Source organism: Neopelma chrysocephalum, unplaced genomic scaffold (assembly GCF_003984885.1).
Source record: "Neopelma chrysocephalum unplaced genomic scaffold, ASM398488v2 Primary Assembly neopelma1_76, whole genome shotgun sequence".
Classification (NCBI taxonomy): Eukaryota; Metazoa; Chordata; class Aves; order Passeriformes; family Pipridae; genus Neopelma; species Neopelma chrysocephalum.
This window is the reverse complement of record NW_020897737.1, coordinates 13,128,815-13,272,993: the sequence shown is the minus strand read 5'-3', so window position 1 is coordinate 13,272,993 and position 144,179 is coordinate 13,128,815. Positions and strand designations below refer to the sequence as shown.

The 144,179-nt window shown below is 42.4% G+C and overlaps 1 protein-coding gene across 4 annotated transcripts; it reads left to right on the top strand.

Annotated features, from left to right (window-relative positions):
* The first annotated feature begins 39,667 nt into the window (after positions 1-39,667).
* On the top strand, positions 39,668-129,103 carry AGPAT3 (1-acylglycerol-3-phosphate O-acyltransferase 3). Of its 4 annotated transcripts, none has more exons than XM_027688837.1 (10): positions 39,668-39,826; positions 78,391-78,517; positions 108,770-108,996; positions 113,442-113,611; positions 113,828-113,989; positions 115,438-115,591; positions 116,053-116,155; positions 119,103-119,178; positions 121,295-121,493; positions 122,074-129,103. In XM_027688837.1, exons 3-10 carry the CDS (start codon positions 108,819-108,821, stop codon positions 122,160-122,162), a joined length of 1,131 nt encoding a protein of 376 aa, XP_027544638.1. In that variant the 5' UTR covers positions 39,668-39,826; positions 78,391-78,517; positions 108,770-108,818; the 3' UTR covers positions 122,163-129,103. The 4 variants fall into 4 exon arrangements, with proteins under 4 accessions (XP_027544638.1, XP_027544641.1, XP_027544639.1 ...); XM_027688838.1 differs by lacking the exon at positions 39,668-39,826 and adding an exon at positions 56,694-57,136; XM_027688840.1 differs by lacking the exon at positions 78,391-78,517.
* Positions 129,104-144,179: the final 15,076 nt, after the last annotated feature.

Genomic DNA, 144,179 nt, shown 5'->3' with positions numbered 1-144,179 from the left:
AAGGGGAGGTACCAAATCTGTATTATTCTCTATAAAGTTCTGTAAGATTTAAGTCACCTGTGTAAATGCCTCTCATATTTCCTAGGATGGTGTCTGTGTGCAGGGCTCTAGGTGTCTCTTGATTCTTGCCATGTAACACTTGTATTGATTTCAGTGTGTTTATTTTTCAGTATTTTCAGTGCACATTTCTAGGAGGTGAAACTTGTAACTGTCCCTACCAAGCAGAGAGTAGGTAAGTATGTTTACTGTAAAATATTGCCTAGATAACTGTAATAAAACATAATGCAAAGCATGTTAAAGTTCTGTGCAATGGGCAAAATTATTATGATACATATACATTACGTTTCACATGTAGTTGAAAATGTGAACTGCTCCTGTGTGCATATGTGGTGCACATTGAACAGCTGGGCTTTCAAATGTACTGTAGCTGTGAGCTGGTGTCAGATGTTGTATCCTATTCTTATAAATTCACCTTCAGCGCTGGTAAGCAATAACCAAAACACAAGATAACTAAGATTAAAAACATATATCAGGTTAGATTTTTGCAACACATTTAAAAGAAGAAAAACATAATGCCGAAACAAAAGGGAAAATCAATCAGCCTTTCAAAAACATCCGCTAATTTCTGTGTCAGTAGAAGCACCTTCTTGTTTCCTGGAGAAGGGAGTTTCTCTAGTGACTTGATCAGGAAAGTCTGCACGAGTGTCTGTAGCCACAGCTCCATGGTGTTCCCACATAACTGACTTGTTTCAATGGATGCAGCTCTAAATAATGAAAGATCAAGGCTGACTGATCAGATACAGGAATCTTTATATAATTAAGAAAGTTCTACAAAATATAAGAATGAACTATTTTCTGGTACTACTTCCCATTACTAAAACACTTCACTTAGCAAGGTGAAGTGCATTTCAAGTGGCTTCCAGAAAGTTCCTATGCTGGTGTTGGAAAAAACCCACCAGGGTTTTCCTGGCTGCCAAAAGGAAACCTGGGGCCTGATTCCCTGGAGCAACAGCAAGCTCCAGCAGCTGAGGTTCTTGCAAACCAGCAGCAAACAAGGCAGTATGAGAAAATAACCTGTTTATTGAAGTTTCTGTGTGATTCTTCTTTTTAATCCCAGGTAAGAAGTCGAGGAACGTGTGAGCAGAGGGAGTGAGTCACCCTCATTAACCTCTGTGGTTCTCATCCATCCTTTGGGATACTCATTGTTCTTGCACTGAAGGAAAGGCTGCATAGGTGCTGCTCTCCCCTCATATGAGGGATGTGGTTTTCCAGAGCTATTCCTCTGACACCTTTTCCCAGCATTAGAATCAATGGAGTAGCTGCAGGTAAAGATGCCTGGAGAAATTTAAAAGCCAGGACTAAAGAGGAGGGTTGCATAATATGTTTAAAGTTGCCTTTTTTTTTTCTCATAAAACTTTGAGGTCAAGGAAATAATTATTTGGTATCAGGTGTTTCCCTGCTGTGCCCCTCAATGGGCAGCAAGCTGGAGGAGTGAGGTTGTTTTTTCATCAGCATAGTGTTCAGCAAGCATTGAACCAAGCATTGATTAAAATAGCTGCAAGTTATTTTCCACACATCCTTTCTCCAGTCTTGGACACACACAGGCTTTCTATAAATGAATGAGCTCTTCTCTCTGTCCTGCCAGGATACCAAGGCTGCACAGAGGGAGTCAGGTCATGGATCCCTTTTATTCATCTGTGACTGCCAGGTTTTGGCTGGTTCCTTGGGAAATGATATTGTGATATAAGAAGCACGTGTCATCTATACATTTCCTATGGCTGTGCTGGTTTTGGCTGGGGTGGAGTTAATTTTCTTCACAGGAGCTGCTGTGGGTCTGTGTTTTGGGTTTGTGGTGGAAAATGTGGATAACACAGGGATGTTTTAGTTATTGCTGAGCAGCACTGGCACAGAGCCAAGGCCTGTACTGCCCCTCACCCCAGTGATGGGGCTGGGGGTGCACAAGGATTTGGGAGGGGCACAGCCAGGACCCAGAGGATATCCCTCACCATATGGCATCCTGCTTAACATGCAGAGCCGGGGCAAGAAGGAGGAAGTGGGAGATTTTGGAGTGATGTCGTTTGTCTTCCCAAGTCACTGTTAAGTGTGGTGGATCCCTGCTGCCCTGGGGATGGCTGAACACCTGTCTGCCCATGGGAAGTGGGGAATGAATTCTGCATTTTGCTTTGCTGGTGTGCACAACTTTTGCTTTACCCATTAAACTGCCTTTATCTCAACCCATGAGTTTTCTCACTGATACCCCTCTGATTCTCTCCCACACCCTCACGTGGGATATGGCTGTGTGGGGCTGAGTTTCTGGTTACAACAGACTCCCCCAGCTCCTCTTTACTGTGATTCTTATGCCTGGTAAGCCAGACAAAACTGAAGCCACCCTCAACACTTAAATCCCAGGAGCAGCAGTGAGTGTCTGGCACACACTCTTTTGTAAACTGCTGAATACAACATTTAAAAACCGTGAGGAAAAACATGGGACCATTATCTTTTTTGTCCTCACAGTGCCTAGGGATTTTTGCCCAGGTCCTCTCACTCCTATCCAACTTTTGTAGGCATTTGGGCAGGGCTCCCACCTCAATGTACTTGACAAGTGGGTTCCTAAAGAGTGACCTGCTTGTCTGCATTTCCCTGTCCTCCCTCAGTGGTCACTGGTAAATTTCAAATCATTGTTTTTTTCTTTCTTTTCCTCCTGCCCTCTCTTCTACCTCCTGGTGCAGCACAGAGGGCCCAGGACAGGGCACCAGTCACATACGATTACCATCCCTTGCCCTGGTGACAGGGCATTTATAATGGACAAGAGGAAAGGAAAGGAATTTATCCCATGGGATAAAATAACAAGAAAAAGATGGAAAGCACAGACTGGGGCTTTGACTGTACTGTCTGTGGGGAATCTGGGAACATCCTTTCAGAAGAAGCCACTTTCTGAAGGGGAGAAACTGCACAGGTGAGTGAGAGTGCCTACCTGCAGAAGTAGAACTCATTTAATTTGACAAACCTTTTATTTTTAGGAATTTTCAGGAGATGTAGGAGGTAGGAAGAAGAGGTGTATCGCATGTGCTGATAAGAAGGGTTTCAATATCTTCACAGTATGATTTTTAACAGCTAAGGACAACATTATGGTCGTGTCACATAATCCAGGCAGATCTGGGCATCCACTGTAAGTGGCATATCATGATCATCACTAAATATAGGGAGGCTTCTGGAATTCAGGTTGGTGCCTGTGGTCAGTCTGTGGGATCCACCCTCATGGGGCTGGAGAAATAGATAACACCCAAGGCAGGGAGAAGAAACTGAGACCCAATGGAGGGGCACTGCTGGGTTGTCAGCCTGCCTGGATGCAGGGACAGACCACAGAAGATTCCTGCTGCAGATGCTGGACATGTCTCTTTGCATTCCTTGAAGGGTCACAGAATCAGTCCCTCGGTGACAGTCCTCCAGCCAGAGCTCCTGAACATCACCAACATATTGCTAAAAATCACTTGTGCTCTAGTAAAATGTATTTTCTTGGCTCTTTGTCCTTCTGGGGCATTCTCCCTCCTCATTTTGTCTTTTTTTTTTTTTTTTTTCTAGATTGGTTGATTTGCCACAGGTTTGCTTTTGGGGGGGAAAAAAAAAGCTGAAAACAAAAGCTGTTTATTTCAGAGTCAGATAACTGGACAAAAAAACAGCTTGTCCCTAATCTTTAGGAAGGTTAAATACAACATTCAAGCAACCAGGTGAGAAGAACAGTAAGTGAGGTATGTGGAGATGATGGGCAAATGATTTCTCACTTTTTTTTTCTTTCTTTTTAAGTGTTGAAATGCACATGGAATACAAATACAGAAGGAATGTCTCCAGAAATGATAGTAGGGAATTTGAGATGGGCACAGGTATATTTAATAATGAACGAAAATTCATGCTCTTGCTTATGCTTTTTCTTGGGAATTCAGATGAAAAGGCATCTGCAGGAATAGCTGGAATACAGAAAACACTGGTAATTTGTTGAAGCAAATTAATGCAGGCACGGAATAAGAAGGCATTGGATTTCAAAATTTTATAGTTGATGTCATGGCTTCATTTCATTTGTATCCCCTGAGTCACTCCTATTTTTCAAACACTATAAAATAAAAAATCCTCCAAATCTGTGTGAAGTCTACTTCAATGTGGGGAAGATGAAGGAAAGAAAGGGAATGAGAAAGGGAAAATAAAAAGGCCTGGGATAACATCCAGAACTATTTGGCTACAGGATTCTCCATCTGCCAAGAGAAGAAGAATGTCTTTCTGAAGTGAATAGCACACAAAATGCTGAATGAAGTGAGCATAAGAGGCTCTATCAAATTAACAATTATTTGGTGAAAGGAGTCAGATTTTTCTGGGGTGAAGTGAGCTGAAATGCTAAAAAAGCCTGTTGCCAAATATTACATCTGGAGAACTGCTGCTGCATATTTTGTGGTGATCTTTATTGGTTTTCATTCCATTAAATAGTTTCCTGGGAAGCTGCCACCTGGTGTGAAGACTGGGATGCTACCCCCAACACTGACTTTAAAGAGAAGATGAATTCCAATGCTCACAGTCAGGTTTTGGGGTGCTCTGGGCACTGTAAGTAGGAGAGAAAAAGCAGTTGTCCTCATAGTCAAAATACTGTTGTTGCAGTCCTTTTTATCCTCCAAGGCGTGTGGGACAAGGTGCTGCTGAGGAACTGGTTTTGACAGGTCTGTAGGTATTTATGTGCAAACTTCCCACCCGAGTGAAAATGAACATTGCCCAAAAAAAGTGAAAATACCCTATATCACACAGTCTGCAGCGAGGCTCATTGCCTTTGAGATACAGAAGTCAGTTCTGGAGATGCAAAACTCAGAAGAAGCAAGTTATGTTTCTTCTTGGGAAATGTTGCTGCCCCTAATCAGCATCTGCTGCTTCTCTCCAAGGAACAAGGATGCTCATAAGATGAAACTGCACACCAGCCTTTTATTCATAAAACTCTGCACTGCTTTCAGTTGTGTCTCAAGATGCTTTCCAACTCTTGGCCTGGGCTTACGGATAAGGAAGAAATTCCTACCTTTCCCAGAGCTCTCTTTAGTTTTATTTTAGCAAAGAAGCTTCAACCATTGCCTGGTCCCAACACACCATTTCTGGGGCTGCACCAGGAGGATTGTGCGAGGAAGGGAAAAGGGAAACAGGGAGACAAGGAGATTTCTGGAGCAGCTGCCTTGGTGTGGCTCCCCCTCACCTGTGCCTGGCAGCCCTCAGATGGGCTCAGCCACGGACAGCCAGGACTGGAGAGCAGGGTCTGAGCCAAAACCAAGGGGACAGGTCTCCTCCTTTGCACTGCAATGTTTGGAGAAAGCATCCTTTATCCCAGAAAAGTATTGGAATGAAATATGCCCACCACTAAGGGGGCCAAGCAGAGCAAAGGATGCAGGATTTGTGATGCTGTGCTCTGGCTGAAACACGAAGGCTGCGTGGCAGAACTGTTGTAATTGGTGCACTCTTGAAAATGCAGATGATATAAATAGCCAAAATGGAGCTTGAAGTGGAGGGGACGTCAGAGTTGGGGTTCTTTTTGCTGCTACTTGTGATGAATAGGCTGCTAATTAGTCTGGAAAAACAACATTATTTGGCCAGATAGTTTAATAATTGCACCACACTGCTTTACTTTTATTTACCTCCATATGAAAGTCTCCTTCTCCCTCTTTTCTCTGATTCCTGATTTGCTGGTGTGGCTTAGATGCCTATTCCAGGTGGAGGACGTGTCTAATTTACTTGCCCCAGACTTGTCGCCTGTGCCCCAACTGGGTTTTCCCCCTGTCTGTGTTCTGCATGGAACAAGTGCTGTGTGTCACTTGGAGTGACTTTAATGGGAAAAAAGTGGAACTGGGAATTAATTTATAGTCTGACTGTGTGCTCTGTGCAGGGTCTGCATGGGAAAGGGCTTCATTAAGCAGCAGGAGGTGGTTATATTGGTGTCTCAGAGATAAAGAAAGCCTGGTGACCCACCCCTCCCCAGGCACACAGTGAACGTGAGATGACCTTGTCCCTTGTGTTGGCAGGATTGACTCACCCAGCTATTGAGAAATTTTTGCTTTACATTCCCTTCACAGCCACAGCTATGATGCAAAGCTCTGAGACTTAAAAATATATATATATATATATTTTTTAAATCAGCCTCCTGATTTTTACATCCTGAAAGGGTTGTAACATTTTTCCAGGCTTTCATCATTAATTTCAGTAAAGTGAAGTTTTGGCCAGTCCCTGGTTTCTCTTTTTTCCTATTTTGTGTTTTGTCCTCTTCCAGGCTTCGTGGTGCCTCCCACCTGATAAGTGTTACTGATGGACTCTCAAAAGTAAGTATTAAGAGCCATAAGGTGCCTCAACCAACTCCCTTGGTGGTCCCAGAACTGCTTTCTCTTCTTCTAGTCCAGCTTCTCTTCCCTCTGCCAGCACATTCATTGTGTTACCCGCTGATTCCACTTAATCTTTTTTACTATTGTATTAGAGTAATGCAATAAAAGGGCAAAGTAAAATCAATAACAAGGTATTCACAACCCATCAGTGAATCAGATGAGAGTCTCAGCAAGACAGTGAATAAAGCATTTAACAGACTGTATGAGATTCTTCTCTTGAATTAAAAACTAATGAGAAATAATAACTGGAGGGCTCTAAATTATCTGTACTTACATCTGGCCATAAAAAGGAAGATGCAAAGGAGTTTCTTTACAAGGCACTTGGGAGGAGGGTGGTTTGGGAAGGGAAATTAAATACCTTCCTACAATTAAACAATGCCCTCAGCACCTGAGCTGGGACAGCCCCTCTCAGGGGTGGAAATTCACCCCAGAAGAGAGGCCAGCCCAAAAGCCTGGAGTAAGTGCTGCTACTCAAGGTCTCCAGATCTCTTAACAGATTCCTTCTGTGCTGACAGAAAGGAGCAGCCTGTCCCTCTGCACCATGTGGGTCACATGGTTCTGGAGCTCTGTGCTGGGACCCTCCAGGGAGTGTTTTTTGCTCACAGGGGTATTTCTGTCATGGGATGGGTGGGTTGGAAAGATATCAGCTCAGCTCTGCTCCTTTATTTCCTCCCTTTCCTTCTTCTTTCTCCTCTGTCTCTTTTTTACTCTATAAAAGACAGTAATTTCACAAGCTGTGAAGGTCCCACAAGTGTCTGGACCTGAAGGAAGAATCGCTTCATTATTGGAGGGTGAAAAAACTCTTAAGGTGCAGGTTCAGCTCCATTCTCTCCATAGAAAAGTCTCTTATTGCCAATTTTTAAGTTTTTTTAATGGATTTTTTTAGAGTCATGATGCTTGCTGGGAGACATTATCTAATCTCAGCAGTTATAAAACCACATCCTTTCATGTAGTTTTTTTTTTTCCCCCTCATCCCTCCTCACAATGCGGAATTGTTCCCGGGAAACACACACAAATCCGTCGCACGGTCTGCAAAGCCTCTTTTGCCAAAAACGAACTTGACAACAAGCAGAGATAATTGGTCTGCCAAGAACGAGTGTCAGATGTGTTTGCCGTCCCTTTCTCATCCTTCCTCTGTGTGTGACCAGGGAGCACCACCTGGCTGGAGGGACGTTGTGCTCTCGGCTGGGTGCGATGTAACAACCACGGCAAGGCCAGATCTGAGCTGCTGGTGCTGCTCCCCCTGAGCAAAGCAACCACAGCATTTCTTGTGGTCCAACCACCCTGAGCGCCTGATGACTTTCTCAGGGCCTTTCCCACCTCACGCTGGGTTTGATCAAGACAGATAATTTTAAGAGCTTTTTGTGCCCGCAGCACACCGGCTCACAAAAAGGCCTGCGCTCCTCACAGTTGGCAAACCTCGAGGAGGGGGAGGCTGGCATTGTAATATTGTGTTTATTCATTCCACTTCGCAGTGGGCTTGGGGTCAGTGGGAGGGTCACCGCTGTGGTTGTGACATGAGAAGTGAATAATGTGAGTAACACTCTAATGACGGCGGGCAGCGGGGCTGACACACGGGAGAGGCGCGACAGATGGTGCACAAAGCAAGGGGAGAGAGTAATCTGTTAAAATCTGTAGGTTTTGTCATGTGAGGGTAAATAATATGTTCTCACCCTGGGGCAATGAGTTCTGGCAGGGTAGCAAGTGCTGTGTGATCGTGTCCCTGGTGTTAAATGGGGTTTCTCGGATGTTTAATCCTTTTTATTTTTCACTGACCCAACTTCAGGGTGATTTTCTGACCGAGCAAGCACTGCGACTCCTGTTTAGGATGATGACCTGTCAAAGCATCAGCTCTCTGGCTCTGCTTGTGTCTCTGCCACGCAGCTGCTGGTTTTCTTAGGCTCTGCTGCTGAGAGCCCAAACACTGGGGATACAGCTGCACTTTTTTAGCTGCTTTTCATTAGTGGTCCATTTTAAGGGTACAGCACAAGCTGTACCCTTGGTTTTCTTGGTTTTCTTCTTGACGTGACTGATCTTGCCCAGTTCTGTGCTACTAATTAATACGTAATAGCACGAAACTGTAACAGTTCACACTGCAGGAGTCAGGGACTGGCAGAATGATCTCCAGCTTTTTTTAGACATCAGTGAGCAAACATCCTGTAGCTCTCTTGATTTACTTGAAGATCTTTCCTGACCATATACAGTGCTCAATTACATCCTTATCTGGGAAAAAATAACAGCAGCAACTAAAAAAGATAGAGCTGAAGCTGATTAATTTAATGAGGTAGACAGCAAGGAGCAGTCATGAAAAAAAAACCCCAAACGTTGATCATCAAAGTCAAGAACAGATATGTGCTGGCTTTTCTGTAAAGCTGGAAGTCTAAAATTTAAATGGCTAGAAGCTTTTAAATTATGATACTGATGCAACGGACATACCAGAAACTCAGAAGATAAGCTGAGCCATGGGATAGCACAATTGCAGGCTGCAACAGATAAAGAAATTGCAGATTATGTTATGCTACTCTGTGTGAAAAAAAAACTTGGAGCCAAACCAGGTAACTAAGTCATCTGTGGCACACAGGTAACGAAAAATCCCTGTGGTTTGAAATGCTGTGCCTAAGAAGGAAGACAGAGGGATGCTGTCAGCCACCTGACCAGGCTGGTGACCTTGGCTGTGAAATGGCAAGGGCGATGAGAAAGCATGAAATGGCAGAAAACACAGGAGATTGGAGGTCTCAGTGATGTCCTGCAGCATGGGTGAAGGTTATGAAAAAGTATGAGGCAGCTATTATATTTGCAGATGCCATAAATAAGTGCTTGTTGCAGCATCTGGGCAGGGAACACAGCTGAGAAAAAACAGAGCCTGGTTTTGACCTGAGCCATGAGCAGAGCATTGCTGTGGACAAGTGTCACCAAAGCATTTTAGCACGGTGATCACAGTGCACTCAAATGCAGCACGTCCACAGGAACAAAAAACACCCCAAAACCCCACGAAGACCACAGTGTACAGCTTCAGAAAGGAAGCTGAGATGAGAAAACTTCTTAGAAATCAACAGCACAGTTAAAAAAAGTTAAGTGCTTGCAGGTGTCACGGACACTTTTAAAGACATTGAAAATTCATACTAGGGATACATTGTGTGTTGGGAAAACGACTTTGAAAGTTGGCACAGGTAAAGAACAAAGTAAAGGAAACCACAGGAAAAATGTATTTTGCAGAGTAGAGGGGAAGGTACAAATGAGAAAAATAGAAGAGAATACACGTTCTGGGAAAGGAAGTGTAAAACCATAACAAAGCAATAGGTAATAAAAAGGTTCTTGGTAGCAGCACATTAAATGCATGTCAGTGATAATAGGAACATTTTCAAACATGTCAGAAACAGAACATCACAGGCAGAAACTCAGGATAGCTGATAAATGATCAAAGTGTAAAAGAAAGGCAAAGCAACATCAGGAATGCCAAACAGATTATTTGTATTGGTGTTTGTTCCAGTTCAGGAGTTCAATGGAATTGCCATGCTGAAAACTTTAATTGGGCAAGTCTGGTGAAAGGTCTCAAACTAAGTGACATTAAAAGCCTTTTTAAAACAAACCACTAAAACAGATAACAACAGATCAACAGGACCAGATGGCACTCACACAGGAGTTTCAGAGCAGCTCTGATATGAAATTGCCAAACTATTAACTGCGGTGAATAACCTACTGCTTAAATTGGCTTTGCTTAAATTAGCCTCAAGGTCAGAGGAAGCAGGACATGTGATGCCCACTTCTGAACAGGTGTCTAGAAGAACCCAAGGAACTACATACTAATAAGCCTGATTTTCATTTAAGGGGCATTTGTGAGAAGCATTATGAAAAAGAGAATTAGGGGACATATGGAGAAATACAATATAACGGAGAAGAGTCAGCACAGCCTGGAAACCACGGCTCATAAATCTGTTGTTAGGTTTGGGTTTTTTTTTTTTTGAGAATCAGCATGCACGTAGATCAAGTTGATCCAGTAGACTCGGTGTACTTGGATTCCTCAAAGCTTCTGGTAAAGTCTCTTCCTTAAAGAAACTAATTTTTTGTAAGGATGAAGGCTGTCTTATAGGTTAGCAACTAGTTAAAAGACAAGAAGCTAAAGGCAGGAATACTTGTCAGTCTGCACAACAGGACGAGGTCACCACTCAGGGTCACTCAGGGACGTGTGGTGGCCACGGGGCAACCCAAACTACTCATGAATGACCTGAAAAATTGTTGTCATTGGGGGTGATAAAATTTCCCCACTACATTCAGTGACTTGCAGTAATCAAAATCAAATCTGATTGTGAAGAGTTACAGGAAGATCTCACAGTACTGAATTGCTTGAGAATAAAATAGTGGATGACAGACAATGCTATCAAGTGCAGAGGAGTAGACTTAATTTTAGTGCACATAACTTTACATGCACAGTGGTGGGCCCTGAAGAATTACCACTGAAGAAAGCCATCTTGGAGTTCAAAAGGCTTTCAGCTAAACCCACAGCAGTTGTCAAAATGGTAAATGGATAATTAGAAACCAGCAGGAAAGAAATGAGGGAATAAAGTGGGATGTTTTGCCACTCTGTAGACCTGTGGTGCACCATCATTTTGAAAGATTCATGTTGCCCCGCTCACATCATCACAGGAAAGATGTAAAGAGAACCAGAAAAGACAGAGAAAAGGTGGCAAAGCTGGTGAGAGCTGTGAAGCAATTGCTGTACAAGTAGAAATGAAAAAGACAGGACAGTTCAGTCTAACAGAGGCAGCTGGAGAGAGGAGATATGACAGGGCTATGTAAAATCAAACACACCACGGAGGAAGTGAATAAGGAGTGATTACTTGCTCTGCCTGTACTTGGCAGCTGCTGAATCATTCCAATGCTGCTGGCAATCCTCAGAGAGACATGAGTTAGTCAGCCCTTTGCTCTGAACAAGCATAAGCAGCCACTCACATCCCTGCACTCAGGGAGCATCCCAGCCAGATGGACTTTACACCATCATTCCCAGAAGGACCACAAAGGTGATTTTTATTTTTATTTTTCTCTTCTTTTTTTTTTCTTCTCCTTGCAATTCAGTGGTGCTTTAACTGGGACTGTTGAGTTGTGAGGAGAACTGTGACTACCATGAAGTTGTGATTCACAGGGTCACCACTGATCTGCCTGCATATTTTCAGCACATTTTCTGCCCAGTAAAGAGAGAACACATTTTCTAAGGAAGAGGCTCTAACTGCCTGAAGTAATTCCGTTACAATATTTGCTGACAATTGTCCCCAGAATAGGAAATAATTTTGTTTGTTCTGTTAAGGTTCAGTGGTTTATGACCCTTATTAAGCAAGAACACTAATCTGAAATCCTGTGTAAAGCAGAGAGTCTGATGCCATTTGTGGCCATTAAATGCCATCTCGTGTAGTCACAAAATCAGTGTTTCTTTTTTGATGGTTTGGGGTTTTTTCATGCTGCAGGTTTTTTCCCACTCAGTAACATTTTATTTGTGCTGCTTCGACCTCCTGAAATCAGATGAAGATTTCCATAGTTGGAAGGGATGAAGCATTGCTGTGTAAACAAAACAAACATTTGAGCAACCTGGTCTAGTGGAAGGTGTCCCTGCCCATGGCAGGGGGTTGGAACTGGATGATCTTTAAGGTCCCTTCCAACCTAAACCACTCTCTGACTCTGTGACATCCGTCTCCTCTCTGTCCTGATTTCTCTTCGCTCTGAGAAGTGCCGTACTCGTTCAGTGCTCTGCTCATATAAGCACGACTCTGTGGGGAGTGGGGCTCTGTTCAGCTCAAGGAAAGCCAGACTTGAGTCATTCAGTACTGAAAGCATTCAGGAGGAGTCGTGTCCAGGTCCAAACACAAATTTTCAGGCACTGACTGGCGCTCACGCTTTCTGATGAGACTAATCTCGGGCACAGAGTGTGCCAGCATGATGAGAGGAGTTAACAGCAGTCAGAAACAGATGGGTTCCCAAGCTGCACTGCAGGTTATCATTTTAACCAAGTTTGGTTTAAATTCTTAAATTTCAGTGCTGCCTCTTAAGGGCTCTGTGAGTCCAGATGTATCCAGGGTAAAAACTCCGGGGTCCCCAGAAACAAAAATAAGTCCGACAAAGAGACTTTCCTCCTGTAATTCTATGAGTGTTTTTAGCCACAGTGATTTTTGTTGTTTGTTTGTTTTTGGAACTGGTGTATTACTATGATGCGAAATCAGCAAACCTGATATGCAATGAGAACTAAAGGGCCTTAAATCTGATATGCAAAACCATAGAGAACACTCAAAGAAAAGTAGTTGTAAAGAGAAAGGAGAAAAAAGTCAGTTTCAGATGAGGTTTAAAGCCATTATTCAGAGCTTTATGTAGCCCAGATCTTTTTTTTTCTTCACAGCAAATACCAACACACTTATAAGAGTATAGAAAAATCTCTTTAGTATGTTCATTGACAACAAGAATCTTTACAGCTTTGCAAAACTCACAGATGGTAAACCCCTGTTTTTCACTACAGTTCATTACAAGGGGACTACAGACCAAAGGTGGAATTGTTTCTGCTCCTACCATCCTAAAGGAACCTTTCTGTCCTTCTGTTGCACCTTGAAATGATGACCAAGGAAATGAATATTGAGGAAGCAGGGCTTTTTCCAGCCTCAGTGACCCTCAGATGATGCACTTCTAGGCCTGGCAAGGGTATGACCTGAGTCTGGAGAAAAACATGTCTGTAAATGAGTCAAGAATTAGGGTTGCTTGAAGAAAGAACAACTAGGATGGTGCTGTTTATGTCAGTGCCATGTATCCACTTGTAAAATGAGCACAGGAATATAATATGTACTCTGCAGCAGGGCAGAAAGCACAGCAGTGAGAATGATGCCATGCATGAAGCCAAATCACCCTAGGGATGCAGGGATGTGTTAGAATAACTTCTGGGCTTCACTAGAGAAGACCCAAGGACTAATTATCACCTGGATCAAGCTAATGGTCTCTCTGGCATTCTCTGGATTAATACTACTGAGAACTATTGCTAACCTGCCAGATTAAAGTATGTTCTGGGAAGTGAAAATCAACCTATTATTTCCCACACAGCTACTGAACAAATTAAATGTGTGGATGCATTGAAGTTTTGATTTGGTGAAAAATAAGAATATTATAATGCGCTGGTTTTAGAAATTAACTTTGGAACCAGTGATTTCTTCAAATTAAATGAAAGGAATATCAGGCATATCAACAATGCTTTTGATTGTAATACCTTTAATAATAATAATACTTTTTAAAATACTTTTTGATTTAAAAAGGCCAATCTTTGTGAAGTTGGCTGTTTGGTGTGCTTGAAAGCTTAATTGCAGAGTGGGGATTTGAAAGTTTTTTGCATCTTTTATTAAATGACAACGTGAACTTTGGATCCAATAAAAGGAGGAAGGATGTTTGGGAAAAGGCTGAGGTAATCAGGAGAGAATAAGAGCCCAGGACAAACATTAGGAGTAAAGAGATGTAAAGACTGATGACTTGAGATTAATGAAATGCAGGAAGAAAGTGAAAATTGCCAAGAATCAAGGTGAGATAGATGTTGCAAAAGATGTTAATAGAAATAGTAAAAAACCCCAAGCAAACAACAAACCAGCCAAACAAAACCCAGCAGAAACAATATTAAAAAATTCAGGCATCAAGAAGGTGAAGAAGTGGGGCTGTCATGTGGTGAAGGCAGGATGGAAATAAATACAGCCAGTTTTCAGCAGTGAGGTACGCAGAAAAGAATAAATCAGGGTGACTAGTGGGAGTGGGAGCAGAAGACTAATTTCTCAGATGAAAGCAAACTAGAAGTTGCTCAGCATGCTTATTTCCAAGAAATGTTGGGAACAGTGGTGTCTGAGGTAGGTGAAGAAATTACACACAAACTCTAAACATTCCACCTCAAGGCAAAGGCAAAACAAAGTTTCCTCTGATGGTGATGAGAGCTGTGGCAGCCAAGTACTCATTTTCTTCAGGGAAGTTTGTGTGGCTTGCAGAGATTCTTTCTGAGCAATATTCTAATAGTCTTCATATCCAAAACTGTGAAATGGCCAAATTGTATAAATCAGTGGTCTCAGACAAGGTCACTGGTTGGTGTTAAAACATGTCGAGATTGAAAGGGTTGGGTTTATTTTAAGTGAAATAAAACATGCACACACCAATGTGTTTCAGTAAGTGGAAAAAAAAAGTGAGGAAAAGGGAAACAGGCTGGAAATGAAAGAATCCTTTCCAGGTGCTGTTTGGTTTCTTTGTTGTTTTGTTTTGTTGTTGTTGGTTTGGAGTTTGTTGGTTTGTAGTTGGTTTTATGTTTTTTTTTTTCCCAGAGGGTGAAGAAGCCTTTTAATTAAAATTTATTGGGCAACACCACTATGAGTCTCCAGTGAGAGAAAACTGATTTGGATTGCAAATTAGTGTGGGATATTCTGTTGCTCTCTGCAGCACATGGAGAGGAGTTAGGCAGAGCATGTTTGTGTTCTGGCTCTTTAAAGTCACTGATCCTCTGCTGTATAGATTTTCTGCAGATCAGCTGTGATTTCTGAAATAGCAAAGCTATCAACAACTCAACTGCAGGAAACATTCTGTCCAGACTTCTCTCATTTAGCATCCAAATGTTTCTTGGCAGTTAAAGAAAAAAATGAAACAAAAAACAACTCCTCAGACACAGAAGACACGTCTCTCATTGTATCAGCAAGCCCACATTGTGTCTCTGATATTCTGAATAAGCAGGTTCCTTTTGTGTGGGTTTGCTAACACATGGTATAAAACAGTTGCAAGAAATAATATATCCATGCTATTTCTCCAGAAATGTGAGTGTTGAAAACATGATTCTGTCTTTCATGGCTTAGAGAAGTTCTCACCTTCTGAAAATTGCCAGAGAAGCACAAAGACTTTTTTTTCCTTCCATACAGCATGAATAACATGTGAGGGAAAAAGATCTGTTTAGCCAGAAGCACAGTAGCTACCACAGATGACTGCATGGTCCAGAGTGATAATATGGATTATGAGAACTTTATTGTGTAGCTGAGCTATTCCATAATTTACACAGGTTCAGATAAAAGTAGGTAGAACTGCCTTCACCTTGTGGAGGCATTAGCTTTAACACCTTGGCCAAGTTGAGCCCTGGCTGTACCCTTTCTTAATAATATGTATCAACATTTTCTTCTGAAGTTATGTACTATCACACATATATAAATATTTGAGATTAAATGTGAAAGTTGCCATTTTGGGGGGGAAAGCCTATCATTATTGTGGTAGAAATATTCCACTTCCACCGAGCAGAGACAGGAATTTTCAAAGCCAGAACTTGCTTCTACAAAGCCCCTGGCAAGTAAAGCCATAAACCAATTCCTTTTGCTGACTACTGTGAACTGTAAGTCTGCACTTACCCAGCCTTTTCCCTAACCAGACTGCTCACATTTCTGCAAGCTCATGCTGGTTGAAAACCAAGCAGCAGACTTATTATTTGTCTCTTCTTACCAGTAGGTAAAGGAGGGGCACTGGTGGGTTCAATCCTACACAGCCACCAAAGCAAGTCTGGGAAAAAATGCAGGATCACATGGGGAGGCTTTTTCCCTGCTCTTAATATTTTTGTTTACCAGAAGCTGCAGCACAGACATAAAGCTTCAAATTCCCCAGCAGGAACACAAATAAGGATTGGCATAGGTGATTTTCTACCTAGACTTTGGCTTAGATCCTCGCTGGGCAGCAAGAGGAACCCTTATCTTAAGTTTACGGGTAGGGCAGAAACTGTGCAGGGTCTCAGGCTGGTCATGGACATCTGCAAGAGGTTGGGGAAGAACAGGGAGAAAGAGCAGTTCTCTCAGAGAGAGGAGAGATGTGGTTAATTCTGGATCATCCTAAGGGAGGTGGGGAGAGGGGCAGAGCTGTGAAGAACCCTGGGAGCTGTGGGTCACTCCAGTGAGCAACTGGGTACAGCACAGTGGGTCCAGGGTGGGGAGATGCCCCACTTTGTTTTGCTACTAAATAAGTTATATTTCTCTAAAAAGGAATCTATGCAGCAGTAGGGGAAGATGTTGGAAAATTCTTTTAACTTTACCACAATAGTGTTTGATTCCTGTATCTGTGGTTAATGCTCAGTTTTGTACCTTACAATGCTTGGTACAATTGCCAGAGATTAATGTGGCTTTGTGTTAACTCCCTACATCTGTGACTAATAAGTCTTGTGCAAGTTAATGCTTCCTTATTTACCTGTGTCAGTGATTAATATGTACTACCAGATGTCTTAGTTTTGACAATAGAGTGCAGGAGAGCAAAGAATGATAAGAGAAGTGCATCACGACCTGACCACATATTTGAGATATTCTCAAGGAGAAAAGATTCATTGGAAGATCCAGAACCGCAGTTAAATAAGTCTACCAAAAAATCAGCATAAATGCATGTATTCAGGAGATTAATGACTATGTAATAGAAATGTAGTGAACATGTATTAGTTCATGAATATAACCTGGTCTGTTAGGCTGATGGATGTTCATGTTATGTGGAGAGACGCGCTGTGTACCCAGCATGATGGATAAAGCAATGCTGGCTTTCTAACTTAACAAACTGGTTGGAGAGTTTATTACTTGGTTTTTGGTGACAGTTTCAATCACTTCTGAGCTCTGCTAAATGCCTTCATCCTGCTCCAGCTATGCCATGACTCTGCTTTAACGTGATAAAGGTACTTTCATGCCTTGCATTAAAATATGGGAAGATGCCCAGCAAGATGGTAGTTGTCTCTCTAATGGCTCTGAATCTCAGCTTCTTGAAGACCAGGGAAAAGCCACTGTATCTGGCATTACTTTGTACCTATTAAGTGGAGGAAAATGACTGATAATCCCATAAATGATGTTCATGTCACATATAACATGGAGATATTGGGATATTGGAGTTGACATTAAGCATTAGGAAGAATCAGGTCAAAACAGAGTAGGCACTGAACATAAGAAGGGACTCTGCAGGAAGTGCTTGTTTTGAAAGGAAGTTTTCAGAGGGGTTTGACAGGTCACAGCCTGATGCTTCAGACGTCTTGGTGGAATTCTGGCTTCTTGCCTTTTTTTTTTTTTTTTGCTGCCATCACCAGATGAAGGCAGGAATGGGAAATGCTTAGGAGAAAAGGATCACTTACCTCATTGCTGTGACAGTTCCAAAACACAGTGGTCTATAGCTGAGGTCAGGGAGGAGAATAGGGGACGTGGAACACCCATTCCAATAAAGCAGCAGAAGGAAGAGAAAAAGAAGACCTGGGAGATAAGAGAGATGGACTTGGAAAGCTGCCAACCTTTAAACCCTTTCCACCTGTTCAGCTACTGCAGTTATAGATAAAGTGCAAATAAAAAAAATCAGCTGGCAAGTGCAGTCTTTTAGGAGAAAATAAAACTACAAGAGACAGAACTAGCCAGTGAATAGGTCGTGTCTCAGAGTTATGAACCTTTTTATTTGTTTGTCTTTACGCTTCCAGGTGCAGTAAATTAGAGCAGCAGACCTCAAAGTGAGGACTAGAGGATCTCACTTTTTTTTTTTTTCAAATTTAAGAGATTTGAAATTGTTACAATTTAAGGGATTTTATACTAAATAAAAGTGATTTCACTCAGGCTGGTTGTTGGCCAGATTTTACCCTCTACACTCACAGCCTGTTTACAGTCATGCAGAGGGAGGTAGATCCATGTGCTCAAGCAGTCTGGCCAAGGACCACGTGTGTAACATGGAGAATAACAGACACAGACCCCTCTTCACTGGTGATGGCAAATTGGGTTTGGATGGGCCTTTTATACCTGTTAGAAGCCAGCAGTTATGGTATCACCCTTTTGCCTCAGAATTTTGCTTACTTTATCCTTCATGAATGTTAGCAAAATCTGCTGTGCTTTGTCTGTGCTTCCACATTTGTGGGTTCTTAGAGGTGCCCCCAGGATGAATGGCCCATGCAACATCCTGTAATCTTGTTGCCTTCCTCGTGTGGGATCTGTTGTCGAGGAATCATCCCAGCTGTGGTTTTATCTGAGCACAGACCTTCTGATCTTGGCATAAACACCTTCACTAGTGTATCACAGCTGTCAGTTTGTCCTTGGGTACTGGCAGAGGCTGCTCTTTTAACCCTTGTTTCGCTGGTTTTTTTCCTGGTGATTTCAAAACAACATTTCTATTCATGCTTCATTCTGACCAGACTTATTTCTGTTACAAATCTCCACAAAGGAGTAACTTTTCTTCGTGGCAGACATACTATATATATTTGGCTTTCCTACCACCTCCCAGCAGATGTTTTAAGAAGTCCCTGTGCATTTTTTTGCTTTGCTTTTTTTGTTTGTGTGTTTTGTTGGTTCACTGGTTGATTTTTTTTGACTGGGTCAAGGGGAATCACCTCAGTTTTAATCAGTGATTGCAGTGGCTCTGTAAGTCAAGCTCTCTGAGTGTGCCCACACAGCCTTTCTGGAGATAGTGTGAGGTGAGTTTGCTCGTGTTCTGAGCTGTAGTGATGACTCTGAGGTCAAGCTCAGTCTCTCAGTCAAGCTTATTATCTTGGACACAGCACAATGCTGATGAAGGCTCTGCAGCATCTTGTGCTTGTTTGTTTGCCTTTGTGCACAAGCTCCTTGGGGGAAATAGCCTTTGAAAACGGGCAGAAATGCAGCTGTATTTCTTCTCCCCTAAGGGATAGTACAGGGTTTGCAACAGGACAGCTGAAGTGATGAATTTTCGTATCTTTTCAGTGACTGAGATGTGTTGTTGTTTCTTTGCCCTTGTCAGAAAGAGCTTTGCTGTAGTTTTACGTGGAAGGGCTCTGCCAGCTGCTTCTGAACAGGTCTCCTTTGCCCCCTGCCTCTCACAGCTAAGGGGCTTGTAGCAGTGCAGGGGTGCTTGCAGCTCAGAGACACCTTCATTTTCCCTTCTTGTTTGGAGGAATTGACCAGTGCCAGTATAAGGCTGGCTTTTGCCTCCCTGAGTCTGAGGGTTAAGCCCCTGCCTACATTCAGGGCGAAGACTCCTTAGTGGCGGTGCTGGCTTAAGTGATCACTGCCATGAACTCTCTTGCTCCTGTGCCTACCCCATTTTGCCTTTTTCCCCCTTTTCTCTTTCTTTTCTTCCTTTTTTTTTTTAATTTTTTTTATTTTCCTGCAGTCAGATCAGCTTCCAGTTTCTGTCCCTCACAGGACTTTGAGGATGCTTGAGTCAGCCCTGCCTGAGGGGCTGTTACAAGAGGACAGACATCACAAGAGAGGGATGAGGGCAGCTCTACTGGGGAGTGCTGAGCCAGCTTAAAGTAGTTCTGCTATTTACTGTGCAACCAAAGCCTCAGGGGTCTGGCAGTTTTGGTATGGACACTAAAGCTTTAAAGCAGACAGGAGAAAGAAGGCCAGAAAGATTGGCTACATAATGTCACATGGGCTTGGGCTTTGGCACTGCAGTTGTATCTCCATAAGTGCAAAACCTCCCGTGCTTTCTCATCTCCTAAAGACCATGAGATTGCACTGTGTCACTTCCCCCCCCAGAATAGACCAGTTTCATCCAAATTTGAGAGACGAGTTGGAGACACGGAGATATTGAAGTTCTCATGTGTGTCCTCCTCTAGGAAAGGCTGCAGTCTGTGCTGGCAGTCACTGGTTTTGTTTGCCCTGTGGAACAGCCAGTTGGCAGGTGCATCCTGCCCAAGCAGGATGGCTTGGGACTGGCCACAACACAAACCAACTCTGACTTAATGTGTGGGAAGAGGTTGGAGGCAGGATGTGCACGTCCACGGGACGCAGCAATGAGTAGATGTGAGGGGGGGGGCTGGAGAAATTACAGGAAAAGGGTGAATTGCAGGAGACATAAAGAAGGTTGAAGGGGATATTGTATGAAGTGCAGAGTTGTAGGATGCAAGACCATAGAAAAGCAAGCTTCCTCAGCTCTGCTTCTCACAGGGAAGTGTTTATTTTCCTTAATGTCAGCTCAGGGAGCTGCAGCTACACAGCCAGTACCTCATTAAGAGTTATGACTCAGAGGCACAGCAAAATTGAGGTATTTGGTCTCTAACATTTCTAAGGTTTGTCTACATGTGTGAAGGCACCATTCTAGCTCTTGGAGTGTAATGCAGTAGGATGGCAGGTTTGGAGCTGCATACAACTTACTGCATTTTCATCTTTCTTAGGAGACTTGCCATATTAGGAAAAAGAGATTGACTTGTCAGGGCTTATGCAGGACAGTGTGGCTATAGAACTACCACTAACACACTTTCACAAGAAGGGAGTGATGAGATTCTGGCATTTCTGAAGAGCACAAATTATATTAATTTTTCCCCTGCTCTGCTTTCCACCGTCTTCTTCAGCTCTCGGTGCCCTTTTCAACTGATGAGTCAGCAAAGCATATATACTGTGGCCTTTTTTACTTTCCTTTTGGCTCCTCAGAGGAGATGTGCCTAGGCAGAGTCAAAGCCCTGGTGCCTGTGAACAAAGCCTGTGCCTTCCTCAGCTTTGTTCCCTGGATACCCCTTCTCTCTGCTGCTCTTCTTGCCGGGACAGAAAGAAGCAGAGTTGCCTCCTCTGTGCTGAAGGCACTTCTACCTTCTCCAGGGGCTGTTGGATTGGTGTTGCCAAAGCTCCTTTTCACGAGTCTCTCCATGATTGGAGCTCTACATGCTCCATAAAGAAACACTTCTGCTCAGTGGCTGCAGGGAAGGTCAAGACGAGAGGGGAGCTGGAATCCTCTTTGCTTGTGAGGCAGGAATTGTTCACTGACAGCCAGAGGAAGGTTGACTCCCCCTGTCAAAGATGGTGAAGGTGATATGTCCACCTTTATATTCAGCACAGGGCATGGGCAGCAGAAGACTGTTTTACTCCCCAGAATACTCAGGAAATGAGGCATTCGCATACTTTTAACATGGCAAACAGGCAGGTTCTTCCTGCAAGGACTGTGAGTGTCACTGTGGGTTCTTACCCAGCCTCCGCTCAAATGTTTCTGATGTTGATACTCGTTTTCTTCAATGAGTTATTTATTCACTATTAAGCATTACAAATTAATGCTGTAGTTTTGGCGACGAGAGACCTGCTGAGCATTGCAGTCAGGTTTTCTGTAGCCTGAAGTTTCTTGCAGCCAACAGGATGCACAGGGAGAAATATTACAAATGTGTATGACATGATACATGGCCTGCTGAGATTATCTGGTCTGCAGGTATCAAAAATATTTACATTTCTGATTGCCACTCTTGTGTTTTTATGACACCCTTCTCAATCTTTATAGCCTTACAGCAATTACTGCCACTGCTTTTGAGTTGAGGCTAATGAAATTCCTGTGGTGGCCTCCACCACCCATAACTCACCACAAAATTAAGCTGTACATTTATGGAGTTATCTTATCTTTGCTGTAAATAAGAAGCAGAATTCAGAATGTGCATGTATAATTAACCAAGCTAGTGGAACTAACTCATTAGAAAAAGAAAAAAGCAATTAACCTGCCACAGAAATTACTTTAATGCGAAATGACTTCTATGCAAAACCGGCAAAGTGTGGAAATGGAATCTTACTAACTACTGCTGCAGTCCTTGCAGTTCATCACGATTTCCTAGTTTGTTACTCAAATTTGGGAATATCTGCAACGCAGAGATGGGTAACAACAGAAAGTCATCATTGTAGGTAAGGAAAAGGTCAATGTACACAATCCTGACATCCATCAGCTTTGCAGTTGGATAACATTGGTGCCCTCTGGAGTCCTCTGGTTTCAGCAGTCCTTTGGTGTCTCTTGGCGTGGAGATGACCTGTGCTACCTTCTTGGGACATTTTATTTGTAGACTCAGTGCAAGATCTAATTTTTAACTAACAAAGTCATATATGATTTCTACTGTCAATATATTACAAAACCTCCTTCTTAACACAGCAGTGTGACTGGGGGGAGGCTTGTTTCCTGGACATCAGAGATAAGACACCAGATATGCTTGTGGGAAGAGTCCACTGTTTTTAGAAGTAGGTCCATGTGCAGCTTAAACAAAACTGAGACTTGTGACCTTTGAGCATAAACCCAAAAGTTAAGGCAAGGTTTGCTTAGATTTTTGCTTGATATGGGTTGTGTTGGGGTATTATCTCTGGAAAAGAGAAGACACCAACAATATCACACTTTGGATATTTTGGATTGTTTTCCTTTCACTCAGCTCCACAAAGGCAGTGTAGAGTTACTACTGACTGCTGTGAAGTCAAGGCTGCACCTGGGAAATGTATCCAGATCATCAGCTTTCTGCAGTAACTAGTTATACTAAATAAAAATACATGTTCTCTGCCCTTTAAAACCTGTGTATTTTAAGCCACTTTACAAAGGAGGAAAATAGTATACAGCTATAGCAAAATTAAAGAAAAAATAAACCTACAACAGTGAAATATTTTAGATACATGTTCCCTTTTCTCTTGTGTCCATATTTGAAAAGCAAAGCAAGGAAATTCTCTGAAGAGCCTTGAAGAAAAGCCAATTTCAAAGCAGAGCCTTCCATATGGACCTACTGGGGTGTAGACAGTGCAACCCATATTATCTTCAGAGCAAATGTCAGAGCAACCCCTTCACAGCTATCTAGCCCTCCCAGTTAAACCCTCTTCAAGACTATGCATAATCAACCTTATGCCAGGAATGTTAAACTGTAATGTGTGACTCTGCAATCCAACAACAGGCTCACACGAATATTATGAAATTATTGTTTACATTGCAGTAATTCCCAGGTACTCCAGTCGAGAGCAGAGCCCCCATAGTGCTGCTCAATTGTAGATTGAAGTTCAATTTAATCCCTGGAGAGCGGCTTTCTAAAGCTAAAAAGAAGAGTCTCTGCTGGTGTACAGAAGGAAGTTTGATTGGCTTCTGCTTGGGTGTGCTGCATTGCCCCAGCTGAGGGCACAGCCCAAGGGAGCTGGGACAGAAGGGGGATAAATGCCAAGGGCTTTGGCTGCTTGTACACACGGTCCATGTGCATTTTCCCATACCTTTAATTATGTCACAGCTGTGACATCCCACCTCACTCACCTGTTCCTCTGTGTCCACTTGAACACCCCTTCTGAGGGTTTGGACTAGTTAACCTTTAAAGGCTCCTTCCAGCCCAAACTGTTTTATGATTCTCCAGCTATCCCCAGTGTGTTCATTGGTTAATTTATCCTTATCTATATGCTCAGCTCCCAAATTCATGTTCTTCTACCAAGGCCTCCTTCAAACAAGTCTCTGTCCCTTGCCTGCAGTGGGAATTTCTCCAGCTGACCCCTTTCCCACCAGAGCTCCTTCCAGTGGGGGTGTTGTGGCAGCTGGGGCAGTGGTTCCCATCTCCCTAGGGAAGTAGTGCTCCAACCCTAACAGCAGCATGATTTAGGGGCTCAGAAACCACGTTCTGCTCCAGGGTTGGTGCCCGGGGGAAGGTTTGGAGCAGTGAGCAGAGAGAAACTTACCCTCACCACCATGGATTGCTGCAGATCACCTATTAATTCTGCTGAATGAAAAGAAAATACAGTATTGCTCCACGGGCTCTCACCCTGGGAATCACAGAATTTCTAATTGAAACAGAATAAGGGAAATACAAGGGGAGTTTGACTTAACTTTTTTTCCCCCTCAAATTATGGAGAGCTCAGACATGACTGCTTACACAAGCAGTAACCCCACTGTTTAAATGACAAGTTAAAGCTCCAGGGGTCAGCAGTCAGGGCTGCTTAGAAGTACCACAGTGCTTGGTTTTGATTAATGTGAGGTCTGCAAATGGAGCTGGTAGAAATGTCTTATTTCCTGTTCTCTCCTTGGCTGTTGTTGTATAATGCCGTAAGGTGATTGGTTTGTTACAGTCCTGGGAGATGAGGAAAAAGATTGGGTAAGAAAATATCCCAAAATACATCAGACTTCACTAAGGTAGAAAATGAGCTTTAGTCTGATACAATGGGTGGAAATGTTCCTTCTCGAAATCTGACTGCCATCACATTTTTGTCTGAATTTGTGGTTTTTATCTTTCTAGGTGACTCAACAGCAGCTTCACTACTGTCCTGTAGCAAAATCCTAGTGATGTTTTTAGCACTGCTGCTTACCTGCTGTGGCTCACAAGAGCTGTTCCACTAGTGTTTTTCACAATCAAAGCTAAAAATTATTTTCTCCAAAGAGACAAAGACATTGTTAGATAGGAAGAGTTTTTATTAAGCAATGGGTATTTATGTTGTTTTGTTTCTTCCTTTTTTCTTTTTTTTTTTTTCGCATTCTAGGAGGCTCATTTGGAGAAACAGCTTCCTCTTTTGTATACAATTTCCCTGGGAGCAAATCAATGCATTCAATTTGATTTTAAACCTTGATGTACAATCAATAGTGCTTGAAGCCTGGAAGCAAATCTCATGGCAAGTGACTTCAATGAGAGATTTCAATCTGAGTATCCCTAAAATTCAGACGTGAAATCCCTTTCCCAAAAAAAAACCTGAGAGCTATTTGCTTTTGACCAAAATGGTATTAAGAAGAGAGCTATATATGTTAGTTAGAAGAGGCCAAACTCTACTTCTGTTCTTAAAAGCTGCAAAAATAAGGTGTAGCAATAAGGAGTGCTCTCCATGCATTTGTAGTCCTACAGGGAAGGGAGCCTACAAGAAAGATGGAGGGAGACTATTTACAAGGGCATGGAGTGACAGGACAAGGGGGGGATGATTTTAGACTGAAAAAGAGTAGATTTAGGTTAGATATTAGGAAAACAATTCTTCCCTGTGAGGGTGGTGAGGTCCTGGCACGGGTTGCCCAGAGAAGCTGTGGCTGCCCCATCCCTGGAAGCATTCAAGGCCAGGTTGGATAGAGCTCTGAGCAACCTGGGCTAGTGGAAGGTGTCCCTGCCCATGGCAAGAGGTTGAAGCTGGATGATCTTCCAACCCAAAGCATTCTATGATTCTCTGATTCTGCATGTGGAGATATACTTCACATGCCAGGGATGGCCAAGCATATTTGTTCACACCCTTGGCCTCCAGGTAGCAGTGTGCTTCTACTTGCTTTGAATGGAGAGGGAGAATAAGGGCAGAAAACTTGTCCTTTTATTGGATGTCTGCTGATTTTTTTAATAATAAGGGCAGATCCCAGATAGGTTCACACTTTCTGTGACCAGTCCATTGCTATTAATACATCTTGCTGTGTGAATGCATCATCTGCTTTACTCACTATGAGAGGCTGGAGATGTGTTCACTTATGCTGGGACTGGATTAAGCCACTGGCCAGACTTTGCTGAATCTTTTCTTCTTTTTCTAAACCGCCAGATGTGGAGTTTTAGACTTCTCTTCACCCTTTGTCCAGTTTCATCCATTCTCTTGGTACTCACATCATGGTCTGTTTAGCCCAGACTGTCAATTCGTGACTGGTGGAAATCTGGAAGCAATTCTTGCTTAGTGTAAAGTACCAGGCTTACATCCAAGATTTGATGGATGTGACAGTTAATTTCAGCTGCAGATATTTCCCTTTGTCTTTTGAATGATTTAAGTTTCTTTCTGGTTAGATATACTTGAGAAAAATCTCTCCAGAACATTATAATTTTACCAGTGGTGCTCTGCATAGCTCTAGGCCTTTTCTCACACACATTTGTGATTTTGAAGGGAGGATTTAATGAGGATGCCTTAGTAAGGGGATGCCAATGTTTTGACAATCAGTTCCCACAAAAATATACTCCTTTAACCTGTGACACCCCCTGCTAAGCACCTTGAAAAGGTGAGTTTGCACAAAACAGGGATTTGCAAATTACAAACCACATGGAGTTTTGACTATGTAGGGTGAACATCTCTATAACACAATCCACCTTCCCAAAAATCTTGTTGGAAACATGTTTTTTGGAGGAAAACCTCAATTAAAAACCCCCAAAAGCAAAACAAGAACAAAAACCCCCCAATCAACCAACCAACAAAAAACCAAAAACCCAACAGAACAACCAAACATAGCTTTTTTTCAATTTTAAGATTGTCAGAAGTAGGAAATTTGTCATAACTATGGCTACAGCTTTCTAATAGATTGCCAGAAATGGGAAATTCAACATTAGTACAGCTTGGTAATGGTTATTTATCCTCACATTTCAGCTATACAACTGGACGCTTTTGTTTGGTAGAGGGAAGGGCTCTCACTTATCAGATTTCTGTTCCCATGTAGATCGATAATTACAACCTATCATATAATTATCACTCACTCCTTATTAAGCTAAACAGGCTGAGCTGCTTAAGAAATCCCAAACCTCATTAATTACCCAGTCATCAAGTGCTGATGTACAGGAAACTAGACATTCTTCTTGTCATGTCTTTGGCGCCTTGATTAACTTCCTCTTCAGACATGATTTTTTGCTAAACTGATCCTTATCTGGTGGTTCTTCTTTGCCATTAGTTGCCCTCCTGAACAATTCAGTCAAGTTTACTTTCTTTGGGGACAAGTTCTCCCTCTGCACAGGCTTCTGCCTATATACAAGCTGGAGCATCAAAACTGAATCCCTCAGTCCACATCACACTTGCCAGCTGTGCATCACTTCCAGAGCTTGTGGTTGTCTATGCTCCTGTTCCTAATTCAGAAACTACTTTCATTCAGTAGCCTCCAAATTCCTCAAAAGTCCTGACGTTTCCTGAGTGTCATGTGAGGCTGTGATGCTCATGCTGGTGTGCACCTGTACAAGTGAATGGTCTGTATGATCTGAGTTGCACCACGAGGCTCAGCCCCAGTAGAAGAAGAGCTGGACTTCTGTGGTCCCTGTGTTTGTTTTGGGCAGGATGTTGGTTTCCTTATTCATGGAGTGAACTTTGCAACACATGTGACCTTTCTTGGGTAGTCAGATTGCTGTTTTGAAAGCTGACTTGATAATCTCAAGGTTTCCATTGAGCAATCACCGATAGTTTTATCCCATACCACCCTCCCCTCTTTTGGATTAAGTGTCCCATCAGTTATTACTTGCTTCCTAATAATGACTTCTGGCTGTGCAGAATTCCCCAGACCATCTTCCCACAACTTACGGGCCCCTGGTCACCCGCACCACACAAAACATCACCCTGTTCCCTTGGTTGCCAGGGCCACCTCCCTGCCTTCTTTTCTCCATGTCTTGATCTTCTCTGCTTTGAATTTGGGAGGACATTGGGGCTTAGAAAGCATCTTTTTTCCTTCCATTTAATATGGACTTCATCTTGAATTTAACTAGTGGGTGAATTCAGGCAACTGGTGAAAAAACTGCCATATACTGTGTGTATTTACTGTAAATATTTTTGCATCTTTTCTGACCTACTGTAGAATATAACACTACCATGGAAAGTTTTTAGTGTATACAAAATGGAGAAGAAATACAGGAGGACAAGAGGGACAATTTTCTCTGGAGATAGCTGTAATACAGAGCTCCTTGGAGCTGCCTTCTGCACGGCCTGTGCTGTGTCATGGCCATGTGCACAGCAGAGATTCCAGCTGCCACTGCCTGACACAGCTGCACCATCGCAGCCAAATCAGAGCCCTGAGTCTCACTTAATTCCATTTCTTGATTTAGGGGAAGAGGAAACAACATGAACATGATGCTCCCTTCCTCTTTCTGACAAGGCAATTACACTGAACTAATCTTTCTCAAGACCTGTCTTAATTGTTTCTGGTTTTCTGCAGTATGTTTGGCTGTGTTGCTGGGTTTTGTTTTGGTTTGGTTTTGCTTTTTTTTTCCCCAAGAGAAGCTGCCCTTAAACCCTTGACTTAATAATTTCATACTACTTTGAATGGCAGGTTTTGCAAACAGCAGCTATAAGCTTTAATGCTGGAAAGGGAATAGTTAGGTGTATCTATCTATTATGATCATAAATGCTTATGATCTTCAGACAGTGGGCATAAAAAAACCTTTAAATCAAGGTTACAGATATTTCCTCTTATGTTGGTGACATTTAAAAGCGTAACTGAAGGAAAACTCCTCTCTTCTGTGTCATCCCATGCTGGTGGCAAGAAATTCTCTTCCCAGGTACAGCACTTGATAGTCCAACATTGCTGGTGAAGCTTTGAAAACCTATCCAACAACCCAAACCCCAGCCACCCCAGCCTGCTGCACCTCCTATCTGTGGTCAGTGCCAAGGTTCTTATTGCTTTAATTGGTGTCGAATTGGGCTCAAAAGGACCAAGTTTGAGCAAAAAACACCTCCATGCAGATATCCACTGTGAAAAGGTGTCTGTACCCCTCCTTCCCAAATAAACAAGGTCTGTCTGTATCCACACTGCTGGGTGACACAAGCCAGTTATCAGCAGCTAGAAATGCATCAGCACACTGAACATCCTTGAGGGAATTTAGGATTGCCTTTCCATTTAACTAGTGAGGTTGCCACACTGGGGAGATGTGGGAGAATTTACTTTAAAGCCACTCAAAAGGCACAGGAGGCATTTTTTTTCAGGCACAGATGCCGCACTGTGTTTTATAATCAAATAATTAACACCCGCTAAAACCCGGAAAGACTATTTACCTACCTCTAACCAAGCTCAGAGATAGGTAAATAAACATTGAGATGTTGGTGTGCATCATTCACTGATTTAATGACTGCTACCACAGCAGAACCCAGGAGTCCTGAGCAATTAAAAACAAGGAAAAATTACAGAAAGCACAGTTGATTTATTTTTAAAGTCTCCAAAGACTTACTGAAAACTTCACCTTTCTTAAATATGTCTTAAATTTAGAGCAAGGCAAATAATCCATACTCATAACAGACTACCTTGGGATCTCTTTGCCTTCTTGTTTCTCCCTCTTGGCATAATTTGAGCCGCTCTCATTCCTTCTAATGAGCTGTCTCCCAGTTGGAAATGGCAACTTCTGCAGGGTTTTTTTCCGAAAACACATGTTCAGACTGTCTTATTAAACCCTCTAATCCTCAATACTTGTTCTGTAAACTGCGTGGTGGATGGAATATATTGTAAGGAGGCAATATCTTGCTGATCGTAAAACAAAAAAAATAAATCAGAATATTAATTTCTGCTCTCTGCCTTTGCCATACTTTCAGCAGTTAGTCCCATGAGTAGAAAACTGGTATTTACACGCATGCAAGAGAAGCGGGTTGATATAGGATGGGTTGATATACGTGCCTGTATCCTATCTTTACATTTCACCAGGCAGCATTTTAAAAGCTCTGCTGCTAGGAATATTCCTGTGTCAAACTCTGTATGAGGAAAAAAGCCTTTTCTTGTAGGCAAAAGTTTTTCGTGGATTGGAAATTGTGGTACCCAAGAATTGTAATTTTGAATCCACAGTCACTGCAATCATGATTTAAGGCATAGTTGGATATTCACTGATTTATATAATCAATCTCAAGCTTTTTTTTTTTTTGGTCCTTCTTCTTTTTGCTATTTTCATCTGGAGAAGTGGATTATTATTGCATCAAAACTGTTGAAACAGGTCATTTTGTAATCATATATAATTATACACTATGTCATACATCTTTCTTGTAAACAGGATCTGTGTATATATTTACTAAAATAATTACCTATTTTAGCATACCTTTATCCAAATACTTAATTTTTCATTCCTAATGAACTGAGTGATATAATGTCAGTAAAAAAAAGAAGTTCAATTTGCTACTAATTTGTGCCAAGCACTTTTGAGAAAGAGCGAAAAAAATATGTGGGAAGTCAATATTTCATATTCTTGATTTATTTGCTGTAGAACCTTCTCTGGTACCTGTCTGCATTTCAACTATTAGACAAGGAAAGATTACCCACTTCTTTCCTCTAAATTAAAAACTTCAGAAAGTTTTTTTCAGATATTCTAATTGCTTAGATAATTGGATTTCATATTTTAAGAATTTGCCAAGACTTTGTTCAGTCACTTGATAAGAAAATCTTTCAACTACACTTATCCTAGTACTGAACAGCTGTTTTTTCTGCTTCATGTTTTGATGATACCATCTTTTTATGAAATGATTTTGAGATGGCAATGCAATAGCAGCAAAGTCAGAGTACAAGGCTTCTTCTACTTTTTAAGGGTCATACAGTCAGTGAGACAAATTTGGAAATTTCAGCTCTTGGTGTCACTGAAGGCAGCAAATTCTAAAGAAGCTTTGTTGAAGACATCTATGTTTTTAGGCTTGTTTAAGATATAACCACATTCTCTTTATTGCAGTCTATCAGTCAGTAGTTAATGCATTTTTGGTGACCTCCTCCCATCAAATGTATTTGGTGCAAGAATGCTAAAACTTGACACAGATACAGTTAAAAGAGAAATTTACAATACAAGTACCGACATTCATTGTTTAAATGCACCATAAAGAAATGGCATATTACTCTTTCCTGATGAATGCCCATAATATACACTGCAAGGCACTGGTATGATATAAGATGCATAATTCAAGCAATATTGTAATTTTTCTTCCCCTCCAGATCTTAATTGAAATTAATTAGTGCACACACTTTGCAGCTGTCTCCAGTTTCTCACTTCCAAGCACCCATTCAGGGGGCACTGACTGCTGGTAGCTTGTGTGGGAATTAGTGTCTGGGGTTAATTCCTATCTCCTGGTTCTACCTGCATCCATATTTGGCACAGGCAAGTGTCGGGAATTGCCCAGGGGTGCCAGCCACTGCACTTCTCACTGCGACATGGGAATCCCACAGTTTCTGGTGGGAAGCCCCATGATATCCAAGCCTGCAGAAAGTCTGTAAATAGCAGGACTCCCGAGGCTGTGCTGCCTGCAGAAACATGTACAAGCTGTGTCTCATCCCAAAAGCCACTCATCAGGGAATATGCATTATTATTATTGTTGTTGTTGTTGATTATGATGATATTATTGGTATTATTATTTATATTATTGATATTGTTCTTTATACGATTAATATTGTTCTTTATATTATTAATATTGTTATTGTCAGTGAGTCTTGCCCAGGACTGTGTTTCAGAAAAACAAATTCCAATACTCCAGTGCAGTACAGCACTGCTGAATCCAAGGCACCATACAAGGCTTCTGTGCCCTTAGTGATGGTTAATTTGGCCCCTTTTCCTGGAGAACATGTGAAATAGTACATCTGTGTGTATCTCTGAAATCTGGTGGTTTCAGGAGCTCAGTTTCCTCTCAGAGGTCTTTGGTGAGGCCAGTGCAGAAGGATTGATGTGTTGGACAGTGATCTTTGTCACGCAGCTTCTTGCTAGAATCTTCTCCATTCTTCAAGTGATAATTTGATGGATCCTGACTTATAAAAAGCGCTGTACAAAAAAGGTCTCTGTTCTTAGACTGTGTGCCTTGCTGATGTGTTACAGAAGAGAAATGTCTTTTCCTTCTTGCAGTGCCCTTATTGGTATCTCCTGGCAAATATCAAAATGCCATGTCAAATCTACGACTTCCAGCATCCCTTCCAGAGTGTTCATACACAGAGATCTTTTTGAAGATCTGCACATACTCACTAATCCCTTTGATTTGATTCAGTTTGTAATGCAGCGCGATTTCCTGGGATGGTTTCACTGGCCTCCAGTTCCCTTCTGCCTGTCCTTTCTCACACAGTGATTGATATGATGTTAACTAGTTAAGTCAACTCCTAGCCATGATGCTGCTCTACTCAAAATCTATTGCCTCTGCGTTGCTTTGGATTTGCTTGGGTTGAGCTCTGAAATATTAATTATGTCTTTACCAATAGATTATTTATAGCAAGTAATTTATAAACAAATTATTGGCATATACTTTTTTCCCCCCCCATCTTGACAAGGGTGGTTAGTAGTTCCTCAAATTCAGTCTCTGGTTTACAATGGGAAGTGTTTCTTCCATGAATCCTCTAAATACTGACTTCTATATATGGTTTCATAGCAGTGTAAGTCTCACTGGGAAGTCAGTCACAGTTTTCGCACTTGGATTAATGGATATCCTATTTCTAACCAGAAAATGTTTGCATTAAGGAGCGCTTCCTAATCTGGACTGCAGACTAACAGACCCACACCTGGTTTGCTATAATGATCTCTTCATTCTCAGTGAATATATGGGAGCATATATATATCAGTACAATGATAACAGGGTTTTGCAGCCCCAATCTCCCAAGTGAAACCTGGGAAGCACCTGCTGTGGATTTCCTTTGCAGCAGATTCCTTTACTTGGGCATTAGATTACTGTGTAAAACACTTACAAGCACTTCATGAATTCCTGGTTCTTTCAAATATGGTTTTTGTTGGGGTTTCTTTTTTTCAGCTGAGAGCAGAGACAGTCTGCTTCATATGCTGATGCACTTGGATCTGCCTCAGAGACTCCCTATCAGTAATTGCTGCTTTTCTCTTCTGACACAAATGCATCCAAACATTTCTTCCCAACTGCAGATATGCTAAAGCACTGCTGATGACACCAAATCTGCTGTACCCTGCTATCATTTCCATCTCTGGCAAATCCAGGCTGTAACATGACTGTGGAACTGGCGTTTCTCAGCACTTGTGTTTTGTGAGTGTGGATTTTGAAGCAGTGATACATCAGCTGTGGGGTTTCTAAGGCTGTGCGAATTATAGATTCCTTTCATGCTCTTGTGGGGAGGGATGTCCACTGGCTCCTTTCTCTTCTCCACTTAGCCTCACAAATGTGACAATTACAATGAAATCTGCAATGAAATGTGGTATGTATTCTAATCTGCACAGAAATTCACTGGTATTATGTAAACCAGACATCAGTAACAGATGTACAGACCAAACAGATAGTGTGACATTCAGTTTTCATTTCATGGTCTTGGGAAAATTACTCATGTGTAAAGATTAACACATAAAGACTACAAAACCATACAAAAATAAGCCTGACTAGCAGAAATGTTGCCACAACCTGCATACTAGTTCCCACCTGAGTTTGGGGGCTTATCTGATACCTTTAGCCTATGACATTAACTGATGGCACAAATAGGGTCTGTTTTTCCTCTTGGGTGTATTGACATAATGCCAATCTGACTCCACTAGCATCACCAAACCACACCTGAGAAATCAAGGAGTCAGCTCCATAAATCAGGGATTGTATACGATGATGACAGATAATATTGGACAATCATCTCTGGCCTCATTCATACATTAATAAATCAACAGAGATATATGGCACAGACTGCATTACCACTAAATCTTTGTCCTTTTAAAAACGTTTATTGAGTTTCAGCCTGGCAAAGCTATGGGTTACTCCAGAAAAGCATTTTTAAGTAGGAAAGCACATCCCCTTTCCAGGTAAGAGCAGCTCACTGAACTGCAAATGCTTCCAAAGCCAGGAAAAAGCAACTTCTTCCACGCAGAGGTAAGAAATCAAGTTTTCATCTATATTAGGGACCTGGCACGCTGCAGTCTTTCATCTTTTAGTGGTTTACATGTTTATACATAACAGGGCAGCCTGCCAGCAGCTCTGGCCAAAACCAGCAGCGGCGGCTGAGTAGGCAGGTTTTTGCTGGAGCAGCACACAAAACAGGTACGTTGGTTTGTCAACACCCAGTTGTAAATCCAGAGGCACTGCCTGCAGTGCTGACCACCACTATAAACACAGCAAAACTGAATGGTTTGTGAGTGCTACTAGACACAGAGAGCAGCAGTTGACAGGGAAGCTCTCCCAATGCATTCCCGAAGCTGAGGAATTTCATTTGCATTCACATCTTGGCCCACATCCACCACTCCAGCAATGCAAAGGAAAATCAATTGACTAAGCTCCCAGAATTACTTTAAAGATTCAAATAATGTTAAATCAGTTTCCTACGTCTATAGTGACTATCAGGAAATGCAGAATTAAGAATCCCCAGTACACTCAACTTTGGCAGAGTTCAAGAAGTGTTTGGAGAATGCTCTCAGGCACATGGTGGGATTCTTGGGGGGTCCTGTGCAGGGCCAGGAGTTGGGCTCAATGATCTTGATGGATTCCTTCCAATTCAGCATATTCTATGATTCTATGATTCGGTTTCCTTGATCATATGTGTTTAGTAGGGTTTCACTATCCCATCTTACTTCTTTGTATAGATGTCATCTAAAAGTGAACTCAAGTCTTTTTCACACTGTGGTCTGGGTACTGTGCACTACTCAAAATCTGTCAGAAGGCAGTTGATGGAACAGGACACTAAAACTCAGGATCAGATGCATCCTTCCATATATGCCAGCAAGAAAATCAGTTCATTAAAGGAAGCCAAGTACAGAGATAATCAAAGCTGAACCTAAGGGTTTCTCTTTGTAAATGAAAACCACTGTGGGTGCACTACAAGATCCCTTAATTTTACCCGAGGTGGTTATGTAGCCCTTGGACCAGATAAATGAGCACTGGGTTAAGGGATCTCCAGGGTCCCTTCCAGACCTACACGTCTGCAGCCACACAACACAGCATGTACTGGATTCACTTCATCTGACCGTCAACATGGACAGTAGAGATGTTTACACTCACTGGGCTGCCTGAGTCATCAGTGGGAAACAGGCCTGGCAAGGACAGCAAGTCTTGCTTGGGCTTCTGAAAATAAACTGCTAAGAGAGGGGGTGAATACAAACTGCTAAGAGGGGTTAAACCAAATTAGTGTTTATCCAGCATTTCTTCAGATTCAGTTATATATAGGAGAGTGATTCTGCTTTCCTTGTACAGAAAAACTCCCACTAACATTAATGGGTACTTTTTTTCCTTAAAAAGATATACAAAATACAGCCCTTACACTACAGGGAAAAATATGCAATTTCAGTATAAATCAAGAGTGTTTGGTTCAGCTCCAAGTGCCTTGTGAGAAGAACAGAGCTAAAATTCAGCTCAGGGCATCCAAAGATAACAAATGCAATTTTGAGAGAAAGTGTGAGGATCTTTAGTTACAGCAAAATGTGCGTTGTGTGTTCGTGTTGCGCGAGGTTTTGTTCTTCGCTGAGCAACATGACCTATTTCCCAGCATCATGTGATTTTTGCATTGGAAGACTCTTCTGTAAAGAAGTAGAATTAATTTTCCAGTGGAAAAGGGACAAAACTGATTTTCCTCAATTCTGCCCAATAAAAGAGTGTAACGTTGCGTTTCTTTTTATTTATTTATTTAAACTCCATCACCCTTTTGAAAGGTACAGATGTGTAAAGCACATGCTTTACATGCTTATCTGTTCCTGGCAATATGTAGTTTCATTAAGTGCTTATTCAAAAAAATGTACAAGGCATCAGGAAAATCCAAAATAAACTACACTTGGATTTAATATGATTTAAAGTCCATTTCCCACCACAATGGCAGTTAAGCACTTAGACATCTAAAGTGCACAAGAGGAATTTAGGCTGCTTTCCATACCTCCCAACTCACAGTAGTGCCTAAGTTTTCTGCTTAAATTTCACTTAGTTGCCTGAAGTTTTTTCAAGTATGCACATGGAGATGAAAATCTAGGGATGTCACCTCTAGCTAAAATCATCTGGCATTCCTAAAACAGGAATTCCTGCGTCCCAGTCTCATAAGCAACTCTGTCTCTTGGACTTTTTCAGTTCATTCCTAATTGAGCCAACACTAACTCTGAGAGGAGAGAGAAAAAATAACAAGCATATATATAATGGAGGCATCTGGAAGTGAGCTGTTTATACAAACTCAACAGCTTTTGAAAAGCTGGGCCCTTGAAGTGTACACAGTTAGGCACTCCAAATCAGCAGTCCCTTCTGAAATGCCTGCTATATATGTATTTTTAGCTTGCAGCTTCTTTGTTTCTAGTCATTTCTTCTACCATACTGAAAGTATTTGTAATTATGGTGATAGGGACTTTTTTTTAATGCTTGTGTGACTCAAAAACGACCAAATGAAAGGTGGCTACACTTTCCCAAAGGAGGGGGGGAAAAAAGTTTTACGCATTAAGAAATTTCAGCTCTAATGGCAATTAATTTTCAGACAACTGGTGTTCGTGGCACAGGTTTCTGTTCTCTTGTCATTATCAACAGCACAACACTACTGAGAACACAGCAAAGCAGAGAATAGCGCAGTGATAATTATGAGGCAACGCCGAACATTTGGTGAGCTAAGCGGATATTCAGTTAGGTTGGATTTAAAGCATTAACCACTTCGGGAGATGAATTCTGGCTTTCTGCGTCTTTTGTATCGCGTGCACACTAATGCATTGTGTCAGCATGTGGTTTTCTGTTAAGACCTCAGATTAATTAGAGCTTAAATTTAGGACAGGATGTGTCAGCACTAGAAAAATAACAGTGTTGTTGCTATGTCGTGCTTTCACATACGTGACCAAGGCTGTGTATCTGCACTTGCCAGAGCACCCCTGAATTTTCAAGGGCAGGTGAGACCCAGTTCAGTGTCAGCTTCAGGCCTCCTTGACCTTCCAGCAGCTCGTGCAGGACCTGCTGTCCCAACATGCAAATGGTTGCCTGGATTCTGCTCACTCCAGAAGTTAATTGGAGCTTCGTTCTGGTTGACAGGAAACAAAGAGGAGCTGCCTTTGCATTGGGGTGTTGAACATGAATGACTTAGACACAGCTCAGTATTGAAAACTAATGTGCAAACATTCTCCAGTGATTTCTAACAGACAGTTTGGGAAACCAGAATGAGATTTGGGGAAGGAGGGACTATAGCAGGTGAGATGGGTACAAAGTGGGTGCATTTCAAACACTAAGAGAGTCTCCTCAGGTGGAGAGAAAATCTGCTTCTCCAAATTATATTCACATATTCAGAAAAATTGACAAGTGGAGATCAATGCAAGAGACTTTCCTTTCCAGCAGAACCTACAGTTGCAATGCTCTGAAATAGCTGCCTTCCTGATGCTCTGAAATAGATTTCAACTGCTTTGATGTGTTAAGTGGATTTTGCTCAATAGAAGAGGTTAGTAGTGCTTTATTTGAAATCTCGCTTCATGAATATAGCAAACATTGCTTCTGTGGAAGAGCTAATTTTAAGCTTGGGGATGATAATGGATAAATATCAGGAGAGCTGTTCTCAGTTTTACCCTAGAGGTAATGACCAGCACTTCACAGAGCTCTCCTAAGTCCTGAGAAAGAGAAGATGCCATTTGCCAGAAGATGTCAGAACACAGCTGAGCAGAAGAATGGAAATTAATTTCTTGGCAAACTTTATAGTGCTACCTTTGGGATTTTTTTTCATGCTTTTCCTGTACATTCACAATTTTTATTTCTAAACTTAAAATGTTCTTCCTTTTCTTTCTCTTTTTGTTCTTTAACTCTCTCATGTTAAAATACCTCGTGAATGCACCATCCTTCCAGATTTTAGTTTTGGTCATTTGACTGTTATAAGCACAACACTCTCACTGAACACTCCAAGCACTTCAAAGTAGGGCTGCCAGTATAAAATAATATAGGGAATTTATGTTTTGCTGTAGTTAAAATTTGGGTAAAGCAGAAACAAGTCAGGCAAGCTTAACTTTCCTTCTGTTAGTGATACAATCTGAATATTCTTCTGACTGAAGAAATGATGTCATGCTCTATTTCTGCAACAAAACTTCCATAAGCTACTTCTATTAGATCATTTCCTTGAACAAGCTATTTCTTATTTGGAAGAGGACTTGTGAGGCACACTAAAGTGCACACAGATGAAAAATGGAAGCTGTACTCTATGTGTATCCTTGTGCAAACCCAGAAGGTGCAGAAAGAAATGAGCTGCAAACACCTCTGTGCTGCCCACGTGGAAAATGAAGACAAACAGGAGGCTCAGCACCAGGACCCTCAGAGGAAGGCTAAATTGCCTTTTCCTGTCTCCACTCTGAGCTATGTGAGGGACTGAAATCACCTGTGATGTTCTCCAGGAAGCCATGGAAGCTGCTGGAATTTATGGCAGCCCACTATAAAGCTACACCAGCACAGGAGACAGGCCAAATATTTTGTGGTTGGCCAATCCGGCATGGGCTGAGCAGCATTAGAGGCTGATCAGAACTGCCAGCAAGAAGCTGTGCTGGAGGAGAGAGGGGGAAGAAAAAGCAATATATGCACCCAACCTAAGGGCAGAATCTCTGCTTTGTACTAGAACGCAGCTACAACTGGAAACCAGTAGCGACTTCTGTGAGGGCAGTAAAAGCACAGCAATAAAGGGATTTATTGGCACTTTAAGTAAATACAGAACATAAATATTTACATATTACTCGTGTGTACTTTTCTGAAGTAGGTTATGATGTTCTGAATGTCACATATCACAGGCAAAAGAGGGGGACATGTGGAACCCAAACAACAGGTAAACCAACTTTTTTAGTAGGTCTCCCATAGCTGCTGAGGGTAGTATTTGCTTTATTGTGAAGATTCAAAGATGACTATGACCACTGTCTTTCCATTGTACTGCCTAATGTTAGTCTCCCCAAAATCTGTATTCTGGAACCAAATAAAAGGAACTGTCTTTCAAGGGTAATGAATATGTGATCTTGAACAAAAAGCTTTAAGAGCTGCAAGCATTCACCATCTTGGAAAGTATACCTAATTATTTAGTGGCATCAGTAAGGTGTTTGAAGGATAACGCTAGACACTAGTATTTCAAAATGTTGTTACAATTTTACTTTTTTTTTTTTTAATAAAAGGTTGTGGCTTCCAAGTTTTGGCACTTCCTCGCGCCGATCCAAGAAAGGAGAGGAAGACCTCCCTATTCCAACTCATTATCGCCCATAAAAGCCTCACCATGTTGAATTTCTCTGGCTGGGACAAACGCAGCTGCTGCAGTCCTGTCACCTCGTAAGGCGAACGAATAAGACTCCAAATAAAACCGCTCTCTCTCAAGAATTATTCTGAAAAGCGGACCAAACTGGTATTTCGCCGCTTCCCCTCCATCCAGCCCCGGGACCGTGCCATTTATCAGCACCGTTCCGTGGCCGTTTCCTGCTTTACAGAGAGTTTCCGCTATCGATCCCCCGCGGCTCCATCTCCGCCCTTCTCCCGCACAGATCCCCCCATCCCCGTGTACGGGAGCTTCTCTCACCCCTCCCGGCCGCCCGCTCCCTCCCAGCCCCGCAGGGCCGAGCCCGCGGGCACCTCCCTCCCCTCCCCGCCGCGGGATGCGGAGCCGGGCGGGAGGAAGGGACACGATCCGCGCTCCCCGAAGAGCTCGGTGAGCTGCCCCGAGGGGTCGGGGGGCACTCCAGTCCCACAGCCACCCCCGGGGAGCCCCGGCTGGGGAGGTGCTCGGCCGCGGCGATGGGCGCTGCCCGCGGTGCGGGGCGCGGAGGGCGAGCGGGCGGCTCCTCCGCACCGCGTCCCGCTGCGGCGCGGGCAGCGCGGAGCCCCGGCCGGGCTGTGCGGGGCGGAGCCGCGCCGGGGCGGGAGGAGCAGCGGCGGCCCCGCTGCCGCCCCCGCTATCTGACCCGACCTTCCCCCTCCTCTCCTCCTCCTCCTCCTCCGCCCCCCGGCTCTCCTGCCCCCAGCGGCCCGGGAGGAACTGAACCATCGCCGCACAGGAAGTAGCGGCTGCGGGGAGCAGCAGCAGCGGCGGCGACAGCTGGGGCTGCCGCACTCAATGAGCGGCGCTCCCGCAGCCGCCCGCCCCGCTCGCCCCTTCCCCGCCTCCCGAGGGCAGCCAGCCCGCCGCCGCCGGGGGCTGGAGGCTGAAGCGGGCACAGGCAGCTCCGGCTCTCCCCGAGGAGGAGGAGAAGGAGGAGGAGGCGGCGGCGGGGACTGCAGGTTGGTGCCGCTCCGCCGGGATGCGGGAGAGGGGAGGCGGGCGGCGGACCCGGGGCGGCCGGGGCAGCATCCCCCGCTCGGCGCTCCCGCACCTTGGGGGGCTCGGCCGGGAGCCCCTCTCGGAAAAAGGCCCCATCGCGCCGCCCCCGCTGCGGCGGCTCGGGAGGAGCCTTGCCGGGCCCAGCCCGGCTCGGTCCGGCGGTGCCGGTGCCGCCGGCGGGCGCTGCGCTTTGTGCGCCGGCGGGCGGTACCCGGGGCAGGGAGGGAGGGTGGGGGGACTGGGGGACGGCGGCGGTGCGGGGAAGGGCACAATGGTCCCGGCTGGAAACGCGTCCTGCCCATCCGGGGTGAGATGGACGCCGTCCCGGGAGGCGCAGGCTGGCGGCTCGGTACTGGGAGGGAGGGCGGCTGGGCTCTCCGCCGAGCGCCAGGGGAGGGTGGGAGGAAGGAAGGAAGGATGGATGGATGGATCGGCGAAAAGTGGTTTAAAACAAAAAGAAAGAAAGAAAGAAGGAAAGCCCGTTTCAGAAGAGCCGGGCTGTACCTGGGTGCACGGCTTGCGAGTGCAAAATGGAGAAGAGCAAACCCTATTGATCTGAGAACGGCAACCAAATGGGATGCTGTTATGCCTGGATTCTGTTCAGAGGATGCTGATGGATTTATTAAGGTGCTAACCTAATGTGTAGGCATCTAAATCAATAAGCATGCTGATTATCCCCTTATAGCCTTTAGTGCACTGTATTCTAAGGGAATTTTTGTGTCGAGACTGAGTGTTACCTGTTTGATGCTGCACTTGTCTATTCTTCCCCTCCAGTATTTTTTCCTCTTTGAATCATCATATTTCCTCATTGATTAGGCAGAGAGCAGATATGGCAGAGTTTCCAGTAATCTTGCTGCTCATTCTTCAAAGCAATAATAATCTCATTAGCTCATCATTTTATCTCACTCATTAATTTCAAGTCCAAAATAAACTCCATGGCCTTTCCCTTCTCCTGCTCTAAGGGAAATAGGCTGGAGTCCAAGATGGCATGTTTGCCATCAGTGAATTGCTGATATGTACAAGCATGTTTGGGAGCAGAGTGGAAAGCTCTCCACTTGTCTTGGCACTGTTTCTTTTGTGGTGACGCTCTTCACTTGAGACTCTGCTTGGACTACAGGTCGTTTGGATGAAGTTCAGTGTAATCACAGATAGGTATATCTGTTTGGGGTTTTTTCCAAGTTTGTTTCTACAACCAGTAGAACTTGTACAGTTTCCATTCATTTTCTTGCAACATTGTATGAGATGATGTGGTTAAATGGAGTTGTAGTTGTGACCTGCAGTGAACTTGCTTTGCAGCAGTGAGCACTGGGCTGTTACAGAGCTCCTTGTGCTGTGAACAGGTCTGAACCTTGGATTTTAATCATAAATGTTCTGGTCTTTCCTGTAACTTTCACAGAAACCTTGGCTTTTGGTTCCCTTCTGTGTACTCTAGTCTTCTTCCCTTTCACATCTATTGTTACCAAACCTTCACAATTAAGTGCATTACTGTCAGTACCTTTTTTAGCCTTTTTTAAAGGCCATCTTATGTACTCTTAAGAGAGTCTCATTTTCTCTTCCTCTCTTAATTCCCACCTTCACCTCTCCACCCTTGTGCACACACTTAGTTGGAGAAAGCAGGACAGAGAACAGTTGGTCTCCAAATATAGCTTGAATTCAACAAGCACAGGGAAAACACCTGACCAGATTGTCCCTGCTGAGCTTGATTAAAATGGCAGGACCACTTATCAAAACTTTGTAGTGCATTTTAACAGTGCACTGCAGATAGCCCTGTCAAAAGTGTGTGAGTTGTACCTGAAAAGGGCTGAAATCAGAATGGATTTTATTTGAGGTAATGCTGGACAGAAGTAAGAATGTTACTTCCCTTTTCTCTGTGTGGTTTCTTTTGTCTCTGAAGAGGTGCATTAACAAACAGAACAAAATTCCACTTACAAATACAGGGAACTCTACTAGCACAGAGTATATGTTATTTTCTCAGCCAGAGCTAAAGCTTTCTGCTCTGTGATAATCTTCTTACAAAATGAAATTGTTGCATAGTCCTGTGCTAGCTTCAGTGTTTTGTTTTTTTTTTTTTCCTTTCTGCCTCTGTTAGCAGAAAGATGCATTGTTTTCAAATCCTAAATGGTGTTTTGTTTACTTACAAAACTATTACAGAATAATTGGATTTGAGGCTTGCATTTTGTGGGGAACCGGTGTGAATAAAGTATTGCTGTTAACTGTAATGAGTTCACCTATACAAAATTTACAGTAGCCATAAATTATGGTAAGTTGCTTCTGCACTCTATGCAAATACAATAAAAAATCAAGAAAGGTTGCATTCAGTCTTGCTTCTCTGGCTTATGAGACCATAATTCTGGAGGGAATGGCCAAGGTACTGATGAAAAAACATAGTTATCATCTGCAGTGGCTAAAAATGGCCGTTCTTTTCAGTGGGTTTTTGTTTTTTGGGTTTTTTTTAATGTTCATGCTGAGTGTTGGTGCATGTATAGTCATTATAGTCAACGCCTGAACAAAGACCAGGTGACTAGGCAATTGGTACCTTGAGCATCAGGAGATGAAGAACAAAAGAAATGACAAAAAACAAAGGGAATTCAAAATTTCCTTGTGTCTCAGACTGTTTCACTACCTTCTGGTGCTGAGCCACCAGTAATAAGTATTCTCTGCCTTCACTTGCATTTCAGGGTAGCACCAGGGAGCTCTTGCTTGTGGGTAGCTCTTAATAATAGCTAGAATTAATAAGTAATTGCTAGCATCTTTTTTAGTAAAACTAAAAGGAAGGGAATAGAGAGATATGTGATGGTTTTATCCAAATTTCTTGTTTACTTATGGTATTAACCAACTTTAAATAACATTAAATAATAATCCCAAGGCTTCTGTTCTGTGTTTGATGAACATACTCTTAAATGTGTTACATGAAAACCAGTTTGCCATCTGATGCAGGCTCATGGTCAGGATTCCCAGTGTGAGTCAGCACCTGAGTTGGGGGATTGATTATCACTAGGACACAGGCACCTGTAGGTAAAATTAGAATAATTTAGGAAGTGTTTTGTTTGCTGGTGCACCAAGCCAACAATGTGTTTCCTGTTTTGGTTTATTAATTGCAGCGATCCAAATTTCAAATGGTTAAAAAGGAAGTGAACCCTTGCTTATATATATATTTTTTTTATGCTTCTAAAATCAGTATATACTTATGATTTACCTAAAATTTTCTTTGCCTTTGAGTCTGGACACACTTAAGAGTATGCAAAGCGTGACAGTGATGAGCAGCTGAGCGCTTAGAGGTGTTACACACAAGTTATAGCAAAGATGAAAGGAATGCTGGTCTTTTTTGTAAAGACCAATCTATGAGTGCTACCTTTGGATCTAGTCCTTCACAGCATCTCCTCCTTCTGCTGAGTCTGTATCTGTAGCTGTCTAACCAGCACAACTGTGCAGTTTAGTAGATGAAATATTTGTCTTGCGAAGCAGGAACCTTAAATTCTTATCCTTGTCCAAACAAGTATTCAATGTTGTAAAAGGAGACTGAGAGCCACAGGGGCTCCTTTTTTCTGACTGTAAACCTGTGCAAAACCCAAACAGTTTTGGGACAGTTTTTTGGACCAGCTGTGCCAGGTTAGCCTGCTGCATAACTGAGGAAGTGCTAGGTGGAGGTTATGATATCTTCCAGGGAAAAGGCAAGGAAAGCTGTACTGAAATGATGTACAGCTCAGACTACATGAGGATGCTTCCCACCAGACTGATAGGCAAAGGAGACGATCAGACTCACCTTTCTGTTTCATGCCTGTGTTTTGTGAGGGGTCCAATGTTGTTTTGGCACCCTGACCTTTCTGTAGATGTTGATCTCTGAGACACCTCCTCAGCTTATTGCTATTCCAAGGCATATCACTTGTAGGGAGAGCAGGCCCTTAATTTTGGAATGCTGCCTCCCCTAGGAATCGGGAACTCGGGACCTAGGCTCTGTGAAACTTGCTACTTGCCATGCTGCATTTTTTGTGCACCCATAGGTTCCGGTTCCTTGGCAGAGAACTGGGATGAAATAAAGAAGAGAAGAAACTTTGTTTCCTCTTGGACGGGGAATGAACGCTGATGTGCTGACTGGTCTTAATACTGCAATTTATCTTGCAGTAGTATCAATGACGTGGTGTTTGCTTTCCAAACAAAAGATGTGGTTTATGTCCCAAAGAGTTTAAAGATCATTTGAAGTTTTGTGTAGTGGAAATGGTATTTTTTTTCAGCTAAATCAACTTTGCTCTGGGTACAGCCTCTTTGCCTGTGATTACTGCTGGGGTTTGAGACTGCTGAGGAAAAAAAGAAAATGCTTATACTTGAAGCAGATGTTGATCTCCCTGTGCTTTATGAGAATGAAAGGGCATAAAGATTCCTTATACATTTGGAGTGAAATGGTAGAAGTTTTCCATACAGATGAGGTGGATTTGAGTGCATGGCAGAGCACTTAAAATCCAATGCCTGTGTATTCATGAAAAAAAAAGCCTATTAAAAACCTTTACAATGTTTCTGCATCAATGTTAAGACCTCTTTAATGGTCAGGCATAAGCAGTGTGATGTTGGAATCTGTGTGTAGCACCTCTTCTCCATGCAGATGGACTTTCTAATTTGCTGTAAATTAAAAGAGGTTTCAGTCAAATTTTTAGTTCCTTTTTCTCCCCTCTTGTTGTTCTTGTGTGTTGGCAATATTAGGTAATTATAGTGTGCATGCTAGAAGCCCTGACAGCCTAAACTGAGTTCTTTGTAAAAAATGCGATGTTTCCCTTAATTAAGACAGACTAGAAACAGCACCTGAATCTATTAATTAAATAGTCAAAGTTGATAGCTATTTAGGATATATTAACAAGCAAAACAAAATACATTTTTTACTGAAGTGTTGCCCACAGTCAATGAGCTACTGTAAGGTTTTTGGGGTTTTTTTGTGGAGAAAAATAATCTGTTGGTGCTGCAACTGTCACACATGCACAGTCATGCAAAATTCATGTGAGATTGTTCCCGATTCTATGGTTCTCAGAACAATAGCCTCTATTTCTTCTTCAAAGCTCTTCAGAGCTGTTAAATAATCCTTGTGACAACCCTATGAAGTGAGTATTGTAGTAATTTTGTATGGATGGCAAAACAATTAATCGGCATTGTCTCCAGCTGTACGAGGACAGTGGGTTTTGCAGCGTGCCTGGGGCCTGGCCTGTTGCTCAAACATGTGGTTGTGTGAGCAAGGGTTGGGGTGAGTGTGTCTTGCTGCCTCTTCTGGCTGTAACTGTGCTGATGAAAACATTTTGCAGATGAAGTGGTCATCAGCATGCAGGTGGTCATCAGCATCAGGCTGGAACCTACATGTCCCGATAAAGGATGGATTTATCTTGTTCTGAATTATTCAGACCATCTTAGTGGCATCACTTCTTGGAGTTGTTGGCCTTGCTGGTGTCTGTAACGTTCTTTTGCATGTGAAAGTTGGATTGCTCAGACTGACTTCAGAGCACAAGTTTGCTCATTCATGGGACGAGGTCCTGGTCGGATGCTTCCCACTGGGGTCGTGCCAGGCTGGGCTTGCTTAGGATGATGAGTTGCCTTGAGGTTGACTCCTAACTCCCTTTTATCTGAAAAGGCTCCAGAACCAGCTGTTACATGAACACCAGCAGTATCTGCCAGCTGAAGGAGGTTTGGATAACCAGGACGTAAGTTCCTGTTTGGGTCTGACCGGTGTCGCAGCTTTTCTGTGCAGCTTGGCTTTGGCTGCTGAGATATGTGTGTCTCCTCTTCTCCTCCACCAGCTCTGCCTGCTGCCCTTCCAGGAGTTATAAAAGCCACAGCAGATGGCTTGGGGAGGCAGTGTCTGTAATTACTGCTGCAAGATTTGCCTAAGCTTGACTCTGCGCAAAGAACGCTTTATTTTTTTTCCCCCGAAGATTCAAAGTTGTCGGTATTTCAAATGCAGATTTGGTCTTTTCAGGGGAACACGACGGTGGAGATGTTGTGCAGTGGAGATGTTGTGCGTTTCTTGCTGGTTTAAAAGCAGCCTATTTTTCCTCTTGACATAACTCATATCATGCTTTAGTGCTATCAGTTTTCAGTCTTCCCTGGCTAGGTCAGCCTTCAGGTTCCTGGTACTGATATAGGCTAGACTGGCTATGGACCCAAATTTTGATAACAGCTGATGTACTGTTAAATAACACAACTACAATCTGTGTGTTTGATAAAAGTAGGTTTTTAAACCCACTAACCTGGCTGGAAACCTTCCAGCAGGTTTTGGTGTGAACGTTGTTCTCCCATCTGAGCCGAGATAGGAGGTTTGACTGTAGGTTTGACACATCTTTAATGCCTAATGCAAGTGCTCATCTCCCAGCTGTAGTTGTGACTGATTGACCCAACATTATGCTGCAAAGCATGTACTTCTCTGTGGGACCCCTTGTTCCAAGTACCTTTCTGAAGTCTTGGCCTCCCCAACAGCCTCTCTGAGCTGAATTTCTCCCCTCACATCTCTGATGCTTATGGCCCTTGGGTTATTAACTGTATAGCCAGCCAGGTTTGAATTGTAAGAGGTCTGAAAGCAAAGGGAAAGAAAGCTTTTGATTTCCTGAGGTCAGTGAAGAGACTGTGGCCCAAACCACCCACTGAGCAATGTTGTTTTTCCTTCTGGTGGCCACAGCAGATGTGACATCTCTGGTTCCTCAGACTGTTTCCTGGGGTTACTCACAGTACAGAAGGCTGGACTTCTCTTTCTAGGGAGCATGAGGCTCTCAGCTGTATTTATTTCAAGGTGGATTTTTTTTATTTTTAATTTACCTTGCCTATAAAGTACATTTAGCTAAAAGTATAAGTAGCAATGGGAATTTGATCCAGATTCCAGATCCTTATTCATCTCCATGTCCAGTGAAATGTTATGTCTGGAGTCATAGGATTGAGATGGCTTTTGGAATTTTGATTTTTCTTTTTATCTTGTCTTTTGCTTTTGCTTTCCTGGCCAGCTCATGGCAGGGGGAGAGTGTCATGCCTTTTAGCAGTCTCTGCTTATAATTAACTTTTCTGAAACTTGTAAATGGTTTTCATGTTGAATTTGCGTGTGGTATTGCTCTTACCTGTGGAGAGGCCAACCACTTGAAAACAGATGTATTTCATACTGTGGCAAGGATGTTTGTGTGCTTTCTTTAAGAACTGGGATGGCTTAATCTGAAATAGGATGTACTGTGAGTAATTCAGTTTCCTTTGTTGTCTCAAGTCAAGTTGTTTCTGACGATGGAAGCTGAACTGTCTGGCTTAACTCTCTGGTCGTGTTCTTCTCCAGTGTCCTTCTGTGATGGTACAAGACCTATTGCTGCCAAACACTGCTGGATTCCTTTCAGGCTTTTCTGTCCAAATACTCATCAGAAAACACTCAGTGAACCCTCTCCTTCTACCCACTCTGGAAGGACAGAGTTTGCCTTCGTTGCCCAACAGCCTTATAGCAGCGGGTCTTAAGCTGAACTTAAGAAGGCAGAAGCACTTCTTCTACCTTGAAGTTCCTTGGATGGAGATCACCAGATACTGGGATGTTAGGCAGCAGCAGGGTCACAGTGCACTTACCCTGGTCCTCTGCTCTTCCCTGGCCATCACTTGCTGTCTGCTGCCAGGGACATGTCATGAGATGGGACTTTGGCTCTGGCCTGGTACAGATGTGCTTGTTTGCTGCCTGGGTCCTGCTGAGCCCTAGGAAGGGCATTCAGCCTTGCATTTGAAATGAAAACCTTGGTTAAAAATGGCATTGCTTCAGCTTGCTTGCTGCAGCTGTAGCCGTGGCTGTGAATTGAGGACCATAACTTAATTTATGGTAAAAGTTTTTGGAGCATGTAGTCTTAGAATGAAGATATGTCCATTAAATATGTATGTATCCTTATGCTGTTAGATATATATTGCTGACAAGCTCTTGTTCTGCAGCTGTGCCTATACCAAAGCCCTCTAGATGGTACTTCTCTTTTTTTTTTTTTTTAAACTTTGAAGCTTTTGCCAGCAACTTACCAATAAGGAAATAAGCTTCACTGAAAGGTTTCATTTTAGTCTGTGTACTATATTTTTTTCTGGGGTGCTCCAGTACACTGTGGAGTGATGTATTGGCTTTTCAGAAGCAATATCATACGGGGGAACAAGAGCTGACCAAAGTAGTGGTGATGAGTCCTGAGGCATTCACAGCATCATCCTGGTTATATTTCACAGTAAAAAACAGATAGAGAGTGTTCATCATTGAAACAACAGGACCTGCTGTGTGCAACCCACTATGAGCCTTATCTCATTCAGGTAGAGAGCCTGTACTTTTCTCTGCAACAAAACAAAGTGGCATTATCTTTTTATTTTGGTTTTTTTTTTCTTTTTTTTTCTGGCATTGTTTTTATTTCATCAGTTTTTTTCACGTCCTAAACCTTAAACATTTTCTACTAGTGCAGTGATCTCAAGGTTTTGCCAGGCACCCATATGGTAGGTCTGGTCTGAAGGCTGAACCTTCGGTTTTCCTGCAAGGCGTTGCGGGTGGAAAGGCTGTACTTTATGTCCATCTGCACTAATTCTTCTGCTGCCAATTCCAAAGCCGTCCTGGTGGATCCCAGAGGAAGCTGTGAACTACCGTGGAGGGTTATCTGTGGATAACTTGGCTGGCTGGGCCTGAGGAAGGAGGAGGATGTGTTTCTGTACGAGGGAAGCTGGCAGAAGCTTTACCGCACTTGGTGGCGCGTACGAAATCAGCACTGGTTGCTCTTCACACCACTCACTGCTGCCGTGAAGGAAGGCACATCCTTTGAGGACATGATTGGTTTTGTAATGGCAGAGTGAAGACTTCCTTCTCATTGAAGGAACATCCAAGAAGAATGTGGGTTTCAGATTGATTTAACAAGCATTTCCGTAGTTGGTTTATTTTAATAAGACTTCGCCTAGATGGCTTTTTTAATTGAATATTTAAGCAAGTTGAAAGCAGGCATTTTCCTGTCTCTCTTTAATTTGTGCTGATACGTGGTTTAGCATAATTACTTTTTAATGTCCTTTTAAAAAAAGTGTGGTGCCCTCATCCTCCTGACCTTTCTCCTTCAAGAAAGAGTGGATTTCATTTATTTGGTGAGAAATGCCTGTTATATCATTGCCCTGTTACAGGGAGGTATGTGGGAGAGGTGGGCTTGGTGAAAAAATTGCTGGCTTTTTAAGGTGATGGGTTCAGGCCAAAAAGCATTAAGAGTGGTCTGAAGCATACTGTGGTGTTTGGAAGCTCCCTTTCTGAACTTCATGAATTTAGTTCTAAATATGAATCTTGCAGCATTACACAGATGCTTTGGTTTTACTGGGTGACCTAAAATAACTAACTTACAGCTTTCCTTTCCCCTCCCTTGCCCTCCTTCTCCCGCAGGCCTGTTCTTTTCTTGTTGGTCAGCATTAACTTTCCTGAGATCTGGGGCCCTAAAGAGGGAATGGAGCCGTGTTCTTCTGTGTTTAGGTTTCTGCCTGATCCAGCACAGGGAGTAGTGGAATAGTGGAGTACTCCTGGGTAGGAGCATTTTGTCAGAGATCAGAGAAAACTGGCTGCTTAACTTCCCATCTAGTTGACTCTTTGCTCTTCCCCAGTTCAGCAGGAGTATCAACACTGAAAAAAAGGTTGGCACCATCATTTCTAGTGGGGTTGCAGTTTAGTCTGGAATGGAGGAGTCTGTCTGCTGATACTCTTGATCCTTCTCTTTGAAGAAAATCAACCACAGCTGCCCCAATTTTTGGTCATACCATTGCCTACATTCATTTGTGCCTCTGTATTTGCTCTGGAGTCTTTTATTTAATGCTGTCCATTAACACAGTGAGTGGCAAAACATCTAAGGGGAAAGAAAGCTCTAGACTTGCTTGTATTTTCTGTTTTGGTGATAATAAAAAATATAGTGCTTCCACTTAGCAGTTTGAAACCTGAATGTGAGTTAGTCTTAGGTGATTGCAAAAAAAAAAAAAACCACAACCCAAGAACCCCAAACTTTTCCTTTCTCTCTGACTCCAAAAGAAAAAAATCAAGCACCCTAGATGGGGACACACACACGCACACCCCACTGCAAGATGGTTTTCCTTGGCATGAGCTGGACTGTGCCGTGGAACTGGAAGTATTGCTTTTTAAGAAACACCTTTTCTTGTGGACAAAGTTGTAAGAAAAATTGAGTGGAAAAAATTCAGAGATGTCTAGGAAACATTACCAAAAGGAAGATTTAAAGAATCAATATAGTTCGACGTAGAGAACACATGGAAGCCAGCTGCAAGAAGAGAAAGGAGGGAACTGCTGTCTGTGCCTGCTGTAGAGAAGACAAGAAGTTAGGGATTTAGGATGCAGAATGGGGAGCTGGAGAACTTTGGAAAACGCTTTCCATTGCCAAATGGGAGTTGTAAAATCTATGTTGCTGGAAGGAACTCAAAAAAGAAAAGATTCTGGCAGATGCCAGGGAAGAATTGGGGTTTAGGGCTTCTGCACTGGGGACTGGGGTGCAGGATCCCTTGTGGGAAATGTACCTTTATGAGATGTGGACAAGGGGCAGGGGTGATCCAAAAAAATGTAAGTTTTGGTCTTCCCTGCTCATCCCTTATGTTGCTGTGCAAAAAAAAAAATAAAAAAAAATGAGGGAGTGGAGGACAAGAAATTAGTGGTGATGATGAAGAAGAGAAGTAAAAGGTGATGGAGAAACTTTACTGACAAAGGTTGAGGGCAGCTGGGTTAGGTGACATTTTGAAATCTCCTTTGGCTGCAGACACTCAGTTTTATTTTGGTAGAGACTTATGCTCTGAGCCTGCTCCACTCTAGGAGCCTCATATGCTATGAATTCCAGCACAAGGCAACACTGATCAATCTGTGTGTTAGACCGAGTGACCCCGGGAAGGATATTGGTATTTTTGCTTTTCTGACAAGAAGTCCTCTCAATTAGTGGCTGCTTCATAACTTCCTCTTGGAGTGTGTGAAACAATTCACTTGCAATTCATGTGTGTTCCATGCAGAAGGTAGAGCAAAGCCTTGGAGATGTTGCTTCAAAACTGGTGCCTGAACTCAGCTACCGGAATGACCGTGGTGCTGGTTGCCTTTGGTTTGCTGTTTTTTCAACCATTTGGCTCTCAGTGAGTTTCTGTGGCACAAAATTAATTCCTGATGACCAGCCAAAGTACCTTAGAGTCCCTCTGGCCAGAAGCTGTAATTACCAGGAATGCATGGAGGGCACTAAACAAAAGCTGAAAGACTGGGTAAACCTCATTCAGCAGTGGCCAGTATGTGCCCACAGAATTTAAATGCAAGTGCTGGTTCTCTCTACAACACAGTCCTGCTTGCCTTTTTTTGGTATTGCAGCCATTGCACGAACCTGGTGGGTGCTGAAGTAGTTCTGCAGAATGATTAGCAGTGAATTAAAATCTGAGTCAAGTTCCTGGCTCCCTGTACTGACAAATACTTTGCTAGCAAGTATTTGAGACAAAGCACCAGAAAATTTATGGACTGTGATGGTCTGTCACTCTGTGTGAACAGAAAAGAAATACCATCCAGCTTCCTGAAATGATTTCTCTTATGCGTGGTATGCCTAAAATTATTTGGCAGGACATATGGTCTTTGCATGTTGGTAAAACACAGGCAGTCCACGCAAGGAAATGTGGAGCATCTTGTTCCTTGAGTTCTCTCCCCAGCAATGGCCAGTGTGTAACCTCAGCAGTGCTGAGCTGTCGTCAGCTGTCTCTGAAAAACTCATCCAAAGTGTGTGTATCTCTCATGTAAATGAGACTCAACTTCCCTCCTTATGGCCACAAGGAAGTTCAGTCTTCCTGTCACTGAGTATGGAGCCTGTGCCTAGGTAGGAGAAACAGAACTAAGATAAATTGAGCCTCTGGTGAATGACTCAAAAGTTGTTGGGGGAATTTGTAATGTGCTAGGTTTTAAAATGCCAGATGCTCCTATGAGAGAGGAGCCCTGCTATGTTTCTCCCTTAATTCCAGAACAACATTAAGATGGGGTTCTGTCCACTGGAAGCATTTTGGATGTCGTTGTTGGGTAAATGGACCCTCTGTCTTGAAAGACTCCGTCTCTTGCAGATAATGTGGTATTTGGAGTTCACAGACCTGATGGAATTACATGTGTGAGAGGGTATGAGCAGCAGAAAGCCAGTTACCTGCATTTATGTTTGCTCTGGGTAGCCAGTGAGTCCTCATTAGCCATGTGCTTCCAAACCTGCAAATAACTGTTACACAAATTAAAACCCCCACTGCACTGATACAGGTCCTCTCTGCTGGGGTGTCTGTCTCACAGCAGTTGTGTTCAACAAGTTCCAGCAGTGTCAAGCACCTACAGCTTGGTTACAAAGTAGGGATTTTTTTTCCACCACTAAGGTTTTTATGCTTGAAACCTTAACTTGCATGTCATTTCTAGAAGAGGGTGGATCTTCTCAGACAGGTGAATTCACGCATCTCCAACTTATCTTGATCTTTTGGTATAATTTTCTCTTGTTCACCTCCTCCTCTTCCTCCTCCTCCTCTTCCTTGTTTCATCCCACTTATTGTGGGTTTTGTCAGGGCACTTTTTTAAGCATTTAGAATCAGTTGCCAAATTACAGTAAAGAGCAGGTAAGTTTAACGCTGCATGCATGACAGATGAAGTAGCAATGTTTAATCTTCGTGTTTTTCATTTCTGTGCTTCCAGTGGACTTAGACCAGGTTTTCTTTTTGTATCTCTAACCATTTGTCTTTTATACTGGATGTATATGGGGAAAAGAGAGGAAAGAGGAGAAGCAGAAGGGAATGAAAATGACCTTTACCTATTCCTGGATTTTCTGGGATTTATGTTATACTGCTGTGGAGTGGGAGCTGCTGTTCTCTCCTGAGCCCATTGTGTAGGCAACCAGCAGACCTGAATGTCACAGGTCCACATTTGGGCAGATGCTGCCTTTATTTCATCTATAAACCAGTGGGTTTAGGGGGTGGTCTGGGTTGAAAGAGAGGAGTGGGTGGGTGGGAGTGTTGGGGGCCTGTGGAGATTGATCTGTTCAAGCTGTCACTTTTTGGGACTCCCTTGTCTTGTTCCAGATCCCTGCATCACATCTCTCCTGGCCTCACTTACTGCTTGTTGGGATCTGCCACATCTTGAATTTGCTGTTTGTCAAATTTTTTTATATTCTCCACCAGGAACTCGTGGAGTTGTTTCTGCTGCTTCTTCCCCCCCCCTTTACTCCACTGAGGCACTTTGTGCTGCCGTGTCAGAGGGCGAGAGGCTCTCACAGGCATTTAAGAGCTGCTGCCCGTTTTTTTAGGATGCATTATCTCTTCCTTTTCTTGAGAGTCCTACTTTTCTGCCTTGGGTCTGGATGCAGTCATAATTTATGTAGAAATCCTGTGTTAAAACTTGTTCAGATGTTAACTTAGCAGAGACAGCTTTGCAGTTCTTGCGCTGCAAGTGATAGTTTCTGCAAGAGGAGGGAGCTGTGCAAACTCGCTAAAGATTCTGGTTATATTGGCCAGTTCTTGACTTCAACCTTTTTAGTTGTTTGTTGAGAGGTTATTTTGGGAAGAAGAATGTAATCGGGTCAAAAATCAAATTTCAGTTGAGGCTGATTCATTTTGTATGGGCATGTTTTAGTTGCTGGGCATTGCTCACAATAGAACTTGGAAGAATTGAAGTGTTCAAACTAATTTTTACCCGTGATCTTTTCCCCATTGGTAAAAATTTTCTGACGTGGTTTCATTTCAGATTCCTGAACGCTAATTTCTGGTTTTTATTAAATGTACTTTTGACTAACAGAAATGCATTGGGGAAAGTAATAGAGCCCAAAGGGAAACAAAACCATTTCCTTTTGGCTTAATGCTTTTTTTCTGTACATCAACCATGGACGTGTTTTGTTTTGACCTATTTTATTCCCAGTATGAACTTAAAATTTGAAGTCCTGCCACTGAGCAGAGTAAACTTATAAAACACTCAAGTAAATTAAGGGAGAGTACTTGGAGTCTAAACCATGCTTATGCCACTTTTGTTCACCATATCATGGTGGTTCCCATTAATAATCACAGTGGCCTTGGAGAAGAGGATGGCTCTGTGCAGGCAGACACTTTCCAAGTGTCAAGTGTTCATACCAGGTAGTTAATGTGTATAGTCAACGTCTTTGATATCTAAAAACTGGGGGTTTTGAGTTCATAATGTATTCTTTTCCCTACTGGAACCTGATTTTTTTTTTTTTAATAAAAAGATAAACTGCCACGATATCTCACAAAGCAATAGAGGAAAATAGCATTGTAAATCCCTCGATGTGTTGTGAAAGCCCTAGACCTTTCCTGTTGCTGTCTTCTATTTGACTTCTGTGCAGCTCAGGTTTGTTATTATGTGCTCTTCCTCTCATGGTCACTATTCTCGAAAGTTTCTTCCGTTATTTGTCAAACTGCAGAGCATTCAAAATATTTACATTGAGATAACAGCTTTTTTTTTCTGCATGCTGAAATCGTGTGGCCATCCACCAAATGAACTGGCTGGAAGGGGATGGGGTGGAGGGGCCAGGCCGGTTTTAAACTTGGTTGTAATCTTCTCTGCTTTAATTAAATGCTGTAGAGGCTAGTGGGGCAATGTAATGAACATGTAGTGTCCCTTTAGGCACTCCAGGGTGTTTCTCCTGGCCTGGAGCCACCACTCTCAAAGGGTATAAGTTTCCCAATGGTCTGATGTGGCGTCTGCCAGTCCCGTGTGGATGTATCTTGGAAACATCCAAAAATGGCTCTTGGCACCTATGTTTAGAAACCCAGATCTCTTCCATAAGTGTTAGTGAGAATTTCAAGGAGCAGATTTTCTCTGCCCATTAAACTGGAAGCATTCATAAGGGATAGACTTTTCCTCAAACCTCAGTCATCTTTTCATCTCCCTGACTCAATGTCTGTGTGTGTGTGTTTAAAGCCAAAACCTTCAAGTGCCAATATGCAAATACACCCTTAGCTCAGTGTATGAATTCAGTTTGAGATTATTTAACTCTCATGAAGATGTAATTTCATGGCTGTAAGACTTCAAAAACACCCTGAAATTAAGGTCTTGGAGTAATCTATAATAAAGGAACACCGCAAAAATGCAGGTGCATAGGAGTGTGAATACTCTGCCTTAAAAGACAGATACCCGTGGAAATGCACATGCTGTAAACCTTAGTAATTTTGTTCTCGTTGGGATCAAGTTTTTTATTATGCATTAAATAGTTTATAGGCAGCTGAGCAATGCAGTGTCTGGTTGCTTGGTTTCTCCCCTATTCCTGGCCCATGGTGTCATACCCATTTCAGTGAAATACTATATCTCTGCTGTGATCAAGGCAGAAGGAGTAAGGTAGTGATTGGTATAATGAGATTTATTTTTTTTTCCTAGTTTCCCACTGTCCTTTAGCACAGTACTTCCATAAATACATTGTAACACTCTGTGATAGCTCTGTAGCAACTCTGATGTTCTAAAGAAACAAAAGAAAACATCTCCAGAGATTACCAGCTTTGGAAAAATATTTGTCACATGAAGAGCAAAGTTGTTCCCTAGCAAAAATTACTTGCACCTCTCTGCTTTCCAATCTTCTGTTATTCACTAAAACTCTTATCCACTAAAACTCTCAGGTATATGTTTTAAGTCCTCTTGATTTCAAGATTTGCACATGTCCTGAATTAAGCTGCTTTTTTGTAATTATTTTATCATCATCATCAATCATAAAGAGTGTTTTGGGCTTAGATAAAAGGGCCATAGTTGCAAAACATCTTAGAACAGAAAATATGCCAACCATCTTGAGCTGTGGAAAGAAAGATTAGTGTGGATAGTAGGAGAAAGTCCAGCCTCTGAAAAGCAGTCACTGCAATGGTGTAAATTCAGATAAGGTTCAAGGAGTCTTTGAATGTTGTCCTTGATGTCTGAATGGCTCTCACATATTAAGGTGGTGCAGTTTACTTGGTCACTAAGATTCAGTTTTTTTAAGACTCCTTGCATGTAGGTCTATATAGATTCAGTTGTTTAGTATTTTGAGTAAGCATTTAATGTTTTTAAATACCTTTCCAGGAGGGAAGGGATACAGTCGAAGGGGAGAAGGGTTTTTTTAAAGTATATGTTCTTTTTCTTAGTTTTTTTTTCTCATGTCCAAGAGAAAGGCAGGAACAGAGTTCTCTGTTTCTAATAGTCAAGCAATAGGCAGAGCCTTAAGCCTAGAATTAAAAAATTAGAAACCTTCCCTCCAGATCAGTAACTCATGCCAGCCTTTGTAGTGACCAGCACTTCAAATGATATTTAATCCAGGTTATTGCACTTCTGAAAGCAAACATTCTTTCCTTTGGGGTGCATCAAATGCTAGTTGCAGTAGTAATTAATGAGTTGGACTTCAGAAGGCATTCTGCTTATTTTTACCTATTTTTCTTTGTCTAAAAATCAGCTAGTACACTGTATATGGGTCAAAATATATTCTATTCACTGGTAGGTACATTAAAAATCAAAAAGTGTTACGACAGTGTGATATAGCATTGTAATGGGTAAATAATCTGTGGTTTATAAATATTTCAAATTGTGTTTGAGGGTGGTAATGAAATGCTGCTTTGTGGCATGGCAAACCACTGGCCATGGGACTGAGAATATTTCCAGGGGTGTGAATTTTTCTTGGGAAAGAGGCAACAGCAGAGCCTGCAGCACTGGTCAAGGCTGGGCAGTGCAGCAGGACACCAGGTTGAAAAGCCGAGTCTGGCACTTGGCAAAATGCACTCGTGAGGAATCATAACCCTTCCTTGTGACTGTAAAAAAAAAAAACCGGTCAGAGGTCCAGAGGGCATTTGTGTGTTTGCTTTACCTGTGCACTTTGCCCTGGTTATGTGACTTTTCCGGACACTATTTATATTTTGAGCAACGTGAGATCGCGGCTGGGCCCGTGAGGGACGTGAGGGGTGGTTTGCACGTGAGGGTCAGGACGTGCTCGTTGCTCCTCTCCGAATGCGCTCTGGCTGTTTTAGCAATGCCTTCCTAATCTCTGGACATACTCGTGGTGTGTGCAGCTGGACGCGTCTGGGGGGCAGCAGGGTGTGCAAACACACAAGGATCTCACCAGCCGTGTCTCGTGCTGGTGATACTGCGGGGTGCTCCATCTGTAGAAGAGTCCTGGATTAAGGAGAAGACATGAAAGTGGAGTCAGCCAGTTCTTCAGGGCACTGAGCCTGAGGTGTGTGAGGAGAAGGTGCTGGTGAAGTCAGAGAAGCTGCTTCTCTGCTGTGCCTGAAGGTCCCGGGACCCATCTGGACAACGTGTGATTCCTCTGCTCCTGGAGCAGCGTTCCCTGTGGTGGGTAAGCCAGAAATGCTTCCTATGGACCTCTCTGCCGGGCAGCTGCAGGTCTCTGGTGCTGCAGGGTTACCTGCTGTCTAGGAAGAGTGGTGCAACCTTATTTCTCATTTTGATATAAGTGGTTTGGGATCTGGTGTTTTAAAGTGATGGTTGTGCTGGGGAGCAAGGCGAAGCTGGGAACTTGTTAAAGAAAAATGGTAATCATAGAATCATAGGATGTTAAGGGGTTGGGAGGGACTTTAAAGATCCCCTAGTCCTAACTCCCCCTGCCATGAGCAGGGACACCTTCCACTAGACCAGGTTGCCTAAGGCTTTATCCAACCTGGCCTTGAACACTGTCAAGGCTGGGGCATCCACAACTTCCCTGAGCAACTTGTTGCAGTGTCTCAGCACCCTCACAGTAATGAATTTCTTCCTAAATTTCCCCTCTTTCGATTCACACCCATTGCACCTTGTCCTATCACTACAATGCCCTTACATGTTACCTCTGGAGCGTGTATGAGGTCTTAATCTATTTACCACTGAATGTGCTACACTTGGGATGCCCTGCCAGTGTGGAATTGTATTTTCCATGTGCCGGTAAATATTTTAACCTTTAGTTATTAATATTGTTTTATGGGTTCTGTATTCCTGAAAGAGCAATTCTTTTTTAGATCTGTCACCTGCCTAGGAAAAGTTGCCTTTACATATGAATTTTTGCTTTCTCTGGGATAATAAGACAGCTTTTACTTCCTATGATGTGTGGAAATAAATGAATGTGATTGATGTAGAGTGGCATCTCACTTCTTTTTAGTTTTTGAGGGTAGGAAGTGGCTCTACTGTTCCATTTTAGCCTCTTGGGGCATCTGGGAAATAAGAATGAGAGAAAATCTAACCCTATGCCGAGGCTGACTACGAGGTGTGAAAACAAAGTTCTGACACGTAGATGTGATTGAATCTTTTTGGTGGAGCTTGAAGGCAGTCAGTCTTACTGCAGGACCCAGATCTGTCAAATTGAAATAAAAATAAGAGGTCTGATTTCTCAGGATTTGACTGTTCATTTATCTCTCTTTTCTTTGCCTTTCTTTGTGTTTAGGAATTTCATACAGAGAAAGGAAAAATCTAAATCTTTCTTGCTTGGACAGTGCTAGAGTCCTACAGCAAAATGTTGTGATTGCCTTTTTTTTTTTCCTCTTTGATTTTAAAATTTTAAAAACCGTGCTGTGAAATTAAGCTGGAAAGCAGTAGGTAGATTAAAAAGGAATACTCTTTAACACAAGTAATGGAGCTCCCAGGAGCAGAGCAACTGGAAGCACAGGGAAAGGCGCACGCGAGAAGGAATAAATCTCTTTGTGCTGTTGAACGCTCAGAAGTCTTTCTGCATGGGGTGTGAGTAAATTGCCAGCTGTCTTTAGTGTTCAGGAAGAATTACTCCCCTCTCCTTGAGTCATTCTGGAGTCATTCAAGTCTATCTATACATTAGCAGGGCTTTTTCTGTCTCTCCTCCTGATACCTCCAGAGTGAACACTGCTTGGGACCACTTCATGCAGCGTGAGGATCACTGAGCTGATCCAGAGTAGTATTGCACAAGTTGTAAAGAGACTCCGTGGGACTGATGGAGGAAGGGAAACATGTTTTTGAATGTCTGTGTTTATTGTGGGGTTTTTGTCTTTTTTTTTGTGTGTGTGTTTTGCTTTTTAAATCTCGAGTAGAACGAGCTGGGTGGATGAAACATAAGTTGAAAGCAAAAGAGGATGTACCAAAACCGCCTGCTTTTACTTCCCTAAGACTTTTAGGAGGCTTATTTTCCCCAAGTTAATTTTTGCTCGTGGCTTTTTGTGTACATGTATGATGCTGTGTGTATTTTCTGCCTTTTTTGGCCTTTGATAGTGCTCCGCTGCAGTAAGTGTAAGCTTTTATGCGGTGTTTATCTACTCTGAAGTTTCTGTTTGTGTGTTTTGCTGGATGTGATTTTTTTTTTTAAAAGCAAAGACAGGAGTCTTTGGATCTGGTGAGGGAATTGATCCCTCTGTCCACCTTCCCCAGCGAGGTACCATCCCATGCCTAGCAGAGGTGAGAGAAGGCTGCTGTGCTGCCCTAAATAAACTTTCTTACTGTGTTCAGAGAGGCTGATTGGTTTCATTGATAGAGCTGTAAGCGAGACAAACCAGCCTGCTGTAAAGCCTCTGTGCCTAATGAATCAATCAGTACATTTTGATCTGTCCTATATAGTTTTCCACCTCAGTTACTCTTGACTATAAAGTTCTGAACCTACACCATTATGCGGCAAACCCTTTTAATTTGGTTATTGTTACTTGATCCTGTAGTTGTTGCTTAAAGAAGGCAGTAGAAAGAGCCTGGCTAGGTAGTCCCTTGCTTATGTGTCCCTGTACCTGGTGTCCTGGTGTCTCCTTTCCTTTGGCATGGATCACAACACCTGCACACACCTGATCCCCCACAGAGCTGGTGTGTCCAGGTAAAGTTTCGCTGCTGTACCTTGTCATGGAGCTCAAAACAAGTAAATGAACAACAGCTGCATTGCTCAGGGCAGCATGCAAAGGAATACAGTGAGTTTAAAAGAGCATCTGCTTCCACATTTCACTTGGGACGGGATCACTAAGTGTAAGGGTTTGTCACCTGTAAGGCTGAGTGTGAGTGTGACTGGGGGCGTTTTTAGGTGTAGCATTTTTCTGTCATGTGGCATTGTGTCCTGCCTGCCCAACACAAGACCAGTCACAGTGCCATGTAGCCAGCTGGGGCCAGGTTCTCTTGAATGGAAAACTCACTTTAGAAATACTCAGTGGTCTGAGAAAACAAGCAAACAAAGTTGTTACCTTTTCCCTCATGGCCCTTCCATGTCCCCTGTCCAGCCCTAGTCTCCCACACAGCAATATTTTCTCTTGTTCCATTTCTTTTCTTTCTCCCATGCATCTTCTACTAAAATAAATAAATTTATTACTGTATACCCTTTCACTTTCTAGGCTGCTTTTACTCATTCTACTTCATTATCAGTATGATTTTTTTGTTTCCCTCTCTATATTTTTCTGTACTTTCTCTTACTTTCTTTTCCTTCTCCTCTTTCATTCCCCAGCCCCTTTGCACACCTACCCCTTGGCTTCTCGAGTCACAATCCAAAAGTAGGTGTAGGAATTATCCCAAGTCTAGCCCCACGTCTCATAAATCTGTATGCAAGCTGTAATTTGCCTTCAAGGAAAACTTCAAAACTAGATTTTAAGAAATGGTTAGTCAGGAAGACTATCCTGGCCCTCATCAAGTTGTTCCATGGTCTGATGATTTTTGCTGAAGTATATGGCTTGTGACCTGAATTTTTTTTTTTTTAGTTCCATCCAGAAGCTGATGGCTCTTGTTTACCAAACTTTAGTTCCAGCAGCTGAGGTTTAATCTGCTGTAAAACTTGCTTCCATGTGGCAACTTAGACTGTGACCAAGTTTGTGGTTTTGTTCTGGTTTGTTTGTTTTTTTTTTTTTCTTTGAACTTGAAACATCTGTCCTTGTTGAGTCTCCTGCTGAAGACTTGTTTTCTGGTGGTTGAAAGTGTTTGTGAAGCTCTTCCATACACACTTTTTAGTCTGTGAACATAATCCTTGAGCTACTGAAGGCAGAACTGGACGTGGAGCTGTGAATGCATGACAACCCCATCTCCTGTTTGGATAAGCTACACCAGGCCCCTGTTTTAAGGACTGTCCCAGCATCTGATGATGTGCATATTTTCCTCTTCACCATTTCCCCAAGACCTAATTTTTTATGCCTTTTGGATAGAGGGGCTGACAGGTTTGAAAGCCATTGAGCAAACAGTGGAAGGCTGTTAGTATGGTTCTACTCTTCAGGCTGGCTTTGGAGGGAGCAATGATCCCAAGTCACGAGTCTCACCAGTCTCTGGAATTAGCTGTGTACATGGAGCCCTCCCTTTGTTTTCAGTGGCTCAGCATTTAGAATTAAAAAAGCTGCTGCACTGCTTTTCTGGGTTCCTATGAAGGTTTTTGTGGGCAAAGTAATCCTTTTGCTCACCTGGAAGAAAATCAGTGAGAAAATCAACAGCGATCATGCACAGGTCTCTGTATTATTAAAATCTTAATAGATAGGCAGAGTGTAATGGTTTTATTTGTACTACAACAGTAAGGTCCTATTTGCTTTAAGCCCTGTATTTCGCAGGACTGGAAATAAGCCTTGGAGGCTGTTGATTTTTCATTTCGTGAAGGTAGTGCTGGAAGATATTTGAGGAGAATGAGTGCTTTTTTTACCACCCCTCAGTCTGACAGTCACACCAACCCTGTTCTGTGGAAAACTGGCTCTTGCCTTGGAAAGGTCGTTCACGTGTTCAAATAACAGTGTGCAGGAACAGAAAACTCTTTCAGAGCAGGTGTCCAGAGATGCAGTAGAAGATACCTGCTTGCCTGTTATTATACCTGTCACCACAGAAATCTGGTGAATGAGTCTCCAGTTGCCAGCAGGAGAAAGGAGTTACAGTGAACAATAAATAAGAGGCCCGTGGGGAGCGCCCAAGGCATCGTCTTTCACGCAGATTGAAAGCTCTTTTCTGCTGTGCAGGAAAGGAACAAATAAGTAAAACGTTCGTATGCCACTGATGGGACACACGTGAAGCATTAGGAAAAATTAAAAGGTCGGGTTACTTGCAGTTCTCCGAAGTTAGATCCTTATCTCTGTACTGACAGAACCGAGAACAGGTTTTATTTACTTTTCAGAAAAAGGAGAGGACCAGTCAGTCTGGCATAGGAATACAAACCTACTTCTGTTCCTCAAAGTCTAAAAATTGCTTGGTGGAATAGATTCTATAGTGTGAAAAGCCCTTGAAGCACACATATGTTTGCAGTTGTAATTTTTCGTTACATGATTCTTTGCATGGAGAGTACAGTAGTCCTGGGGGTGGGCTGTTATCTGTCACTGAAAATGTTGTAGAGGGGGAGACCGTATTAGTCCAGTGGTGAGCCAGTGTTTGGTTGAACAAAAATATGAAATGCGGTATTGCTCCATAATGTTTCTCTATTCCATTAAGGCAGCTTGGAAATAAAGGTCATCAAAGCTGGAACTAACCTGTACCTTTTATTATGGGTCTCATTTAACAGATCTGTAGTGTAGGCTCTTCACTGTTGTCTGATCTCTGATGTCCAGTGTGTTGTAGGAATTTTTTTCTAAGGACACCAGGTTTTTGCAAGTGAGAGCTCCAGCACCAGTTCCTGCAATTCTTTTATCCTTTGCAGTTTCCATTTTGGGGCTGCTGTCAGACAGCAAGGTGGAACCATTGTTTGGTGGCACAATGCTGAGAATCACTAAGGTATTTAAGCTGCAGCAGGCGAGTGTGGGGCTGTGGAGCCTGGTTGCTCAGGCTGTTGAGCTGCAGTGGTTCTCAGCTGATCCAGGTGGAGGAAGAAATTTAACTGCTGTGTCTGGATCCTTTACCTGCAGCAGCCTCTCCTGGAGATGTTTTTGCCTATGGAAATGAGCATATAGAGGGTATAGTGGCCCGACCTGGTACTTTGTACTCTTGTTTTATTCTGAGGATTTTTTAAAGGGTTTTATAAAATAATTTAATAGAAAACACTGCAAGTTCATTTTTGTATTTAATCTTATGGAAGGTTACTGAGCGAAGTTAACAGTACAGACTTTAAGCCAGTGAACCTCAAGGTGCTCCAAAAACTATCCTTAAACTAGTACAGGTTTTGTGAAATACAGATGTGGATATGTGACAAACTCATCACTTTTGGGTGCACATGATTGCAGTCCTCTCAAGGGTAGTGTCATCTATGTGAGTTTCCCTTTATGTTTGCCATGTGATACAGAATGTTTTCTGTCTTGCTGTTACTTGCACGTACAGTACCAAAAGCCTTGGGTTTTGCTCCTTCAGCATTTTGGAGTTGGAAAGCCTGTGGATTTCCTAAGGGAATGTTCTTGTTCCTTACGTGCTGTAGGATGTGTTTGGCTGAGGATAAGGATTTTGGCCAAGAACACTGCACCAAAATGTTATCCACATGATGGGCTGCTCCTGCATCAAATTCAGCAGCTGTTTCCTCATATTTCTGTCTTCTGCAGCACTGTCCTCTGCCAATTCTCCCTTTTCTCCCTAAGGAAAATGCACACTGGTGAGCTGATTCATCAGTCCAGTGATTAGCTGTGCTCAAATTAGTCCTTTCCCCAGGCTTCAGAGTATTGTCCAAACATGAGCAGGAATGGATGGTTCTAGGTATTAGTGTACAGCTCTGGTCAGGATTTATCCTGGGTGTTTCTGAGGGTCCTCAGATTTATCTTCAGTGTTTTCCATCTGGAAATAAACCATTTCTGTCCTCTTTCCAGGCAGCTGCCACATCTGCTTAGTCCACTCCCTACATTGACCTCTTTTGTTTCCTTTCATCCTTGCCCCCCCCACCCACCCCAGTTTGGCTGTTCCCTGCTATCCACTACTTCAACCCCTAAAAAAGAAGTGAACTGCCTGATAAAGAGATATATTCCTTTTGTTCTGCAGCTGTTTCTTTCCTCTTGGGGAGCCAACACTGAGGCCCACGAGAGGATTTACATCTAGGTGGTGATAATGCGAGTGCATGTGAGATCTGGTATCACTCAGATTTCAGTGGCTCGTGGCTGGGAGGGTAGGTCAGCATATATATATAGTGCAGGAGCAGTGGAAAAAAAGGAGTAGAACAAGAAATTACTGAAAAAAAGATTTCAGTCTCTAATATAATTATAAATATTTGGTGTTTTCTCCCACCTTCAGTTAAAATATTGCTCCTCACCTCCCTTCAGTTTCTTTTAGCAGCATTGGTCTAACTTGGAGTAATGCTGCAAGTAGCAGTGGCTGCATTGCCTGGCAAGGTGCTGCCAAGGTGGAGTCCTGCCCTTGCCTTAAGCTCTTCATGTGGCTTGTGAATCAGCACAAAGTCCACTGAAGAAGAAATAGACTTCTACAGCAACTTGCCCTGAGCCCATGGGATTCAGATCCTGAGAGGCTGATTAATACTAGCTCTGTGTTTGAATACCTCTGGGTGTTTGAATGTCATGTTTGGAGGAGGAAGGGAGAAAATATACCCATGTGAAATGTTCAGACTCAGGATATTGCTCAAACTGGAAATCAAAGGACTGTGTGATATGCTTTTCTGTCCTTATCAGTAGTTCAAATAGACATGCTAATCCCTGCTTTTTTCTGGTAGCTGTGGTGATAGTAAGCACAGTGAGAAAGGTACATATTGTAGGGAAGGGAAGATTGAAAATGTACCTGCCCATCAGGTACCTGAAGCAATAGTTTATTAAGACAAACAAACCCCCAAGCAACAGAACTGTACTGCAATATGGCACAAAATACTCATAATGCCTTTTAGCAGAAGTAATCTCTTCCCCACAGTGCCAGTGCTGGGCTCTAGCTGGGATTTTGGAGCTCTTCTCTGTGGATTCTTCTCTACAGGAGACAGAATCCCTTTGCCAGGGTAGTCATGACTGGCTGTATCTGCTTTAACCACACGTGCAGTGCAGTAGGAGCAGGTCAGAAAAGCACATTCCAGTTTTGCTTGCTTTGTTTGCTTCATGTTCTTTGCATTTGAGTTATCCTACTCCCTGGAATGGCCATCCTTCCTGTGCGTGTGCTGCAGAGCTCTCCGAAGGAAAGCTGTCCCCTAGCCTCTGCTTCTTGGACTGCTGCTCCAGGAAGTGTCAAATTATCCTCTTCCCTGTTTCACAGGGATGATGCTAGAATGTCATTGCCTTGTCAGTACTGTCTGTGGAAGCCTCTTGTGGGAACAAACTTTATTTCTCTTGCCGCTCACTTGAGTGACCTGTGCAACCTGCTGTTTGAATCCCTACTTGATTCCCGAGATTAGGGTGGCGTCAGGAGGGATGGTTTTCACCATCAACTGCTCAAGGAGCTGGGTGGTTTTCACCATCAACTGCTCAAGGAGCTCATAAAAAAAAAGTCTCACCTTCCTGGACATCCTGTTGTTTGGGGAAGAAGGTAGAAGGAGGAGCTTTCTCTGAAATTTTGCAGCTGCTTTCTCTGGCCCAGAGAAGGAGCTTGGTCCAGTCGGATGCCATTGCTCTCAATAGGTGAAATGACCAGGAGTGGGCACAGGCCTTTGCTGTGTGAAGAGGCACAGTCAAGACCTTCTGCCACCTGATGGTGTGGCATCTCTGCTGTTCCTGAATGGATTTTGAGAAGCCCAGACCTTGCACAAAAAAGCGACTGTCACCTGTAAAGCTCAGTTCCTGCTACAAGTGGTGAGCTGATTTGGGATGAGCAGGTCAAGGTTATGGTCAAGGCTTTCTTCCAAACCTTTTACCTCCAAGTAGTGGGAGTTAACACGGAAACCAGTGGGAGTTAACAAAGTTAACAAGTAGTCAACAAGGTAACCTGGGCCTTTGCCCTCTGTGGATCTCCAGGCAGTGTGAGCAGTATTGATTCCAAGCTGGTGCCTGGACCAGAACTGCTGTTAAATAAGCAGTGGGGGCAGGCCTTTGCTAGTCCTGCTGACTTCAGACCAGGGAAGGGTATTTCCAGGCCAGGGCCTCATATTTGGCCTTTCTGAAGTGGAACATCCTACCTGGTTCTGCCTGCACAAAAGGCTGGACTCAAATACCTTCAGTGTCTTGTGAGTCGCAGGTGGCTGCTGTGGACACTGGGGGTGTAATTTCAGCCTCTCACATCTGCTTCCAAAAGTTGGAACGTGCAGCATGGCTCTTATCTAGGACACTTATCACAGAGAAAAACCACTGTGATCAGTGTTGTGGAATGGGGGAACAAAACTACGTGCCGTGACTTATTAATGTGTGAACACTGCTGAATAAAAAGCAAGAGATTCCTGATGGGCTCTGGATCTCCTTAACCCGCCCCCTCTGTGTTTTCATGCCTGTGTCTACACTCTGTTCCTGGTGGCACTCAAATCAACCACCCCTCTTTGTCCCCTTTGATCAGCCTTGATGTTTTTGAGAGGCCTCAGTGGAAGACAAAGAACATTGCAAAGGATTGAGAGCTGGTTAACATCAAATTACAAGAGTGCAATACTTATGAAAGTGCAAAGGGTGCCACTTAGCCCTTTGTTTAGTGTGTGGCATACCAGGTAATACGTAAATTTGTGACAGATGAAGAGACTCCAACTGCTTGGGGCATACAGGAGAGCTCTGCAGAGGTGCAGCCTGCCTGTTGTCTTGGATGCTTTGCGTCACCAGTGGAGTTCAGGTGGATCTTCTGATTTGGTGTCATCCAAAGGGAATCTGTTCTGTGAACACCAAAATCATCCTGTGATCCAATTTGCAGAAGCAATAGGGCTTTCCCTTCAAAAGCAGACGGGTGCTGTGGATTAATGTGCTGGTTTAGATCAATTGACTCTGCAGCTTCCCTGGTGCCTTTGATGCTGGCTCTGGCTGGGACTCAGGGGTGCTCTTGCTGGACTTCCCTTGTTGCTTTTTCCACCTTCTCATAGTAGGGGCAGGTGCTGGAGGTCATGTTGCAATCTTAATTCCTCTGAAAGAAGCTGTTTTTGTTCCTCGTGTGCTCTTGATTACAGAATGGCCGTGCAGGGAGTGACCCCCTCGGTTGTTTGTGTCCTTGGGAGTTTTGTGTTTGTGGCCTGTGTTGAGGAACCAGCTCGTATCTGCAGGGTGTCTGCACGGCTCTGCTCAGAGAAGCACATCACAGAGCAGAGCAGGGTGTGTGAGCAATTCTGTCCTTACAAATGGGGTTTACCTGGCTGTGTCCTGGCCTTTCACTGCATGGGATTGTGTGTGGTCAGTTTGACACCCAAATACTTACAAAATCCATAAAACAGCTAAATTTGGGCGTTAATTAATAGAGCAAAAAGGCAGATTGCAGAGAGGCAAACCCTATTTCATTCATAGTGCAGGTTTCTGAACAAACTTCCCTTGACGTGCTTGTTCTGGAATTTAATCCATTTTGAAAAAGGGATTATCCAGTTCACGAAAGGTAGACAGGCTGTCTCAAAAAGAATTTTCATGTGAACTAAATGACTTTTAATCTAGGAAATAAGAATAAATTTGATGTGCTGCTCCTTTGTCCCACAGATGTACTTGTCTTAAGCAAACCCTTACTTTATTTTGGTTAGTATATGTGTTTTCGTTCGCGAAGCCTAGCCATGAATGAATGAATGAATGATATGTGTTTTATTGTTTGTTTTTAATAACCAGAGAGGGTATATAGCATTTGATTTATTTCTTTCTAAGGTTTTGAATGCTTTTTCTGCCTTGGTTTGAGTTACTTTACAATGATAAAGAAACTATTTTTTTGGTAGTAGAGGAGGAGCAACAATGAGAGAATTGCCTTTTGTGGTGAATTTTATGTGGCTATGAGGAGAGGATTCTTGAATTCAAACTAGATATTTTCTGGTCTTCAGTTTTCTGCAGAAGACTAAAATGAAATCACAGCTGCATGGGAAACATTTTAATCAGTAGGGAAAAATATTTCAAAACTAGGTAGGGGAGTTAGGTGAGTTTGCTCAAGGAAAAGGCTTCAGAGCAGCTTGTTTTAAAAATTGCGTAAAATTAACCTGGAGTCATTCTGGCTTCAATAGTGCAATAGTGATGCAGGGCAAGGTCTCTGAAGACAAACACACAAAGGTCAGTCTGAGAGAGAGGTAATTGGGGCACACATGTTTTTAACTTGGAAAGCCTACAGTTTTTTTTCTTTTGAAAATCCGTACTTTTACCTTGTGGAAAGTTGCAGACTCAGGTAATTTGCGCTGTGTAAAGGTAATAATAACCTGCCACTGACCAAACCTATTCATCTGATACCAGTGTGTGTGCTGAGGATGATTTCATACTCTGGAGTCCCTCAACCATCTGTTGTTTGCACTGGGATCAGAGAGCTGTCAGTGTGTAGGTAATGCCAGTTGGTAAAATACTTGGAGGGTATGACTGAGTGATGAGGCACATCTGTCCTGTAGGTAGGGAATACCTGGAAGGAAGACAGAGTCCTTCAAGGTCAGAGGGGAGAGAGAAGTTCCAAGTTAAAATAGAGAGGTACATATTATCTTTCCCCACCCTATCCCAACTTCTGCCATTTGGATGAGTATGTTAAGAGATCTAGCATAGTTCAAAAATCTAAAATAACTGTGGGTAGATACCTGTTATCTTTCTAGAGCAGGAAATTGAAAATACAAGTTTTCTTCTCAATTTTGTGGATGTAAGACCCTGTCTTAAACTATTTTCTCTTTCTTTTTAAATGACAGTTTACAACAACTAGAAGAAGTTTCCTTGATGTGGCTCTTTCCACATAAATAAGCCACACCTTCGATTAACTGTATCCTGTCCTTGAAAATAAATCTGCAGATAATTTGCATAAGATCAGAGGCATGAGGTTATTGGGGTAAACACATTGGAGGAAAAGGGGCAGGAGCCTTCAGGGCAAGAATATGACAGGTACGAGGAAAGACAATAAGGAAGAGATAAGTAGTCTTTTATTGCCTGAGTATTTGTATGACCTGAGTTGCTGCTGTTCCTGGTGACTTGAGGCTTTGCTGAAGTGTGATGTGTTCTGGAGTTGGGGATTGTGGGTTTGTTTTGTTTTTTACAGGTAACTCATAAAGTATACTGAGGGGTTTTGAGGGGGGTTAGACAATTAAAAATACCTGAAAGTGGCAGTTTTCAAGCATGAGTCTGAAGCACTGCATTTAAAAAGAATGAGAGAAAGATTATACTGAGGAGTTTGCTTTCTGGGAGAGTTGGTTTGTTGATTTCAGGGGTTTTTTAAGCACCTTTTTGCAACTCAGGAAACATTCTCCTGTGTGCACTTATGCCATTAGACTTGTGTGGTTGGATGGGTGGTGTGATCCACTTGTTGCAGTGCTCAGTAGCTAGGATTCATAAAGCAGACTTCCCAGTAGAATGTATTTTCTGGTAATGTCTCATCAGAGATTGTGCTTTTTTTAGATAGACATAAAGGAATAAATATAGAACAACTCAGGTGCTGAAAATAACCACTTGCATTGACGTCTACTTTTTTATTTCTTTAAAAGAGACCTTTTGGATATTTAGCGAGATGCTTCATATCTGCTGAGAATCATTTTGGCTGCGATGTTGAGGGAGAGACAAGTCAGCTGATCTTAGAAAATAGCTTATCTTGGTTTGATTGAAGAGTGCAATGTGGGAATAGAGCAGATGCCAAGGAAGAGACTTGATGTGGGTAATGGAATGAGAAGTTGGTTTAATTACTGCAGCTGTAGAAGCTGGGCATTTACAGTTTTAAAGATCAGAAGACTGCTCAGCTCTTGTGTTTGTGGGGAAAAAAAAAAGATACTAAATACTTCAATCAAACCCTAAGATATATAAAGGATCTGACAGAAAAGATGGTCCCTTGATAGAAAAGCTGCTTGCACTGAATGGCTTCTGTTACAGTCCAGGATATAGTAATCCTGGCATCCTTTTAAGTGTGAGGGAATGAATAATCTTTCAAAAGGCCTCTAATCTTAGAAGCTGAGATTTTCGTAGCGGGAAAGAGATGGATTTTAGAGTAATTCTCAATTTGCAGATGATGATCTGCTGCAGACGCGATTCCTTGTGCACAGTTGGCCACTTGATTCCGTTCTGAATAGTCCTTTGAGATTTGTGGTGTGAGAGTGAATCAGTTAACACATTTAAATCAGTTTAAGATTAGATTATTCCTTCAGTGCCCTGTCATACGTGAACTTTGAAATTCATAAATTCAGCGTACCACATTCCTTTATGTACAAACTGTGCATCAGTATCCAGGAACACCAGGATCAGCTCAAGCAAGTGTGTGCTACCCACTGCCTGGTGCTGTCAGGAGTGGGTTGTGTGGTGCATGGGGAGGAAGGGGCCAGGCCTTTTTGGCATCTCACAGGTTGTGCAGCATCAGACAGATGCTGGTTTATGATGGTTGGGGCAGACCATTCCTGCAGACCATTTCAGGGCCATGACTGCATCCTCCTGCTCAGCCGTAGCCTCCCTTTCCCTGGGAGTGATCCCTTGGTGCTGCTGTGGCTGCTTCTCCCTTTGAAGTTAATAACAGGTCAGATGTAAATTGCAGAGTAGACATAAAAATAGCTGGCACCTGCTTCAGTCACGCTGGGCTGGGGTGAGCTGGGGCCCTGGGGCTGAAGGAGTGAGAGTGATCTGGTGAGGTTTTCTCTGCCTGTTACAGGTGGAGCAGCCCCGGCCGTGGGGAGGAGCACGGACAGACCCTTGGCAGGGCTGTTCGCTGGGCTCCTGCAAGATTAATAAAACACTCATGCTTTGTGCCACCCTTTGATCGCAAGTATTTTTGTCTCCTCAGCCTCATGCTCTTCTGTTTGTTTGTTTGTTTTTTCCCCTCTGCTTTTAAACAAATTCTCTCTCTTGCTGTGTTTGACCAAGGTAGGACAGTGTAAAGGTAATGCTTCCTCTTAGGAATTACATTGTTATTTTAGGTTGCAACTAGCTCAAGCTTCATCAGGCTTCTGGAAATCTATTATTTGTGTATATTTCTGATTAATTGAAAATGCTATGAGGATGGTATTTAAAAAACTTTCTTTGTGCAAACAAGGAAAAAAAGACCATTTGGTAGTCCAGCGTACAGGTTCTCCTGGAGAAGATGAGCTGGGCATTCTCTGCCTCAACTGTTAGCTCTGTTGAAGATTGTATTTTTTATTTTTTTTATTGTTATTGTGTTGTTAGACACTGTTCCTTGGAGAGGATTATTCATATCTATAGTATGAGTACTCATACCTATAGTATGAGTACGCATATCTATAATTTTTTGAGATCCTGAAGACGTGATGCTTTAGAATTATCACCTCATTCACCGCAAAATGGCTTCATCCATAACAAAAAATAATATTATTTTTCTCAGGATATAGGTGTGTTTGACTGTTCTTTCCTTGTTTATGGTGCTGAGTGAGATATGATAGCAAAGGCAGCTTGTTTCACTGTTGCCTGTTCAGGGCTTACCTGTAGCAGTTGAGAATTTTAAAGGTTTCTTTAAAAGGCTTTACTTTCTTAGTGCAGAATGCTAAGTATTTTGGACAGGAAAGAAACTTAATTAATTTAAGTGCTTTATAATAGATTTTATTTCTAAAATGCTACTCCTGTTCATTAAAGTTCTTAACTAGATTGCCATTCTAGATCCTTTTAATTTAATTCATATTTGAATTAAGAGTAGCGAATAAACAGAAATGTCTGTAGTTAGCTTAGTCTAACCAGGGAGGGAGTAAAACAACTAAGGAGGAGGATCCCTCAGCTACAAACAGCTGCCAGAGGGGTTTGTGCCCAGTGCTGGGATGTGACTGTCCCCTGGGGTTGGCTGGTTCCAGCGCTGGGAGCAGTAGGTGCTCTGTAAATAACGTGGAAGCTTGAGCGATATCCAGGACGGGGTGGACAACAGTGCTGAGGGACAGTGTTGGAGAATATTTTTAGCCAGGCCTTGCTTGGCTTGTGACCCTGGTGACAGCCTCTTGCTAAAAGGGACTTAAGGTAGACAGGGGAGGGGTGGGGTGCGTGTGGGTGAGCTCAAGGTGACGAGAGTCTGGCGTGCTGGGATGTGCAGGTTGCTGGGAGTTTTAATCCTGATGTGACTAATGCTTCACCTACAGGTTTTCATTTTGGAACCTTACAGATTCAAAGCTGCCAAAGACTCACTGCAATTCTCAAATCTCATGAGGTGACTTCCTATTAACTTTGTGAGTTCCTAAGAAAATTATTAATTTGGAGTAACTGGAGAGTCTGCTTGTGGAAGATCAGAGCATGAAAGTTAATGATCAATTGCTTCTCATTACTGGGTAATTATGAAGAACTGTGTTTAGGAATTTTATTTTTTTGCTGGCTGAAGTCCACTTAAAGACCTACAGCTCTAAAATCTACCTATAAATCTATTGCACAGCAAACAAAATGTCAGAGCAATAGGAGAAAAGCTTGTGCAGCACCTGGGGGGGCAGTGCAGGGACCCACAGCCCCAGGGTTTGGGGCAGGACACAAAATGAAGGTGGCAGAGGAACACTGTAATGAAAGGGACATGCTGTGATGAGGGTCAGCCAGAAAAAAAAATCATTGAAGGGTGTTTACAACTGGAGTTTGTTTTATTTTGTTTTTTAAGACTTGAAAAGTGAAAGAAGAAGGGAAACTAGGAAGTTAAGCTTATCCCTTACCCTGCAGGTCATTCCTGTATATGTTTCCCACACTCCACAGCAGGTCTCTCTATATAGTATTGAAGTGCTGAGTACAGCACCTCTCCTTGTTTCTGTGTCCTTTATGTAGCTCTGTGTCCTGCTATTGCCATAAAATTTTTCTATAATGGGCTTATTCTAAGCAAAAGAGTATTCCAGAGTTTAAAAGAAAAAAAAAATCCCTGGGATTATTCTGAATATGACAGACTTGCATAATATTTTGAGGTAAAGAGGAAAAAAAGGTGTACATTAATGGCCATTTAGAAAAATAATTTGAGTCATTTTTCAGAGCCTGCTTCTTCCCAGATGTGAATTTAGGCAATTCTTGTATAAAGTATGGATGAGCTTGCATCAACATTCAAGATTTATTCACAATTTAAATTTCATTAATAAACCCAGCTAAGACCCAAGCATTCCCAAAGACAAGGAAATACAGAAACCTTGCCTAAGGCTGCTCAAATTCCCCTCTTACACTTCTTTTTTTATGCTGTTTTTCATTTAGGCCTTTAATCAGGGATAAGTCAGGGAAAACCTCTGAGGTAACTAGGCTCAGGTAACTAGGTAACTATAAGAAACTGCAGATAAATGATTATCTGTCTGGACTGTAATTGGGATAATATTTCCCAGGACAGGGCACACTTACCTTGGTTCAAAGATGTTCTGCTGTGTTTTTTTAGGGCAGCTGTGGCTTTCCCAGCCTACGTCACTTCACATGGCCATGGTTTCCTGCCTTGTATTTGAAATCCTGTATTTGAAGCTTGGAGTGAGATGAAAGCTTTCCAGCACAGTAGTGCTATATAGGCATTTGAGTTAGTAAACTTGCTGAGGACTTGTCCTATTTCTGCTCTCTAGTAGCAAAAGAATTACAGCCTCTTCTAACCAAGAATAATTCAACCTCTTCAGCTTGGACCGGGGTTGTGCAGCAGTCCTGCTGCAGTGATCCTGGGCATTGTCTCCTCCTCCAGCTGCTACGAGCCTTTGGCACTGCAGGAAGGACCACGTGCAACTGCTTCAGCCCCAGCAGTTCACAGCTGGGAAATGCTGGTGCATTTTTCTGCCTATAAACAATAAATAATAAGAGCCGTGGGAAGAACCCACCTTCTTCAGGAAGTTAAACTAACACACTGGGCTGTGGATTGGAGCGGTTGAAGGGCAGGCTGTGGGAGCAGTGATCCCTGGCAGAAGGCTGGGATGGACAAGAGGGGGCAGTAATGTTTTAGGATGCCACAGCTGAACCTGGTCAAGGATGTTTATCCATCAGAACCCTGGCTCCACAGAAGGTTAGGGACAGGGTTAGGTGTAGCTAGTGGGCTGCTGGTGCTCCAGCTCACTCATGATGAGTGAAAAGAGAACTCTGTGGAGTCATAAAGCCACAGATACATTCACCCACTTCATTCTTGCTTATCTATTCCCTGTTTTACAACTGAAGGTTTGGTTGCAAATTGCAGTGGAAAATTAAATGCTTTGTTTGCTGCAGAAGTGTAATTTCCATCTTGGAAAGAGAGAGGGTTTGTCTGTCATTTGTCCATCTAGGTCAATAGTCTGGTTTATAGAGGATGTCTTACAAAAGGATTTACAGTCAACACATTGACTGGTATTTGCTCTGTCATTTCCATGTCATTAATAACTCCAGTTTTCTTTTCAGTCTACTCACAGCCATGGCAAGAAGGTTCACAGTTCAGTTATGGATTATGAGGGAGGATAAAGCATTTCTGACTGCTCATTGTATACCCATCATAACTTACTGATATCCTTTCCATTTTTCCTACTATGACTGAAGATTTCCTTTTCTGAAAGCACTTTCAAGTCAATAATTTCCAATTATCCTTAGGGAAGCAATTAGTTTTTAGAGGCCTTCTTTCTCAAGATGTGATGGTCACAGTAGTAGGATGGTGGCAGGAAGAAATTTCTTGAAGGCATTCTATTAATGATGGATGATTCTATAAGACATTGAGAGAAGTATGCCATGAAACCAGTTTTACTGTCTAGAGAGAAAGGTAATTTGTGATTAAATATACATTATCAAGCTTTTTATTTTTCCCCTTTTCTTATTTTCCTGACATTCCTCCATCAACATCAGGGTATTATATGGAAGGTGGTCTTTGAAGAGTAGAACAAGCTGCGGGTCAAGTAAATATTCAGAAGATTCAGAGATACTGATAATTTCTATGGGGAGGAATAAAGCTGACCAGAAAATGCTTTCAGTAATTTTAATAAATTATTTAAGAGAAAGAGAAAGGAAAGAAGGGGTGGGGAAGATAAAAAGGAATGAAATGTTCTCCTTTGGAGATGATGCCGAAGACAGAGTTATACATGTGCACTTTTGAGTCTTGTATGTCTTAAATGTTGGAGCACTAAGAATGTTTTCAAAGCTGTGGTATCAGAGTAGCTAATGGAAACATGGAGGTTATGTTGAATTCAGTGCAAAGTACTATGCCAGAGAGAGAATATGTGTTGAAGTGCATGCACATTTATATTTAATTGGGGTACTTTTTTGAAATGGAAAAAATGTGTGTGCCTAAATGTGACTCTGTCCTCCCTGTACTGCCTAAATCTGTTTGTTCCATCTTAGGAGACATTAGAAAAGCAATTTGATACAACTTGCAGTGTCGAGTTCATGGAGATATATATATATATATATGGAGATAGCTATAGAGATATATATACACATATATGTGCTCTTTCTATATATGCAGTATATATAATATATATATATATACTATGAGATTCTTAGTTGGAAGAGCTTCTCTCTCATTCTTTAGGGCTCAAGTACCTCTTGTGCAGGCACCAGTACAATAAACAGCACCGGACTAAAACTTTCTCTCAGATCCTGTTCTCTTGCATAACACTACTGTGCTTCAGTATCAAACCAGAAATTATTCTCCTACCAGTTGCACTCTTTCATTCTGGGAACTTTGACCTCAGTTTTACCAGTTTTAGTAAAATGTCTGCATGAGAGACATTGTACACAGGCAGAGAAGATCCCTTTGATAGCCCATGAAGGCAGACTTCAAGAACTGTTTCCAGACAAGGGAATGTGGTTATTCCAAGGAGCAATTTGGCATATGTTGCATCAGTTTTATGGATCTCTTCCTTGTGGGATATTGGGAAGTAGGATGAGATACTGTTCATGACTCGCTGAGCTTTTCTAGTGCCCACTTTTTATTGACATACTTACATGTGAGGATTTTAATGTAAACAAAGTGGCTAACATTATTTTAAATTAGGCAATATTTGTTTGCCTTTTAGATATGCAGGAATATTACTGTAACTACTTATACTTCACTCCATAAATCAGCTTGCCCTCCAGCCCCATAACTCATAGTATGACCTTCCTCCACCAGCACTGAGAACTGAACCAGCTGCTCTTGGTGACAGTTTTATAGACCCTTCAATGAATGTTTAGATGGGACAGCTACAAAAAAATGGTTGGAGCTAAAGAAAGCAGGTAATGTGTTATAACAGGGCCTCCTTTAAGCTTGTAGGTTTATTGTAATCAAAAACCTGTCCCAGAGCTTTGCTGTTCTGAGAGGTTCTAGCCTAAACTTTCTCTTGGCCAGGTGATACCTGGTTGTTCTGATATCAGGAGCCTTTTTTGTCTGAAGTGGTTTATTTTATTTCCCTTCCTGGTGGTTATCTTTGCTGCCTTACAAGGAGCAACTGCATTCCCTGTTAATTCCCCCCCATCCCTCTCTCCACTGTGTGTGATGTCAGTGCTGGAAATCCTCCTTCAGCCCCCTGTGTTTCTATTGCCTCCTTTTTGAATTGGGCAGCCTCTCTTGTGCAGGATTCCTGATGGGATTTTAGCAGTGCCTCTATGTACTTTTCTGTGCTTCCTCTCTCCGTTGGACACATTTCTCTGGATACATCCCAGGATTGCACGTGTGTTTTTTGCAGCTGCATCTCAGTGGTGACTCACAGACATTTTGTGCTGAAATGGGCTGGTGCATCCAGGCCCTTCTGCAGACACTAATCACCCTCCAGTGTCTGGCTGGGGCAAGTTTATTTTATATATGTGATTGTGCATTGTATATTAGTGACTTTCATCCTAATCCTGTGGCTCCAGACTTTGTGGCCATGGTGCCTGTTGTATTAATAACTCAATGCACCTTCTTGTTCAAATTGCTTCCCAGCTTTGTCATCATCTACCATAATTACTTTTTTCGTATGCCAGCCATTAATCAGCTAAAAATGAACCAGAAGGCTGATTGTTGGGGTTTGTGTTTTCATTAGTAAGCTCCAAGGTGTCTGCAGCTTTTTTCTTCCCATGCTGTCTGTCACCATCTCTTTTGGGCAGGATCTCTGCTGTCACAGTTCCTCTATGGGTCTCCAAGTTTACATGTGTAATGTTATGCCACATGGAAAAGTATTAAATAGTGTTTTTTGAATATCCAGGTAGCTGAGACTTACTTATATTTCTTTTGAGTAAACTCCCTGCATCAAACCCATCCTGATCTCTTTGTAGCCTCACATCCCAATGCTTCTTTGTCAGTCTTTGCTGAAGTCTTTAGTGCTGTTGATGAGTTCTGTAGCCTTTCTTATGTGTGTCAAGTCAAATTGGTTCAAAAAAAGTACTGGCACTAAAGTCTTGAAATGAATCTGATTATTCTGCATTTATAGAGTTCTAAATATAGTTGGCTTTTAATTGAGTGTTGAGCACTTGCATGTGTTGGCTTTACTGGACAATTTTGAAGACAAAAAGTTGCGAGAAGTAGGGTCTGTTTTTCAAATGCTTGCCACGTCATCTGATTTTCTTCTCTTTAATGGCAGTGGGGGAAGACGATACCCTTTGTTCCAAAAACCAGCAAATGTGTTTTGACGTTAAACTGGCCTTGGGCAATGTGCCAGCCCAGCTGGACTGGGAGCCAGCTGTGCCATTAACTGGCTACAGAGGTAAAGCTGAGCCAGGTGGGCAGGAGCAACCAGGGCTAATCGGTATTTCCTTAGTATGGTTGGTTTTCAACAATGTTTTTACACGAATTTGTCTGAAATAGGTTGGAGTTGAGCAGTTTTCCAATGGCTTGATATCCAGGGTCAATATGAACCTACAGGTCTGGTCCTTATTTCTGTTCCTCTGATAACACTGTCACAGAAATCTATAAATGTCTGGATGAGTCAGTGCTGGTTCCATCCCATGGCAGGTACCTGCTGGGCAGCCTAGCAAGGCATTTGTGTTTTCCTGCAGACTTTACATCCTGGTTAAAATAAGTCATAAATGAAGCAATTTGTGTGAGAGGAGCACTGTTTGTTCTAATGACTTTCTAAAGGAGTTGGTGGGTTGTTTCTACAACTTTTTTTTAGGTTTTGTGATACGTGAACTTGTTGATGAAGAATGATGTTTGAAGAATCTTTTTAATTAGTTTTTTTCATTTTTTAAAGAAAAACAGGTTTGCAGTCTGGTAAATCTGAGTTTCTTTGGGGGGTTTCCTCTTTAAGTTTGAAGATTTCTGCACGAAACTTTCATGGTGTAAGGCTTGTGAAATTAGATAACACACTTTAAACAAGCCACCTCTGGGTAAAGTACATCTCTAATTACTGAGACTAAATTATGTGGAAAGTGAGCTTGTGTCTGAAGTAAATCTCCAGTTCAGTAATCTAAAATTAAATAATGATTAGCTTAATTGCTTCAGGATCATAAAAAACACTCTTAATAAAATACAGGGATTAAGTGTGTGTTTGGAGGGCAGATAATTGCTTCTGCTTCATTTTCAGTAACTTTTCTCAAGACAGGATTTGTAGGTAAAAGAAATACCTTTTGTTATGCTGATTAGTAAAGCTGGGGAAAAGTAGGCTAGTTCTTGTGTATGCAAGCCCTTGCTCCGTTCTGAATAGAAGCTGCAATTTCACTACTTAATGTAAATTGAGAACACTTGCTTTTAATTTTGTAGATATGAGCCAGTTAGACCCCCTGAAAGCAATAGTAGTTGGCACCTGTGGAGCTGAGTGTGGTATTATACATGGGAAGAAGGATCAAGTAAGGTTTTTTTTTCTGCAGAGAAAAGAGAAAGACACATAATTTTAGTATGAAATGTTTGAGTTAAAGAATTCAATACCTGGGTTTGCAGCTGGGTGTTGTTTGCATTGTGTTTTGCTTCTAAACAAAATATTTTTTACCTTCATTCATTAAAGAATGTCTTTTTTGCTTATAGGCAAATGAGAAAGCAAATCTCTTGAAACATAAGCAGTGGTACTTCCCTGGAGGGAGGAGATGGGGATTCTCCTGTTGCTCTGAGTGTTGCCAGGTGCCAGAAGTGGTCCCCAGTGGTGGTGTTGGTGGTAAGAAAGAAAATCTTCCCCCACGTTTCTGTGTTTGCGTTTTGTCTGTAGCAATAATGTTTTAGAAAAAAAAATGCGTGTGCAAATCCTGTTCTTTTCATAGAGCTTCATGAGCTGCTGGGAGAGGCGTCAGAAGTCTCCCACTCTGAGAATTTTAATGTAGGAATGAAATCAGCGCTTCAGCTTGTTGCTTCTGCTGTCTCATGTATGTTGTATGTGTTGGTAATCATTGCAGCAGAGACTTAACCACAAATAAGCCTCCAGGGGACTCTAGAAATACTTATCTATCTCCTCCTTCCTTAAATGGAGAACTGTGCCTTTACAGTGCTCCTTTATGGAGTTCATAGAATGCTGACTCTGGGGTCATCTTAGGCTGCCTTTAATCCCAACATCTTTAAATTTTGTCCACTAACCAGGTATGAAAATATTAAGTACATCAGCAAACTTCCTCCTTTTCGCCTTTTTTTTTTCCTAGTCTGTCCTACAAGCAGTGAAAGGGAAGGTGGAAGGCTGCTGAGACCCCACTGACACAGCAGTAGGGCAGGTTTTTTTTTCAGGATGGGATCCGAAAACCACTCCTCAGTTAGTGTCAGAGATTGACATTTTGGTGATGATCTCTGATACCCCGCCCCTACATGGACTATTAGTATCTCTTTTATGGCTTTTTTTAGGTAATTTGATCTTGGTGATTTTGCAAAGACCCAGATTGTTGCTTTAGTATTCTATAACCTTTCAAGGTCTATTGTAGGACAAGCAGTCCCACAAGAAATGTTGATTTCTGTGAGATGTTTCTCAAAGCTCTGATTCATGGGGCAGCATGTACTGGATCAGCCACAGTCTGTGTGTAGGGCACATATTCTGATCCTGTGCAAAATTACATCCCTTTCAAATGTACATTTCTGTGCTATAGAGGAAGTTAAAGCATTGATCCCAGGTCATTAAGTGGGCTAATACCCACTTTTTGCAAACCCCTAATATCAAAATTTTACCCCCAAAATATAGTTATTGTAGCTGAATCTGGTGATGCCGACTGCCTGCAGCTTTGGTGTGTGAAGAGAGAGCCATTAGGTTGATTCATTAAAGTAGCCTTGTTGCAGTGTCTTGGTGACCAGCTGCTTTCAAAACTGGTTGTGTAAAATATTTTTGCCCGGGCTCACTGACATTGGTATAATAGCAATGCCCCAGAAATGCATGAAAAATACCCTTTTTTCGTGTTTGCTGTTTCTTAGGATATTTTTCAACTTACATAGCTACAATTTTTTGCTTTTCTTCTTTGTCTGTTAAGGCTTGGAAAGGCCATCAATGTGTTACTGAGAAGCTAAAATATGCTGGGGGGGGCAGGGTTTTGAATTGTGACAGCTCTTGAATTTTCAAGCCACGCTTCTGTTTGGAGAAAAGAGAATTTGGGCTTCTCATCCTCAGCCCTGCAGGCTACCAGGCCTGTTGCCTATGCCCTTGTGTAGTGCATGTGTGGGTGTCTAATCTTGGGTCTCTAGAACTTACAAGGAGGAATAAACTGGAAATTAAATGTTCTGAGGGAGGGGGATGGCCATGCTGGAAGCTGCATGGGTTGAATAATCCCATGAGTAATTCCTTCAGCCTTCACATTGTTCAGGAGATGGCCACCAAGTTGATTAGAAGAATGGAGCACTTCTCCTGTGAAGAAAGGCTGAAGAGAATTGGGTTTGTTCACTCTGGAGAAGACTGAGGGGTGACCTAATTGCAGCCTTCCAGTACCTGAAGAGAATCTACAAGAGAGATGGAAAGAGACTATTTGCAAGAGCATGAAGTGACAAGACAAGGGGGAATGACTTCAAACTGACAGAGAGGAGGTTCAGATTGGATATTAGGAAGAAATTCTTCCCTGTGAGGGTGGTGAGGCCCTGGAGCAGGTTGTCCAGAGAAGCGGTGGATTCCCATCCCTGGAAGTGTTCAAGGCCAGGTTGGATGGGGCTCTGAGCAACGTGGTCTAGTGGAAGGTGTCCCTGCCCATGGCAGGGCGCTGGAATAAGATGATCTTTAAGGTCCCTTCCCACCCAGGCCATTCTGTGATTCTAGGATTCTATAAATCCTGAGCGGATTGGTAGATTCTAATGTGGGTTATGGAAATTGTACTGAGCTTTTCAGCATCCCTGGGAATGCTACTACTGGGGAGCAAATCCCCACCTCGTGAACTAAAGCACAACAGGTACCAACAGGCACACAGACAAGGTGGTGAGGGACTGGATTACAGGGAGACTAAATTAGGATAGAATGTCTCATAAGAGACACTCCTTCCTATTGGGGTTTATGCATAGGCAGAGGCCCTGTAGGTGTCATCTGCTGCTGTTGTACTTATTGTGTGTCTTCATGGAGGGATTTCTCTTTCTCAAAATGTAACAATTGATGGAAGATTCAATTTTCGTGTAAGCTTAGGTGGGGTCCACAAAGAGGGGGAAAAAAATCCCCATTCTTTGCAAAGAGCTTGTGGACATAAAGATTCATCAGGCTAGACCTGAAAGCAGCTCACAAAAGCAGTCATGGCAGTCACAGTTTCAAGAGTTTCTGTAGTTCAGACAAGGAGAAATGTCAAGTACATTGGAAAACCAGTTGCATTCTCTGCTTTCATATTTAATTTACCAATGTGGAAGCTGTGGTAATGGGCTGTTTCAAACCCAGAGGCCTCCTCACTGGCAGAGTCATGTTCTGAAAAGCTGCTGCCAGAGGTGCCATCCTTGCTGTTAGTCTGATGTGATCTAATTTTCAAGCTAAGAGTCAGTTTTGCACAACATGCAGAAGTAATATTCTCTCCTATCTGTTTTTAACAGATAATTTAGTCACTGATAAGTCACTGAGTCAGAACACTGTGAAAATAACCAAGGACTAATTTTCCCTGGTAGTCTACAAACACTCCAGGTCTGGGTGTGTTAGGTGTGTTGTAGTATGGGAACACTCTTCTGCAAGGTGGGAAGTGTTGCTCTGAACTCTTTCAGGACGGGGCAAATATTGTTTCCATGTCCTTCACTCCAGTATGTCTCCTCTGGCTACTGAACCCATGTATAAGAGGTGGGCATCAGAAGATCACCTCAGCTCTCCTCGTTGTAACTTTTATTTGGAAGAAGTGAGCATGACAGCAGTGTTTTCTGAAGCACTCAGTCCTCCTGCTCTCCAAAAGCTGCACCCCACCTAGCTTTGCTCCCCAGAAATCTTAGGGAAAGGGCATCCTTGTTGGACAATGCTGGGTACATTTGTGCCTGGGACCCATCACTGTTCAGCCCTGCCAGAGTGGTCACAGCTCTGGGCCAACAGAAGATCCACTTCTAGCCGGGGGGATCAGCTGTTGGAAATCAAGGACCTATAAACTTGATCTCCTAGGGATGCTTATTTTGAGAAGAAAAAAAATAATCCAAACTGAAAGTGCTTTATAAGAAGCTGTAATGGCATTTACCCTTACTCTTTTATAATTGTTTTGAAAATGTCACTGTTGCCATTGGAGCAATTGTTTTCACATGTGTAAGTTGTGAAGGGCACGCATTCAGGACCTTTGGCAGTACTTTCCAAAGCCAGCAGCAAGTATAGATGGGAATACAAATACTGTCACAGGATGTGTTTCCAGATAATATTATTATGACTTAACAGCAAGGCCAGTTTTGTGAGCTTTTATCTTATTCAGGAAGAAATTGTCTGGGTACTATTGCAAGATGGGAGCAAAAGATCTCAGCATCTCCTTGTGCAGTTCTTTTCCCTGTAGTGAAGGTATAACAATGCCCCTTGTTACTGTCCTGTGTGCCCTGGAAGGAAAACATCTTCACTGCTTATGGCTGGGGGCCAGTGCAGTGCTGGGACATTTGGTAACATAAATTCACAGCTCAGCTGCAGGTGCTGTTTGTTAAGGCTGTTCATCCCCTTGTGCCCACTGCTACCAATTTCTCAGCTTTACCAGGTTAACTGAGTTAACTGTTCCCTAATGTCTGTGGAAATTATCTATTTGATAAAGATTTCTAAATTAAAATAAAAAAAAAAAAACCTACAAACCCAAACCTAAAAAAAAAAAAAAAACCAAAAAAATCCTCAGCAAAAAGCCCAAACCCAACAGTTCATCTTAAGATATATCTTCTTGGTACAGAACTGGGATGAGTAATAACTGTAAAAGCAGTTATACAAGCAAACCTTGAGGACATGCTGACCTTAAGCATGAGTTAAGAGTGAGCCTCTAGTAGTGCCTGGGAGTAGAAACTTGTGAGCAGTCAGTCAAACCAGGTTTAGGATAAGCTCCCAGTTGCCTGGAATTAATGAACTTACTCACAGAAAAAAATACTTCTTATTAATGCAGTGAAGTTTCAATTATTCCAGTTATTTCAAAATCTGGTTTATTATAGTAAAGGCAAAAGGATAGAATGAATAAAAATAAGTAGTTCATGTTCAATGGGCTTAAAAAGTGAACAGCACAGTCTGCAGACTCAAGAAGCAATTATACATTGCTGAGTAAATAGAATGAAGGTTTGTGTTTTATGTCTTGATTGGAGAAATATTGATTCTTTTAGATTAGTTCTGGTAATTAGACCAGGATGCTTGTTTGCTTATTTTAAATGAAGCTGGACTGGTTTGCTAGACTCATTGTCTGTAAATGTGTCCTATATTAACATATTGCATTGAACTCCAGGCAATTTTTAATATCCTTGAATATCTGAGTTTTTGGCATATAATTGCAGACGAGCTGAGGGTTATTCTGGCAGATAAAAATGAATCAGAAGAGCATAAATGCTGCTTCTCAAACCACTACTCAGCCTGACTGAGGAGCTTTTGAGGAGCAGTGCCAAGCAAGCAGTGGTGACGTCCATAATTCGAGTTTGGCACATAGGCTCTTTCGAATGTGAGGCTTTGGTACAATTAACACCTCTTTTTACTAATTAGCTTCTAATTCTACAAATGATGAGGAGAAATTTTTGACTTGGCAGTCATACTGTTCTGAAATTGCTGCAAGCTCCAAGAGAAGTGGGTGCTCACTTTAAACCAGTCTCCCATTTTGCATTTCTTTCAGTGCTTCATAACTGTGCCAGGTAACAGATAACAACCTCTGCTCCCATGATTCTCGTGTGTCTCTGGCAGAAGTGGGAATGATACAATTGAATGTATGGAAATGTAGAAATTTCCATGCAGATCACTGAGAAATCTCCTGTGGCCAGATGAGTATCAGTATTTGTAGGACTGAAAAAGTACTCACAGTGTCAGGATTTTTTAATGAGCTTTTGTCTAGATCTGTCAGAGCCAGTTTACAGGAGATGATAAAAAGAGCAGAGAGCATCTGTGAAATCTCCCATGCTTTCACTATCAGTTGAGGAACAGCCCACATGCAGCATAGCTGCCTGAATCTTGCTGGTGCAAGGCAGACATGGATTTATAGTGGGCCAGTCATTTCCAGGATCCCTGCAGCCTTCAGGAAAAGGATATTTAGGTCACTTCCCTCTCAAACATTGCGTTAAAAGACCGCTGTTCAGAAGGAGCTGAACAAGCAAAAATGCATCGTGACAATGCTGACCAGTCCTGGATTTGTGACCTTTTTTGGTGGAATCTTTCAAAGACTGTGTGTTACCGTGGGAAGGTCCCCTCTGCCAAATCCAGAATGGTTTGAATCAACTATATGTGCTAATAGAGGCCTTGTCAGCAACAGGACACCAAGCCACCAAGAGATGGAAGGTCTTAAGAAATGGGGAGAGCTGTAGATGTTTCTCTTCAGGTCTTTCTCTGACAAAGATTTTGAGAGATGGGCTGTTTGCAAAGTGGCTGCTGTTTAGTTTCCTAGACGAATGGCCCAACAACAGCCTGAAATTTAACTTAGAAGTGAGAAGGCAGTACATTGTTAATGTTTTTGAAGGGGTGGGATACTGTATTTAAATGTCTTGGTTGTGATTGATAAAGATTTCACCACATTCAAATGTTCACATTGATGTCTATGCAATTCAGCTTTGTGTTCAAAACTGGTCTTCAGATTTTCATACAAGAAGGATTTTTCTTTCAGTGGTTGTTTGGGGGTTTGAGGGTTTTTTTTTCTTGTTGTTCAGGGCAGGGAGTGTTACACTGAAAAGGTTGTGCAGTGTGTGGCTGCTGCCAGTATTCAGACCACAAGGGGCTGGTGTGATCTTGTCAGAAAACACAGAGCAATAAAACTTTGTCTGGCATGTATTTGTTTTTGCTATCAGTCTGCTTGATAAGTATGGCCTGTCTTTTTTAGAAAGATACCTGCTTTTGTGTATATGTAAAAAGACATCTGACCACAGGGGCAGATATGGATTCAGACTGATAACAGCCTTGTAAAATATTTGTCAGTGAAATCATTCAAAAGAATAGATGCTGTATTGAGAAAGAAACACACTGCTGATTGCAGCTGTGGTGACAGCAAAGAGAATAAAGGCTGGATCCCATAAAAGGAGAAAGGGGGTTAGTTACCCAGCAGAACACCTACATCTGCTGTTAGTATTTTTACTTCTCTGTCTCCCCTGTGATATGAAGAATTTCCAAATGCAGATGCTTCAAAACGGTGACTTTTTAATCCCCTCTCTATGTGGCTCTGTCTCCTTCCAGGGTCAAACCCTGGATAATTTGCTGGTGAAAGCATAGTCTTCCTATACAGAAATGAGGTATATGTGACATATATGTATGAGGTCTATGTGACAAATGTCAGCCTGGTGACAGGAGGCTGGTTGGTCTTTCCCACTTGTCAGAGATCCATCAAGACATGGGACTTGTAAAGTTAGAATTGAGTGGCATATATTCTGCCTTTCTCTACTGCTGATGAGCAGTTGGAGATACATTTGTAGAGTGAAATAATGCAAAATGCTCTTCTGGCAATTTTTTTTAGGTTTAGTGTAGCAGAGCACTGTCAGGGGAAAACTTTCCTGTTGTCTCTCCTTGGTTTTGCAGTTGTGATTTCTACAGTGTGTGGATAGCTCTGGTGTCATCTGAGCCTCCACTTTAGTGTGTTATTCTTTTACTTATTTAATAATCATAAAAATAATAAATAGTTGTATTTAAGGTTTTCCATCCTGGCAGTGGAGATTGTGGGAGCAAATGCTGGAGCAGAAGCATGAGGTGTAAGCACGTGAGGCCAATGCATTACCGTGGATGTAATCACAGAGCAAATCATCTTGCTGCTCTTCTGCAGAAGGTAGTGTTTTATACCTGAAATTTAAAGTAGCTCAGCACTTCTTGAAAGACAGACTTTCCATTTCTTCCCAATTAGTATTCAGTACTTCAAAGGAAAGCTTTGAACTTGGGTAGGGGCTCACAGGCATGAATGTGATGTTTGCGGAGACTTCGTGTAGCAGCAGTCAGAGGCTTCTCCTTGTTCAGCCACAGCACATTTGCATGCAGACAGATGTCTCCTGGCTGGCTCTCTCTGTGTCTTATGTTTGAGGCTTGGTTTTTTTTCTGCATAATTTTCAGTCCAGAAAGCAAAATATATCATTCTTCTTATACCTCTCATCTCAGATGATTCGCAGGTGAGACATTTTGTTTATCCTTTATTTTGCATCCCTGTTTTTAGCAAGTAAGGGACCTGTGTAATTTTCCAGATTCACCCAGTCTCTCTAGGAGCTGGGCCCCTGGGTGTCACAGCTGGGTGTGTAGATGCACTTACAGTCTTGAAGTTTCTTTTGTAGTTTATTTTTATCTGAATATAAAGGATGAATTCCCATTTGTCTTGAAAATTCAATCACTTGGAGTGAAGAGGAGCATTTTGTGTAGTCTTAGAGATGAGTAGACACTACTGAGATTTTTCTTAATCATCAGAGACTAAGATTGGCAACATTTTGTAATTACATAACATTGATCTATTTTATACATTGCAAGAGGCCTATTACTCAAATAATTTTGTACTAATAGGGCTTCTGTTAGATAACTCCTTTTCTGTTTGTTATGTAAGGGCTGGTATTAAAGAATCACTGTTTGAATACCAGCACTATAATTTTAGAGTTGCTTTTACAATAGAAATACCAAGTTAGCCTTGCTCCAAATATAGGCAATTATTGCAATATCCTAATTAATATTTTTTTTCAAATGAGGCCTCTTGATAATTGCTACTTTTGTTTTTGTTTTCATTTACAAAATCCTGAGGCTGTCCTGTGCCCAGTCATAATCCATTATGTGCATTTTCTGTAATGAATGTTGTGCATTGGAAAAGTATTGATCAGTAGTCCTGGAAAACTGGTGGTTGAGCTTCACCTACAAAAACATTGCAAGTGCCAGTTTAGTGACTCTGCACGTCTGAAACCCTCCTGTCATCTTTGAACTATGCGTGAGGTTGTCTCTTGGGCTTTGGGCTTTATTTTAATGTAATTTAATACAGTCATTTCTGCAATGGAGAACAGAAACAGTGTGAGCAGTCTCAAAATGAGATTGGGGAACACGATCCATAAAAATTCCTTTGGGGCCCACAGAAACTGGTTATTCTTATTTCCAAGGAATTTAGTTGCAAGCTATCTCTTTCACTGATAAAGATGTAGATAGAAGTAAGTCTTTTATCTGTGTAGTCACTTGAGAAATGTGGTTGAGTTGTAGGTGAGGTTGATAAAAGGTTTTACAATAGACCTGGACTTTGTACATGATATAAGAGGGGCAGGAGGACCTATTGACTTGGTGCATAGAGAGCACTCAAAATTTTCCTTTATTTCACTAATGCTGTGATGCTTCTGACCTTGTTGAGAAGCTAGATTCCACTGGACCCTGTTCACCACACTTTATGGAGTATGTTGCATTTACTGTGTGTGCTTTTAAACTCAGAGGTGCATTCTTCTTCTGCTCAGCTCTGCTGAACTGGATAAAAGCTCCTATTTGGCTGCGACTTTAAGATTCATGGCCTGCAAAATTTCCTTTTTGGGCAAGTGGTTCCAAGTATGTCTGTTTCTTTGATTATAAAATTTTCCCGCTTATTGTGTCCTAAGTGTTTTTTTTGTCCTGCCTCTTTCAACTTTATTGAAAACTCCAAAAAAATTTCTGTGACTCCACTTCCAGGACAGCCAGGGGTTTAAGAAGGGCTAACAACATGCCTTGGCTTTCTTTAGTGCTGCTGCTTAAGTTTGGTCAGAAAATGGGAGTGTCAGGGGCTGTGGCTACCACTTTAATTTTTCTTTGGCATTTAAGCTAGCTTTTGGTTGGATTTTTGTTTCTTCCCGTCTCTTTAGAGGCCTAACTCTGACCAGGTGAGTTATGCCAGTGAAAACTGTGTCTTCACGGAGGGCTGTGTTGGTCTAATGGTAGGTGAATGAGAATCACTCTTTAGTCCAACTCATCTCCTTGTGTAGATGTGACCTCAAGTCTCTCTTTATCTGGACTGTCCAGATTATGGTGCAGAACAGCCAGAAGGGCCCTAATCACACCAGCAGCACCGTGTTCCTGCTGCCTGTGTAACTGCTGCCACCTCGTTTCTTTCCCCCCTGGGCTCTGATATCTCCTTTTTGTTATCTAGTCTGCTGGACTGTGCCTACTGTGGCTCAGGCCTTCCAAAAGCCCTGATTTTGGAGCAGGGAGAAGAGAGAGAAAACGCCGTTGTCTTCAGATGGGTAGAGCTTTCCTCTGAGACCTGCAGAGAAAGGGGAAGGGCAGTGGAATCCCAAGTCCCCCTCAGCTGGCTGCAAAGTCCCTTTCTTTAGTCTGTGCAGTTCAAAGATGCCTCTTCATCGCGCTGCGAAGGTGAGCAGTCCTGCTGCCCTGCCAGGGCTGCGCTCTGGATGCCAACCAAACCTTTTCTCTGCACTGATGTTCTCACAAGCCTTCTGTTCACTCTTCATGGAGAAGAGAAAGGCTTTGGTGCAGTGGGAAGTTCTTTTGCGCTAAAATCTAGATTTTTGTTGAAGTCTTTTGTCAGCGCTCTAAAACAAGACAAAACAAAACAAAAAAACCAAACAAACCCACAAAAAAAATGTGTCAAGTGACAGCGCTGAGCACACGCACATCACCACGCCAGCGAATCCAGTCCATTGTAGCCTGGTAATTTGCTGTAAGAAGCTTATTGGATTAGAGCAAAAGCCTGGTTTGTCAGCAACACCACCTGACTGTAATATTTATTGCGAAGTATTACCTATTTTAAATATTAGTCTCCTTCTGCCCCGTTCATACCCTTGTTCTTGAGGTAAGAGGGGCTTTTTAGTTCAGTGTTTTACAAAGCCACATAATGGAGAGGACACCCAGCTTTTTTTCCTCCTGCTGAGCAGGCAGTTTTAGTAGCTGAAGCACTTCCAGATTTACCTTGATGTGCTTTTGTCACCATAATCCCTCCTCCATGTCAAGACTGATTTGCTTTCCCAGCCAAGACTCGCATCGTCCATTTTTGCCGTTCCATTTCTCCTCCTTTTTTTTGTTTTTTTGTTTCTTTTATTAATCAATAATAAATTGGGAAGATGTTGGTGAACCAGTCGAGTTTATGCTTGTTAGCTGGAGTTTGTGCTACGCTCATTTTCCTGGCTTTAGCCTATTACTTGTACTGGTAAGTTGGATTCTTGTACTGCGACTGCGGCGGTGGCTCGTCCTTTAAAGTATTTTGTTGGAGTGAGCTGGAGAGTGGTGGTCCTTTAAAAGTTCTCTGGAAGACTGATGTACTTACTAATCAATGTGGCTGGGGTAAATACCTTAACTTTCCTGTTTTGTGCTGATGCCCTTGTTGTTTGTTATGGAACTTGGGTTTTCCGTTTTTTGAGTTTTTGTATGTTTTTACTCAGCTGAGAGGGTGGTGGCTAAGGATGCCACCTAAGGTAAGATGGTGATTGTGTCTTTCCAGTTTGTTCTGAGAGCCTTTATAAGGTTCTTTCGCTCTTATTTTGTGCTCTTGCTTAGAGTTCTTGTAGCTGTCTCTTGGCACGTAACTTGGAAATCGGGCTGCGTCAGGCTTACAGTGTATCAGGGTATTTGCAGGACATACGTGTCTTCCCTTCAAAAGGAATGTTTGCAAGCAGGTGGAAATTAAGATCACAGTTTTTTCCCCTCAGCCCCTTGGGGGTGAGCTGGGGCCTGGGAGGGTGGTGCCATGGAGCAGAGGAGCCAGGAGTCCGCACGTACCTGAGCGTCTGGCCATGCTGGAAAACCACGTAACCATGGGCCTGCCTGGGTTTGGGAATGGCAGGAGCAGAGCTGGGCTGCCCTACACTTCTGGGCTGCCATTGTTTCCTTGTGTCTCCACATATGTCCAAGACTTACAGCCAAAAGAAAAAGCTTTTCAGAGCCGCGTCTGGAGCAAACAGCAACTTTCAGAAACCCGAGTGCAACGTGTTGACTAGTTTTAGTGAAAAAATACGTGTCACTTCAACTGTAAAAGGAAAAGCCTGCTGGAGTTGGAATTAATATGACTATGACTGGAAAACTTTCCAGGGGGTGTGACGTTGCTATGAACAAGTTTTCAGCACAGCATGTGAGTTTGTTTCTTTTATAGGGTGTTTAAGACACAAAGAAATTAATATCTGTGGGGTGATCATCTTGGCTTTTTTTTTGGCCAAGTACTTCCTCCAGGCAGTTTTGCCTGCGCTATTTACAAGCCCACAATCCTCTCTGTGTGTTTATGCACACTCTTCTAATATTTATGAGTTCATTTACATTTAAGCTTTACAGTGAATCTCTGCAGATATGTAAACTTTCAGCTATACAGCATGGCAGTTCAAATTAAAATGTCTGTGATTACCAGCCTCTGTCGTCCTCCAAATGTTCAAAAAACCAGGACATATGTAAGTGACTTTACAGTTTTAATGTTAAAAATCAGGAAATCTAAAGCTTAAGGACATTAAAGTTTTCCTGCTAAATGTGGGGGTTTTTACCAAAGAAAGTACATGTGGTAGGTATATACATGATCACAGTTTAGTTTTTAATTAATTCTGCATGTCTTGAATAAGTAGTGGGGTGTAGTGTGTGCATCTGATATCAGTTACAGTTTTGTGCTGGTACAAATATAAATTTGTGTCCCTGTTATGCATAGGGTGTAGCATGTACACCTCTCTTGTGATTCTTTTTTTTCCTCCCTATTTTGTTCACTCTTAAAATTCTTGACTTGAATCCAGGTCAGATCTGGTTTGCAGGAGAGATTACAATTCTGCACACAGCAGGAATTAGCTGGTATTAGGTCAGATCCTCTTCTTCGACAACCTCAAGGTTCAGTAGAAAATTAATGACATCATCTATTTGCTAGTGAAAAGAAAGCTCATTCAAACCTCTTTGATTAGATATAGATGAGGCTTAGTGTGAGTACCTCCAAGTGCCTTTTTGTCCTTGTTGGTTTGGGTATTTTTAACTCTTTAATTTGTTGATGCTTGAAGAAAGATGACTTTGATAAATATTTTAGTTTAATTTTTTAACATAATTCTGCCCTGTAGGAAGTAACTAGAAAGACTAATTTTTTTTTCTTCTTAAATGTGTTAGTTTGGCTACTGCAATTCCCTTAGAATATCCTAGACAGATCTGGGTGATTAAGATCAGAGATCACCAGTTCAGCAGGGAATCAACTTTGTATATTGAGAGATTAACTCTTTTTTTCCCTGTAATTCCATCTGATCTTTTGCTTCTCCTGGGTTGGAGCACCCTTATTAGCTTGCTGGACAGGACATATTTTGGTTACTTTCTGGACTAGACTTAGTTTGTGCTCTCTAAGGAATTCATCTAAGGAAGCAAAGAAGAGTCTTTGTTCCTCTGGGATTTATGTGGCACCCGGCAGGCCTGGGGCTGGGAAAAAGATAAAAAGGCATTGCTTAGATATGTGAAGGGTGGTGCTCAGGCAGCAGTGAAAGATGATGGAGGGACTACCACAGCCTCCTGAAGTTACAGGCAGCTGTATAGGGCATAATCCAGAGGGCTCATCCATCTCCCAACCACTTCTCCTCACACGATTTCTTCTGATACCAGGTGGGAATTCCTCACAGTACACACTGCAGCAATCCAGTAATGCAAAACTAAATTACACAGAAATTATAAGAGCATAAGACATCACATTTCCTTCTTTGCTCAGTCATTACCGCTTCAGGGAGTTGGTTTGGTAAAGTCTCCCCACAACAAGAGACCCTAAAATAATTGTCCTTTTTCACCAATAAGCAAAAACGTTTAGCATATAAATAACGGACTTATCATTCTGTGTAGGCTTGACATCACTTAATATATAGGATAAACTCATAAGAATCTTTTGCTCTGTTTTTTGTGGGTTTTAATTGACCCATTCCAAGCTACAAAATATTTGAAACAAAATGTGTTCCCTTTCTTTTCCCCCTACTGCCAAATCTGCCCTCTGTTTCAGCTTCTGGCCACCAAAGGAACCTGAAATACTAATGTGTATTTAGTTTGATTAATTGGTGTACTTTGTATTAGAAGTAAAAGTAATATAACATAGTAATTTTACTGTTCCTAGAGCTGCCTTGTAGCTTGAGTGATGTGCCCAAATGCCTGAACTTGCCATGAATGTTTTGATTTCATTAATGCACTCTAAGAGCAAAATAATTCAGATCACAAAGCTTTGGCTGCTGTTGTATTTTGTGCTGCAGCACTGCTAGACTTGCAGTTTTAATGAGCTGCATAATTTCACTGCCCATTTATTTTATTTGCTTATTGACTGCAATTGTGCTTTGCTCTCTGTTTCAGGTGTTCAAAGCAGTAGTTTAGCACGTGATCTCTAATGATGTCTATCTTCATCTTCACTTGGATTTTATTAGCAATTCCCATCACTGTATTTTTGGACTGAATGTGTTGCCTGTTATTTTAGGCACAATAACCTGGAAGTTTCTAATTTGTATGTGCTGAAGGGGTGATTTGCAGGCAGCGAGGGCAGGTTGTTTCTGTGCTGCTGGCCCTGGTTTGCTCTGGGAAATGCTGCAGTGTAAACTATAAACTGGTGAAATGTGGGTTTTGAGCTCTGTTCCTGTCAAATTAGGTCTTGGTTTGTGCTATGTGCTATCTGTGGATAATGTGCCCATAATCTAGGGGCTGCAGTGCTTGAAATATCACCATGTTTGTGTAAAAGCCACTGTGTGCTCTGCTGCTTTATTTAGGCAGCTTAAGCAGAAGCACTGAGAAGATAGGTGTCCTACATTGACTGAGTAGTTGTCTATGAGATAAATGCTAGAGATTAAAACAGCCTATGTCTTCCCAACACACCCGTAGCACCAAACCACGCAATTTTAAGAGCGTAGAGTATTCCATTAAATCAGGAGCCTTGCAGAGAAGTTGAAGCTCTGAGCAGTGTTCTCAATGTGGATTTCACGGGGATTGTTTCTGTGCTGTGGCTGCTGCTCGTGGAAGAATGTGTAGAGTCTTGACTGTCTAACAACTTGATACCCAAAAGATTTTGTCACTGTGCCCATGTCCATAAACCATGAGTTTATCCAGGCTCACATAGCACTGCTGTGTGTTTGAATTTGATGACCTGAAGAGGTTGAGCTTGGCAGATTTTCAGCCTGCTTTGCTATGGAAATAAAATTAGTGTTGTCCTGTTCAAATACATTTCTCTGTCTCTCTCTCCTCAGTGATGTTTGAATGCATTGAGGAGTTTCCAGCCACACTTGGCTGGTAGGTGTCCATGAGGGTGTCTCCAAAATAGCTGGAATCCTACAAGTTTCATAGAAGTAGCCAGGGAGAGAAGAAAGGGGCTGATAAGAACCTCATCCTAAGGAAATGTTATGAAGGCAAAGTTGGGTGTTCTTTGATATGCAGATCTCTACATGAACGTGAGCATGTAAAAGTGTATGTCAACACTGAAATCCAAGTTTGTATGGAACTAGGCTTTTGGAACTACATGCTAAATTCCTTTCTTTGGCAGGCAGCTCTGTAAGCTACTTAAGCTCCTCTCTGCAACCAGAGCAATTGTTATGCACGAACTAAACAGAGATTCCTATATATGGGTCTGAGTTGGAGCTTAGGAAAAACATGAGATATTGAAGGCTGGAGGAAAGATTGAAAGAGCAGCTGTCAACACCACACAGACTGTGTTTTGCTCTTGAACACAACCCAGGTTAACCCCAGGGACTTTGCTGATCAATCCCTGGGCAGTGGTTGCTCTGCCACAGAGCTCTGGTCCGGAGAGGCAGCTCTGTTCCCGTTTCACTGAGGATGTGCAACAGCACAGTTCCCTGGTGGCTGATTCGGTTGCCCTTTGCAAACAAATGATGTCAGACTGTGATATGAGAGAGATATGACTTAGCACTCTGAGACCATGAGAGAGACCAATCATTTTTAATGGTAGCAAAGAGATTAAGTGGAGTGAAACAAATGCTCTAAGTAATACTTAAACTGTCTTAAGAAGGATGAACTCGTTTCAAATCACATCTTAGACCTGCACAGCCGGTAGAGATAAAAATGAATCAGTCTGTGGCTGAGTTACCTGATAGGTGTGTCTGTACTGCAACTGTGATGTCATTAGTTTTAAAGGAGGGGTGAAATGCTTGTAAGAGTGGCCATGGCAACATAAAGCTCACTGCAGGCTGCAAAAACCACCTGGGAAGTGGAGTGAAAACCTCGGGCAATTTGGACTTAATTATCATTGCTGGATGTGCAGTGCCTGCCTTCCTGTAGAGCTCATTGATGACATTTCAGGGAAGAAAGAGGTCTCAAAATGGTTTCTCAGGATTCTATGGAGATTTTGATTGTGGGGTTGTAATTTTACAAGCATTCCTTATTAAAATAAAATACATGGAACAATATAGTTGGGTGGGACCTCTGGAGCATGACATTTGAGTTTGAGGCAGCTTTCAGCTGGGAATATTTCAGAAATGCATTGGTTTTCTCAGGGCTTTATCCAGTTCATGCATATCCAATATTCTGTGAACTGAGATGCCACCTTATTAGTCCGTGTCCAAAGGTGAGTGATAGGTCACTTTTTCTAGAGTTGGCTGCTTGGGAGTGGCCAGTTGACAATGCAAAGCGAACATCGGAAGTTTGGTAGCCTTGAAACTGAAGTAAACCTGGAATCAACCTGTGGATTTTCTTGGTTGGTGGCCTTTTTGCCTGGAAAGGAGAGAATCAGGACATATGCAGGTGTCCCCATTTTGGCCTTGTCTGTGTGAAGTACTGATCTCTCATGCTGCTTTAGGAGTCTGCCAGGCAAACAGATGCCATCAGCAGCTGGAGTCATTCCCCTTCTCCTGCTTGTCCTATAGTCTGAAATATATGTTCACTGGTAATTGTTCAAAGATAATTTCTCTCACATCACTCTCACATACGTATTATGTTTGCTTTCACACAGCCCCATTTATTTATAAAACGAGATGCTGAAAGCAAAAATTTGAGAAAGCAAAGATCGTAAAGTGCTCACAGGAGCTGTCATCCGGGGAAGGGTTGAGGAGACTAACTGGCTGTGTATATGGGAGCAGGTAGGATGACAAAAATGCCATCGGAGTGTAGATATCAAGAATTCATTAACACAGAGGAGAGGGAAAAGCTTTGCAGAGAAAACTAACTAGAAATGATGGTATGAAATGAAATGTCAGGATAAAAAATGTTGTTCTTGAAGTATAATAGCTCTTGTTCAAAACTTCTTCAGCAGAAAACACAATGGAGGAAGCGGCTTGCAATGTCAGAAAATTGATGGGTATTTCAATTCTTGTGAAAGTACTGTAAAAAATAAAACTTGCAAACCATTAGGACACTATTTTGTATCTTGAGTTCAAAAATAGCATCAAGTGCACTTTACTAAGTAGACCATCTTTCTGCTTGGTACATGTATTGCCATGGCGAGGGGAGAATTAAAAACAAAACCTTTGTTCTCGAGAGATCCATTATAGAAGCTGCGCATCTGAAAATAGATGTTTTCGTGGAGAAGGAGATGAGACAAGTCACGGATATTTTAGGTTTACTGCCCTCTTGATACATCTGAGAAATTTTTGGATTGGCCAGTGATTGCTTTGCTCGTCCGCTGGGAGCATGTCTGGTGGAAGGAAGCCGATGTGCAGGGCAGAGCTGAGCAGAGCTGCACCAGCGTGACGTGTGTGTGTGTTTATGGATGCAGCTTCCTTCTGTGCCCAGCGTGTTAGGAAACAAATAAACCAGTTTAGAGAGGGTTTTTTTTCTAGCAATTAGTAAACTCCTCCTGCCTAACTAAGTCCAAGTGTTGTAGCAGAGATAATAACTATGTGGCATGGTAGTAGGTAGCTGTAAGATCGGTGTCAGAACACCAGGTTGTCATTTTACTCTGTGGATTCAGCAAGTGTGGGGGGGAATTAAAGTGATGAGGATTTCTTCTGGCATATAAATAACTCCTGTAGTTGCATGTAGTGAGGGGAGGGAAATAACATGCTAAATATACTGGCATGGAGGTGGAGAGTGATGGATGGAAGACTTGTTCATGTTGTGGATTCAGGGGGATCATGGTCTGGTGGTGATGTTTGTGCTCCTCTCTTCCTGTACTTATCCTCAGTCTCTCAGCTCTTTAACTGTCTGCATTTCAAGGCTGATACCTTCCCCTTTCTCTTAGCTACCTGAGCACTTCTGAATCAGGTTTGGGCATCCTCCCCTTCCTTGGCTCCCTAGGAATGTGAGGGAGCTGCTGTTTTGAGGGAGGTTTGTGCTCTCCCTGTGCACTTCTTGGATTGAATTTACCCTTGACCCCAGGAGTGTCAGTGTCATGCCTCAGGTTTTCTGTCTTGCAGTTGTAAGGCTCACTTTGGAAGTTGCTTCTCCATTCAGGGGAGTGACTGCAAGGCACACCTGGAAGGGTGCACTTTTGTCATTGGGGAAACCATTCACTCATCTGGAAACAGGCAATGTTTTCCAATTGGTGCCTTTTTTATACAATATTTAACTTGTACTTCTTTAAACCCTTCGCCGTTTTCTGAAGAGATTATTGGCGTTAGTGAAATTTATTTGGGCTATGTAGAAAAAAAAGTCCTAATATTTTAAAGGAGTCACTGTGCCAGGTTATTTGTTATTTGCCACTTCAGCTAGCTGCTAGCTTGCCAGTGCTCTGGCCCCTTGCTGTCAGTGAAATTCTCTTCAAGGAGGGTGAAGGCACTCTGAAATTTTTTACCCCTTGGGAATTGTACAAATCGGAGCAGGTGATTCAGAAAAGGATGCTTCAGCAAATCTACTGTGAAATTGTAAATCCCTGCATCAAAAACCAGAAATACTCAAAATTTCTCCCTGAAATAGTTATATTTTAACCTGCTCGGTTCTTTTATAAACACATAATTTTTTTTAACCTGATTAAACTTTAGAATTTGGGACCTAATGAGAGACTTAATTACCAGATACTAGGCAGATGTTAATCTCCAGTTAGAAAGTAGGAGTCAAGGTGATGACATCCTATCTAAGCATGTTACTTTTAAAATATTTTTTAGTGTTTTCCCCGTAGTGTTCATTTAATGCTTAAAAAGTGTCACTATTGATGTCTAGACATAAATCTGACCAAATCCTGTTTTATGGTGCCAGTTGTAACTGTAGTAGCTTCAGGTTTTTGTGTTCACAAAAATGCATTTTCACCTGTGCAGACAAACTGCCTGTCATAATAACTTCACAAAGAATGGAAGGCTTTGGAAGGATATTGAATTACTCTGAAAATCCATTCTGAACAGTATCCTTCTCACTAAAGAGAGCAGCTACAGCCAGAATGTCTTCACTTTAAGAACAAAATTATACTCTAAGGGAAAAAAACAAGACATAAGTGCCAGGGAAAGTCTGGCCCATTTTAAAATTCAGAGACCTCATTTTCTCCCACCTGTTCTTTACTCAGAGACTGCAAGAGGCTCTTTCCTTTTTCAACTCCCAGTTGAGTTTTCAACTTTGAATGAACTAGCTGAAATGAAGAAAATACTCACTACACCTGCTGGCTCTATCAAAACCAGAAGTAATTAAGGCAAAAAGTCTTTCTTCCAAGAGGAACTGAAAATGCTTACATTTGAAGGGAAAATGTCATATCAGCACTTGCTCCATGAGAAAGGTTGAAAATAATAGAGCTGCTAGATCCAGAGTGTGGTTTCCTGGTGGTTAAATCTTGACATGATTTTAAGTCAGGTGGTGCAAAAGTCCTGAGCTTTTCAAAATAGTAAAAGTGCTCTTTTTTTTCCAGCTTTATGAGAAGGTAACTATTTCTGTGATTAATAACATGTTTGTAAGTTTGGGTCTCAGTCCTCTCTCATCACTTTAAGTAGCTGGAATATGTTTCACTTTTTTGATGTCTGGTGGTGTTTTTTTGAAATCAAACTAGAATCCTGTGTTGTATTTATGACTCACAATACCTGCTTATATTGTTGGGTTTGGCAACCTTTGAAGGGGGAGGTTATAAGGATGAGTGTGGGGCTGACTTCCCTCTGTCTGTCCTTTTTGAAAGAAGTGTATATAAAATGTTCATTTTAACTTATTATTACTCTGTAATGGCTAATCTATGCCTTGGCTTAATGGGAAAAAGTCATCTGGCATCAGTCCCTTTTGTGGGAAGGGAAGAGATTTGGTGTTCTCGCCACATTGCCTGAAAAAAAGAAATTTGATGCATCTGTCCAAATGTAAATTTTATCACATATTTGTGGGATTGCTGATACTGTGTAGAACTTGCATAGGTGTTTAAACTGCTGTGTGGGGGAATAAATGAGCTGATTTGAGAAGAGCATTGATTATGGCCAGCCCAGCCTTGTGGCATTACTTGTGAATCATGAAATCCGTGTTCTCCTGGTTTCCACTTCCCACCTTTTCTCTGATTCAGTGCTGATTTTCTATGGACCATTTCTCTCCAAATACCAGCATAACTACGCAGTAAAAATGAAATTCCTTCGGGCCTATAACTGTTAGCCTGGAGATTGCTGATATGACCTGTGCATGTTTTTATATCTGTGTGTATATATGTGTGTGTGTGTGTATAAGTGAAGTGATTTTCAAATCCAAACCTACGTGGAATTCTGCCCTGCTGTAGTGAGACCTGCTGTCAGCTGAGGAGCGTTGTTTGGGGTATCATTATGGTGCTACCCACTGGATCTATAAGACCTCCAGAGCATTCACACTGTGAGCACTAAACCTGGCTAAAATTGGTCATCCCCTCCATCCTTCTCCTTCCAGGGAGAATCGTGTTGCTTCCTGCACCCTCGCCCAAAGGTCTGGGGCCCTCTGTCCCAGGGAAAATGGAGATTTTTCCAACCCTGGCTGCAGGAGTGGGCATCTGTGTTTTCAGCCATTTAATCCCGCTGCTGAGTAGTGGAGAAGTAATTTATGTCTTTTCCATGAGAGAGGGACGTCTCTCAGCATCTCCCGAGGTTTAAAGAAGAGGTGGTGGGGGGGCTATCAGAACAGATCTTGGTGGACAGCTGTGGGCTGTACGCTGTTGCCCCACTCTTTCCATCTCCCACTTGGGCCAGCTGAGACCCAGAAACCTTAAGGCCACACACCAGGGTGGTGCTGCACACAGACTGGTCAGTCGTGAGCAGCAGAGAGCACGAGCAAGTGGACAATGAACAGGTACCTGTGGGGATGTGTTTTGCATCTGCAACGTCCTAAGGCTGTGTGTTGTCACTGAGGAAAGGATTTCCCATGCCTGGGGTGTAACTTTGGGAGTAAGTCAGAAGCATGCAGATACTGTGGCTATAAGAGGTTTGTTGGCCTGTTTTTCATGATGAGCATTCAAAGCTGCTTAAATGTCTTGTGGTGCTGGTGGTGATTTTGGTCACTGCAAGTGCAGAAGTTCAACGATGTGTGAGCTGCTGCTGGGTTGTGCAGTGAGCTCCAGATGGCTCTTGGCTCTCCCAAGTATCCCTTCCCTTGTGTACAGGGGTGAATGGGTGTACTGTGTTCACTAAAGGTCTTCTGCTTGGTTCCCTAACCAAGAATTTCACCTGGAATACTGTGCACAATTCTGGTACCCCCAGCATAAGAAGGACATGGAACTGTTGGAGCAAGTCCAGAGGAGGCCACAAAGTTGGTAAGAGGACTGGAGCGCTTCCCCTATGAAGACAGGCTGAGAAAGTTGTGGCTGTTCAGCCTGGAGAAGAGAAGGTTGTGTGGAACACCCTCCAGTCTCTGAAGAGGCCTGCAAGGAAGCCAGACAGGGACTCTTCATCAGGAACTATGGTGACAGGACGGGGGGAATGGCTTCAAACAGGTTTGATATATGGAAGAAATTCTTCCCTGTGAGGGTGGTGAGGCGCTGGCAGAGGTTGCTCAGAGAAGCTGTGGCTGCCCCACCCCAGAAAGTGTTCAAGGCCAGGTTGGATGGAGCTCTGAGCACCCTGGTCTAGCGGAAGGTGTCCCTGCCCATGGCAGGAAGGTTGGAACTGGATGACCTGTAAGGTCCCTTCCAATCCAAATCATTCTGTGAAGTCCTTTCTTAGATGTCACTGATGAGTGAACCTGTCTGTAAAAAAAAAGGGATGCAAGAGCATCCCAATACTGCTTGGCAGGTACTGCATCCCAGTATTGTGCAGCATCTGCCTCACTGGAAACTGGGCAGCACACCCTGCTCCTGCACTGGGAGTGAAATTGCAGAGAGCAGTTGGCAGGACAGAAAATATTTGTCTGTCCTTTGAAGAACTGGAGTGGACCTGTTAGACCTGCTGGAGTGTGCCGAGTTCTCCAACAGCTTCTCCCAGGCTGCTTTAGCTCTCAGAGTCTGTGCGAGCTGGAAGTTTGACAGTGTTTTTCAGAACTCTGGGTTGACATACAAACTGAACAGCAGATGGGCAGGCAGTGCCTGTAATGCTGTGCACAGTGATTGAATGGCACAAATCTGCTGTGGCACCCAGCAGGCCTCTTGCACAGGCCTGGGGATTTGTTGGTGTGTGTGACAGAAAGAGGAGAATATAACATGAGGGAAGGAATAGGGAACTGGGGAGCTGGCAAGGATTAGCATCCTGCTTCTCCATTGGGGCAGTTTTATCTAAAGTGGCAAAGGGGGGAGAATAGCTGCCCTCAAACAAACAGAAGGGGCCAGGAGAAGGTTTAAAAGCTCCAAAGAGAAGGAACAAGTCTGGCAGAAGGTGTTTGACAATCATTTCTGAGTGAGTCACGCTTAACTGTCTGTCTGGAGCCACAAGGAATTTGCAAAACTGGATAATTGTTCCTATTTATTTCTTAAAATATACAGAACATGACAGTGTTCTAGCTCGTGTGCTTCAGTGTAAATGTCTTGCAGTGAGCTGGTATTTTCCCCTGGTTTTATCTCCTTTTTTTTTTTATTTTAAATTGCAGTCTTGCTTATCTTCTCCCACTCCATCTAAGAGCCAGGCCTGTTCCTTCTATGTCTTGTTGTGCCAACAGGCTGGTGGGAGTCTGGATTCCCCTTGCCCTGGGTCAATGGCTCATGTCTCTCTGTGCTTTCCACTAGAGATGAAACCAGGAGTAATGTGTGTCTGTCTGCCTTTGGTTTTCAAAATCAGGCTAACTGTATGCCTTGTGGAGCAAGATAAGTTACAGGGTGGCTTCTTTTCACTCTTGGTAGCAAGCAGGTAAAAGAAAGAACTTGAACTCAGGGCTTGCAGTTGGGTAAACCTTTGTAATCGGTAATATTCAAGTTTAACACAAGGTTTATTAAGGCTGAGTTCTATAGGGGCTCTCACAAGTACCTGTAAATACACATATACCCACAAAACCCATCTTTACCTATGAGGAATGAGGCAAACTTGCCAAATTTGCAATTATTATCTAATCTAAATTTAATATGCAATTAAGGTTTTGTAATTATAGCTTTAGGGAAAATTAATTTTGTGCTGTTTATACTGAAACAAAAGTGTGAGGCAGCAGACTGAAGGATGACAAGCGTGTGTATCCAGGGGAGAAACAGCAGGCAAACACCTACAAGCAGTTGTAAATGACAGACTCTAATAGGAGCTATCCTAAGTTTACTAAACCACAAGGCAATGTTTGTCTTCCTGAAATACAAACAAATTGCATGCACAACCAAGTTTTGAAGCAGTGGGATGCCTTCACTGGAAAGCTCGGTGCAGAACCCTGGGATGTCTTGGAAGTATGGAAGGCCGGAAATGTGTGGAAAAAATGATGTCAGGTTTGGTGATACTCAGCCATGGCATCAAAGTTGCCTGGGCTGGTTTTACTCATGACAGAATCCCTCTGGTTTCCCTGTTGTGAGCAGAAAATCCTTATGAAAATATCATTGTTTTCTTAGTCAATAAAGAGATGCTTGCAGGGAGAGAAATTCTTCAAGCAGTTCTGCTTCCTTGTGGTGGTTGTCTTGCAGCCAGCAGATTTCTAAGCAAGAGAGAATTCATTTTAGTTATCCAATCCATTTGTTCAAATAGAGGCAGAGTTAACTAAGGGTGTATGCTGAGGAGAAATTAAATTTGTGCTCACTTGCTCTCCCTTTTTTTTTATGTGCCAAGTACAATAAAAGGAAATGGTTGAAATTAAATTTGGGAAACAGCCATTTTAATATGGCTTGTGTTTTCAGTTGTAATACTGTAGCAAGAAGTTAGAAAAATATAATTTCATACCTAGCAGTGGCATAAGCACAGTGCTCTCTACAGCTGGCGAGGAGGCTTAATCATGTCAGTAACACTGCATTTAGGGCAGGGAAGAGGGAAAACTGACCCTCAAATGCAGTGATGTGTAGTATTGAGAGCTGTTTTATCCCCTTCAGGTTCCACTGAGTTGTTTAAATATTTTTCTTTGCTTTGTTTGTAAAATCTCTGTTCTTCTGTCTACAGAAATACAAGTTAAACAAGTGGTTATCTTGGGTTTTTTGTTTGTTTGGGTTTTTTGGGGTTGGGTTTGTTTTTTTTTTTTTGGTACCTTGATAGGAAGCTGCCCCACATTTTAAAATCAGGAAGGAGTGGAGGCCTGATAGTCCCACATTTTGAAAAGGAGCCCCAAGGCTGAAGTTCCAATAGGAAACAGACTAATCTCATCAAAAATCTCTACAGATACCAAGCCAAACCTATTGACACTAGTGGAAAGTTCTATGACTTGATGGACTTTAGATCAAGACCAAAATAATTAATGTATTTCAGGTGGGTAGTGGTGATAATCTCTCATTCTTGACCTTTTCTGGAAACTGGCTGTGGTGCTGTTTCAAAGCCAAGATTGACAAAATTTCAAGGAATAAGTTCTCATCTAACTTCATGATGGTAACTCAGCAACATTTTTTCTTTTTGAGATCATATTCCTGGTTCTTGCAATTCGAAAGATCTTTGTGACCTCAGTTTAGCTTAAGGTTCTCTTCCATACACTTCAATTTTAAAAATTCGTGACAAGCAGGATTTTTAATGAACTCTGAATCAGCCTTGGATCTTGCAGAGGCATGTGCAGGAAAATTAGACCTATACTGTGTGAGAAACTAAGGTAATCTTTCTCCTGTGCTTATGTTTAAAAGGCTGGGTCTGTAGTAGACAGTTTGTAATGCTGTGTGGGGTGCAATTGAGCAGATCTCTATTTTTGCAGCTTATCTGGAGAATCCCTAGTACAGACTGTTCAAGAGGATACCAAAGCTGTTGTTATACCATATTTCCCAATTTGCTGTACTGACTCACTGCTGTTGGTCTGTGTTTTCTAGCCTACTTAGACAGCTGTGGTTGCCAGTGGTTCAACTAAAACTTCTAAAATAAATCATGCCTGAGTGGAGACTGCTTTTAGTGGCGCCATGGCAGAGTGGGCAGGAGCCTCAGGTTGCTTTTGTGGAGTCTGGGGCAAAGCCCTGGATAAATACTCTCTCTGCTGGTTTTGTATGACTTCTGCATCACGGGGGTCAGGCTCCCAAATTCCTCATCCCAGAAAGAGATGTGATACAGTGCAGGAAGTGGATTACTATAAATTATAATATTATATTCTTTATATGCAATATAATATTCTTCATGAATATTTTTCCTATATCAGGGTTATTTGCTATGAGTATATAATTTCACTTTTAAAAGCTGGGTAGCCACTACACTTCTGTCTTTTAGCTACAAAAGTATTGTGTATTCTGCAAGGAAAAATTATTTCTTAGAGGTAACTGATGTAATTAGCATTGAGCACAACTCATAAGATGTTCAACATATTTTTGTGTGGCATGTCCCTGAATTGTGGAGGAAAATAACCTGCTGCCCCTGTGGCAATGTGGTACTTCTGGGGGATGCTCAAATATCCAGATTGGGATCTGGACTTTTAATTATCTGCCAAACAGGTTTAGGGAGGGGCATTGGAATCTTTCCTTCTTATCTCTGCCTCAACTTTTGAGCAGCTGCTTAGTATTCTTGTGTTTTCTGATCTCGTAGGGAGAGATGAGGAAATACACACTTATGTTAGTGGTTTTCTTGGTTTTGAAAGAGAAATAGCCTGAGCTGGGTCATCAGAGAAATTTGGAGGGTAGAAAGTGTACTGAGAGAAGAGGCATTTTCATTTATCCTGACTGCTGCTGATTGTATGTGTCCCCTTACTCATGAAGCAGCTCGTGGAACAGAAAGATCTCACTTTGAATGAAAAATAGGTTTGAATCTTCCTTGTATGTTTTCGATGAGCAGAGTTTGTAGAATTCTGAAAAATGGTGAGGAAACTCCATATGGGCAACAAAATGCTTTTTATGTACTGCTTCTGACTTGCAATATCATTAGACTTTCTTCATAGACAGGGTTTGCCAAGTTTATGCAGACATCAAGGAGGGTTACAAAACTGCTTGTGAAAAATACAGTATTTTAAAATATGATGGTAAAAGGTAGAATTCAGTGTTGTGAGAATTTCACTCATTCCTCAGCTAGCAAAAGTGTTACGAGGTAGATAAAATAGAAGAAATCAGAGTGGGGGCAGGACATTCAGTGCAAAAGATGTCTGTAATTAGTTTCATCAGTGGAGGTAAATGTGGCAGAGTGGAAGCAGCTGGAAAATGGCAAAGGCATGCTCAGAAAAACTACATGGCAAAAGGCTAGAGGTGTAGGTACTGGCTGGCACAGTTTTTGTTGTTGTCAAACACATTATTCCTCACTGGGTTGGAATATTAGAATCAGGGGAGCAGTTTCTAATTTCATGCTCAAATTATGCAAACATGATGAACTTCAGAGGACTTGTACACACATGACAGCAATAAATTAATTAAAACCTGGAGTTCAAAGTGGATATGCTGTCTTATAGAATGATTAATGGCTTAATTTTTAATTTTGAGTTCATAAATATCTATGTTTCATGGAATGCTGTAATGTGCATGTTGTGCATCAGGGTTTTTTTTAAGCTGATTTCTTAATGAAATGGGGCTGATGCAATCATGCTCCTCTGTCATTCTCCCTTCTAATGGCTCATTTCCCCAAGTCAGGTCTGTTCTGCCTGTGACTGTAATCAGAGTGATTTCTCCCTGCCCTTATCTCCACCCAGGAGCCTTTTTTTCACATTTTCTCTCCCCTGTCCAGCTGAAGAGGGGAGTGATAGAGCTGCCTTGGTGGACCTGGCATCCAGCCAGGGTCAATCTACCACACCAAGAAAACCATAGGATATCTGCCTCCTTTCCCTTTACTTGAGATGTATATAAATAAAGGAGGGAGCCCCAAAGGATTCAAAGCATTTAAGAACTTTTTCATCTGGGCATATAGAAAATCGAGGCCAGGTTGGATGGGGCTCTGAGCAACCTGGTCTTGTGGAATGTGTCCCCACCCGTGGCAGGGGGGTTGCAACTAGATGATATTTAAGATTTCTTCCAACCCAAATGATTCTATGACCCTGTGATCAATACTGTGGGGAGAGGTCTCTGACTTTATGGAAGTCAAACAGCCCTGTGAGGTCAGGCACTAAAAGGCAATGAAAGTCATCTTTCGTTTGAGCTGGGTTTTACCCTGGTGCTGGCTGGCAGTGTGGCTGTGAAAAGCAGGAACTTGGTGAGGATGTGAGAGCCAGGAGAGTCCTAAAGTTGCCCACAATTCTCAGTGTGGCTCTGCAGCAGGAAATGGAGGTTTTGTGGTGAAGGGTCAATGTTGAGAAGTTACAAAGTGTTTTAGGAAAAGAAGGGTGAAAATAAGATTTCACCAGCAGGTCTTTGACTATGCAAATGATATGGGTAGACTTAAAAAAAAAAAAAAGAAAAAATTAATCCTGCTGAGACTTGCTGTCTTAGACTGGGGCAGATGTTTACTTGCTAGACACTTCCCTTAGCTGATCTTAGTATATGTGTCAGATGCAGAAGTGGTGCTTCTCCTCATTCCAGCAAATACTCATTTCCCTATCCCTCTCCCAGCCTGACCATGGGATTCAAGAGAACAGCTGCTGACCACCTTTTGCCTGTCGCCCTGCCCCTAAATTGCCTGGCTGTCCTACATGGGCAGGAATGCAGAAAACTGAAGAACTCCTGGATTAACTACTAATTATCTTAAAAGTCAAATACAGCTAAGTGAGGGATTGCCAAAAGGAGGCTGGCAGGTTCTGTATCCAGCGTGGAAACTGGAAGGATTGGACAAGACCAACCCATAATTTAGTTGGTCGTTGTCCGTTTTAGGAAGTGCAAGTAAACCAGCTGTGCTTTGTAGAGCAATTGTGCGAGCACTGTGATAGGAAAGTGCTGGAGAGGAACCAGCCATGCTGTGGCTGCTGTTCTTTGCCCTGTAGCAGGACTGGTCAGGCTCACAGCCCCCAGACATACAGGGGTGCAATGAACCCAGGTGCTGCTGCATGGGGCAGCTGTGCTGTGTCACCAGCCGGGGTCACACAGCTCTGGGCTCCCACCCTTCCCCTGTACTCGGCACTGGGGAGGCTACCCCAATGCTGAGGGAGCTGGAGGTGTTTAGTATGTATAAAAGGAGACTTGGGGATGACCTTATTGCTCTCTACAACTCCCTGAGAGGAGGTTGTAGCCATGTGGGGTTCAGGCTCTTCTCCCAGGCAACTGCACACAGGACAAGAGGAAATGGCCTCAAGCTGTGCCAGGGGGGTTTCAGGTTGGACATCAGGAGGAATTTCTTCCTGGAAAGGGTTGTCAGACATTGGAACAGGCTGCCCAGGGAGGTGGTACCATCCCTGCAAGTGTTCAAGAAACAACTGGATGTGGCACTCAGTACCATGGTCTAGTTGACAGGGTGGTGATCAGTCAGATGTTGGGCTCGATGATTTTGGAGGTCTTTTTCAACCTTAATGATTCAGTGGTGACCAGCACGTGGGGCAGGATGACGGTGCAAGACTGATGAATCCTGTTTTCCATGTGTAACAGAACTGGAGGAGCAACCTGCTGCAATGTAAAAAGGGATGTGCCCTTTTGGGTCCGTAGCACCGCAATGTCTTTAATGTGAGGACAAATGCCAGAGTGCTCCAGACTTTGCTCAAAATGAAGAGGCTGTGGAAGTAGAGCCAAACTGTTTTATTTGAGGACAATACTTGACATTTCAATTTTTCCTTGTGCCATCTGTGTGCTCTTTGGGCCCCAGTCTGAAAGGGGCCAAGCTGGGCATTGAGAGACACTAATGACTGTGATAGACAGAATCACAGAATTATTTAGGTTGGAAAAACCTCCAAGATCGAGTCCAACCTTTGCATGGTCTGACACTAGACACAGTCATCAGCAAAGCTGCTTTCACGTGGCTGTACAGAAGGCAAGTAGGGACTCAGAAAATAGTTGAGAGGGAATTGTTCTTTTCTTGTTTGTTTGAACTGGCTTTTGCAATAAACCAGGGGAAGAGAATGGTCTTGGAAGTGAAGAACTTGGTATATAATGTTTGACAGTATTTATTAGAACACGCCAGTGGAGAAGATAAATGAACCCATTGCTGTGTTGGGAAGTTACTGAACCACCATGGCTACAGTGATGTGTGAACATGGGTGTTTTGGCTGTGTGAGACAACTGTGCCTTGCAACCTTTAGGGGAGGGAGGAGGAAGGAGGGTTCCACTTGTTTCTTTTTAAACAGAAGTCTCTGCTTCCAAACAGCTGTTCTGAAAGTAATTTATTAGTGGAAGAAATGTTTCTTTCATTCTTACCCGAAAACACTGGGAGAACGTAGATTGTTTATCATAAGCTTCAACATTATTCAACTTGCTTTGCTTTGCTTTCTGTGGTAGAGACAATATTGGCTATATTGAAACATGTTTTTTTCCCCCTGTAATGTGCTTCTGAAGTGGGTAGATTACTAATGATGCAAATGGATGCTAATTGTGCAAAAACTAGATACTCTGTGCTTTGAAAGGCAGTACCTGATTTGTAGAAGTGATGGTAGAAAACAAGCTTTCACAAGTAAAATTGCTGTACAGTTTTATAAATAGCAGCATACTATAAGCAGGTGGCAGGTGAAAAGGGTTTGATTCCTCACAGCTGGCAGGTACTTTATTTTTGGACATGGGGTCCACATCACCTTCGGATGCTTGACTGGTGAAAAGTGTTTGTTACCATCTGCTGGTTTATCTGGTCATTTGCAACATTTATGAAAGCTGAGAAAGAAAATTGTCAGCAAGCTTTGGCTGTGGCAGAAAATCAGGGTCATGCTTCTGGTTTTTGGGTGAGAATTGGAGGCTGTGGTTCGACAGCCTGGTTGGCCTTGTCATAGGACTTCTAGTATCCACAGGTCAAAAAGGCCAGTGCCAGATAACGCAGAGTTTGGAATAAACTCAGTTTGGTGTCTTGGTTGATACATTTTGTTGGGTTAACTTTGTGCTGATAGGATTTGTAGTGAATCAGGCTCTGTCTAAGTTCCTGTGACTTTCTGCTGTTTCTGCACCTGTTATAAATATGGCATGTGCTCAAAGTTAAGTGCTCTGGCTAATTTAGTGGAATCAAGATTCTGTGTCAAAGCCCTTTCCAGATCAAGTTTGTACTGCTACATAACCTAAGGCTTTTTTGTTATTCCACTTCCACCCCCCCATGCTAGCTGGTATATTTGATTATGGACTTGCGGCTTGACAAAGTGAGAAGTTATTAAACCTGCTCCAGCATGGCGTTTGGGTGTGGGAATACCTAATTTCCATTTCCATGCCTTAGTGTTTGCCGGACTGATGCTCTGTGTGACCAGCCCTGCTCTTTTCAGGGCTGAGGTTGCTGTAGCAGTTCAGGGACAGCACCTCTGAAGGTACAGCAGTCGCTGTGCAGCTTGTTTACCCATCAGGGCTCAGCGGCTCACTGTGACTGCAGGGCTCTGTGTTCCTCCCAGCATTAAATCCAATTATGTGATCTTTGTTTGAAGGGAGGTGTGAGATTTGTCTTCAGCAAACAATAATCTTCTTGGTGGGCTGTGAATTGTAAATAATGATTCCTTCCTATTTTTGGAAGCGATTTGCACCCGTCACCAGTTTATTAGGACCTGAATGAGGCAGGCTTGGAGAGCAGAGTGTTTATTGGGCTGAGTGCCTCTTCTTGCTGAAGTTGCATGGACTGTTGCATGGCTTTTGCTTTGTCCTTCCTCAGGGCTTGTAAATCCACACTCCATTTGACTCTTTTGTTTGTTTGTTTTCTCTTTCAGGACAGTTATTCTGAGTGACGGTCCTTGCTCACGCTTCTGAGTGGTTATCATGGGCTTCATTGCCTTTCTGAAGACCCAGTTCATAGTTCACCTCCTCATTGGGTTCGTCTTTGTTGTGAGTGGACTGATCATTAACTTCATTCAACTATGCACGCTAGTCCTCTGGCCCATAAACAAGCAGTTTTATCGCCGAGTAAACTGTCGCCTTGCCTATTCCCTTTGGAGCCGTGAGTATGCCTGAAGGGGATGTGAGGGCTGGGCGTGGGGAGGGGAGAGGGTTTTCCTGTTTTCTGCTTTTGTTAATCACAGGAAAATGTGTATGCTTATGTATATGGATACACACAGAGAGGAGAGAGAGAGAGAAATGATAGGTTAGATGTTCGACTCTTTCAGGGCAGTTCAAAACAGCCATTTTTTTCTGAAATATTGGGAAATCACACAGAAGTCAAGGGGCTGATATATATTGTCACTCTATCATTCAACAAAGTGGGAATTAAAGCTCCTCCCCACCATCAACTCTATCTGGACTGATAGGAATTGCTGATTCTGTCTCAGTGCCATCTTCATCCGGCATCAGAGCCCGTGCTGAGTGAAGGGAAAGGGAGAATTCTGAGACTGGCTCAGGTACTGAGAGCACGTGGGATATTCACCACTCAGGAGCCCAAGTCGATTGTATGCTCTGGAGGGGGAGTGGTCTGTCTTAGAGTCTATAGTGTAGATGTCTATGTAGCTGAACTGTGTGACAGCTCCAGAGTCCTTTTACACGCTACAATGTCTGTCTCTGATGCCAGGGTCTCCTCTTGGGAGCAATGTCACTCTTTTCTTCTGCCTGTGGGTCAGCTTGACAGTCAGTTCAACTGCTTTGCTCTCCTCTTTCAGACCTTTGCAAAACTTCCTCCCCGTGGATGGCTTTTTTTTTTTTTTTTCCCCTCCTCACAGAGCTTAGCAGGGGGTTTGATTTCTGAAATGAGTGTTTGGAAGGCTCCTTAGCCCAAATGTCACCTCCTGTTTCAGCAGTGAATCATCTAATCGGTTTCCACTCTCCATCCCCTCCCACTATGCACGGCCACTTACCTTAGTGCTCAGCTCAGCATCCAACTCCCACTTTGGCTAAATGAGTCACCACAGTCAGTACTGAAATTGCAGTTGAGCAGTCCACTGACAGGCACCCACATTTCATAAGTCATCGATGTGAAGTACTACCAACAAAACCTCTCCAAAGTGTCTAGTTTGGTTTCTTTTTAACCTTGTTCTTGTCCTTGCTGTGCCTACTGAGAATGTTGCCTGAGAAGTACAGGAGAAAGGAAATTAAATAGAGTGGCAGGCAAGCTGTCAGGAGTAAAGGTATTGTAATGGAATAGCTTAGGAGAAACTTAAAATTTAGTTGGAGGAGAACTTAAAATTTGGTTGGAGCAGAGTGGAGGTGTATGGGATTTTTTATATTTAATTTGCTTGTAAGGATTTCCTAATGTGCTTTTAATAATCTAGAATCTAATTCCTTCCTGAAAACTATTGTTGCACTAACAGTCTTGTGTTTCTCAGGATATGAGCTGCTTGTTCCTCTAAGGCTTGTAGGTTCAACCTTCTACAAGTTAGCATTGTGTATTAAAAAAAAATCACATTTTAAATGCTGCTATCTCAGGTCTTCTAAACACTGAAATAACCCACACTATTGTTCAGAGAGGTTTGGAGAAGCTGAATAGATAATTGGGTTGTACCCAGAATAGCCCCCAGTGTATAGCCTGTGATAAATTAACTCATTGAGAAATTAAACTGTGAAAATTAATGCAAATGTTATATGGGATTGCAGAGTGCTGATGGCCTGTAATGGAAAAGCTGACAGAATATGCACTTCAATTGTGATTTATACCAAATTAAGTAAGCCATGTAAATGCAGCAGCTCAAATGTTGCTATTCATAATGAAATATATGTCACTATGGGGAAGCCTTTTGGCCATGAACCTGTAGGTTGGTGTTCTGTTCTGGGTGCTACATTTTGCTCTCTTACTCCAAGCTGTTTATATGTTCAGGCTGAGGATGTTCATGTCAGAGCTGTCTGTAAGAGAAGCTGCTCTGCCCACCTGGCAGAGGATCAGTGTGCAGGGGTGGATACACAGGTGATTGTGTATCTGGCTATGTACTGAAAACCAGGCTCTATTCTTATTGTATCTCCTCCCAAATACACAAAGCACAGCTTCTGAAGGGGAGGGAGAGTGACTCTATCCAGTGTTGGTGGCAGACATACAGGGAAGAAGGTCTGTTGGGCTCTGTCCCCAATCCTTTGCAATTCGTGACAGGTAGTGTGCAATTCATGCTCTCACACATCAGCTCCTTTCAGATGACTCACACCTTTGGAGAGTGCAGCGTGGTTAGTTTGGTCCAGCTGCAAATATAATCTCTCAAATGTTGGTACTTTCAGCTGAGGGATGTGCTGTGCCTCTTGTCTGCTTTGTTTGTGGGTGGCTTGTGAGGCTGTAAATGTACCTGGCTTTGGTGTGTGGGAACCCCAGCCACAGGGGCTGGTTGTAGCAAGGTGTTGCTTGCCCTGTATAGGAAATATCTTTGGCAGTGTGAGTCTTCCCATCCCATCATTCATAAAGATGTGCTTGCTGTAGCATCAGTGGGATCAGTGCCACGCAAAGTAGCTGTAACCCACACAGCAAAAAAAAAAAGGAAGTGAGCCCACTCCTGGTTATAATTACATCATTTATCAGTACACTTGTAAAAGACAATCTGTTTCCTCATTTTCCTTCTTTGGCTCATCAACCCTCCTCTCTCAGTATGAACTCTGGCAAATCCTCCACTATTTCAGAGCGAATGGTAAATGAAATGCTCTGCAGAGAGACATCCACACCTGCCTCTGAAGATTTTTTTCCTGATTTTTGAAAAAGAAACACACTCAGTTTATTGTATTTTCTGATGAGAAAGTGCAGCAGCTGTAGCAGGTACTGGAGATATTCCTCCTTAGTACACAGACAGCAATGGAAAGGGAAAGTCGTTCCAAGTACCACACTGTGTTTGGTACCACTACTGCATTCTCCTGGCCACCTGCTTGGCAGGTGCTCTCACTGGGTACACTCTTGCTGCCCTCTTTCCCCTTTTACTGAGCCAGGATAACCAGAGAAAGGAAGGTAAGTGATCACAAAGGAGACAAAGCTGGGAAGTGACAGTAGAAACCTGTAGTTGTTGTAAATGAACAAGACAATTCTGTCTTTCCTCTGCTGTAATTCCAGCTGACCAGGGTTAAGCTCTCTTGAATGAGCAAGTTGCAAAACTTTGTCATGCTTCCAAATGAGCAAGTGTTGAAAGTGATATAGGGGAATAACCTGGTGGATGAGTAAGTGGTCATGAGTGAAAAATCTAGTGCTAGAGAAGCTCTATATCTTCAGCACATCGGGACTGGTTTTCCCCATCACTCACCTAAATACTGTGTTTGTCTTCTCTCTGATGTGGTGCAAAATTGGACCCACTCTTATTTAGCAGAATGGGTAGATGACCCTGTCTGATCCTGATCAGACACTGCCTTGTTTTGGAAAGCCCAAGGAAGACACTGCCTTGTTTTGGAAAGCCAGGGCCTCCCAATGGGAAATTTGAAATAACTCCTGGCAGAACCTGATGTAGGGAACTGAGGGGACACCTTCCAGATTTGACCCTGCAAGTTTATTGTAGTTATGTGGGAAGAGCTGGACTTTTTAACAGTCATATTTGTGCAAACAAGTTTTGATTGCATCCGTATCTCATTGAAATGAGAACATACCAACGACTACAGTTTGCATGGAATCAAATCTTCCTGCTGGGAGAATGAACTATTCTCATACTTTTTATAGCTGTCCCATGGTAGAAGAAATGTCTTCCATCTGCCTCGATGTTCTAAAATGAGAGAAATAAGCTAACCATAGCAACTACAGTCAATGCATGCTGAATTCAAGTGGAAGGGTTTTTTAAGATGAAAAAAGGGGAAGTGGAAAATAAGAGTGGGTAATGGAAAGGAAATGTTCGGGGTGGAGTAAGAGGTGCTACAATATCAAAAAGCTGGAGAAAACGGGGAAAAAAACTCATTCTTTTGCAGTAAAAGACACAATTTACCATCCCTGTCTTTGCCTAGGTATTTTGATAAATTAGCTCAACTGTTTGCTGTTTGGGTATTGTGATCATAATACAGAATGATTACAGCCCTTGTTCTAATATTAAAACCTCTTGCAGAAGATCTATGGCGCTGCATCCTTTTAAAAGACCTTTATTGGTCTGTTTACCTCCATAGAGCTTGTTTCATGTTGAGTAAAAGCATTAGGCTGCATCTGTGCATAATTTGTATTCCACCTGGGAGAAACTGTACTCATTTGATGGAGCAATAAGCAGCTTCACTGTCTGTTTTCAGGCACAAACTTTTTGGGCTTTTTTTCCCAGTGATCATGAAATTTCACATTCATAATAAGATGCCCAAATTTGCTGAAATTATCCATAATGCATATGTCTAAAGCCTCTAAATACTACTTAAGGATGGTGATGTCGTTTGGTCTGTACCCATCCAAGCTTTCATTTCATCTCGGCTGGGTTGGTTGGAGTAGGTGACAGTGTTGGGAGTCAGAAGGAACTGGGCACTGAATGGGGCTTGAGGCTTTCTGCAAGGGGCACCCCTAACACCTCTCCCCATCTTCACCATGTTTGTTAGAGTTGGTAATGCTGCTGGAATGGTGGTCAGGCACAGAGTGCACCTTGTTCTCAGACGAGGCCACGGTGAACACCTTTGGGAAGGAACACGTCATCATCATCCTGAATCACAACTTTGAGATCGACTTCTTGTGCGGCTGGACCATGACAGAGCGCTTCGGAGTGCTGGGGGTACGTGGGGCCTTGGGCTTCCCCTTCATCTGCAGGGGTGACAGGTCCATTTAAAACACAGACACATAGTTTCTTGCATTTAACTTTCCAGATATAATCCATCAGGCTCTTCATCATCCTAAATTTAATGTATTTGATCTCATTGTACAAATCAGCAAATGACATTTTTGGATTGTCTCTTTCTTTTTTTTTTTTTTTTTTTTTTCCTTCTCCAAGAGTTCCAAAGTCCTTGCTAAGAGAGAGCTACTATATGTGCCCCTAATTGGTTGGACGTGGTACTTCCTTGAGATTGTTTTCTGCAAAAGGAAATGGGAAGAAGACAGAGATACGGTTATTGAAGGGTTAAAACGTTTGTCTGATTACCCTGAATATATGTGGGTAAGTGTTGAGTTCTTTCTCTGGTACTGACTGCCAGAAGTGAAATGGTGACAGAGGTGGTACTGTGGTCTTATGTATCAGGAGATGGTCTGCTCACTTCCAAGCGTTGTCAAGGAAAAGCCGTGCTCTGTTTGAGGAGGTCTTTTGGGATATGCTGGTAAAAAGTTTCTCTGTTTGCCTGTTGGTTACAGAAGTCATTTGGGAAACAGTTTAGAAGCTTAACAATAATTATAGATCAGGCTTGCGTAATACTTGTTGATTTTGTCTGAACTTACTTTTTACCTATAAAAAAAGTGCCTATATTTGATTACTAAATCTATGTGACCTTAAGCTACATCTTCTGAGGCAGGCTGGAGAGACACATAAGCAAAGGAGCCTTTTTTGGAGGAGTGAATTTGGATGCACAGACCATGGATTTTGATAGAAAGTTCCTGTTACTGTGTTCATTGATCTGTGAAATTACAGGTTTCCCAAAAAGTGTCTATGAGAACATATGGCAAACTTATATATGCTTTTGCAGTTACATTTTTCCTTTTTATTTTGACATTATTTGAAGTCAAGGGTAAAACATCTCTGTTTCATTATGTGCAATGTTAGATTTTACTGCAGCAACACAGTGGTATAATCAACCTATTAACTTCCTTAGAGCTTTGAATGCAAACATTTTCATAAATTTACAGGTTTGCTTTTATAGCAGCACATGCAGTGTACAATTACTTGGCTTCTAAAATGTTTTGAGGTTTTTTGTGCATTTAAAGTGATTTTTTCAATATTATCCAGTACAGCTTGTTAAAATGAGCAGTGGAACATTAAGCCTTAACTAGAACATTGTGAATGCATTGTAATTTTCTACCATTACAAAGATAGAAAAAGTAAGAATCTGGAGAATGTATTTTCAGCTACTTAATTGCTTGACTGTATGGATATGAACTATATTTAATATATCCTCCTGATTAGTGTGGGGAAAAAAGAAAAAACAGAAAAAAAAAGCTACCAATTAGAATATCTCAAGACTGAGCTTGAGCTATGCATTTTAATGATTTTACAACTGAGAACCAAGGACTAGTCTCTAGGGAAAGCAACCAGAAAATATAAGTGCAAAACGTAGTTAGCATTGATTATTTAAATCAAGACATCCTGCTTGGTAATTTAAATCATGATTAAAATTGACTTGAGTGGATCGATTTCCTAAATTTTGTGCATTCCAAATGCCACAATTAGGACTGTCTTTTTGTCGCCTTAAGTTTGGTACGAGTGTTGGTAAAATTAAAGGTAATTGCAAATGAGTTGTGAGGGGGTGCTTATGCCCAAGAGTTGATGAACAGATGAGACAATTGAAGTGTGTGCACATGCATGGATGTATGTTTATCTTACACCAGTTTTCAGTATCTTCCTTGGTTTCTCTTGATCTCAAATATCCTTGTTTTTTGCCTCTTGTCTCGTACTAGTTTCTCCTGTACTGTGAAGGAACTCGTTTTACAGAGACCAAGCACCGTATCAGCATGGAAGTAGCTGAATCCAAGGGGTTGCCTAAACTGAAATACCACTTGTTGCCCAGAACCAAAGGTTTCACCACTGCTGTCCAGTGTCTCAGGGGAACAGGTACTGGCAGGCTGCTACTTACCCTTTGCATCACTTGTAACATGTTGTTTAGTACCCTCTGTGTAGTACAGGGTAGTATATTCTGTTTTTCATGATGTCCACGACAATTAGTGAGCTGGCAGTAATAAGCACTCAGCCTGTCAGCTCTTAATTTGTAAATTGCCACAGAACTGTCAGATACCAGCCTTAAAAAAATAATAAACCTTTCATGTATGTCATTGTTGCTTTAGTTCAGCATGTCAGCTGGTGTTTTGATAACACACATGCCACAGAGCTGGGGATGTGGGGTGGCTGTTGTGGATAAATATGATGCATAAACACAAAGTAGTGAGGGACTCTGCTACCTGACATCATTAATTCAAGGCTTGCACAAGGCTCTGTCACTGTCTCAGGCAAGGATGCCAGCAAGATGGTTGCTAGAATTGCTGCTGTAACAGCCATGTTTTCTTTTTTTGCAACAGTTTCAGCAGTGTATGATGTAACACTAAATTTCAGAGGAAACAAGAACCCATCTTTATTAGGAATTCTTTATGGGAAGAAATATGAAGCAGATATGTGTGTAAGGTGAGCATATACTGATGGAGGTGAGCCCTAAGATGCATACTTTTGGCATGTTGAAGTGCATTCAGATTTTGCAGGGAAATTTCCTTTCATATTCCCCTTTTCCTTGTCCTTCACGTTTCTCTGCAGACCACAAAGATCTCCCTATTCCACCCTGTGCCTCAGTTCACTTTCATGTGAGATCCCATGGTATCACCCAGCAAGTCAGAGAGCGTTGGACGGACTTTTTAAGCCAGGGTGTGACCACACTGTCGTTCCAGGGTTTCCCTGTTTTCTGCAGTTGAAGATTTGTCTGCCTTTTTTTTTCTTCTCTGCTGGAAACTGAAAACCAACTGTCCTGCACCCTTCCCAGTCCCTGTGAGCATGTGTATGGCATAAATAGCCAGTCCAGCTTCAGTGGTCCCTTGTAGCAAATAGTGTAAAGTGCCCTCCTGGGCCAGTTTCTCTCCCTCTCACATGGTTTGATTAGCAGATTAGAAATTAAGCAATGCTGAAATTCAGGCATCCTGTGAATGAGGTGGGACATTCTTCACATTCCTCTTTTGCCTAAAAGAGTAACTGCTAACACCTAACTCCATGAGCATGTACACATGTGCATACACAAACACACATGCTGTTTCTTTCTTGCTTTCTCCTTGTTGCCTTCTCCTTTAAAGGCTTCCTTGTGATCATAAGAACTACCAACCCTTTCCTGTTGAATTTCTTCTTTTCCCTTTTATGTTTGGACCTGACAAACGACCTGGTTGTTCTTTCCACAGTCCTTTTGCCAGTTTGCTTCTGCTTCTCTGGGGGCTTCACCCGCACTTTGGAAAACATTGCTGTGTTCTGGTGATGAGGTCGATGCTTGGTTTTTAAAAAGAAAAAAAAAGAAAAAGCTTTGTTGCTTCCCCCTACACCTTTGCCCTCTGGCCTTAGGTCTGTGTGGTGCAGGTGAATGGCACTGGCTTTATACACAGTCCATCCAGAGCCATCAAGGGTGAGAATCTTTGTAGGAAATCACACTAATTACCTAGTGCACTGGGGGAGAGCAGCAACAGTTTTGAGGAAGAAATGCTGTCCCAAGGGAGGGAGAGTGCTTCAGGCTTAATGGGGAAAGGAAGGGCACAGTGCTTCAGTTCTGGCCTCAGAACAATGTCCAAAATATTTTAGTCTTTCAGGGGGAAAGGAGACTGTGGGGCTGCCTGTGGAGAGCTGGGGTTGCTCATTTGCAAGGCTTTTCATTTTGACTATTTACTCTTGCCAAACATATTCCTGATGAGGAAAGTGAACAGACAACTTGCCAGCCAGCAAAACAGGTGGTCAGGCAGTTGCCACCTGTAATTCCATACTGATGGCAGATGCATGTAGGATGTCTGGCTGGACCTGGGGTACTCATGCATGGATGCACTTCTGTACAATTATACACTGAAGAATAGCTGCCTTCAGTGAAATATCCTATGACTTGCTCACGGAGGTGCAAGTTGGTTTTATTTCTTAGAGAGGCAGTGGGAGGAAAGAAGAGAAATGTATTTTTCAATAGTGTTAGAAGAGGTTTGGGTTCATAAAATCCTGTTGAGAATGGTGTTGCCAGGTAAAATTAGCAATTGTACCCTATGAAAGAAACTAATGGCTGTGTGTAAATAATTTCAGTTTAACATATGTTTGTGAACTGCATCAGTATTCTCAAGATGCTTTTCTACAGCTTAAAGCTTTTTCTCTGTTTTGGAGTGGAAGCTATGAGAATAAAAAAACTATTTTTATGGGTTTTTTTTCTGAAAATGGAACATGTCCTTATTGTGCCAGAAGACTTAATGTAGCTCAGAGAAAGGAAGCACGTAAGCTCTTGTTCTTGGTATACGTGTACACAGTTACCTGTGCAGAGGTAAGCAGCTTAGCTCCCCGAAGCAGATAACAGTCTTTATCCCAACTGGCTACAGAGAAAATAATCAGGAAGTTACCAAATGTTATTGCTGTGAGTCCCCTCTAGTGGTGACACAGCAACACCGTGACAGCTTCACCAGACAGCTTTCAGCAAATGGCTTTTTACTGAGCATTACTTATATTAATTGAGCAGCTCCTCATGGTAGAGCTCATGAAGGTAAATCTGTCAGATCTGGTGTTCAGTTCATTTGTGGGATGCAAAAATTATTAGAAATGAATTAGAATGCATTCACAGAATTATAGAATGACTTGGACTGGAAGGGACCTTAAAGATCATCTCCTTCCAACCCTTCTGCCACAGGCAGGGACACCTTCCACTAGACCAGGTTGCTCAGAGCCCCATCCCTGGATGGAACATCCACAACTTCTCTGGGCAACCTGTTCCAGGGCCTCACCACCCTCTCAGTAAATACTTTTTTTCTAATAACTAATCTAAACCTACTCTCTACCTCTCTGGGCATAATTTTCACAGGTTCCCAGACCTGCGTGCCTCAGTCTGTAGTGCTGGAGAGGCAGAAGGGACAAGTGCACTCCCTGCAGAAGATGACATTTTCCTCAGAGTTGGTCTGAAGTGAATTTTTAACCACCTCTCCCATTAATTCCAAAATGGGGTTTTCTCTACCAAAATGTAACAAACAATTATCCTTGGGTTTGCCACTTGCTTGTGTTTTCCCAGCTCTGGATGCCTCAGCCTGAGCTCACTGGGAATCAGCCAATGGTGGATGTGGTGAAGGAAGAACAGTGTTTGAGTGGGAAATGCTTATTTTACTAATGTGAGCTGAAACTGATAGGACCTTGAACAGTTTATTTTGTCTTAAGAATATGAGTTTTGTAATGAAGAATTGGTTGTTTTCTAAGTCCTGGTTCTTCTCTGCATTTAAGACCTCTGCCATCAGTGACAGTATTGCCTGTGATTTATGCCTTTCACTGAATGGAAGATCTTCCCTAATAGAGGGCTAAAGTCAAATACCTGGATTTTCCCTTAATTCTTTTTTGTTTTTCTTCTTTTTTAATCTCTCTACTAAACCAGGAGATTTCCTCTGGAAGATATCCCTCAAGATGAAAAGGAAGCTGCAAACTGGCTTCATAAGCTTTACCAGGAAAAGGTAAACAGCTTTGCTTTCTTTTCTGTCTTTTGGGACTTTTCACAGGGAGAGTGTATTAAGGCAGTGAGTAATGCACACTCTTCTACTGGATGGAGAGAAGGGATGGGATATTATGTATAATTAGGCAGCCATCCCTCAAATTGCTGGAAGTGAGCAGGACAGAAGAGCCCCTTGGCAGTGGAGGGCTGGCCAGTGAGTAGGTCTCAAATTGCCAGGAAGCACAGAGGAATTCAGAAATATGCCTGAGCTGTGGAAGACTAATAGCAATCCACTGTCTTTTTGCATTCTTCAGCTCTCGGATCTCTGTCACAGATTTCTGAAAGCTCCATTTTTCCTGTGGGTGTTTTTAGGCACTCGAGAAGAGTGATAACTGTCTGTCAGGGACAGCCGGTCCTGGCTTTCAGCTGCAATTGTTCTTTGCTTTCATTTTTCTTCCACTGTCACTTTCCTTCTGCCTCCTGGTAATACTTCTGCAGTGGTGTGTGACATGGTGTGACAGTCCCTGGGATCTGATGCCAGGGACTGGTAGTGCACATCATGCCTTCACATGGCTCAAAGCTTTTCCTTCGTGTAATTTCTTTTCTTTTTTTTAAAAATTTTTTAACCTCAGATGGTTATTTTCTTGACTACAGATTTAACAGTTCTGTGGGGAGTAGGAGAGAACTGTAATTAATGTTGTCCAGCCCTAATTGGTAGATTTTTGAACTTCAGATGTGTATCTTGATTTCTGTGTTGTTTTTCTTTGTGGAAAGAAAAGCAACAGAAGGGCAGAGGAACTTTAACTGTCTTGGGCTTTCTCCAACTAGGATGACCTGTGCTGCAGCATTTCCAAGCTTGTGCTTAGTCTGTAGGTAGGCAGCAAATTGTTCTAAGTTTCAATTTCATTTAGATTTTTTTTAATATCTAAGCTCTAATTCAGTTAATGAGAGAGAAGTTATCTTGCAAAGAGCAGTAGCTATCATCATCTTTTCCCCCATCTCCCATTAGCACCTTGGAATTGTTAAGGTTGGAAAACACCTCTGAGATCATGAAGTCCAACCATCAACCCAACACCACCACTGTGTTTACGACTAAACCATGTCCTCAAGTGCCATATCCATGTTTTTTGAACACTTCCAGGGATGGCGACTCCACCAGTTCCCTGGGCAACCTGTTCCACTGCTTTACAGCATTTTTCATGGAAATTTTTTTTACCTAATATCAAAACTAAACCTCCCCTGGTGCGACTTGGCATCATTTGCTCTCGTCCTTCCTGATGTTGGCTGTAGCTCCGTTCAGCTTTGGTGTGAGGTGTTGCCAGGGAGGTATTGCTTATATATGTGGGTATTAAATATATTGATCTCACAGTGTTAGCACTACTTTGTAACTGGAATCCTCTTCCTGCACAGGGGGCTTATCCTCAAAAGGCCATTACTTGCACTTCTCAGTCCTTTGCAAAGTAGACTTAAAGAAAAACAGTTTAAGCAGGGAAAAAAAAAGAAATAGCCAGACTTGAGCCAACCTTGGTAGTGACTTGGAAACCTTGGAGAACATTCTTACAGACTGAGGGAGGACTGTGGGCATCTCAGTGACGTGTTTCAGGACTGCATCTCTCTGCAGGCTCTGCTTGGGATGCAGCAGCTCGGTTGGAGTCCCTGGGTTGTGGCTGGCATGGTGCTGTCCCTGCTCATAGCTCATTCCTTGCCTTGCCCTCCTGGCTCTGTATACAGCATTTTCCTGCTGGGCTTTGCTAAATCATGCTGAACTTTTTGGAAATAAAAACGGAAAGAAAGAGCACCCAGCTAAGAGTGCAAGTAGTGCCTGAACTGACCTCTGGCCTGATGCTGCCCTCAATTCCTAAACAATTAAGAGATGAGATGAAGGTATTTGGTAGTGGAGAGGACAAGGTTTCAGTTTCTGATGGTGGAAAAAATTGCCTTCCAAGGACTAATACAGTCACCTTGACAGTCAACAGAAATGCCCAGAAAAATGACAGCAGTTGGAATTGAATGCTGTGCACTCTTGATGAGTATTTACCATGGATACTGTCCTTTGTGTTCTCCTGGAGTTGTCTAGTCTTGGCTTGCTTGGTGCAAATATTATGAACCTGTTTTCTTCTCTCTTCTCTTTCCCCCAGGATGCTTTGCAAGAGATGTATAATCAGGAAGGCATATTTCCTGGCAAGCAGTTTAAACCTCCTAGGAGACCATGGACTCTCCTAAATTTTCTTTTTTGGGCCACAGTTCTCCTCTCTCCTCTCTTCACATTTGGCTTTGGAGTTTTTGCAAGTGGATCACCTCTCCTTATCCTTGCATTCCTAGGACTTGTTGGAGCAGGTAATAAAAGCAGAGAAGATGCCAAGCCCAGTGTGACACAGAACAAGATCTATTACCTCCAATAAGTTCTGTGTATTAATTAATATGAATGGAGCTTGCAGAAAAACACTTGGGAACTCAGTAGTCTTTATATTGTGCAGCATTTTAATTATTTCAAAAGCTTTAATTCAGGAAGATTTGCCTTCATATCTTAGGCAATAACTGTGGTAATCAATAGCAGGTGATTATTATGGTGCCTGAAGGAAAAAATACTTTCACTGGACAACTTGTCTGTGTATTAAAAACCAAACAAATACATAACCCCCAACACTCCCAACAAAAGAAAAACCTAACAAAAAAAGAGGGTGGGGAAGGGGATATGCTTCAGTGTTCATGCTACATGTCCTGTCAAACAACAGAAGCAACAATTATAATTTTTAATCTGGACTGTCCCTCTCTTTTAGTGTCAGTTGGTCTGCAATCACTACTGACTTGGGGATTGGGTGAACTCATGTGGGTTCTGCTTGTGTGTTCACATGTGGCTTCCTGAATCCTTGAACTGGTTTTAATGTGCCTCTCATTTCTCTGTTGTATTTTAAAGCTTCCTTTGGAGTTCGTAGACTGATAGGAGTAACTGAAATAGAAAAAGGCTCCAGCTATGGCAACCAGGAATTCAAGAAAAAGGAGTAACTGACGGCTGCAGTTCAGCACATATAACCAGACTATGGTATCCCATTAACTTCAGTTAAAAAAAAAAAAACAACAAACACTTAGAAACTATCTTTTTCTTAATAACTGATGACTAATATTAATGAATAAAACTTGAGCCAAGAATGAAGACGTTGGAGGCATCGACTGAAGAGAACACGTGAACCTTCTGCCTGTTCAAGGATTACTGTAATCAAGCTATGGGAGAAAATCTGGGGTGGGGTGGAAGAAGAAACTAATTTTTCTTGCTTTGTTGGGGGACTTGAGGTGGGGGAGAAAAGGCCACGTGGCCACGTGTGTCTTCAGATGACTGAAAACACTGGTTTCTGTCAAGAGCACTACACTCACTTTTACAACAGGAGCCATTGAATGTTTCCTCTTGCTAAAGCCAACGTAATGTTTATTGATTTCCAACTTCTTTTACTAATGAGCCAGGAAAAAACACCCTTCTTAAATTAATTGACAGGTGTTCATGGGGTTAGAGTCATTTTGGCTGTGTTGTCATGGCTACAGATGAAATCCTATTTGTACGTTACACTGATACTTTTTATTTTCAGGCAACGTCTTAAAACTTCTGTAATGAGGGAGAACAGATAGTGGAGTTTGGAAGCAGTGCATTATTCATCAGCAGTTCCCATAGAACAGATCCGTACTGAGACAGTACAAAATTCCCATCACATCTGCTAACTGCTCAAGGCTGTTTAATTTCAAAATATTACTTTAGTCTTGAGTGCTGTTTGCCCTATTTCACATTATATATGATAATTTTGAATCTGTTTGGGCTTGTTTTGTTTTTTTTGAATCAATGGTTGACCATGGGATTTGGAGTTGTGCAAAGAAGGAAGTTTATTGAGTTATCCTGAATGATTTCTCCTTTTATTTGTTTGCTTCTCTCATTACCAAAGTCCAGTTCAGCCAACCTCTCTCAGTAAACTGGGAGGCAACAGCAGAAATCAGCACAATAGTTTTCAAAATGTCTTCTTTTGACAAAAATGTGAAAAGGAGAGGTCTGGAGCAATCAGATTTCAAATGCTGCCATCTCTTGAACTTGTAATGAGAGTTTCAGCATTGATTCAGACGGGGCCAGGATCCTACCCTGTGTGTGTAAGGATAGGGTGTGCTGCACTTTTGACTTGGCCATGCTTTAGATGTTCATGTGAAGTTATACTGCAAGGTAAGCTGTGCTGTTAAGCATTAGAAAGAGTATGAGGTCTCTTCAGGGATTTTAAATATCTTTAGTTTTGCTTGTTAACATTTTGGGTTTTTTTCTCACTGAAAATTAGAGATCAGAATCATGTCTGTATCTGTGTATCTCCTTTTTTTTTTCTTTCGTTTTTTTCCTTTTTCTTTTTTTACAAACGCACATTCAGAGATTTTTGTAGATTGCTGCTGTATGCAGAGCTGGAGGACTGTTTGCAAACAGATGGTAACTACCTGTATGTTCAAGTCTGAAGGTCACAATCTGCATTTGGCTGCGCTGAGAAGTGGGTGAAATGAGTTGCAGATCTACAGCTGAGGGCAGAAGCTGACCCTCAGGGTCTGTATCTTTAACCCAGCTGCCACTAGAATATTTATCTCACTTTTGTAAAGAACAGATCTTATCAAAGCACTGGTTGTTGTTTTCATCTTTGCTCCAGTAACCAAGATAAGAGAGTAATAATTTACCTACATTTCGTATTTACTCTTAACTGTTGGAATGTAACCTCTTCTCCCACAGGTTTTTTCTGTTTCCAAACACTGGAAGAGCAATTTTATAACTTAGAAAAATATTTTACTTGGGGTCATTGATCACTGTTCTGTCATGCACTTGGTTTTTATTTGTGGTCTTTTCAACAAGAGCATTTGAAGGATGACCTACATTGTCTGTCTCCTGTTAGGCTCAACCTTGCTGAATCCTTGTACCCAGACCCCCAGCATTAGTATGTCATCTTTGTCCCCTCAATAAATCTTCCCTAAGATAGGGGATGCAAAACTGTTGCTAATGTTAGTGGAATTTGGAATATGCCTTGGGAATTGAGGAGAACAGAGCCCAGCCATGACTCTGTTGTCCTTGCTGGATGTTTTCATACTTTGTCTCTAAATGCAGTCAGACATCCCAATGCTGATAACTCTGGCTTTTCCCTGTTTTTAACAGGAGGACTAAGAACAGTGGGGTTTCTGTCTTTCTTTTCTTTATTTTTTTCTTAAGTAATTCAGTAATGGGTATAATTCTTGCTTCCTAGAAAGATGTTACAAATGCTGTATACTTGCTTCCTGAAGATGATATTGAGTATATATAAATTGTACTGGCTTAGCAGAAGAGGCTTGCAAAGCAGGCTGACCACTGACTATGTTTTATACTCTACATTTTGAGCAGTATATTAATGGGCATGACAAGAATTTCACAAAATAAATCCCTTCTTAATGCTGAGAAGAGGGGAGCTGCTTAGAGGAGAAGGGAATTAATAACCTTTCTCTTTACAGGATCCTTTTCTCCTCTTAGTGCATGTAACTCCCTATTCAGAATCATGGGATTAGTGCATGTACATCAAGGGGAGAATAATCAACATTTCATATTTTCTTATCATAATTTATTGGTCATGCTTTCTTTTTGAAAATATAATAAATACATCATCAGATACTTAAATTTTGCTCTTCTAAACAGACATATCAGTAACCTCTTGAAAAACTGAAACATACAGCAGTGCACAAACCAGTATGAAACCAACAAAAATCTCTTCATTTTGAATTTTATCTCCTCAAATAAGGGTTTTTATACACGCGCGCGCACACGTACACGGAGTATGTATAAATTAAAATTACTGGAAATAGCTGAAGTTAATGTCACTAATGAAGATTAGCAGCTGGATTGGATTGGAAAAGTGAGCATAGGTTTTATATCTTATTTTCTTCTGGTTTAATAGAACATAGCTTGTATATTTGACTACCAAGCCCTTTAAGAGCAATAATAAACAAAAATATATCATGTTTTTCGTCTTTTTGCTTTTCAACCACGGTAGGTTTAATAAACTTACAGCTATGGGAGCGTTTTCTCTCTCCACCTTTCAGAATTTTCATTTATTGCTTAATTGTTCAGAGTAAATTCCGTGTTCTCCAGTGTGGACTTGCAAGCTGACTGCCATGGAGTACAGCATTGACTCCGAAAAGGAATGGTTCTCAGACTTACGTGGACAGATGGTACATGTGTGCTTTAGGCCTTGGCCATGAAGAACAGGGATGTTGCTCTCCAAGTGGGATTTATAGTTCCAAAGCAGCATCGTGTTGACCTACGTCTAAGAACCCTCAGAGACTGCTGCCATTGTGGCATCTCGGTTAGGAAGGCACAAAAAGCTGATGCTGAAGAAGGACCTGGTATCCAGAGGTCTTGGCTCGGTGGGATTACAGTTCTCTCTTGCTCATTGTGGGCTGAATGTGCTCTTGCAATTGACGTTGCATCACTGAGTGAAATACCTGTCTCCAGCACAAAGAGCATGGGCAACGTTCCTTTGTTCTGCTTTAAATTACCTTGAAGGGCTCTACACTTAATTGCTGACCAATGAATCTGACTGCTGCCTGTGTCCTAACTGCCTGGAATTCACAGGAAAAGTGAGTGTGCCTACTCACTTCCACGTAATACCACTTGTCTCCATCACTAATGTCTGTACTTTTGCTCGCCTGTATCTTCTGCAGATGGTTTGATTGCGACCTCTTAGCTGGAACTCTGAGCTTTCCAATTCAACCAGTCCCATAGAAATCGTCTCACACAGCTGGGGTTTTGTCTTCCTGAATTTTGGCGCTGGTTGACGTGTTCTGCAGGTCTGAAGTGACACAGCCGTGTTGCTGTTACGTGATAGTGCAACTCTGCTACTTCAGAGCAAAACTTTTATCAGGGAAAAGAAGCCTTTCCCAGGCCTGCTCATGCAGGCCATCCCTACCTGGCAACAGGTCCCCTCTGGCACTGGTGAGACCAACAGAAAGGAGTTGGGGCAAGGTCTTTACCAAGAGTTAGAGTAACTCTCAAGCGGGAGTCACTGTGGCTAAAGGTACTGTTTCTGTCTTGGGACTGCACAACAGATCTGGTTTTGCTTCATGTACGTTTTGATTAAAGAAGTGTGGCTTTAAGGAGGCTTTTAGTAACACTGAGTTCACACTACACAGGGTGTTTGAGATGGAAGACAGATAATCTCATGTCTTTTGGCATCTTGGAGAAGTGTGTGTTAAGAAGTGTAAAGCCAAGCTTGGGCAGACCTCACCCATGTGTTTCACGCAGATGCTGGAGGCCAGTGCAGATAAAAGTGAAAAATCCATTCCTCGACCTCCTTTGAAGATCAGATGCAGTGCTGTAGCTCATTGTCTCCTGAGTGCCATGTGCTTATGTCCCTTGGTGTGAAGGTTCTGTTTCACAGCAGATGATTGCTACATGTTCTGGTTTGTGACTGCACAACGAAACCCCATCCCTGTTACAAGAATGCTGAATTTGTGCTCTGTCCCAGCTACTTGTTTCTGTATTTCTGAACTTTTTGATCATAATGGGCAGCTCCAGGGCTGTTGGGGCTGAGTGAACCTGGGATGTGAAGCAGGGGACAGCCATGCTGAGAGCTGCAAGTTGCATCACAGAAGGGAGGAGGAACACCACCAACAGGTCCAGCCAAATTCTTGCTCTGAGAAAACTGAGTGATTACCGGGGCGCTGCAAACCAGAGATAAGTGTGTGTATGTGGGAGGCAAATTCTGACTCAAATATGAATGTGAGATCTCCCTGTGGCAACTTACAAGATAACCCTTGCCATGTTCACATGATTGGGGTCAGAATTCATCTTAAAGGCTTGTTAGAGATGGTAACTCTCGTTCTGCCGCACTCCCCCCCGTTTATCTTGAAGGACAGTTTATCTGATTGACTCAGCAGTCTCTGCAGCAAGATCCTTGCAGATTGTTGGTTGTGGGGTTTTTTTACCTGCTGTGGTTTTGAGGGAAAACATTCTGGAAGTCAGGGTTACAGGGTCTGTGCCACGTTTGTTAGCCACCAGAAAATGACTTGAAGGTATTTCATACTTTGGAATCGGGAAGAGAGTGGATTGGCATCTGTAAGACAAACATGTCATGTTTCTCTTATCCTCAGCCTCTCTAGATCTATGGAAAGCTGCCTGTATTTCTTAAAATGTTAGACCTGTAGTTGCCAGCCACTCTTCCGTTTTTGAAACTGTGAACAAAAGTTAATTTGTGCACTTTCACTGTTGAAAGCACTTGAGTGTAGCTGATTGTCTACTTCTAAAAAGCTTTACATTAGCAGAAACAGCATTTTATCTTTTTAGGAGGAAATGTATTTTAAAAATAGACACTTGGGCAGAAACCAGAATATAACAGTACTTTTAAAATTTAAATATGAAATTTTAAAATATACAGCATATAATAGTACTTTTAAAATTTAAATTGGAAGTATTCTTTAGTACAGGGGCTACCACTACCAATTGGCAGTCTTACACAAGTTTTATTTCTTTTTTTTATTTTGGCCAATGTGCATTTTTAAGAAAAACACACCAATTTACTAATCATGCTAAAATCTAATTTCCCGGGGAAGCAGAATAGGTAGCAGAGCCTAATCAGGAATTAAATTTTTTTTTGTTTGTTTTTTTAACCCAAGGCATGAACTGGTTCTGTGAACCTGCTTTATAAACGTGCATGTGCATCCGTGCAGAGAGCCAAGCTGTGCCCCTTGGTTTCGTTTTTGCTTCAGCTTTGTCCGAGCTGCACCTTGTGACAACTGAATGCTGAACTCGCCTGAACGCCCGGCGGCCGCTGCCGGCGCGTCGCTCACTCCTCAGATCACCAGCAAGTACTGTAGCTTTAACAAAAAACCTTCCCTCCGAGAGAGCTCGCCATCCTTAAGCTGATTGATTTGTTGCAAACTTGTCATTCGGAGGGAAGTGTAAGTACCAGATGATCGTTACATTAGCCAAATCTTAACGAGTAATAAAAAAAAACTGTATACAGGGTATGCATTGAGTGTGCATGTGTATATATTTTTGTACGTTTTTACAGTTCTTTCCTACACTTGATTTTATGACGTTCGGAAGAGAGGTGTCTGAATCTCGTGAGAAACAAGAAGCTATTAAGAAAACCCAACCTACTGTAGTTTTTACTAAGAACTGTGCCCGAGCAAATACGCAGATTTACAGTGCTATGCAAATATTACTTTGTAAGTTGTCTCTTAAATTTTGCTTAACTAGTTCACGCTGTTTTTATTGGGCTTTCAGCAAAAGACAAACACAAAAGACTCATCTTGTAAAATAAAATAGCTTTGGCTGTGTGAAAGTACTGTATATTAGAATCTCATTCACACTTTCAGTTGCTTATTTAACTGTATGTGATTTTGTACATAATATGCTGGCATAGAGGGGTTTGTGCTCGAATGAAAAAGGGTGACTGCCCAGCATCTGGTTTTTTTGCAGTTTTTACTGAGTAGCCAATAATGTAACAGGGAGATATGCATCCTTTTCGTATTTGCCACTCTGGTTTTTGTAACTAAACATGCGCTAAGGGCTATTTTATTTTTGCTTTGGTTGGTTTTATTTCCATTTATGCCTTTTGGTCTCAGTCCTGCAAACTGATCCATGTGAGGGGATCAGGTCTGCAGCAATAACCTGGGTGGATCATTTTGTGGGGGCTGGGAGGCAAGAACAAGCTGAACCCTGTGGGCATTCCCTGCACGAAGCCAGTCCTTGAGAACTGTGGAGGGACAGTGCATTGCCAAGGCATTTATGGCAGCAATATGTAAAGTTTTGCATGGCTCCTCCAAATGATGAGAATGGGGGGGAGGGATCTTCCTTTCCTGAAGAATCCTCCAAAGCAAACCCAAAGCTGTATGATCTAAGAAGTTGAGACTGCAGTAGGGTATGGTGGCTGTATGGATAGATGCTGTTGATTAAACCAATTTGTCAAATCTGACATCTTTTAAGTTTCTATTTTTCACTGGAAGATAAAGACCTTCCTCAGCTGTTCTCCAACGTCATACACTCCCACCTGAGAGAAAACCAAGACCCCTTGGATGATCCCTTGGCATTTTTGCTTTCTTCACCATATTTTTATCAGAGAGCTGCTCAACAGTAGGTCATCTCTACAGTTTCTGCCTCTACTATAGCCCTGGCCTGGCTCTGTACCTCTTTGGTCCCCTGGGCCATCAGCTCTTCTTTAGCCTATGTAAACCTGTAACAAAAAAAAAAAACAAAAAACCCCAAACCAAACAAAACAAAAAACCCCAAACAAACAAAAAGGCATGTGATAATATCATGTTCCTGAGTCACCTTTTTGTACACTGAGCTCAATTTCTCCTGTTGATTTTCCCTTCCCTGATCCCTTCTCCTTTGAATAGTCTAGGCTGGGCTGAGCTGCCTTAAAATGACAGATCAGTTGCATCAAGTGTCACTGTGCGAGGAGACTTTTTTTTGTGGAGAGGCTGGGCTTCAATTCTAAAAGTATGCAAGCAGAAACTTTTTTTCTATTACTTTTCAGCTTGCACAAATGCAGCTTTTCTTACCTCTGTGCCTCCGTTGGATCTCCTTGGATTCATAATTCATTTTTGAAGGATGATGATTTTGATCTGGAACCAGCCAGTGTCAGACACCACAACTGCCTGTACTGAGGCTGCAGAAGCAGCCAGCAGTGGGGTGTATGGGCAGGGGTAGGTCAATGGGGCAGTGTGTTACTGCAGTGCTTGACAGCCACCACTGTGTAAGGGAGATGTGGAAATGGAAGAACAGGTTTGCTCCCTGGATGAAGGCACAGGGAATGTTGTTAGGTGGTTTGTTTCTGTACTAAGAAGTCCACACCACAGTAACCTTTAAACTATGGGAGCTTCTTACACACCCTCTCCTTAAATTGCAAATGCAGTAGGAAGCTGACTGAGGCTGGTGGCTGCAGTTCTGTGTGTCACGTTTCTAGAATCTCACTAATTCCACTCTTTTTCTTCCCCTACTACATTGATATATTTGAGAAAACAGTCTGAAATTCCATAAAAGTAATGCTGTGTTCTCAACACCAGATACAATCAGCTGCTGCACTGGGAATGAGTTCATGGTTCAGATGTGCCACCCTCCTGACTGCTGCTGTGTTGGGCAGAGGGCTTTTAGCGGGAGGAACAGGCTAATGTACTTTCTACATGCTTCTAAAACTGGAATCTGTTCCTGAGAGGCTTGACAGAGTGCCTCTATGAGAGAAAAGTTTATGTAAGTACAACAGAATTTTGTAGGTAGGTAAAAGGTTAATAGCTGTGGTATGGGTTAAGGAAATATTCTCCTGGATTTCATCACATCTGTGAACCTGTAATGCTGTAGGTCAGAGTCCAGTACTCTGACCAGGTTCTTTCAGAAGGTGTAATGTTTAATTCCCCCCTGCTAGTTTAACTCAGGGAGATATTTAAACCCATAGTTGATCCACTCAGCTGTTGATCTAAACCAAAGGCCCCCCTCCAGTCCCTGCTGTGTTGAGCTGAAGTCATCTTGCTCTGCCACAGCTCTGGTCAGTCACATCCTGCATCAAGGGACCTTGAAAGGCTGGAGAGTTGGGCTGATGCAAAGCTCTTGGAGTTCAATAGAGCGAAGTACAAGGTTCTGCACGTGGGTTGCAGCAATCCCAAACACACCTGGGTGGGGAAGGGATTGAGAGCAGCCCTGCAGAGAAGGACTTGGGGGTAGTGATTCACAAAAAACTCACCATGTCTCAGCAGTGTGCACTTGCAGCCCAGAGAGCCAAACGTGTCCTGGGCTGCATCAAAAGGAGCGTGGCCAGCAGGTTGAAGGAGGGGATTTTCCCCCTCTACTGTACTGTGTCCAGATGTGGGGTCCCCACCATAAGAAGGACATGGAACTGTTGGAGCAAGTCCAGAGGAGGCCACAAGGTTGTTAAGAGGACTGGAGCACCTCAGGCTGAGAAAGTTTGGGCTGTTCAGCCTGGATAAGGTTGTGTGGAGACCTCAGGGCACCTTCCAGTATCTGAAAGGGCCTGCAAGGAAGCCAGAGAGGGGCTGTTCATGAGGAACTGTAGTGATAGGACAAGGGGGAATGGGTACAGATGGAAAGAGGGGACATTTAGGTTAGATGTTAGGAAGAAATTTTTTACTGTGAGGGTTGTGAGACACTGGAACAGGTTGCTCAGAGAGGTTGTGGATGCCCCAACCCTGGCAGTGTTCAAAGCCAGCTTGGATAAGGCCTTGGGCAACCTGGTCTAATGGGAGGTGCCCCTGACCATGGGTGTGTGGGGGGGTGGGACTAGATGATCTTTAAGGTCCATTCTTCTCCCTTAATATTCTTATGATTCATTCCATGAACTTCACAGGCACATCACCCTCACCCTTCTCCACTGAGCCTTCTTCCCTTCTAGGGGGTTATTGGCCACCCACAAAAATAACATATATGAGACCAGTATATCATATGATATATGGTATGATATCAATCAACACATTATATGGTATATATATATATATACACATAAATAAGTCTCCTGTACTGCCAACATCATTATGTTCTGCTGTGATCAAGGTTTGTGCTGATGGGGCAGGACTGCAGTGGGCTCTATGATGAGCCTGCTGAGGTTGGGGCTGGAGCTTTGCCACCAGAGGTGGTGTGGCTGGAGCAGGCGTTCCTGCTCCCCGCTGGAAAGGGCAAAGCACGTTGTTTCCCAAGGCATTTGCTAGAAAGCAGAGTGCCAAAAGCAGGTGACGCCGTACCATCTGTGGTAAATGCCTCTGCACAGACTCTGCACGTGACTGGCGGGATATGGAGAGCAGGATTCCAGGGGATGGATTGCGAGGAACGCTGTGCAGAGCTCCGTTGACTCTGATGACAGGTTGTTTTACTTTGCTGTGACTTGTGATGTGAACTGCCTTTGTTTTTAGTTTTGCTGACGCAGGGCAGCATTTGCAAAAGCCAAATTCAGCCGTGGCCTAGTTATCTTGTGACATTTCTGTTTTTTCACTTCTCTGATGAAGTAACAAGTGGCTCTGGTCTAGTGATTGCTCCATTTATGAGGAAAATCAGTAGAAGAATGAAACCAGGCAGGGTTTAGGAACACGTATAAATCTCCTCCCGCCTTGGCTGCAATGAAGTACAAATTCTACAAGTATTTTCAGGAAAATGCTATTTCTTGTATGCTTCCTATCAGCTCAAAGCTCCTCATCAAAGGTAGGAGAGCGCTACACTCACCTTTTTTCCCATCTTTTATTCAGCTGTAGCAAAGTGATCTAGTCAAGATTAGGGCTGGAAGCTGCATATTTTAATTGTAGATCTCCACCAGGCAGATACACTTCAGGATGCTGTTACAGTCTGCTGCTTCCAGCCTGTGGAGGGAAGGCTCTCCCCTGGCATTTGTGTTTCCCCCATCACGCCAGGGAAGGGTGACCCTTTTCATGATGGTTTCCAGAAAGGAAGGCCATGCTGTGCCTTTTTCCATGTGGGACAAAGCTCTCCACTCTATAACATGGCCATGCAGGTCTCGTTCAGCAGAACGTGGGTCCTGGCAGTTTGTTTGCCCACCAAGCATTTCCATTTACGAGGTGACATTTAAGATGAAGAGTTCGTTTGAGCCAAATCCTGTCCAGCCCAGTGTGGTGACTGGGGTGTGTATAGTTGTCTCCTTAGGGATCAGCAGCCAGAAAACAGCCCCATACATTTGGTACAGTTACTCTTAGCAGGCAAGAGAGGACAGTAGATGGAGGACTGTAGGCCGATGGCCACCGACTGCTGCCCTTTGCCTCTGTGCAGCAAAGCTGCTTTGTAGGTAAATTAAGTGGGGTGCCCTGTGCCACAGAGCTGAACCGATGCCCTGAGGCTTCCTGGGGGAAAATCCTTCCCATTGTGGATACTCCTTTCTTCAAAAAAACGTGGCAAGTGCCAACTTTGAGCGAACAAGGCTGACTTGTTTCATGCACAAGTGGGCTTTCTCCCAGCTGTGAGCCCTTACTTTAAGCAATTGCACAAAAATGAGGTATAAGGAAAATGCAATCACTGCTGAAAGCTCTTTCCTGTTCTGCTTCTTCCCATGGCCCACCCAGCACATAATCATGTAATTCCCATCTTTATTCCAAAATTCAGACTTTCTTTAACTTTTTTTTTTCCTGTTATTTAAGAAGTTGAAGGTTTTCAGCACAGAGGATTTATTGGGGTTATAATGGCATAATCTACCAGGATGGAGAAGCATTGCTTCCTCTCCCTGCCAGCAGGTAGGTTCAGAGCAAGACTCACTAACTGAACACAATAAAAGTTTACCTGGCAAATCCCATAATTATTTTCTGATTAATTTAATGCTAATGGCTCACTTAAGGATGGAGAAGACTTTCTCAAACTGCTAAGCAGTGCTTCCATGAAAGGGCTTTTGAATATTCTGCAGCTGTGAGGTGGGGACAAGACACAACCATGTGCTGCAAAGTGGAACCCTGTATTTTTGGGGAGGGAAACTTGCTCACACCGGGGTTAGTTCCCTGTCAGATGGGAACAAACCAACACCATCCCCCCAGCACCCCTGTAAGATTAGTAAGGCAGGCGAGGGAAACCTGCAAACTTGTTATTTCCTGAGACTGTGCACTCTTTTTGCTGGCAGCCAGACAAGAAGGCAGCTGGCCTGTCTAAATTAAGTACCACACATAATGGAACATAAATTATTGCTGTTGACTCCAGCACGATAACGTGGTTAGGGAGAAAAAATTGCACGGAAGCAATATGGGTTTGTTGTTTTTTTTTTTTTCTTATTCTCAAAGGGATCTCTCAGTGGAACAACCTCTGGAGCTAATATTAAGTCTGGGAATTTTACAGGCACTAATAGGCTCAGGCACATGACTTCCTTTTCAGTCTGATGGGAGTCAAGTGTTTAATTCCCTTGGGCTTCTCAGAGGTCTCAGCACAGATTCAGAAGCATCACCCAAAGCATCAGTACACCCAGACTTTCCTCTCTGGCTGCCCCTAGGCAGGGAGAGATTCATTATTCCACCCACCAGAAGGGTAAGTGGCCCTGCCCTTGCTGTGCAACCTGTGGTGAAACAGTTCTTTCCCCCACTCAAGATACAAAACAAAACATCATAACCATATAGTACCTTGACAAAAATGAGGTAACAGAATTGTGCCATTCTGTTGCCATTCCACTTCGAAGAGGAAACCTGTTCTCATTTATCAACAACTTGTGGAGGGTTCAAGATTACTTTTACTCCGCTTCAGTTTGGTGCTTAGGGCAAGGCTCACGGTGCCCTTCTGTCTTCAGACACAGCTGGAAAAAAAATAACAGAGTGTTAAGAGTAGTGGAGGTTTGTTTGCAGGGCTGCTACAGGACAGTGCATCTAAGCAGCATCATCTGTTAGAAATATTTAGTACTGTATTATTTGGGGGGCAGTGGTGGTCAGAGCAAGAATTGATGAGAGATTTCATTGTCATTTTTGTCCTGTCAATAATATGTTTTATTTTACAGCTGTCTCAGTAGCTTTATTACTAAGAGCACCGAGGTCTAATAGGATCAAACCCTGAAATAGAAACCTGTGGTGGAAAAAGCCTGTGTGTCCTGGATGTCTTTGTGATCTCAAAAGTTACAGTACTGTTGTGTCTCTGGCTGGTCAGTCCTCCTTCTCCATGAAATCACGTTACCCTGCCAGTTTAACCCTCTGTGAGGGGTTCTGCTGTCATGGCATTTTGGGTATCAAGCCTTTTCTTCAAAAATGAAGGCTAGAGCTCATTTACGATTTGATGGTGGTGTAAGAAAAAGGTGTCCTAATGGGACTGACTCCTGGAAACACTTCAGATGCCAAAACCCACACTCCATTGCTGCTCCTGCACATGGAAACATCTGGTGTCTCTGTAACTCCAGTTCATGCATAAAAGCTGTCCTCTCTTCCTACAAATTCGAGATGCTGAGTTTGGTTATACCTGTCATGCCACTGCAGAACAGAGTTCTACTGAGCCAGAGCAGGAAAAAAAATAAGAACTCTGAAGTGGAGGATTCTCATCGAAATATTTACTGCTAGGTAAATTGTGATGGCTTTCTGGGTCTCTTCCTCAGACTTCATTATTCTTGTAGTACTTCAGTTTTGCCACCCAGGGAGGACCTGCCTAAGGTAAGCTTGCAAGGGAATCTAATTTCTAATTAATAATGCATTTTAATTTAACAACTAATAACTTTTTACATGTTAATTTGGAAATGAGCTTTCCCTTGATGAATACAGAGAAGAGTATTTAAATAATGGTGTAACTCACTATATAAAGATTCCTTTCTTCCTTCTTCCCACCAATTTTATGTGTCCCACTTGGACACGTGAGCTCTTCCCTAGGCTGCTGTGATAGACAAACAGAAATCACAGAATCATCCTTAGATGATCCTTAGAATCCCTAGAATAGATCCTCATTGCCTAGAAAATCGAATTAGAAATTTTATGGCCTAGTTCTTACCAACTTCAGTGCTCTTCAGAAGCTAGTCTTAAGCAGGAAGATAAATGAAGTAACAACCCAGAACTACTACTACAATATGTTTGTGCAAAAACATAATTAGTTGGTAAAGATTTATTTAATTACTGTTTCCTGTAATGTGTTTTGTTTAAAGTGACTTCCAGAAATGACCACACATCTATGTTTCTAATAGTGTACTAAGTGAAAATGAATAGAGTGATGAATATGAGCTGGAGGAAACAGTTTTCTGATCTGTAGAGTCCCCAGATGAGGGTGTACAGATGCAGACTGCACTGTACAGCTGATAAAACAACAGTGATTTACCTTGTGAGCTGTGAACAGGGAGCTCTCTGGCTGTGCACAGATTAAATACATCACGCTTGTAGCAGGCCATGACAGGTTTCCTGTATCTGGCAACACAGTCACCTTGCTGGTGGTGGTACCAGAGCCCCTGCACTTGAGTGGTGCATGGAAACATCCCGTGGTGGTGTCTGACCTCCCCCTTTTCCAAAATACAGCCGTTGTTCAAATTTGTATCTTTCTGTGCTTCTGACCCCTCTCAGGATACTGTAACTTTCCAGGCAAACAAGAAATAAGCCCTAGGGTCTCCGGTCTCAAGAGGAAGTTGAAAACTACCCTGGGGTGTGAGTACCTTGGGACTCTTCCTTGGACCCTCTGCCACTCAGAGTCTTGGTATAAATGAGAACAAAACTCCTCACACAAATCTTCTCTTTTGAGTGAGGAGAATTGCTTTTGATTTTCATGCATTAAGAGCTGCTGATACTGTGACAGCTACTATGGCTGTGGGCTCAGCAGGACTGGATAGTAGGAAAAAGGGAGCTGCTCAGGGAGCAGGTTCAGAGCCCAGTGATTCAGAGAAGTAACATCCATGAAAAGCTGGGGAGACTGCTGGATGCTGTGGATTCGGATCTTGATGTTCCAGACCATCTAATTAGCCCTCCCTGCTGGCAGCTGAAGTGTTTCTGTTTTGCAGCTCGGGTCCATTCTGAAAATAGTCCAGAGCTGCAGGAACTCCTGGGGTTTGAGAGCCTGCTGGCACCTGACCTTGTTTCTGCCAGTGCTGATGGAAAAGTTGTTTGGATTTCAGCAGAGCTGTGAAAGGCTCCAAGGTCGCTGCACTACTGCTAAGTTGGTTTCTAAATGAGTTTGAGTGACTTGGGAAACAGATATAAATGACCTGCTAGGGGAGAAGAAAAGGAGACAACTCAGCTGCAGACATCACCAGGTTGAATTCCTCTGGTGTTTGAAATTAGCTTGGAATAAGAGCTGTCACATCTGGTTTTTCCTCTTTTTTCTTTTATGCTGTTCATGTGGGATAGAGGGAGAAAGCCCATTTGCTGGCACTGTTAGACACCTAACATAAACATACTGATAATGTTTATACTCTCACACTCAAAATTTCATGCTTTAAACTTTTTCTTCTTTACTGAGGTGGATCAGTGCACTTGTAACACACTCAGCAGTTGTCCTGTGAGCCCAAATGCCTTTCTCCTCGTGTCTGCAAGGTGAAGCTGCCTCTGATAACTCGAACACGCTGCCTTTTTGTAGCCTCTTCGCTGGATGAGCAGGATTTTTGAAAACTATTCAAATTATTTCTATGGTTTCTTGTTTTTCTCTCCACTTCTTCAGGCTGTTAGCTTTTCCTCACCCTTTCGAAGGTCTTTGATCCCACATTTCAACTTTGTCCCCTCTGCTTTGTCTTGGTGGTCATTTAGGGGTTTCAGAACAAGGACACACGCAGCTCTTCCACAAGGTTCAAATCACTTCCTCTGCATTCCTGTATTTTCCTAGCTCTGGTGATGGGGGGCAGTTCACACAACACAGCATTTTCTGCTGCAGAGACACAGACAGAAATCTATGGATGAAGTGAAAATACTCTAGAATAGAGCTGCTATAGAAATAGATTCCCCATGCTGATTTTGTTGCTATTAAATACACTTCAGTTGATGATTTTTTTCCCAATGATATGAAATAAAAAGCCAGAATTCTGATTATTATGTACCATGAATGATTGGTGGCTGACATACTCATTTAAAAAGATAAGGTAGCTTTTAAAGGGTTCATTTTGAAAAAATAATTCACTTTACAATGTTATAAAATGATTTTCCCAAATGTAAAATCTTGACTATTTTTTCTATGTTTCTGCAGGTGGCTGTGAATTCATTAGATAAGTTAATTAAAAGCAGAATTTCCTATGAAAAATTCATTCAGTTAAAAATAACCAACTGACTGCATGCAGAAGTGTTCTATTCATTATGAACCAGAGATGACAAAAAGTTAAGCGAGCATTAATTTTTACTTCCTTTCCTACACCAATTAATTAATTGTAGAGCAAAACCAGCACATATTTTCTTTGTACAATAAGGTGAAATGCCATTTCTAAGCTGACATCAAAAGCATAAATCATAACTTCTGGTTTCAATGTTCACCTTAAAATCTCAAAGTCTAGGAAAAGAAATGAAAGTAAAGTGCAAAGGAATTCCTTCAGTTAACTATTTAATGGGGTAAACAGATTGTGTCTCATTTTCACAGGAGTTTGATTATCAGGAACTATCTGAACTATACATTTGCTTCTATCCTGATTCCTTGAATAATTCTTTCTTTGGGATAAGGTTTCCTTAAGTACATCTGTAAAACTTAGTTACAGTTTGGGTTTTTTAATCCCAAACACCATATAGAGTGAAGGCCATCTCAGTGGAAGCCCATGGACTTCACTATCCATTTCTCCCCTAAATATGAATTACCAAAAGTATCAAGGAAAAGGTGAGAAATCCCTACAAGCAAGGATTTATCTTTTAACCTCATTGGAAAAATTCCTTTGAACTTTCCTTATGGGTGGAAGTTGATGCTCAGTCAGGAGGCTTTCTATACAAATTCCTTTAAAGTCTTTCATTCCAAACCTTGCTGCTGTCCAGATAAAGTTGAACATTCAGATATTCATTTTCCCATGCAGTTTCTCTTTGGTATTAATTTTCAGATCAGACAGGATTTGAACTTTTGGCATAAAATCAGATATATAAGCTCTCTCCTACCATTTCACCCAGAATTGTCTATCTGCCTATAGGCTCTGCCTACAGGCTCTGTTTTAAGTAACTGTGATAAGATGTCAAAGTTGGAATATTATGTCATTAATATCTCTCGCATAATCCTACACCAAGTCATCTCAGGGAAGCCAAGCCAATCTGTTAAATGAGATTTCTGTAAAAACAAGCAGAGTTGGGCACAGTGTAACTGGTACTCATTTTTGTGCCTATGTTGAAAGCCTTGAGAAAATCTCTTCAAGACCCTCTAAGCAACTGAAAGTTGGCATTATGATGATCTAAATTGTTTAGACATTGCACTGGGTCTGGCTGGGATTGAGTTAATAGTGGCTCATACCACACTGTGGTGTGAATTTGGGGCAAAAGTGGTGTTGACAATAAACTAAAGTTTTGGCTGTTGCTCAACAGAGCCTGCACAGCATCAACGCTTTCTCTTTTTCCCACTCCTCCAGGAAGTAGGTTAGGGTAGGCAAGACACTGTGAGGGGACATAGCTGGGACAGCTGATCCCAGTTGGCCAAAGGGCTTTTCCATACCATACAATACCATAAGGTCATGGTCATCAGTGAAAAATAAGGTAGAGGAAGGGAGATTTTTGGCTCCCAAGGTGGCTTCTGTTTGGGTATTGGTCTGCGTGTGGGAGGTGGTGACTGATTTCCTTTGCTTCATTTTTGTCTTTTCTTCACCCGTTAAACTGTTTTTATCTCAACCCATGTGCATTCTAACCTTTAAGTTTCCTCTTCTCTCCCCCTGTCCCGCTGGGGATGGGGGAGCAAGGGTTGTGTGGCTGCTGGCCAGGATCAACCCCCCACATGAAACAGAAATGTTACAGTGTGGTCAGATACAGAGACTATACAGACAAAATTTTTCATGGAAGATCTTTATTTGGATTTTATGTGAATTAAAGGATACAAGACATTTTACATTCATGACTGTTATTGCTAGCAAATCCTGGGATCCCAGGATCTCCCACGATACCCCTGGGCCCCCATTATCTTACAGGCCATCAGACAGTCACACAGCACTGGAGAGGGGGAATCAAATTGCACTGTGAACACTACTGCTGGTTTTGTCTTCATCCTGGCCAAAACCTGGCATAGGAGTTTTATTTTCCTCCTATCACACCCTTGCCTGCTGGTGATTATTTCCTTTCATCAACACCATTCTTTCTGTTTATATTCCTTTCTCTCTCTGCCTCCCCCAGACAGGACGGTTGATACAATTTTCAAGCTCAGCAGGAACATTTTCAAACGTGGAGTTCCCCCTGTAATGGACATTCCATCAAAACATAAGGCAATTAAGGATACACTTTAACTGCTTTCCTTCGTCCTGCTGCTTAAATATTTGAAAGAATTTCAATAAGGGTTGTCCCAGTAGGGACCCAAAGACTGACATCATGTTTTAGGATTTAATAACAACGAGCCAGGGTTTAATTAACCTTCTCACTCCTTGAGAGACCTGAGACACAGGATCCAATTCCTCACAAATCAACTGCTGCTTCTCTTGCAGTTACTGAGCTCATTAATCTCTGTGATACTGTATTTAGGGGTACAGCTATATTTTATTTTGGTCAAGTTGAAGTGCTAAGTATTTTACAGAGACAATGAAATTCCTTGTCCTGCCTTGCAGAGAACATCATTTAAACAAACCAGTAACAGAAGAAGAGCAAGGGGGAAAAGAAGGAAATGGAAATTCAGGAGCAGAAAAAGGTGTGGGATATCTTGATTTCCCTTGTTTCCTTGACACCTGTGCCATGTGGGTTTGTGCTTCAAAACATGTGAAATATGATAGAAAGGGACAATGAGAAATTTAACCCTTTTTTTATATTAATCACGGTACAATACACACAAACAGCACACTTGAAACCAGCTTCTTTCCCTGAAACAACCCCCACCTTTCAAGTCAAACTTCATTCCTCCTCTGGGAGAGAGAGTTCCCAAAAGCCACAGAAACTGCCCATGAAAGTAGCCTGACCCAAAATGAACCACACAATACTGATGGGAGTGCCTGCTGGCAGTGACCATCAGGTGTTTAAATCTCCTAACTCATCATTAAGAAGAAACATTACAGAAGAACAACTGCAACCATGCAAAATTTTGATGGAGAAAATCTTAAATTCTCTACGGTATCTTATAAATCCTATTGCAGAGAGAAGCTGTGAAATGAGGGGGGAGTGACGTGGCTGCATGATCAGAGTACACATACAAAGCTGGGAGAGTAAACACCACCCACTGCTGTTGAGGCAGTTAATGAAGTGCAGTTCAACAAAGTTAGTGTGATGTGCAGAGTCTGCATTTTCAAATGCAAGGAGTGAGTTTGTGTGCCTTGGTTTAGGAGAGAGAGTCTGGTTTTTTCTGGAGTTGCTTTTCCTGCTGGTGTGCTGCCATCCACCCAGAATCCTGTTCCTGTAAATACCCACCTAAGAGAGTCAATGGTGTGTGCTACACCTCTGTCCAGCCAGCACACCTCTGATGGCTTTGCACAGAAGCCAGGCTGTGGAGTAGGGGTGAGAAGAAACTCCTGGTGTGCACTTCTGTCCTAACCAACCTGAAATCCAGAGGAAGACAAGATGCACAGGCTTGGAAACCAGGAGACTCTTCCAGTAACATATATGCAGTCTTCTCATGCAGTCATACAGATGCCTCCTAGATTAACCTACTCCTTTATACTGTGCCTCAAAGTCAAAATCCATCCCAGCTGTGACCTACTTGGGCACTAAGCCTATGGCTGGAATAGAAATGATAATGCTGATACGTAGGAGAAGCACTTGTACAGGCTCTGTCTGGCCATAAACTACCTCAAGTTGAGCTCCTCCTCCCTTACTGACTCCTCATTCAAAGTGCAGCTATAATTCTGCTCTGCTAATGTGGCTACAAAAAAAGTTTCAGGCACCTGATACCCAACAATCTGAAATGGTGAAGAGAATTCACCAATTGCTTGGCTAAAGAGACTGATTTGTAGGCAAGTATGAAATTGTATCTTGCCAAGCATGTCAGGTTGAAAAACTGGAGAGAACTGTAGCACCATGATGGCTTGGTGTCTATAATATCTTTGTGCATAAAAAATGAGTGTTCACTTAAGCCATGTATGATTTCTAGTAGAGACAGAGAGTATTTTAGACATTGTTGGTTTAAAGGCAAGAGGAAAAGGAAAATTCTAATTGCCATTCGAGTGGTCCCTTTTTCCCTTTGCCACATTTTCCCCCAAAGAAAAATTTCACCCATTCATTTCAAAATGCAAGGTAAAAGCACAAAATTGTCCAAGTTCCAATTTCCAAATGCTTCGTTTTTCTTTCCTCTGTCTAGTTTGTTATAAAAGATCTACTTTTTCCATCAGAGACCACTCAATTTCACTTCCCTGTCAAACTGACTTTCAAGTATTTTTGGCAATTAAACACCTGAGAACACAGTGAAAAATTGTTTTCCTTAGTCTTTTAGATCTCCTTGCCTATATTAATGTGTTTGTCTCCTTTTCTTGGTGGAGGGGTGTCAGGGGAGAAGATGAACTAGAGAGGAAATTGAATATATATCAAATTCTGTGGTGATTAAAACGTTAATCCCAATGAACTATGGACCTTAGCTCTAATCTCTGAGAAAAGGAGATAAGCACATTTGACTTGGGTTTGCCTATTCCCCTACCTGTGATTTTTAGGACTGCGCAGGACCATTTGACAGATGCATAAAATGAGTTACTCTGGAGTTACTGTGAGGAATTTATAATTTTTTGCATGTGCATATAACAGTGTTTTTCTTTTCTGTTTTAGTAAATCATGTATTTGCCACATATTTATTACCTCTACTGTAAAATTATGTATGTGCTGACGTTTTTAAAACAAATTTGCGTCATGATTATGTCTTGACTCTCACAGCACTAAAAAAAAGGTTAGTGTCCAGCTGCTCACCTAAACCTGAAAATCAGATATAACATTTTATTGTTCTATATAAGATTCTTAAAGTTTTGGCCTTGTAAGGAATATTGTATTTAACTGCGCCAAGGAAACAAGTCTTGTTACAACCAAGGTGAAAGAGAAGTTCTGTGCAAAAGTTAGTGAAAATACTCAAAGAATTAGAAACAACCAATAATCACCAAAGTAAAACAGCAGAGACAAAACTGGGAATATTCAGCAGCAGTATGGGATGAAACATGTTACAAGGGTGCTGTAATTATACTTGAAACAACACTGTAAGCCCAGAAAACATGGTTAACGTTTTGCTGAAAGAAAATGCTAAACAAATTGACTTCTGTAAGTACTTGAACACCCAAACCACCTGTGCACAATTTCACTGTGCAATAAAGAGTTATGATTAATACACAGACTATTTATAGTCCCACCTTAGATTTCATTTGGTTTTACACATGTATGCAGTGGTTTTTGTGTTTTTACCCCCTCTGGTAGACTACTTTCAATATGCACTTCTATATGTTATTTATCCCTATTTAAGATAGTAAGTGTAAATTGGGATTCTTGATTCTGAAGAAACTGCAGATGACCAAGGCAAACCGCAGATTTATTTAAAACAAAGGAGTAGCATCTCAGTCTACAGTAAAACAAGGGTGAATTTTATGAGTACCAGAGTCAAATACTACTAATTAGAGCCAACAGAAATGTAACAGGGTATTAGTTCTATGCATTAAAAACCCCAGCATTAAGAACCCTTTAACTTCAAGGGCCATATTCACTTATACATTTTAACTGCTATGCCTTGCTCTGGAAAGTAAATATACTTATGATTGTGCCTCCTTTGAAGGAGCCAGTTTTGCACTTGCATCTCATTCACCTCCACTTACTCACCTGCCCATGCTGTGTGCTCTTTCCTCTTCCCTGTGATCCTCCCTCTGCGCTCACACTCCATACACACAACTCCTGACCCTTTCTTCTTCATAGTTTCCATGCTCCGAGAATCTGACTAGTGAATTACATTAGTGAATTACAGGGCCTGATTTACTATGGTCTCTAAAGCACATCTTCAAGGTGGCCTGCAACAAGTGTGCCTGAAGTATTTGAGGTCAGTGGAAAACATAATCCCTAATGCACTTCCATTGAACTACCATGGGAATGTCACAGGCTCCAAAGGACGAAATACGTGCTGCAGAGTTCTGTGAGGATGTTCCTTTTCCATACCCGGGCAGAAAAGAAGAAACAGTAACTCCACATTGCCACAGGGGAATTATTCAAAGGCGGTGAGCAGAGGTTTAAATCCACTTGTGGAAATTGGCGATGCACTTGTCGCAGACACCCCTCCCTGCCCTGGGGCACAGGAGCAGCCCAGACCTGGGGCTCTGCCCCTTTACCAGCACCAGGTCACTGCCCGCAAAGTCCACCAGAGCCTCAACAGAAGCCCTGCAACGAATTTAAATAAAGATTCGTCTTTATTAAAGAGCATCTCTCGTACGAGGAGAGATTGTGGGAGCTGGGCCTGTTTAGTCTGGAGAAGAGAAGGCTGAGCGGGGATCTCACCCACACACATAAATTTCTCCAAGGCGGGTGTCAGAGGACGGTGCCGCGCTCTTTTCGGTGGTGCCAAGCGACGGGACGAGGAGAAAC

Coding starts and splice junctions, on each gene's coding strand:
- AGPAT3 (XM_027688840.1), top strand. CDS start 108,819: ATGGGCTTCATTGCCTTTCTGAAGACCCAGTTCATAGTTCACCTCCTC. Junction 113,612..113,827: donor AGCGCTTCGGAGTGCTGGGG/GTACGTGGGGCC, acceptor TCCTTCTCCAAG/AGTTCCAAAGTCCTTGCTAA. Junction 115,592..116,052: donor CCAGTGTCTCAGGGGAACAG/GTACTGGCAGGC, acceptor TTTTTGCAACAG/TTTCAGCAGTGTATGATGTA.